The sequence below is a fragment of the Engystomops pustulosus genome, chromosome 6, assembly GCF_040894005.1.
Source record: "Engystomops pustulosus chromosome 6, aEngPut4.maternal, whole genome shotgun sequence".
Taxonomy (NCBI): Eukaryota; Metazoa; Chordata; class Amphibia; order Anura; family Leptodactylidae; genus Engystomops; species Engystomops pustulosus.
The window spans coordinates 51,448,016-51,580,939 of record NC_092416.1 but is presented as its reverse complement, the minus strand read 5'-3'; the positions used below and the strand labels follow the sequence as shown (position 1 = coordinate 51,580,939).

Sequence of the window (132,924 nt, the reverse complement as noted above, 5' to 3'; positions counted from 1 at the left end):
AACAAGTGTATATGAACCTGTACCCTAATAATCTAAGCACATTGTCAGCACACAGCACCTCATAGCACAGAGAAATCATAATGTGGCTGCTTAGAGATTGCCTGTTTTACACTGACCAGCCTTGGCAGTGATAAGAACTAAAACAACAATAAAATTGTAAAGTAAGGGGTTGAAAATAATCTTTATTGTGTAAACATAATTTAAGGATTAAAATTTGAAAATTTACTTTCATAGGCATACCCCTTTAAGGCAGAGATAAGGAATTAAAAAACAAAAATGAATAAATTCTAGGGCATATTTCCATAGATATGTCACTGTTCTGTCTTTCTTTTATTCCTAAAAATGTTATTATATATAAATTGACATTATGTGTATTATCAGTTATGCATGTGTCCTTACACAATCTTAAACACGTTTCCCACCAGCAAACCTGAACCTGGAATCACTGAACTGTAACTAAAGTTCAGTCATTAGAAGTTTGGTCTGGGAAATATAGTAAGCACACTGAGTTATGTTCTCAGATTAAACCTTCTAGTGGGAAAGGGACTATATACTGTTGCCCAAATTATGCTAGTATATAACAGTGTCAGACATTATATGGGTAAACTCCCTTGATAAGGTTGAGAGTTGACAATACAGAGTTATAAAAAAATAAAAATAAAAAATGCATTGACTTACAGACGACCACTAGTTACAAACAGACCTCTGGATGTTGGTAAATTACGATACTTTAGCCTTAGGCTACAATAAACAGCTATAACAGTTATCGGAGGTGTATGTAATGAAGCTTTATTGTTAATCTTGGTTCTTATGACAATCCAACATTTTTAAAATCCAATTCAACTTAAGAAAAAACCTAAAGAACCAATCCTGTACATACCCCGGGGACTGCCAGTAATTGTTATTAAATTAGGAATTTTTAAAAACGTCTATATTACAAGAGAAACTTATCCCACAACCATATAAAAAGATACGAGTGTCTGATCAGTGAGGTCCCAGCATTCAGAGCCAACACAATTATTAGATCTGGTTAGATAGTAGAGGAACGGCACAATACAAACTTATTATAAAACATAATTATTATTTGATGATAATTGCAAGTGTTAAGTGAAAAAAAACAAGTTGGGGGGGGGGGGTTTACAGAAAATCATTTAAAAAATACTCACTACCGAAGAACACAAATACACAAAGGTCAGCAAACATGAAAAGGACGTTAACTAACCTCAAAGGGAGGTCAAATGACCTAAGTACATTATTTGGTCGCAATTCATATAGAAATGACACCAAAACCAAACACAAATGATCTTCTCTTGTGTTTGAGATCCCTTCTTCAACTACATGGGTTATCTCTACGCTATAAGTGATGATGCAAACTTCTGTTTCTATACGCATAGATGTAGCTATAGTTCATAGAAAGAAGTCATACTCAGGCCCTTGTGCTTTTATAGAACCCAAATTACCCTCATCCACATAAATTAAAGTATTATATATATTGAACTGAAATGTTGAGACCAAATTTTACATTTCGGTCAAAGCTACATCTTTGGTCAAAGATTACAACATCCAGAGAGTTTCATTACAGCCACCTATGAGGCTGCCAGCTATAAAAAGAAGTATCTATCCATCCATCTATCTATCCATCTAATTAGAAGAGAATTCTGACTCTATTAAGGCACTGCATATAATTCCATGAATTCTCTGCATTTCTGAAGAACAACCCTTGGGAATAAATGGCTATCCATAATAAAATAACATACCTGTTGTAACGAAGTGGTTCTTACTCCAGAGCCTGAGCTACGATACACAGGTCACTCAGTATGACAATTGTCATATTCTACTCAGAAGCATCATTTTTGCTGATACATTAGTTTGCAGCTCAGTTAACCTGAGCATCGGATGCTTAGCAACTACTTGTTATTTGACTCATCCCCTGATCAATGAAAATTCCTGACTATATATACTTTTTATGCATGTCCTTAACACACTTCTATTCTAGAAATATTCAGTAATATTTTATTACAGAATATTTACTAAACTATTTTTTTTCTTACCCACCTGCACTGTCAGCACTTTCTCCTCTCTCTATCTGATTTAATCTCATGGACAAAGGAGTCAATGGATAACAAATATAAAAGATTACCAAGGGCTCAGTACCTGGATCTATGAGTAAGTGTCCCTGGTTTCCTTCAACTAGATTGCTATGGGAGGGACCCACCAAATCTATTTATCTTCTACCCATGTCAGATCCTTATAGGTGTTTTCTGGGAATAGGAATGTCTGCTACAAAAATCTATAATGCTATAAATAAATTAATATATCAAAACTTAATGTCAATAATCACAGAACGGAGCTTAAATTGTTTGCTTTTGATTCACAAATTTTATGGGCTTTCTAAATTAGGTGGAGTAATCTCCAAGATGGCTACCACAGGATACTACATCTCCCATAATCCCTTAGTTCTCAGTAAGGGCTCCTCCCTCTTATGCTCTGCTCCCAGTGATGATCTAACAGACTGTCCTGCTCTGTTACCATAGAAATGATGTGTAACTGCCATCACTGCACATTACCCCACTGAGATGGGTCACATCACAACACCGGCCATACTGGATGCACTGCAACCAACCGACAACAGCCAAAAATAGAACTGATCACATGAATTGCCCAGGCAGCCATCTTCTGTCCTATGTCTCCTCCGCAGGGACTGTATCAACACAATTCTGTGTATAGCTAGAGGTGTGTTGTGGGTGCTGGGAATCGTGCGACTGCTCAGCGCATACCTCGGGGTGCAGCCGCACAATTCCAAGTGTCCACAACACACGTCCTATACGCTGTACAGGTGGTCCCCTACTTAAGAACACTTGACTTACATACGACCCCTAGTTACAAATGGACCACTGGATATTGGTAATTTTCTGTACTTTAGTCCTAGGCTACAATAAACAGCTGTAACAGTTATCACAGGTGTCTGTAATGAAGCTTTAGTGTTAATCCTGATTCTTATGACAACCCATCATTTTTAAAATCCAATTGTCACAAAGACCAAAAAAGTTCTGGCTGGGATTAAAATGATAAAATATACAGTTCCGACTTACATACAAATTCAACTTAAGAACAAACCTACAGACCCTATCTTGTATGTAACCCGGGGACTGCCTGTACTTTAGTGTGTATCTGAATACATCATTTGCAAGTATAATAATTGTTCCTTTATTATTGGAAAGTCACAGGACTGGTTAAACGGCCAGTAGAATTTTAATTCTTTATTGTAGCTATAACAACAACATTTTTCTGCTATGGGGAGCAAATATTTAAATAACAGCTAATTACATATAAGCTCATATATAAATGACCCATTTGAAAATAAATTATGCTTATTCCTGAAATACCCATTTAAATGAACTTGCTGATACGTCAGGGGGAGTCAGTACATGTAAAAAGTAGATAATAATTAGGATACATTCAGATCCTCCCTAAATTCCCTTAGGACACAGATCCCAATTTTCCATTGATAAAGACACCATCTACGTCACACTTTATCCCACGTAACCAAATGTCATGGTGACTAATGAATAACTGGCACTATGGTCTCCTGAGAATCCTTGACGCCTGTAATTCTCCATGTGTTTTGGGCACACAACATTAAGCAGGATAATGATCACTTGTTGCTGTGATTATTTTCTTGAGGGGTCTAAAAGTTTGCAAATATAGGGGTAGATGGACTACACAGGGTTATAGTACCTTGTACGATCCCTGCAGCTTTACCATAGCGGTATGACAGCTGAAAGACTGTGACCTTTAGCTATCTTCACAGAAATGCCAGGTGACTCGCAATTACTTACACCATAGGAAGGAGATAATTAATCAAGGTGATGAGTAGATCTGATGCTTTAGTTAGCATTTTCCCTAAAAATAATGAAAAACGCAAGTAAATTATGTCGTAATGACTCCTGTTATTGAACTATTCTGCTCAATATAATAGAAGCCCCCTTCTCCATCATCTTCCCTGCTGACCTCAGAGCCATGTATTACAGCGGCAGAGAAAAAGAGGGGAATACATCCAGGGAACAAAAAAAAAGTAAAAATCTGATTTTTTTTCCCAATTAGACTGTTAAGGGTCAAGGCAAAAGTCTTTGATGGTTGGGAGTTCAGGGCAAAGAGAGTCAGGGAAGGCAAGTAGGCAGGGGCTGTCTCTGTTTGAGTTTAGTCTCTTTAGTCTGTTCCCAGAATCTCTTTTACTTGCAGCCTATGGTAAATCATAGAGAATAGGCAGAGGTCAGACAACCATTCGAAAATGTAAGAACTGACAACAATTTGGCCCACAAAACCTGTGAGAATCCATGTGTCATCAGAGATCATATGCCAAAAAAGTGTTTGTTTCATCCTCGACATGTTAACATGTATTACTTATTTCATACATCATGTCCTGCTGGTCAATGGTCCAAATCAGGGAGCAAAAGCTGTCAATATCCAACTTACCTCTACTTGTCATGTCATCTTATTGTTCTCTTTTTGTTTATGGGACTTACCATGTTTCTTATATTGGCAGTCAAGGTGATCATATTCCAACACCGACATATTCCAACTGGTGGCTATTGTTATAATTACCTTGTTAGGTCTTTTTTGTATGTGTGCATCAATCTTCTTTTACATTGGAGAACGTTCAGATTGGATGTGTCTTCTACAGCAACCTCTACTTTCCCTGGGCTTCACCACTTTCCTGGCCCCAATACTGGTGAAATCCATGCAGCTCCTATTCTGTTCCCTGTCCTACAAGTCATGCCTCTACTGGTTAATACACAGTGGAGGTTGGATCATTTTAATTTGTAGCTTCTTGGGTCTTCTTCTACGTGAGCTGTAAATATGAGCCAATGTTACAGTTCGGACTGATGTTTGCCGCACTTTCGTCGCACGAGATCGGATTGTGTCGCATCGGCGCCGATTTTCACGCGGCCGAAAACGGGTACGTGGCCGTCGGACAGCCCGACGGATTCGGAAAAAACGCGGAATTTAAAAAAGAATTTGTGTCGCAAGATCACCACCTACATGCACCGGGACGAAGAAGGTGAACTCCGGTGGACCTCGGCGCAGCAGTGACACCTGCTGGATGTCGGGCACAAGGACTTTAGTGAATCCCGGAAAACCCGAATCAGCGTCAGAGAACGCACCACAGGGATCGTGACTGAACCGGGTAAGTAAATGTGCCCCATTGCCTTCAAGTCTCTCATACAGATGAGTTTTCTTGTTAGCAGCTGTCTGGGGGTTTTGACCCCCAGAATAGAGAGACAGAAAAGAGAGACTTTTTCACGTTGGCACAGTATTGGAGATTCTAAATAATATTAATAATAATAATCTTTATTTATATAGCGCCATCAAATTCCATAGCGCTTTATCCAAAAGGACTTGCTTATAGATTAAATACACACGCAAGGATATTACTTTTCACAATATATTTTATTCTGAATTGATTGAGCAGCAGTGTGTCTAGGACAGTGGTGGTGAACCTATGGCATGGGTGCCAGAGGTGGCACTCTGAGCCATTTCTGTGGGCACTCAGACCATTGCCCCAGGACAAAATTCACCAAATAGGACCAAATCCCCCAAAACTTCCTGCAGTCCCAGGAAACTTAAGAGATGCTGCTCTCAGCGCTATTTTAAAGCGACACTTCATTGGCGGTTTGGAACTGCAGGAAAAGTGAGAAGCTGCAGACAGAACTGCATTATCTTTGGAGGTCCTCTTGCTGGACCCTAGATTCTTCATCTACTAAGAGACCCTGTAGAGAAGCTACAATGATAGTCTGAATTTGCCCTCCTACTTTCAAGTGTGTTGATGACCTCAGGGGGCCGATACGATTGAAGCAGTAACTTATTGCTACCTGTTCTGCCACATCTTTCAAATACCATGTTGGCACTTCACGGTAAATAAGTGGATTTTGGTTGTAGTTTGGGCACTTTGTCTCCAAAAGGTTCGCCATCACTGGTCTAGTAGATTAAGTAACATTTGTACACCCAAAGTATGCATTTGCTTCCTATTCTGCCTGTACATTTAGCTAATACAATTGTTTATGAGAGAGGTGCAGCATTGGTTATTACTAGAGATGAGCGAACATACTCGAGCTTGATGCTCGATCGAGCATTAGCGTACTCGTAACTGCTCGTTGCTCGGACGAATACTCGCCCGCTCGAGAAAATGGCAGCTCCCGCCGTTTTGCTTTTTGGCGGCCAGAAACAGAGCCAATCACAAGCCAGGAGACTCTGCACTCCACCCAGCATGACGTGGTACCCTTACACGTCGATAGCAGTGGTTGGCTGGCCAGATCAGGTGACCCTGGGATAGACTAGCCGCTGCCCGCGCGGCTCGGGTCATTCTGTGTCTGGATGCCGCTAGGGAGAGAGCTGCTGCTGGTTAGGGAAAGCGATAGGGTGTTCTATTAGAATAGTGTTAGGCAGGAGTGATTCAACAAGAACCCAACAGCCCTTCTTAGGGCTACAATAACGTTATACTTTTTTTTTTATTTGCTTGTGGCTGGGCTTGCTGGAACTAGTAGTGCAGCTAGTACCATATTGTGAGGAATTTGCAGGGGGACTTGCTACCATTGTGTTTAGCTTTTAGTGACACACATATCCACCTCAAACACCAAAGTGGGAAAATTTATTAGGGGTTTGATTTCAATTAGGCACAGTCTGCCAGTTTCTTTTTATTTTACGTTTATTTTTTTAATAACTCAGTGTCATCTCATCTTGCATAGTAGTGTGCTTTCATACTTGGCTAGAAAATAGCCATAGGAGAATCCAAACGGCTTACTTACGCCTACAGTAGCGTTATATATATTTGATTTCTGGTTGATCTGCTGGTGGCTGTCCTTGCTGCAGTGCATCTACTAGCAAATTGTGAGCAATTTGGAGTGAGACTTGCGACCGCTGTGTTTTGCGCTTAGTGACGCACATATCCATCGCAAAGACCGAAGTGGGAAAATTTATTAGGGCCCGGGGTTGTATTTCAATTAGGCACAGTCTGCCATTTCCTTTTTTATTTTACGTTTATTTTTTTCATAACTCAGCGTCATCTCATCTGGCATAGTAGTGTGCTTTCATACTTGGCTAGAAAATAGCCATAGGAGAATCCAAACGGCTTACTTACGCCTACAGTAGCGTTATATATATTTGATTTCTGGTTGATCTGCTGGTGGCTGTACTTGCTGCAGGGCATCTACTAGCAAATTGTGAGCAATTTGGAGTGAGACTTGCGACCGCTGTGTTTTGCGCTTAGTGACGCACATATCCATCGCAAAGACCGAAGTGGGAAAATTTATTAGGGCCCGGGGTTGTATTTCAATTAGGCACAGTCTGCCATTTCCTTTTTTATTTTACGTTTATTTTTTTCATAACTCAGCGTCATCTCATCTGGCATAGTAGTGTGCTTTCATACTTGGCTAGAAAATAGCCATAGGAGAATCCAAACGGCTTACTTACGCCTACAGTAGCGTTATATATATTTGATTTCTGGTTGATCTGCTGGTGGCTGTACTTGCTGCAGTGCATCTACTAGCAAATTGTGAGCAATTTGGAGTGAGACTTGCGACCGCTGTGTTTTGCGCTTAGTGACGCACATATCCATCGCAAAGACCGAAGTGGGAAAATTTATTAGGGCCCGGGGTTGTATTTCAATTAGGCACAGTCTGCCATTTCCTTTTTTATTTTACGTTTATTTTTTTCATAACTCAGCGTCATCTCATCTGGCATAGTAGTGTGCTTTCATACTTGGCTAGAAAACAGCCATAGGAGAATCCAAACGGCTTACTTACGCCTACAGTAGCGTTATATATATTTGATTTCTGGTTGATCTGCTGGTGGCTGTACTTGCTGCAGTGCATCTACTAGCAAATTGTGAGCAATTTGGAGTGAGACTTGCGACCGCTGTGTTTTGCGCTTAGTGCCGCACATATCCATCGCAAAGACCGAAGTGGGAAAATTTATTAGGGCCCGGGGTTGTATTTCAATTAGGCACAGTCTGCCATTTCCTTTTTTATTTTACGTTTATTTTTTTCATAACTCAGCGTCATCTCATCTGGCATAGCAGTGTGCTTTCATACTTGGCTAGAAAATAGCCATAGCAATAGGATAGCATCGTTTGGTTTTAAAAACTAAAAAACACAAAAAAAACAACAAAAAAAACAAAAAAAAGTTAAAAAAAAAATTCAGGTTATAACTCTCATTTTCAAAATGTTTAACCCGAGGGTTAGGGGTAGAGGACGAGGGCGGGGACGTGGGCGTCCAACTACTGCAGGGGTCAGAGGCCGTGGTCCTGGGCGGGGTGAGACACCACCTGCTTATGAGGGAGCAGGGGAACGCCACAGAGCTACACTCCCTAGGTTCATGTCTGAAGTTACTGGGACTCGTGGTAGAGCACTGTTGAGGCCAGAACAGTGCGAACAGGTGATGTCGTGGATTGCCGACAATGCTTCGAGCAATTTGTCCACCAGTCAGTCTTCCACGCAGTCCACCCATGTCACCGAAATCGGCACTCCTCCAGCTCCTGCACCTCAGCCTCCTCCCCCCCAGTCTGCCCCCTCCCAGGAAAATTTGGCATTTGAACCGGCATACTCTGAGGAACTGTTTTCTGGACCCTTCCCACAGTCACAAACCACTTGTCCGGTTGCTGCTGAGCAATTTTCCGATGCCCAGGTTTTCCACCAGTCGCAGTCTGTGGGTGATGATGACCTTCTTGACGTAGTGGAAGGTGTGTGTAAAGAGGTGTCCGACGATGAGGAGACACGGTTGTCAGACAGTGGGGAAGTTGTTGTCAGGGCAGGAAGTCCGAGGGGGGAGCAGACTGAGGGATCGGAGGATGATGAGGTGACAGACCCAAGCTGGGTTGATAGGCCGGGTGAACACAGTGCTTCTGAGACGGAGGAGAGTCCTCGACCAGAACAGGTTAGAAGAGGCAGTGGTGGGGCCAGATGGAGAGGCAGGGCCAGAGCAGGTGCATCAGCGCCAAATGTGTCACGTAGTGAAGCTCCCGTGGCGAGGGCTCCTGCGGCGAGGGCTAGATTTTCAGAAGTCTGGAGGTTCTTTAAGGAAACACCGGATGACCGACGGACTGTGGTGTGCAACCTTTGCCAAACCAGGATCAGCAGGGGTTCCACCACTACTAGCTTAACTACCACCAGTATGCGCAGGCATATGAATGCTAAACACCCCACTCAGTGGCACCAAGCCCGTTCACCTGCGGCCGTGCACACCACTGCTCCTTCCCCTGTTTCAGCTGATAGTCAGCCCCCTGCCCAGGACCCTGGCACAAAAACCCCATCGTCGCCTCCACGATCCTCCACAGCATCCACCAGCGTTCAGCTCTCCATACCCCAGACGCTGGAGCGGAAACGCAAATATAGTGCAACCCACCCGCACGCCCAAGCCCTTAATGTCCACATCTCCAGATTGCTCAGCCTGGAGATGCTGCCCTATAGGCTAGTAGAGACCGAGGCCTTTCGCAACCTCATGGCGGCGGCCGCCCCTCGGTATTCGGTCCGCAGCCGCCACTACTTTTCCTGATGTGCCGTCCCAGCCCTGCACCAGCACGTGTCAGACAACATCATCCGTGCCCTGACCAACGCCGTTTCTGACAAGGTCCACCTGACCACGGATACGTGGACGAGTGCTGCCGGGCAGGGCCACTATATATCGCTGACGGCACATTGGGTTAACTTGGTGGAGGCTGGGACCGAGTCTGACCCTGCGGCTGGTCATATACTGCCGACGCCAAGGATTGCGGGGCCTACCTCGGTCCAGGTGTTTCAGGCCTACTATGCCTCCTCCTCCTCCCACCCCTCCTCCACCTCCTCCTCCGAACTACCATCAGTCGGTAGCTCTAGGCACAGCAGCAGTGCCGTCGCTAAGCGACAGCAGGCGGTGCTCAAACTGCTGAGCCTAGGCGATAAAAGGCACACCGCCCAAGAACTATTACAGGGCATCACGGCGCAGACTGATCTGTGGCTGGCACCGCTGAACCTGAAGCCAGGCATGGTTGTGTGTGACAACGGCCGTAACCTGGTGACGGCTCTGCAATTCGGCAGACTGACACATGTGCCATGCCTGGCCCATGTGTTAAATCTGATTGTTCAGCGTTTCCTCAAGACATACCCCAATCTGTCTGATTTGCTCACGAAGGTGCGCCGCATCTGTGCGCATTTCAGGAAGTCCAGCACAGATGCTGCCACTCTCAGGGCAGCGCAGCGCCGCCTCCAACTGCCCGCTCACCGACTGTTGTGCGACGTGCCCACGAGGTGGAATTCAACACTGACCATGTTATCCAGAGTTTACCAGCAGCGCCGAGCGATTGTAGACTGCCAGATGTCAACTTCCACCAGAACTGGTAGTCAGGTCAGTCAGCTTCCTCAAGTCTACAATGAGGAGTGGACGTGGATGTCTGATATCTGTCAGGTGCTGAGTAACTTTGAGGAGTCAACACAGATGGTCAGTGGCGATGCCGCCATCATCAGCCTCACCATCCCGCTGCTTGGCCTGTTGAAAAACTCTCTGATCAGCATGAAGTCGGAAGCTTTGCGCTCGTCACAAGAGACGGGGGAAGAAGATTCCCTTGTTTATAGCCAAAGCACCCTTAGGTCTGTTTCTCAGCGCATATCGGAGGAGGTGGAGGTGGAGGAGGATGAGGAGGAAGAGGAGGAGAATGTTGGCGAGACACAAGAGGGGACCATTGTTGAGTCCTTCACTGTTCAGCGTGTATGGGCAGAAGAAGAGGAGTTGGATGAGTTGGAGGAGGAGGAAATGGACAGTCAGGCCAGTGAGGGGAGTGAATTCTTACGCGTTGGTACTCTGGCGCATATGGCAGATTTCATGCTAGGCTGCCTATCCCGTGACCCTCGCGTTCAAAGAATTTATTCCAGCACCGATTACTGGGTGTTCACTCTCCTGGACCCACGGTACAAGCAAAATCTTTCCACTCTCATCCCTGGAGAGGAAAGGAGTGTGAGAATGCATGAATACCAGCAGGCCCTGGTGCACAAGCTGAAACAGTATTTCCCTTCTGACAGCGCTAGCGGCAGAGTGCGTAGTTCTGCGGGACAAGTAGCGAGGGAGAGTAGGCGAGCAGGCAGCTTGCCCAGCACTGGCAAGGGTACGCTTTACAAGGCTTTTGCCAGCTTTATGTCACCCCAGCAAGACACTGTCACCTGTCCCCAGTCTCGGCAGAGTAGGGCTGATCTTTACAGAAAGATGGTGAGGGAGTACGTAGCTGACCATACCATCGTCCTAAATGATCACACAGCTCCCTACAACTACTGGGTTTCAAAGCTGGACATGTGGCACGAACTGGCGCTGTACGCCTTGGAGGTTCTTGCCTGCCCTGCCGCTAGCGTCTTGTCCGAGCGTGTTTTTAGTGCAGCTGGTGGCATCATCACCGATAAGCGTACACGCCTGTCGACTGACAGCGCTGACAGGCTGACGCTTATTAAGATGAATAAAGCCTGGATTTCTCATAATTTCCAATCTCCACCAGGTGAAGGAAGCTCAACCTGAATAATTTATCCACTCCTCCTCCTCATTTTCCTCCTTCTCCTCCTCTTTGTACAGTAAAGCAGAGGAAACTGGCTATTTTTTGACAGGGCCCACTGGCTCTAGCTATAGTACTTTATGCATTTAATTTTTCTGGAGGGCCACCGACCCGGTCCTCTGTTTTAAACAATTTTTGGGAGTGCCACATACAGGCACTCAATCTATTCAATTTTTCTGGAGGGCCACCTACCTGCTCCTCTGGTTTGAAAACTTTTTTGGACTGCCACATACAGGCACTCAATCTATTCCATTTTACTGGAGGGCCACCTACCTGCTCCTCTGGTTTGAAAAGTTTTTTGGACTGCCACATACAGGCACTCAATCTATTCAATTTTTCTGGAGGGCCACCTACCTGCTCCTCTGGTTTGAAAACTTTTTTGGACTGCCACATACAGGCACTCAATCTATTCAATTTTTCTGGAGGGCCACCTACCTGCTCCTCTGGTTTGAAAACTTTTTTGGACTGCCACATACAGGCACTCAATCTATTTCATTTTTCTGGAGGGCCACCTACCTGCTCCTCTGGTTTGAAAACTTTTTTGGACTGCCACATACAGGCACTCAATCTATTTCATTTTTCTGGAGGGCCACCTACCTGCTCCTCTGGTTTGAAAACTTTTTTGGACTGCCACATACAGGCACTATCCAAATTAAATTGTCTCCATAGCAGCCTCCACACGTTGTCTCCATTGCTACCTCCAAAAGTCGTCCATATAGCTGCCTCCATACATCGTCCCCTTATCAAACGAGGTGTGTCAGGCAGAAATTTGGGTTGTTTTCAAGGATTCCACATCAAAGTTGTTAACTTTGTCGCCACCCTGCTGTGTTATCCACAAAATATACTGGCAAACTTTTATCATTTACCAATATTATTTCAGCGCTTCTTGCGCATCTGTTTACATTCCCCTCACCCGCCATATCCCAAACTTATAAGAACGCTACTACACTTGATCTTATACAAAAGGTTCTTAGAAGTGCTGTTTGGGGAGTAGCCTAGAGACAGGGGCTTGGATTGGCGAAAGCTCGCCTGGCAGCGGAGCGCCAGCTCCATGCGCATCATGCGCTTCTTGCGCATCTGTTTACATTCCCCTCACCCGCCATATCCCAAACTTATAAGAACGCTACTACACTTAACTTGGTGCAGGCTGGGACCGAGTCTGACCCGGGGGCTAGTCATATACTGCCGACGCAGAGAATTGCGGGGCCTACCTCGGTCCAGGTCTCAAAGGCCTAGTATACCTCCTCCTCCTCCGAATTACCATCCGTGGCCATGGCGCCATCAGTCGGTAGCTCTAGGCACAGCAGCAGTGCCGTCGCTAAGCGACAGCAGGCGGTGCTCAAACTGCTGAGCCTAGGCGATAAAAGGCACACCGCCCAAGAGCTATTACAGGGCATTCCACATCAAACTTGTTAACTTTGTTGCCACCCTGCTGTGTAATCCACAAAATATACTGGCAAACTTTTATCATTTACCGATATTATTTCAGCGCTTCTTGCGCATCTGTTTACATTCCCCTCACCCGCCATATCCCAAACTTATAAGAACGCTACTACACTTGATCTTATACAAAAGGTTCTTAGAAGTGCTGTTTGGGGAGTAGCCTAGAGACAGGGGCTTGGATTGGCGAAAGCTCACCTGGCAGCGGAGCGCCAGCTCCATGCGCATCATGCGCTTCTTGCGCATCTGTTTACATTCCCCTCACCCGCCATATCCCAAACTTATAAGAACGCTACTACACTTGATCTTATACAAAAGGTTCTTAGAAGTGCTGTTTGGGGAGTAGCCTAGAGACAGGGGCTTGGATTGGCGAAAGCTCACCTGGCAGCGGAGCGCCAGCTCCATGCGCATCATGCGCTTCTTGCGCATTTGTTTACATTCCCCTCACCCGCCATATCCCAAACTTATAAGAACGCTACTACACTTGATCTTATACAAAAGGTTCTTAGAAGTGATGTTTGGGGAGTAGCCTAGAGACAGGGGCTTGGATTGGCGAAAGCTCGCCTGGCAGCGGAGCGCCAGCTCCATGCCAAGATGCAACTAACATAGTTTTAACTGCAGCACCTTTAATCTACTACTAGTTCACTGCCTCCATACATGGTCCCCTTATCAAACGAGCTGTGTCAGGCAGAATTTTGGGTTGTTTTCATGGCTTCCATGTTAACTTTGTCGCCACCCTGCTGTGTAATCCACAAAATATACTGGCAAACTTTTATCATGTACCGATATTATTTGAGCGCTTCTTGCTCACCTCCTTTGGTTCCTCTCTGCCACCCATTGGTTTGAAGCCTGAGTCCATTTAGGGTATGTCGCTATGCCACTCTCTAGCCTGCCGCTGCTGCCGCTGCCTCTGCATGAAGTCCCCTATAGTGTCAGGGTCAATTATTGGATGTTTTAGATGCTATCTAGCTTCATTCTGTCACTCTGTCATGGCCATGCTGTTGCCCATAATTTTGGCATAATGGTGCGATTAAGCAGCCTCAGAGGCATCCATGCATGCTGCCCCTGCTGTTTCCTGTCCATTTCCGTGGTGTTTCCATCCTTTTCTGAGGTTCCCAGGTGTTTGGCCAAGCTTCCCTGTGCAGAGCCTTGGTTCCCTTGAAAAATGCTCGAGTCTCCCATTGACTTCAATGGGGCTCGTTATTCGAGACGAGCACTCGAGCATCGCGAAAAGTTCGTCTCGAATAACGAGTACCCGAGCATTTTAGTGCTCGCTCATCTCTAGTTATTACATCTGCATGTGCCACTCTGACCCTCATAGGTGGCACAATCACATCATCAAGCTGCCTGACTGAAGACAAGAAAAGTTAAAATGATAAAAAGCAGAAGTGCTGAAAGATAAGTCAAATTTTTTTTATTAATGCCCACAGCACACAATAAATATTCAAATTTGGAGGATAACGGGAAGGCACTATAAGGGCAGTACATCAAATATAAATAATTATAACAACAATCCCCAATATCAAGCTAAATGTCAATAGATTTGGGGGTGCAGGGGGTTACAGTATAATGGAGTGAGGCACATTTTGTCATATTCTATAGGAATGGAGTACATCATAAAAATTTTAGGATTGTCATCTCTGGGATCACAAGTGATGAATATTGCTAAGAGATAGATGTAGCTGACACGTGTATATGGGCCAATAATTGGGATTGTTCAGCATTAATGCCTGGGTGGAAATGAGCGGTAATTATTACCCTGTAGGTTCTATATAAATTATAACAGGGTGTTGTTTGTAAATTGGGGGCTCTTTGTAACATAAGTAATTGCTGTATTCACATATTTGGGGTGGTGATGGGCACCAAAGGTGCCAGATGGAAACCATTTACTATGATGGAGTTCATCAGGTTAACATCATAGTCCCCATTATTTTACCAGACATGGTTACACTATCCAAAAAGGGATTCACACATGTACTGTGATGTGAACAAATTCTGGCTATGGCTGGTAGGTGTTCTAGAGCCATATACTGTATAATTGATATCTGCTGGACTCGGCAAAATAGTTCTCAGAACGTAACAACAGCAATATTGGAACTATAATTGGATGAGTACCCTACTGGATTAACTTGACGTTTCCATGGTTTGGAAAGTAACTGGGCCAGTTTCCGTCTCAGCTTGCTGTGCCCAATAAGTAACACCAGAGGACTAAAGCCCATAAAGATGTAGGTTCCAAAGTTGGCTATGGTCAGAAGAAATTCTGTGGAGGATGAGCCTCTGGTAAAGTTGTAGTAGTTGGTTGCCACAACATTGGATCCCCAGCAAAGAACAAAGAGAATGACCAGAGTAGAAATTACCAAGGCTGCTTTGCGCTCTGATGCCATACGGTTGATGGTTTTCTGGGCTGATATAGTTTTAGAGTGCTGCCTAAGAGTATATAGGCTACTTAGGTTAGTGACCACCATAAGAATTACCGGAATAACTTCATGAATAACTAATGATGCTGTGACATAGAAAAGGTTAGCCTCGAAAGTTGGGAAGTCCCATACACAACCAACTACAGGCCGGAGGCTGGTGCTTATCAACTGCACTGAGAAGGTCACGTTAGCTTCAATACGGTCTGTATACAATAGTGCAGGTATGAAATACACACAGTTAAATACCCACATTACAGCCAGAACCTTCACGGTGGTCCAGAAGGCATTTCTTCTGATTTTAATAAAATGGTTTTTGATACTTATATAATGAAAAACACTCATTGAAAATGTTCCCCAAACACTCATGGACCTTAACAGAGTCCAGACAAACATGAACACTTTGCACAAGATTGGAGCAAATAATATATCCATTCCATTCTGGAAAGTGATAACCAAGACGTTTCTGAAGATGGAAATTAGTAAGAGAACTACTGCAAGGTTGCATAATATTAGGTCGGAAGCAGGCATTGTCTTGTTCTCCAAAAAATTGGTGATCACCGTCAGAAGAACCAAACCATTGCCCAGTATTCCAGAAGCCACCAATAAAGAATAACAAACCAAGTCAGTAGTAGAAAGTGGCATCTTACAGTTCTGTGGTGTCAGGTAATGTATCCAAAAAAATCTTTCGAAATGATGAATTTAAGAGGAAAGCACAGATTTCGTAAGTATGAATCTAAACTACAATTTGAAAAGGTGGAATTCATAGCAATTATTTGGCACCTTCAAGAAGACCTGTCATTGCTCCTAAAATGTCGGTTAAATAATTTTAAACTCACAGGTCTGTAGTTTCCAGGATCGCTTTTTGGTCCTTTTTTGTATATTAAAACCACATTTGCTATGCACCAGTCCTGTGGAACATAACCAGTCCTCAGTAAATCTTCAAATATTATGAATAATGGTCTGTCTATCACTGTACATAGTCCATGCAGTACCCAGGGTTGTAGGCCATCTAGGCCTGGTGATTTGTCTAGTGTTGTTGAGGGGGCGCCGCACCTCTTCCTGGGTTAATCTGTTGAGATTTAAAAGAGAATTTACATTATTCCTCATCGTGTCTTTTCCTGGAATCATGTCTTTCATGGAATTTATCTGGGTAAAAACTGTCGAGAAGGCGACATTCAGTAGATTGGCCCTTTCCTCATCTTCCTCTACCATGGCCCCCAAGTTATTCCACCGCTCTCTGTTTTTAGTTTCTTATCATTTATATACTTGAAAAATAATTTAGAATTATTTTTACTTTCCTTGGTAATATTTCTCTCAGTCTCTATTTTTGTTGCCTTTATCTGTTATTTTACAGAATTTGTTTTCTCTCCATAATCCTGTAACGCCTCATCGCTACCTTCTTCTTTTAGCTACTTAAATACCTTATCCTTCTCGTTTTTTGCGCACATTACAATACTAGTTAACCACATTGGCTTTTTCTTGTTTCTCTTATGCTTTTTCCATATGGTATGTGTTTCTCGCAGGCCTTTTTTAGAATATTTGTGAAAATATCCCATTTTCTTGTGGTACTTTTGCAAACATTGCCCCAGTTTAGGGTATTAAGACCTCCCATAGCTGCTGAAAATTTGCCCTCCTGAAGTTTTGTGGCTAGACACATAAAGCTACATCTTTTGTCAAAGATTACAACATCCAGGGAGCGTCATTGCAGCCACCTATGAAGCTGCCATCTATGAAAAGAAGTACAGTATCAATCCATCTATCTATCTATGTATCCATCTAATTAGAAGAGAATTCTGTCTTTATTAAGGCACTGCATATAATTCCATAAATCCTCTGCATTCAGAAGAACAACCCTTGTGATAGATGGCTATCCCTGATAAAGTCACATACCTGTCATGATGAAGCGGTTCTTTCTCCAGAGCCTGAGCTACAATATACAGGTCACTCAGTATGACAATTGTCATATTCTACTCAGAAGCATCATTTTTGCTGATACATTAGTTTGCAGCTTAGTTAACCTGAGCATCGGATGCTTAGCAACTATATGACTTTTTAAAGGACTTGTTATTTGACTAATCCCCTGACCACTGAGAATTCCTGATTATATATACTAAATATATAAAAAAATATATTGCAACTTTGTGCAAGTCATGAGTTAAAGTACGTTTTTTTTCCAAAAACTGGTGTAGATCATGGTGCAAATTTACATCTGATATGTACTATCTATCTTCTATCTATTTGAATTCAAACAAATGCAACATTCATCACCATAGTCTTTTATCTGAATATGCTGAGACCAGCCTTCCTTCACCTGTGATGAGCATTTAATATTAGTTTAATGGAAATCTACCATCAAAATCCATCATGATAAACCAGTGACACTTACTCATAGATCCAGGCACTGTAACTGTGACAATCTTCTTATATTTGTAATTCATGGACTCTTTCCTATAAAATCAACTTTTGAAATTATGCTAATGAGCCAAAAGGACTCTGGAGGGGCATTACCTCTGTGCTCTGGCTTCATAGGCAGTTACACTGTTTAACTTCCCCTGTTCCCTAAGCACTTCCCCACTTTTTGGTAGATTTATTTTAACAAGACTACTATGGGAGGGAGCCACTTAATTTATTATTTCATCCTTGTGCACGCTCCTTAAATGAACCTGTTAAACCCCATAAGCAGGGAGTGTGCTCTTTTTTGTAGAAGATGTAAAAAGTGCACAGATCCAAATTTTCCATTGATAAAGACACAATCACATTTTATCCCACAAAACCAATGGTGACCAATGATGTCATGGTGACTAATGAATAACTGGCACTTCCGTCTCCTCCATGTTGTCGCAATCTCAGGGGAATAGTCAGTGGACTCCCTGGACCACCCCGGGGGATAACAATACTAGCCCCAACTCGGGAGCGGAGTCTAAGTGAACTCCTGGTCTTCGCCACAGCCCACCACAAAGCGGGATGGTCTTGCTGCGGCGGGGAGTCACCAGGTTGCTCCGCGGGTGCGACTAGGCTCATGGTGGCAGTCAAGGTAGGGACACGGGGACCACGGGAAGGCAGGACCACGGGAAGGCAGGACCTCGGATGGCTACTGGATTACCGAACCGCCACAGGATACCAGGATCGCCACAGGATACCAGGACCACCACAGGATACCAGGACCACCACAGGACATCAGCACCACCACAGGACACCAGGACTGCCACAGGATACCAGGACCGCCACAGGATACCAGGACCGCCACAGGACACAGGAACACGGGAACACCACGGAACACGGGAACACCACAGAACACGGAACACCACGGAACACGGGAATCACAGAATACACGGAGGCATCTGGAAACACTCGGGAAAACAGAAGGCTTTCTCTTCAGTAACAGGACATGAAGATCCGGCAGGGGATGCTCAGGGCCGGTTCTAGACAAAGTGGGGCCCTGGGCAAAACTAAAAGTGGGGCCCCAAAATAAAACTATTTTATGACCAGTCATAGTCAGCAAGAGGCTCCCTTTAGTATGGTAAAACAAACTGTAATTTTGGAGAATTTTATAGGAGATTGATGGGCAGCATGGTGGCTCAGTGATTAGCACTACAGCCTTGCAGCACTGGTCAACATCTGCAAAGATTTTGTATGTTCTCTCTGTATCTGCGTGGGTTTCCTCCAGTTTCCTCCCACACTCAAAAAAATAACTGGTAGGTTGATTAGACTGTGAGGCCCATTGGGGAGAGGGACCAATATTTTCTGAAAGCAGACACTTGACCCATTTTCAAAATTGCATCAAAGAGTTTATAGACATAGGCGCAATTTTGATTTAAACTGAAACATTTTATAAAAAAATATTTGAAATTTGACTTTGGCAAAAAATTTGATCCAAACATAAAATATTTACCTTCACATCTCCTAAATGTAATAGATGGACATGTGTTCACAAAAATATCACTAAAACTGTAATAACTAGATATCTGCTTTTCAGCTACAAATTTTAAGACAGTCACAACCTGCAAAATATAATAATAAAACAGAATAAAAAGTAAAGGCGCCATAAAACCTATAGAATTTTGAAAGCAGACAACCAGGCGATGCATTTGGCAATTAACATTCAAAATTTCCTCTAAAATATGTACAAATCCAGATACTTATATAAAGAAAATATACTTTCCTAAAACAGCAAGATGTGAGGAGATGATACAGACCCCACACCAATATATTCACCAAAATATGCAGAAAAGGGAACTGCAGAAAATTCACACAGATATACAGTATCATTGTATGTTCCTTACACAATGGTCACCCAAATAATAACTATATATCCATAAACCTCTCTAATGAGATAATAAGTCACATTTAGATGTCGCCATTGTATTATCCGCACAATAACAGAACCCTCCGCGCTTCATAAGAATGAGAGTGAGAACGTCATAACATGGGTGTAAGTAATGGAGGATGGTGGGAAATAAAAACTTTATTCCAGAACATGTGAGTGTTACAGTGTTACATATAACTTTATGGACATGTTCTGGTCGCGGTGTAGTCACGTTAGGCGAAGAGGATCGAATGTTCATCATATCAGTCAATTTTCCCAACAAAAATAACTATCACAAAATAAAAGGGAATAAGAGAGAAAGTGTATTCTTAGATAGTTCTGCATAGAGAAGGGTTAAAACCATGAATATTAGTTGATATTATCCCTTCTCAAAATGTGGTAACATATAAAGTGATTACTTCCATTATCTGTGAGGTGCAGCAGCTCCTGTGTGCAGCAAATTCTCCCTGCAGCCTGATGGCTAAGAATCTGGATTGGGGGGGGGGGGGTAATTTCAGGGGCTGGATCTCTGGCTCTGTGACACACAGAACCTTACTTCTTTTTTCCTATGAAAGAAGAGAGTCTCCTCTTTTATATGAATCTAAATTGTGTTTCTAAGTTTTAGGAAAATGGAGATAATAACTGTTGAACTGCCGTTGGGAGTGATCTTTATATATAAAAATGGAACCTGATATTCTCACTTTAAACCTGAATATCTCTGGATCCAGAGCACCTAGAAACAAAATTCAAGATTCATTTGAAACAAGAGATTCTCCCCTTTCAGGGGGCCCTGGGCAATTGCCACCTTTGCCTACCCATAGCGCCGGCCCTGGGGATGCTGGGAGTCGCCAGGCTATATAGCAGAGCCTGGATGCCAGCTCCAATAAGGAAGACGCTGGCCCTTTAAATTCCTGAAGAGCCGGGCGTGCGCACCCTAGCATCAGGAGCTAGCGGCCTCGGCAGGAAGCAGGAGCGCGGCCTCGGAGGAAGTCGGCGTGGGACCCGGACGGGATCGACGTGGAGTCCAGAGCCAGGTGGGGTGAGTATGGACCTGGGGGAGTGGGGACTGCGGCAGCACAGTGGGACACGGGTGCCCCCACGATGCGAGACATGGATCACGGGGTCACCCGTGACACATGTGTTTTGGGAACACCACATCTCCTTTACTGAGTCTCTGCTGTAAACGTCACATGATGTAATGACATCCTTATCCCTGCCAGCTTCAAAGAAGAGGGGACTACTTCCGGAGACCAGCCAAAAGTAAGAATCTGATTTTTTTTCTCAAGTAGAATGTTCAGAAAGTGAGGCTTTTGGGGTGAGGCTGAACTTTGGTAGGTTAGCTAACAATTGGGGGACTCAAGATTGGGCGAGAAGACTACAGAAAAGAAGGCATAAGGTGTGAATTCTATAGTAAGAAAGGTAGATGGTGCTTGGACTACAGAAAACAAGGCATAAATGAGGGCTACAGAAGGGGTTAAGTGGTGGCCAAAGGAAAGGGGGTGCTATAATATGTGGGGGCCACAAAAAAGGGAAATCATACTTTGTTGGCACATAAATGGGTGGAATGAGGGCACCTTATAAATTTTAAGAAAGGGGAAAGTACTTGTCAGGGTGGCCAGTATATATTCATGCTACAAGGTACATTTAGTCTACACTGAGACACACCTATGCTTACCTGGCCGTAGCCGGGTGACCATACTGTAGCACACTGGAGTCAGCGCTTCTCACCCCTCCCCTCTCCATAGGAAACAGCGCTGCATGTCGGTAACTTATGACCAGATATACATCTCCACAATGGTTGTGTGAATGCAGCCCAACAGGTGGACTTGTTGGTAAGTTTTAAGAGACAGCCAATATGAATAGGGCAGGTTGGCATAGCTGGTATTATGACTTCCCAGGGGGTGTCTGTATGCTTTCTTATGAAGCCTGGTGCCAAATGGACGGTGGGGGATCAGAAGATTAATGTTTTTTGGCAGAGAGTGGCATACAGTAGATATTAATAATCTAACCATTCTGCATTAGAACTAAAATACCCTTCTATACAGAGGGTGTTTCCACTATACCGAGAATAATAACCAGTGACCTCCACTGCTGTATCTATTAAATTGTATAGTCACTGGAGAAGACATTAGCCCGTGCTGGAAGAGAACTCTGAGGGCTAAATACACAATGAGGATACCTAATTATTACAGTTCAGTAGTTTTGCAAGTTGATCTGAATATCAGAATATATAAAAATACTTGTTTGTTGGAAACATAGGGCGATCATTATCTGGAAGGAGAATTTATCACGCCTGCTTTCTAGTACAGACATCTTGTCCCCTAAGATTAATTACTTGTGACTTTGGAATCAGCAGATTCTGTTTTCTACCAGAGACGTGCTGAGCTCGCTGCCCCTCATTCCTTACATCTCTGGAGCGATAAATATCTGCTCCTCGGTAAGCACAGGTTGTCTGCCTGAAGGTTATAAAACAGAGAAGTCACCACCTCAGACACATGGGAAATGCTGGCTGTAGGGCTAGTGAACAATAACATATTATATGTGCACAGAAAGATCATTCACACTTCATTATCTAATAAGAAAGAAAGTTCTCAAATATTAATCCCCTAGTGATGTTTAAACAATAAAGATAATTTTTAACCACTCACTTTACAATTTTACCCAGTTTTATTGCTGTTTCAGCTCCTATCACTCAGTGAAGTGCAACATCCCCACCAAGGCCTAGCATTTTCTTGGGGTCTGGAGGCAGCCGAGGCCCAGAATACCGGAGTGGCTGGCGGTTGTGGCCTAGGGTGAGCTGTGGTCATGGTGCTTAGTATGGGGACCGGAGGGCTGTCCTACAGCCTGGCAGGTCTCCAGCAGGTGGTATGTGCAAGAAATATGGAGGGAGAGGCTGATGTACTGGTTCTCCCTGGGACAACCCCTGAGTGTCTGTAAGATAGGTCCCTGGGTAATGGATGGGGGCGCCCTTGGTGTTACAGCCGTATCCAGGGAACAGACGGAGGCAACGTTGTGAAAAGATAACTCACGATTCTTTATTCGAAGGACTGCAGGCAACGTGCCAAACGATCTGGTTACAGATTCCGGATTACCGGAGGATTCTGGATTACTGGAGTGGTCATGGAGAGTGATCCTCGGGAGTAGATTCACCAGCCTGGTAGTAGGTGCAGGCTGGGATGTAGCTGTCTTCACATATGGAAGCTGCAGCTTTGTCCTGGGTGTTCTGTGTGTCTGTTCTAGTGGTACACAGACACTATCTCTGGTCACTCAGTGTGTTCTAGAAGATGTGATCTCTAGGAGAGCTGGAGGAGCTGACCTCTCTGGTAAGAGGTGGCTGGTAAAAGACCTTGCCCCTTCCTGTCCAGGGGTTTTGTTATTCCCTGGTCAGGTGGTGGTTCACTCTCTAATCACACTCCAGTTCACATAAAGGAATACAATTAAATGATAACTTTAGCATAGTTAACTCTTGCCTTTTAAGGCAGGATCTACCGCTGTTAACCCCTGATGTCCAGGTCTAGAACCTCGCTGGAGGGTTCACGATTCCCTCTGGCAGCTCCTAACCTGTAGAGGGCACTGATCGCAACTACCCCTCCGACCATGTATAGGCAGGGGTGTTGCACATGCGTTTCCTGTGGATTTACAAAACACATATGTTAACTCATATATTAAAAATTGGTTAACAAACACATGTGTTCATGTAATGTGCTGCATCAACATCACGTTACATCTGTATATGAGCAGAGCACACATGAGTTTATAACCCTACTTTTGCCCTATCAGTCTTTAGAATTTCCCACAGGAGGCTTATAATAGCTTTCCATTAGAAAATTTATCTTTAAGGTTGTTGCAATCTTTTTATAAACATATATCACCTGCTAATGTATCATTTTTATTGCTGAATCATCCCATAAAGCTTGCAGATTTGCATAAAGATAGGGCTCCTTGGTGCAGTGAGGGCTGAGTTTTAATTCTTTCTACTTCAGATTCTTTTTATTCTTTGCATCCATATTTTAGCAAGGACAAAAAAACTGTCCTTGAACATCTGTCAAGTTACACACTGTTCAACCAAAAGTCAATGGTACAATGAGAATACTCAGTATCACCAACTAGAGGTCATAAATTATAATGCAGATTACTGTAACTCTTATTTAAATTTAAAAAAAAATCTATAAAATTTTGGGTAAGGACTGAAAACAAGGACAATGTTAATTATAGTTCAACCAACTCACAGTTCAAAAGCCCAGTCCATGCTGTTTTCCTATTCAATGAACATAAAAAATAGCAAATTGTGCTGGTAATGCAGACAGATGGCTAATGTAGGCAAATGTAACACAACTCATGAGTAATACAAATGTGATCTGCGCTTATTAAAGTCTGGTCTGAAGCTGAATAATATATTCCTTCATTGTGCACAGCTTATGAACTGAATTTTTTTAATGTATTTTTTTTCATTTGTGTTTGGATGTGATTCATAGTTCAAACATGAGTTCAGTGCCGTATAATAATTCTGCAATGTATCAAAACACAATTATCCTAATTGTAACAAACATCTGTTAAAGCCCAGAGCGATATAACAGCTCAAATATGGTGAAGGGTAATAATAAGTGGAAATGTCATACTGTGATAATAAATTAAAAAGTCAACTTAATTATTGGCAGAAAAAAATTATAATTTATGAAGATTCTGATCCCAATAGACAAAAGCAAGAAAAAGGTTATGAAATTGCCTAGATAATGGCCCACATTTACAAAAAACAATGCAGCCTGTACTATGTGCAGTTTGCCTGTGTAGTGTGCAGACGGCGCCAGATTCTGGATTCGTGGCGCACATTCTTCATGAATCTGGAGCCCCCTGCACTGCCCCAACAGGGTGGACCACTTTTTTTTGATGCACCTGTAACATGGGGCGTGCGACACATTTCTGTCGGACTTTGCATGTTAAATCTGGTGCACAGTCCAACTGAGCACCGGAACGCCCCCTTCAGTGTGCAATGTGGTGCGGCACTTCTTAAATATCTGTGTAAGCAGTTTGCACTGAAAAGAAGATACAAAGACTAAAAAAAAAAAATGCCGCACGGCCCTTAGTAAATGTCGGCCAATCTCTTTAAAAAAAAAGGAGCTACAAGTGTTCTAAAGTGTTTATCAATTAACACTAACAGACTATATGAACTCTCTCATATATATACAGGCGGTCCCCACCTTAAGGAAACTCGACTTACAGAAGACCCCTAGTTACAGACGGACCCCTCTGCCCACTGTGACCTCTGGTGAAGCTCTCTGGATGTTACTATAGTCCCAGACTGCAATGATCAGCTGTAAAGTGTCTGTAATGAAGGTTTATTGACCATCCTTGGTCCCATTACAGCAAAAAATTTTGAAACTCCAATTGTCACTGGGGCAAAACAATTTGTATGGAGCTGATATTATAAAATATACAGTTCTGACTTACATACAAATACAACTTAAGTACAAACCCAGGGAACCTACCTTGTATGTAAACCGGGGACTAATATATATATATATATGTAGTAACTGTGTCTTCATATGGGGAAAATAAACCTTATGGGCCTCTTAAGGCTCACTGCACCGTGCAAACCATGGTTTTTTATATTTTGGATTCTGATGTACCCTTAGCATGGAGGGCTAGGGTGTATCCCACCATATATAGTGGGAAGCATCATCCAGTTCTTCCCCCTCCCCCGTGAAAGCAGAAGGAGGAGGAGCGAACATTGGCAGCATCCACTCAATGGCTGCTGATGATGTTCAGGGTGTTTTCCCAGTGATATCACTGTCCTTATATGGTCAGTGACAACAATGGGGACCACCCTAAGTGTTAAGCTGATGTTGTGGGAGGTATTCAATTCCTTGCATCTGTCCCCCATTGCACCCATTGGTCCCTGTTGAGCGTATACATCACTCAGCAGGAAGGAGCAGGGTGGAAAGATATAGCCTGCTCTGCACTTTTTAATAGCTGTTGTTCAACTAATTTTGACAGTATTTTTTTCCTCTACCCCTCATTTCTGAAGAATATGCTAATTAGGCTTTATCATGTCAGGTAGGCGGTCTTCAGCGGGAGCAGGGGGCCTTGGGACGTCTACTTGACATTACAGAGCCCAGTTAGTATATTGATTGATGAAACTTATGGCTATGATTACTCAGAAACGGACGATCGATAGCAATCAATGGAGAGACACCATGATGTGATATGTGATCAGGATCATACATGGTCCATGGTGTCAATTACAGTAACTATATCAGACACCAAATGAGTGGGTATATGGTGAGAAGGCCATAGAGTTGGGGCACTAAAAGTGTGGGGGGGACAATAGAGAGGAACATTATATATGGAAGGTGCTACTGAATAATATATTCGCAACCACAATGTACAGTTACTGGAGTGGGGGCCATAGCCTAGGGTCTGCTTTGGGGCTCAATTATTATGATTATTTTTAGTTACACCCCTGGGGTAGAACCATGTTTGGTAGCATAGCTATTGCAGTTCATAGCACTGGTGTTTCAATATTACATTTCTGGTGCAGTCGGGCAGGGTGTATACTACAGGGTAACAGTATAATTCAATATTACAACAGGTGCAATGATATTTCCCACCAAATGTCTCTTTTAGTTGCTGGAGAGGTGGCACTTTACAGTATCATGATGTCTATCTGTTGAATGTCATTATGGTTTATAGAAGCCGAAAGGACATTCATCAACACACAGAAGAAGCCTTTCTTCTGCCACGCTAATCGTATTATACTGCAAAAGTTACCCTCAGGACATAGTAGAGTCAACAAGCTGTCGACAGGATTAGAGTCTGATTCACTGCCCTATGGACCCTTTGCTCTGTCATCCCTGTTTATCCAGCTGAATTACTACATTGTCGGGAAACAAAATGGGGGAGATATATTAAAACTGGTGCAAAGGAAACATGGAGCAATGTGTAAAGCAAATAATCAGAATCCAAGCATAAAAAATGCTGTGATGGGTTTTGTGTCTATAAGTAGTCATACTCATAAACCGTCTGTCATTCCACGGACCATTCTTCTGCTCTTACAAGTAGATCTGGTATTTCTGCTACTTCAGTGGGGTGTAAGAAACATATTCCTTAACACAAAGGATCAAACCAGTCCAACCCTTAAGAAATCAGGTGATAGAAAGATGGACTGCCTCAAATAGTAAGAAAGTATAAATATGGAGTGTAATTTATACATATCAGAGATTAATTATATATAAACTGGATCACCAAGCTGTGATACTCTGCTCCACCCCTCTGGGGCACAATAGAATTGTGCTTTAACCTGTGCCCATTCTACCAAAACTATTTACAATCCCCTGCTCAGCATTTCTTTCTGACAGCTCACAGTGAATTAAAATTATTTTAAAATATTGCTAATAGAATACAATAGCCTGTAAGAAAGAAGATAAAGTTAAAACTCACTATCCAGAGCTGCGTAAAGAAACACAGTTAAAATATCTCTAAGCCTATATGCAGCTTCCATAGAATCACTACATAGATGTGCCTCCTCCACTTCTAACTAGTCCTTGTCCCGTTCTGTCACACCGCAGCTGAAATAGAGATAGACGGAGACAGGATTCGCAGCAGCGGGATGAAATCATCCTGTTTCCGCGCATCCAAGGAGTGAGACATGCGCTGAGGAAATATCCCATTTGCGTCGCACTCAGTGACAATGATAACTATGCCTTAAAGGGGTAGATGCTATTGGATGTTTTAGCTAAAGTAATGTTACTGCTATTGTCTTTTTTGCATCACTTCTCATTGTGAATAAAATCTGTATCACTTCATATTTCCGTTAGCCATTAAAAGGTATTATAATCTCAAAAAGGTTACTTTATTTACCTATTAAAAGTAACAGTTAAAGTAAAAATACTGGAGTGGCTGTTTCTTTCCGCAACCATTACCATTACAACAGCCAACTGAACGAAGGCCCATGACATAGCATCAGGCGTTGAGTTCCACCAGTGGACTGACCGCTCCACCGGTGGGCCAGTCAGAACCTAGGTACACACTATACCGCTTGCTGCATGTGCTGCAAGAGGTTCCAGATGGGGTGTTTCAGATGTAGGCGAAAACTATAGTAAGTAACACCTGCACCACATCTCTGCCTGAGTTAACCTTATTTTGTCTTTGGATTTTGCCACCTCCACAGCCAAGTAAGTGGGAAAGTAAACAGGTGCACAGTAAATTATATTGTCCTGTGTGGACCAGCAGGGTAGATGTTGGACTCCTTCCATAAAAATCTACAAAAATATCCATTTACAATATGTGTTGAGATGCAGATGTCAGTAATATTACTAGGTATCCTGGAAAAAAAACAATAAAAAGCATTTTGCTGGTGTCACATTGCTGTTGAATGGTACTCAGCACTGTTAACCTTCCTGTAAATGGGGCACAAGTAATATGACCCTCTTCACGAAAATTGCTCAGCCAGCTGTGTTGTCATTCCCCTGCTGTTCACTACACAACTGATACGATTCCAGTAATGGTTTGTCATTCATAGGGAACTCTCTCATAAAACCGGATGTTTTCTTCTGACGGAGTACATTAAATAATCAGCTCTGGACTTTGCAATGCATAAACATTGTGTAACCGAAGGTAAAGAAGCCAGTGGGGAAAAAATTGTTATTCCATTCGTCGTAATAAAATATAATGTACATTCTTAATCATGTAAAAGATGATCATCTAACAGATAAGTTGTGAGGACACAGAGTGGTGGATTATGGGATCAATAATGGCGGTTCATTTGCCAAAAGCCAACAGGAACCTATCTCTATGGAGTACATAATCTACTGTGTAAGTCTCGTAAAGAAGAACAGTTAAACACATTGGGGGTCATTTACTAAGGGCCTGATTCACGTTTTCCCGACGTGTTACCCGAATATTTCTGATTTGCGACGATTTCCCCTGAATTGCCCCGGGATTTTGGCGCACGTGATCGGATTGTGGCGCATCGGAGCTGGCATGCACGCGGCGGAAATCGGGGGCGCAGCCGAACGAAAACCCGACAGATTCGGAAAAAACGCTGCATTTAAAAAAAAAATCTGTAGTGGAGCTTGCACTTACCTTCACTCAGCCCGGCTCGGTGAACTCCAGTGCGTTCAAATGCTTTTCAGCGCAGCAGCGCCACCTGGAGAACGGCGGAGGAACTACCTAAATGAATCCCGGCCGGATCCGAATCCAGCCGGGATCACGAATGGACCGGGTAAGTAAATCTGACCCATTGGGTCCCACGCCCGCATTTCCATTGGGTTTTCCCACATTGTATCGCACGCGATTGTATTTTGTCGCAATTGACACAAATCGGGGGCCAGGCCGTCAGACGATCCGACGGATTCAGACAAACCGCAGGATTTAACTTAAAAATTTAATCGCAAGACATGCACTTACACGTACCGGGAGGAAGATGGTGAACTCTGGCGGACCTGCTCGGGGAAGCATCACATTCAGGAAATCGGGCGCACGATCTTGATTGAATCGCGGCTTAGTGCATTGTTGTCGGACAATGCACTTTCGGGAAATCCTCTGAACCGGGTAAGTAAATGTGCCCCATTATTTAGGTCTGTCATTGACTTTTCTATGAAATGTGTCTGTCCTATCAATCTTTAATAACAAAGTGGCAAACATAATGGGACACATTTACTAAGGGTCCGCACAGCGCATATTCGTCGGGTTTCCCAACTAATTCCGATTTGCAATGCATTTATGTGGGTTTTTTGGCGCACGTGATCGGATTTTGGGGCAATCGCGACGACTTGCATGCGACACAAATCGGGGGCGTGGCCGATGGAAAACTTGACTGATTCGGAGGATTTACAATTCAAATTGTGTCGCAAGGCAATACACTCAAAGAAGAAGGTGAACTCCGGCAGACCTCAGCGGAGAAGCGACAGATGCAGGAAAATGGACGCACGATCTTGAAGAATCGTGCCGGACCTCGGAGAACGCACCTCGGGGATCGTGACAGGAGCATGTAAGTAAATCTGCCCCAATAGGATAATAATATTTTATATTAGGGGGCAATCCAGGAAAACCCACCTGGTGGTAGAGAGAGCTTAGTTATCATGTTGGATACTGAAACTACCCTGAAATTTTAATAGATAGAGGCCCAGATTTATTAAAGTGTTCATGCCAGTTTTCTGTCTGTCTTTACACTAGAAAGAACGTACAAACTGCTTGTACATGTACTTATAAAGTGCCTGTTCCAGTTTTGTGTCCCAGCTGCACTGTGTCTGACAAGACAGAAAAAATGTGCACCTAAAGGGGCAGGTTAGTGTTAAGTTGGACCTTGCGCCACAATTGTTAATGCTATACAATTTTGCATAATTAACAAATTGTACCCTGCACATTTCCCTGGAAAACTGCACATAGTGAAGTTTGCAATGTTTTTGATAAATGTGGGCCATCTGGTTATCCTGACACTCTAGAGACAAAATTATTGACATCAATTTCTAAAGACTAGAGAACTACCAGGATAAAATATAATATAATATATAGTCAGAACAGCCACTAGGAAGTTTGGGACCCCTAACTGGTACATTTTGTGGGTCCCGCACAGAGTGATAATCCAGCTCTGTGTGCACAGTGATTTGGGGCCCCTTCTCCTCCTCGGTCCCCCTGAACATGGTCACACTAAACCCCCCCTGATGGTGGCCCTGACTATAGTTATTAATGTATGCATATTTTAAAGGGGTATTCCAGGAATCAGCAAAATTCATATACAAATGAGTCAGTAAAATATAAGCTAATATGAAATTAGTTGTTATTTAAAATGTTGCTCCCCTTAGCAGGAAAATGATGGTGACATAGACTGTAATGAAGAATTAAAATGCTACTGGCAATTTAATCAGTCCGTTAATTTCCTCCGCTTGGAGAAGACACAGGACAGAAGATGGCCGCTGGTCACATGTCCACATCACATGTCCTGCACCTGCCTGGGCAGGTCATGTGATCTTCAATATGTTTGGCTGTAGCTGGTTGGTTCCAGTGTTTTGTTGATGTGCAGTAATGGCTGTTACACATCATTACTATGGTAATGTAACAGGACAGTCTGTAACATCATCACTGGGGACAGAAAATAAGACAGAGGAGGAGTTACTGAGAACTAAAGCATCAAGGGACTTGAGGCGGCCATCTTGGTGATAATCCCGCCTACTTTAGAGAGGCCATAAAATTTTCTGAATCATAAAATCAAACTATTTAAGCTCCATTTTGTAACTATTTGAGTTTTGTAATATTCATTTATTTTTAGCATCATGGGTTTTTGTATCAGACGTTCATATTCCCGGAATACCCCTTTAAGGCTGACAAACAGTGTTATCCTCATGTACACACATACCTTACTATTGAATTATTGCTTTTGGCATCCAGTCCCATCACAGGAATTTTAACACCAAACAATCCAAAGAGCAACTAGTCCAGAGTACCAGGTGACAGGTGTAGCTTCAAGACTGTCAAGGTTCGTGCTTTGAGTTGCTTAAACGCATTTGTTTAGATCAGATGTTTTCATGTAAGAGCAAGTAATTTCTTCCCCTCCTTAAGTAAATTATAACCAAACACATTCTGTGTCCCTTGTGTTAAGACCAGTAATATTAATTAAGTAGGCAAGAAATATATACTACTTACTGCATAGCAGGGGTGTCAAACTCATTTTCACCAGGGGCTACATAAGCCTTGTGGATGCTAAATGTCATTTTATTACTGTATAAAGTTTTAACTCGAGATTCTGCAGTTACTTTATAGAGCAAAACCATTACAATAAGCCATTTGAGGAAAAACCACAAAACTGAACTTCTTGTTAAATAAGCAGAGACACTGGCATAGCCAGTATATGTTCCTACAGTAGCAAATACAAAGTGCCCAAACACACTAGCAAATAGTCACAGTGCCCCCACACATTAGCAAATAGTTACAGTGCCCACACACACTAGCAAATACACAGTGCCCACACACACTAGTAAATAATTACAGTGCCCACACACACTGGCAAGTAGTTACAGTCCCCACATACACTAGCAAATGCACAAAGTGCCCACACACTAGCAAATAGTCATAGTGCCCACACACACTAGCAAATAGTCACAATGTCCCCACACATTAGAAAATAGTCACAGTGCCCCCACACACTAGCAAATAGTCACAGTGCCCCACACAGTAGCAAATATTTTTATATTTTGATAGATAGGCATTTTGGGATGTGGCGATACCTAACTCTGCTGTGGCCGTGTGATTTAAGGGGGGCTCTTCAGTGGCCATATCATTAAAGAGGGCTCTGCTGTGGTGATTTCATTAAAGGTGGCATCTGTTGTGGACATTTCATTAAAGGGTAGCTCTGCTGTGGGAATTTCTTTACAGGGGTCTCTGCAGTAGACATTTCATTAAAGGGGGGCTGTACTGTGGGCATTTCTTAAAACTGGGCTCAGCTGTGGCGATGTCATTAAAGAGGGGCATCTCCTGTTGACATTTCATTAAAGGGGGCTTTGCAGTGGCCATTTGATTAAAGTTGGGCTCTTTAATGGCAATTTCATTAAAGGCTCTGCCATGAGCATTTCTTTAAAGGGGGACCCTGCAGTGGCCATTTCATTAAATGTCTGGTGTGGACATTTCATTAAAGGTGGGCTCTGCTGTGGGCATTTCTTTAAAGGAGGGCTATGCAGTGACCATTTTATTAAAGGGGGCTATGCAGTGGCCATTTCATTAAAGAGGGGCTCTGCTGTGGACATTTCTTTAAATGGGGCCCTGCAGTAGATATTTCATTAAAAGGGGACTTTACGGAGACATTTCATTGAAGGTGGGCTCTGCTGTGAAAATTTCTGTAAAGGGGGTTCTGTAGTGGCCATTTCATCAATGGGGGGCTCTACTGTAGAGATTTTATTAAAGGGGTCTCTGCTGTTAAGAGTTTTGTAAAGGGGGGCTCTGCTGTGGATATTTCTGTAAGGGGGATCTGTTATGGACATTTCTGTAATGGGGAACTCTACTGTGGACACTTCATTAATGGGGGTGCTCAGTATGGGCTGCAGTGGTGTCATTGGGCGGTGGAGATTAGGGTCCTAGTTGTGTGAACAGACCAAGGCTTATAGGACACTTAATCCACCACTTGATGTGCTATAAGTAGAACATGAGCCCACAATGTTAATATGGGTTATGTAGAAACACACAAGTTCTAGAAGTTCTCCTAAATGTTCTGAAACCTATTTACTAATCCATTGTATTACTGGACCTAGCTCAGAGGATCTTCTATTTCAGCATTTGGGAACATGGCAGGGCGTAGCCTCCGATAAGTTGTTGCTGTGCACACTCTCTTCCTCTCAGTTGTCACTGCAGAGTTGTGAAGAACGAACATCAGCTTCATCATTGCCATTACTTTTCTTTTATGTTTCTGTCAATCTGTCAGATGCTGCTGTGTTTTTTTGCTTACGGACATTCAACCTGGCTGGCAGTAAATGCAAATGAATAGCTGAATGTCGTTTACTCTAGGTGAAGGTTGTGCCCGGCATTTAAATTGATCAGGACTGCCACTTGGAAGTTCGAGGCCCCTCACTGGCAAATTTTGTGGGCCCACCACAGAATGATCCTCTACCCCTGTGTAAACAGTAAGTTCCCTGCACCTGGAAAGAGAGAAGGGTTTCCTTTGACTTGGGGACCCTTCTCCTTGGGGCCCCCTAAACACAGTCACACTAAACCTCCCCTGATGGTGCCCCTGGCCCTGGTTAGTCATGGTGATCTGTGAAAGCCATGGACTACACCGATGACCTGGATTTTTTTAATGGAATGGTTAACAAAGGATACTAAGTTGGGGCTTAGTGTAAGCCAGTAAAAAGACTGAGATAGAGCTGAAACTTCGCTACTTGCTATGGATTAAAAAGACCACCTTTTTCATCACTAACCTCAGCCTATTCTATTTATTCAGTTCTATTTATTTATGCCCTACACAGGGTTGGATCACAACTGGGTGTGGGTGTGAGGGGGAGTTAATTCCTGCTCCCTGAGGCTACTCACCTGAAAATCTCCGCTCCAATACATGCATGTCTGAGACCAGGAGTAAGTATTGTGTATAGCACTCAGCAGTATCGATGTCATAAAGATGGTAGGGGATGGAAGGGGCTCCCTCCTCCTGTTGACTGGTATGAGCCCCAAGGCTGGAGTCCTTGGTGCCCTCCCAGAATCAGGCCCTGGTCCTATGTTATATTTATTTATTTATTTATTTCTACCTACAACTTACCGTATATCTATTTATTTATCTATCTATCTATCAATTTATCTACTGCCTATTGTTATAGTTACATTTCCTCCTGTGTTCTTTACAGTAGTTCTGAAGTCCTGGCATAGCAGGTAGTTTAAAGAAGACTTAAAATGTATTGTCCATAATGAAGATAAATTATTGATCGCATGGGTTCTCACAATAGCAGAGTGCGGCTTCATGTGCCTGACAGTGGGAGTTTTCCTTCTTTCCCTTTGATTCACAACTGAATCTAAATATGACAGCTGCTCCTGCTCCTCATATCTCCGGCACAACATATTCATCAGGCTAGATAATGACAAGCTAGAAAGCTGCAGCCTCCATTTGTTTAGGTTAACCCTGTCAGACAAGTAGGATGTGGGAAGATTTGTAATGAAGACGGCTGTCAGCTGCTTCTTATATATGGCTCTGAGAACACAGGGATAAATGGGATTTGTCAAGTTTAGGGTACATTTATGTTTTTATTTAGTTGAGTCAACATGCCTAAATGATTTGGCAGAATAAAGTGGTAACTGAAGTAAAAGAAGTAGGAGAGAAAACGTTTCAGTCGTCTCTTAATGTGATAACCATTATTGGACCGATATCCAGACATTATGCTGTAGCATAGCTCCCAACTGTCCTGGATTTGGCAGAACAGTCCCGGTTTTTCACCTCTGTCCCACCATCACGGGCAGCTGGGATATTCCCACCAGGTCCTGGCTGGGGTTTTCCCGGCTTTGTGTACTTTGAAAGCCAGAACTAGTGGTACAGAATGGCTTTTACAGACATTGGACGTCAGACCGTAAAGTCTGTCTGCTCGGCCGGCTGACCCCCCCCTTCACGCCCCACTGGTGTGAAAGTGGCAATTAATCGCAAGTGCTAGCATTTGTGATTATTTCACTGTCGTAGCGCAGAGGTCCTGATAAATCTGCTCCAGCCCTATTACTCTCCTGGAGCGACGAGGGGTCCGACTGAGGTACCTGGGACCCCCACCAATCAGCAAGTTAGGCCCTATCCTGACTGTCTGACTGCATCCTACAAAAGAATAAAAGAATAAAAGATGAATTTTCATTCATGTTGAAACCTAGAAATATGCTAAAAACACCTCCAGGGGATGTATATATTACAGAAGGAGGTACTGATATTGGGATTGGAGGGTTAGTGTGATCACAGGTTCTCTTTAAGTATTTCCCCAGCCCCCCCCCCCCCCAGATCTTTTCCCAGTAATGAGAGAACCCTGGCTAGTTTCTGCTCTGCTGTATGTATTTAAAGGAAACCCCAACACATTTATCTAAATGATGCTCAGGATCTCTTCAACAGAGAGCAGTATATTTGGTCAGATGCCAAAGGTGCAATGCAGGGAGTACACTTGTGACAGGAATGGATGCAGTGTTGATCTCAAGCATCTCATGAGCCTCCGGGTCCACAGCATGTCCTCTCTAATAACGCACACACAGCCACTAATGCCATATGGAAAATCCAGACAACAGACATAACAGTGATAAATAAATGAGATGAACAGAGCTGATGTGGGCTGGAGGGAGAGCAGATGTACATCCTTGAAGGGAAAGGAGGGTCACCTTTCAGAATTTCAGGGGGGGGGCACATAGAAGAAGGTCCTGGCAAGTCCAAAACTTTTTGGATGTTCTCCACCACCAATTTAAAATAGCAGAATCCTTTGTGGCCCTGGTGGTCAATAAGAATGTTTTCCCTTTTGAGTTCCTGATGGATCATGCCTAGCTTATGCAGAGGTTGTATGCCACTGATCATTTCTGCTGTACATAGGATGGATGCAGTAGAATGGAGTGCACCTGGGTATTGACTATGAATTTAATAGCCACGGTGGTATTATAGTGATTACAGGTACACAGATCCAAAGCCTGTATTGTATCGTTTTTCCAGCTAAGAGAGAGGTTGTCACTGCACACACATGACATCATGGGGAGAGATAATATCCAACATGGCGGTCCTTAAAGGGATATTCTGGGATTATGAACCACTGGTACGAAAATAATAATGCTATACATAAATAAATTTTTAACTATATATACAACACCTCCGATAATAACTACCTATATAACCCCCCCCCCTCCCATAATAACTATAAAAAGTCCAAGGTAAAATAATAAAATTGTACTTCACCTTCCTCCATTCTCCCAATGCGCACCATCCTCGTCTTCTTTCCTCGCGGTTATCCTCGGAGGTGTACCAAGATGTCGCCACCATCTTAGTTAACCACTGATAGTCAAATGGCTTAAGTCGGGGCATGCCCCATGTCCACGAGTTATGGTCTGGTCAGCCCGGATCCAAAAACACAGTGGGCGAATCGAGCTGTCATGTGACCGCTCAAATCATCCATATTTGGTGGGGGCCCCTTTAAGGGCAAAGTAGTGGGGGCCTGGCGCCCCCCCCCCCCTATTAATTCGGCCCTGGGTTAGTTTCATGTGTGCACAAGACATTACTGTGCTTCTCTGTTACCACAGTAATGGTAACTTATAAACTACTACTAGGGGAGGTGTATCAGAAGTGTCTGAGAGCAAAACTGTTCTAGTAACAGTTGAGACAACCAATCAGAGTTTATCATCCAGTATCTGGGGGAGAGAGGGCGGTACCAGCACATCAGTTACATGGGGGTAGAACATAATGTGAGGGGGAGTTGGGGGGAGACATAATGGAGGTTTCTGAAAGTGGAATGCTGTATAGTTGTACCTGGGACCACTGCCTGGGAGGGCAACAGTTAACATATCTATTGTCTATAACCACTAACATGCTGTGTTGTATTGTAAAGGAAGCTGATTGGACAGTGCTGTCACTTCACTATAAGGGCAGTATAAAAAACCCCTTGTGGGCGGGAGCACATGGTCTTATGGTCAGAGTCAGGATATTCCAGAAGAGGAGAGTGCAGCACCTGTCCGTGCTGCAGAAGCCAGTGGGGCACACTACCAGGAAGCAGAGGTGTCTCAGGCCTACTGCCTGACACCTGTAGCCAGTCAGGAGGCTAGACCAGAGGACCACTGGACTCGGCTCCATCTACCAGCCCAGCCTGAAGTTATTACCAACTATCTCCTACCAGATTTCCAGCCTGCAGAACCTGCAGCTGATGTTAGGCCTTTGCCTGATGTTGAAGTTCCAATAAAGAACTGTGAGTTAATCTGCACAACGTACCTACGTGTGATCCCTGGATCCGGCTGCTTCACTATCACGGGCTTCTCATTCTCCATCACCCAGGGACCCCTATATACACCTCAGGGGTTGCCCCATTTCCACCAGCCTCTCCTCCACTTTTCTTGCACACACCACTTGTTGGAGATCTGCCAGGCTGTAGGCCCGTCCTCCGGTCCCAATGCCCAGAACAGTTAGCATAGAGTGCCCAAGGCCGCGTAATCCAGCCACCCGGTATTCTGAGACTCGGCTCTCTACAGCCACTGAAGAAAGGCCAGGAACCGGTGGGGGATGTAGCACAGTGATTTATTATATGATCTTGGTCAATTTTTTAAAATCCTGCAGCACCCCTTTAATTTTAGATTGTAGCTCATCAGACCACCTACACATTCATAGTGTGCAAACTATGTCTCAATTAAGAAAAACTAACCTTTGGACTTGTGAATAAATGTTTGCTTGTGACCTTTGTTTGTGAATATTGATTGAGCCATTACTAGCTATCGGGTCCTTGGCTTACACCACATTAAATCTTACATTCTATTGTAACTGCTGGGCAAGAGTGTGCTCTGCAGCTACTGGGGTCACTGAGAATTATCTAGATAATCAGTATTGGGTGCCAGAAACAAACCATGGACAGAGGTGGCTTTGTATTTGGATTGGATGAAGTTAGCATCTGTCCTGTGGATAGGGTCCTGTGTTCCCTGTATGATGGGAATGGCAGGTCACATAGACCCGTTGTCACTCTAGTTATCTTTAGGGCCCGAAGATCTTCACCTTTGAGAAGCCCTTTTTACACAACACCGAAGGTCACCATACAGTTCTCCAATGCATTACCCACAGCATTTTCATAGACATATCATTCCACATGGAACTGTAGGTATATGAAAGGAGAGCAGAGACCCCCATCTCTGGAAACCCTATTGTGACTGTGCATAAAGCCTTAGAGGATCCAATGATCTGAGCAGTCAGGTCCTCTTTAAATTTTATGTATAACCGTCAATGATCACAGAATTCTTTACTTCATCTACATACATATTGACAGGATGGCGCCTGGCGGGAGGCAGGGGCATAAATAAAACACAATACATCACAACTTAGATCAGAAACAAATTCCTTGGGGGATACATTTTAAGATGGATTTGCTTTATTAGTAATCTCATATGATTTTATAATTATATAGTATAATTCCAGGTCTTTTGTGCTGTTTTATGTGGACGTCTTATACCATTCGTTAATGGTTCCCCGGGAGTTAAGAACTGCAAGACAGTCTTATACATTAGGGCTGAGCTATTGCAATCTCAAATAGCTTTTGGTAACTGTTAAAAGTGAATAGACCACAATCTGGACAACTATCCCATTTACTGGAAGTGTAAACAGCTGTGTTAACATTTTAACAGCTGTTTACATTTCCATAAAGGAAGAAAAACATTTTCAAACCAACCCAACGCATGGTAACATGTAAAAACGCATGCATTTTAAAACGATGACGTCACGGGGAGCAACTATCTTCACCAAGATGGTGGCACCCATTGATTGCGGGTGTTTCAGGTAAGTGTTTGCAGCAAAGACGTACCAGCTATGGAGAGGGCTCATCCTTTGAGCCCTCTCCATTCACCTGCAGCCGAGGCGTGACATACTTTTACATCACATGTCGGTAAGATGTTAATTCATTTAAAATGCATCGCAAATCCCACGTGTGACTGCACCCTGACTGTTAAGACGGGGAACAAGTGCTAACCCTGTGCTTCCCACAACAACTGTCCCTGATTACTTATCGGCTCTGCACTAAACCACAGGAAGAAGCTGGATAAGTGTAGGGACCAAGATGGTGGTGAGGAACACAATCTTGAAGTAGAAGAATAGTCAAAGGTCAGCCAAAGGGTCAGATTCACAGCAGAATATATTAGAATATTACATGTAGAAGGCATTAATTTCTGTGATGTGTTTAAATACACATTGCAAACGCCAAATGTCACTGCACCGTTAGGTTAACCTGCAGTTGTTTGGCCATGAAAAACCCATGCCAATAAACTTCTGGTGGAGCACAGTTTTTGTTCTGATCTAAATAGCAAAGGAGCAGTATAATTGTTGCAACATTTAAGCACTATGTTATGCAGCACTCTGCAACCTCGCGTTGTAACCTTCTCTGTACTGTATGCTTTAGTACCGCTTCCAATTGATTATGAAAGAAGATATTCCATAAACTTCTGTAGCATCTTATTACAGTACCACAATGGAATTCTGTCAGATCTTTAGAATAACCTGTTCTATAAAGAGGGTTCAACAACTCTCAAATCAGCCCACATGTATAAACAGCATTGTATAGAACCCCCTCCTAAACTTTGTAGTCAATTTAGAGAAATGTATTTTATCTCTATCCAAATGAGGTGCACGGTTCGTTATCTCCCTTGCCATGTGATGTCACACAGGTGCATAGCTCGTTATATCCCTTGTCATGTGTTGTCACACAGGTGCATAGCTTGTTATTTCCCTGGCCATGTGAGGTCACACAGGTGCACGACTTGTTATATACCTGGTCATGTGATGTCACATAGGTGCACAGCTCGTTATATACCTGGCCATGTAATGTCACACAGGTGCAGGGCTCGTTATATACCTGGCCATGTAATGTCACACAAGTGCAGGGCTCGTTATATCCCTGGTTATGTGATGTCACAAAGCTGCACAACGCGTTATATCCCTGGTTATGTGATGTCACAGAGCTGCACAACGCGCTATATCCCTGGTCATGTGATGTCACATAGGTGCACGGCTCGTTACATCCCTGGCCATGTGATGTCACACAGGTGCACGGTTTGTTATATACCTGGCCATCTGATGTCACACAGGTGCTTGGCTCGTTACATCCCTGGACATTTGATGTCACGGAGGTGCACGGCTCCTTATATACCTGGCCATGTGATGTCACTCAAGTGTAAGGCTCATTATATACCTGGCCATGTGATGTCACACAGGTGCATGGCTCGTTATTACAAAAGGCTCTGTTTATTCTCTGTGATATAATGAGCCGTGCACCTGTGTGACATCACATGACCAGGGACTGATTTCTATTTAAAGGTAGCAAGCAATTACAGCAAGCAGAAATCTAGAAAGCTGAGGCTTTGATAAGATATTGTATATATTTTTATTATATTATTATAATTTATGACTAAAACTGAACAGTGTCTTTAATATCTGGGGAGGAAAACTTTAGTCCTTTTAGAGTAGTTGGCATAGGGACCTTCACAGACCTACGGTCCTGCGTTTTCATGCTGCATGATTATAGAGTTTTGCTTCCATCAGTGATTTTGCTGAGTTTTTGACTGAAAGGTCTCACTCTTTCCCTCACAGGTGGTTCATTATTTAGCACTGACATTTGCATAGCTATAGAAGAGAGTGCAGACTGTGATTTACCAGGGAAATCAGGCACTAAGTATGTAGGGAAGAGGGTCCGTCTATCCAGCAGTACAATGTAGCTCGTGATGTACTTTACATAATCCTATTGGCTGGAGAACTGTGGCTACATGGGGCTTCATTGCAGAAAGTGGCTCCACTGCACCAGAGACTACAAACCAGCTAAACTATCTAAAAAGTCCTGATTACATTCTTTATACAGCCATATGCTGTATTCTTATTTTCACTTTTTTATAGGGGTTGGCCATTTCTTTGCTTTTTTAAAAATTCTTTATTTATGATAACATTTTCAAGTGTAAGTAAGACATAACAGAGAAATTTACAAGAAAATAAAATAAATGTATAACAGTATTACGTGAACGTGCCGCCATTACGAGTAAATGAAGAAGCGAATGCTTGCACAGTTGGAAGTAAATCTCGCAAGGAAGAAAAGAGCCGCAGCAAGAGGCAGATTGTAGTCAACGATCTGCCTAATAGCCGATCGTAGGGTTGTCAGCGTTGGCCATGACCAGAAGATGTGGAGAAATGTGCCCTCATCCGTTCCACATTTCCAACAAGTCGGGTTGGCTTCCGGAAACATAGAATGGAGCCGTGATGGGACAAGGTACCATCTTGACAGCAGTTTGTAATAACCCTCTTGGAAGTGGGAACTGATAGATGACTTATGGGCTAGGGAGAAGATTCACTGCTCTGGCATGAATGTCACTTGACGGTTAAGTTCCCACTGAGAGATGAATCCAGGACGGGGTTGGTTCTCTGGAGTTTGTATGGCATTGTAAATAATGGAGAGGCCATGTCTTAGTGGTCCAGGATCTGAGCACAACGATTCGAAGGGGGTAGGTTGACCATTTCTTGTCATGTTACCCCGAGGCAGCAGGACTGACCCTTTGACTTCACAGCCGCCTCATTCCATCAGAAGGACAGGGACTTCCTGTGACAGCATGTGTCCTGCTGGCTTCAGGTAGATAAAGGGAGCCATGCAGTCATTATGGAAGACCTGAGCCTTGCTGCCCAAGGGATATGTGACCCAAAACTCCTGGTAATATTTAACAGTGAAGGGAAATGGGCCGTATGTCTCTCCAATCCTACGGGCTGCACACAGTGCAGAGGATGGGAGTCCCTGTTTTATATACACTCACCGGACACTTTATTAGGTACACCTGTCCAACTGCTCGTTAACACTTAATTTCTAATCAGCCAATCACATGGCGGCAACTCAGTGCATTTAGGCATGTAGACATGGTCAAGACAATCTCCTGCAGTTCAAACCGAGCATCAGTATGGGGAAGAAAAGTGATTTGAGTGCCTTTGAACGTGGCATGGTTGTTGTTGCCAGAAGGGCTGGTCTGAGTATTTCAGAAACTGCTGATCTACTGTGATTTTCACGCACAACCATCTCTAGGGTTTACAGAGAATGGTCCGAAAAAGAAAAAACATCCAGTGAGCGGCAGTTCTGTGGGAAGAAATGCCTTGTTGATGCCAGAGGTCAGAGGAGAATGGGCAGACTGGTTCGAGCTGATAGAAAGGCAACAGTGACTCAAATCACCACCCGTTACAACCAAGGTAGGCAGAAGAGCATCTCTGAACGCACAGTACGTCGAACTTTGAGGCAGATGGGCTACAGCAGCAGAAGACCACACCGGGTGCCACTCCTTTCAGCTAAAAACAGGAAACTGAGGCTACAATTTGCACAAGCTCTTTGAAATTGGACAGTAGAAGATTGGAAAAACGTTGCCTGGTCTGATGAGTCTCGATTTCTGCTGCGACATTCGGATGGTAGGGTCAGAATTTGGCGTCAACAACATGAAAGCATGGATCCATCCTGCCTCCATCAACGGATCAGGCTGGTGGTGGTGGTGTCATGGTGTGGGGAATATTTTCTTGGTACTCTTTAGGCCCCTTGGTACCAATTGAGCATCGTTGCAACGCCACAGCCTACCTGAGTATTGTTGCTGACCATGTCCATCCCTTTATGACCACAATGTACCCAACATCTAATGGCTACTTTCAGCAGGATAATGCGCCATGTCATAAAGCTGGAATCATCTCAGACTGGTTTCTTGAACATGACAATGAGTTTACTGTACTCAAATGGCCTCCACAGTCACCAGATCTCAATCCAATAGAGCATCTTTGGGATGTGGTGGAACGGGAGATTCGCATCATGGATGTGCAGCCAACAAATCTGCGGCAACTGTGTGATGCCATCATGTCAATATGGACCAAAATCTCTGAGGAATGCTTCCAGCACCTTGTTGAATCTATGCCACGAAGAATTGAGGCAGTTCTGAAGGCAAAAGGGGGTCCAACCCGTTACTAGCATGGTGTACCTAATAAAGTGGCCGGTGAGTGTATAATGCAAGGATGACCTGTCTGCCTCCATAACACATGTGCTTGCAAATTTATGAATTATTACATTGCCAGTGCGACTGTTCAGTGGCAGACCAGACGCCCTTGCTTTATATTTCTATATAGTGTAGGGACTTCCATCCTCTGTGCATTTTGTACAGTCCTTACAGACCTGTGGTTTAGGGTCCCAAGTCAACCTATTTGAAGTCTGTAGGAGGAGAGAAATAAAACAATAAATAAACTTTATCTTACGTAGATGTGAGTCCAATGAGGTCGTGGTGTCGAGGGATGAGATGAGTATTAAGGATTTTTTGTCCCCCGAATGCATAAAAATCATACAGGGTGGTTTGGGACACTAAGCCACCAGTCCATAAGAATCTGTGGCTGGTTTAGTGTCATAGCCAAAAGCCATGAAAGGTTTCCTTTAAGTGACATCTACCACCAGAAATACTGATGGTAGAATTCTATAATGTACTTACTCACTGAGATGTTTTCTGTTTGATACTGTTTTTATTAAATCTTGGGACATGCAGATTTAGCTAAAAAAGAGTTTTTATAAAATATGCTAATGAGTCGGAGGCGCTCAAGCTTACATCAACTGAGCACCTGCTGGCTCTGGGGGCTGATAATATATTCACGCCCCCGTTCTTCCCGCCTTCCGATCACTCAGATTGCCTGTGACGTCAGCCGGGTGTCTGGAAATCTTGCGCTTGAGCAGTCAGACTCCTTGCGTAGCCAAGAAGGTGGGACCCACCTGTGTTAGGAAAAATGAGAGGCTGAACATATTATTAGCCCTCACAGCCAGCAGGCGCTCAGGTGATGTAAGAGTGAGCACCTCCGGCTCATTAGCATATTTTATTAACTCTTTTTTTGCGAAATCGGCATGTCCCAAGATTTAGTAAAAAAAGTATTTGACAGAAAACATCTTGGTGAGTAAGTACATTATAGGACTCATCAGTATTTCTGTTGGTAAACGTTCTTTAAGCTGAAGTGGGGTTCAGACATATAGATTTCATTCATTACGGTATTCACCCTTCAGTTTAGGTATTTTTATAGGTGTTTTTATATTCTAATATTTAAGACCTTTTCGTATATAGTACTACTCATGTACTACAGACATGAGGTATGACATACATGAAGTAGGGGGGTTATGAACCCACAATGGCTCCCCAGACCACACCCCTTGTATTCCAACCATTAAATGGGGGCAATGGCGGAATTATCTACAGCCTGTATCTATGTATTATTTTTAGTCAGGTTAGGAAGCTGTTATATCAGACTTGCACTGCACCAGTTATAGTAAATGAGCAGTTCGACTTCCTACAGTTTGTCTAGTCTTCATGGTACATTAACAACCTCCTCGGGCAAAAATCAATAAAGGATTGTTTAATTATAATAAGTTCCTCAGCAATATATCTGAGACTACTAAAGCCAATGCTTTAATAGATTATTAAAGTTTTATCTTGTTGATGTAGAACCACAAGTATCAGGCTTCCTTTGGCTGTGCATCTTAGTCTAAGGCGGCATTCACACAACCTTAATTGTGACTGTGATCTGGTCGCATAAACTGCAGCTAGATCACGTAGGAAACAGAAGTCTACAATGCCCAGTATGGCACCGCACCATGACGGAGCCGGGCGACTGCAACTCAGGCAAACCGTGGGAAATGTCCTGTCTTTTGCATGCATGATTGCTTCCCTTTCAATGGATCCGGTACAGGTGAGAATATGACAGCATGAAGAACATTTAGCTTGCAATGTATGTACAGAAATCTATAGGATCTGAAAAATATTGCAGACCAGACTCCCTAAAATAGTAAAGACCTTCAACCAAAAAATATAGGCCACTCCATAAACGAATACAGTTTGAGAGGAGAGCCCCACATAGGTCATATAACTTTGGAATAAAGACCCCCAGGAATCAATACAGACCCCAGACCACTTGGACAGGTCTTTCTTGCACACCATGTACAGTATGCATGCACATCTGCCAATGGTAACAAGTAATTTGAATATCTAGAGAGTGATGACCGTGGACATGAGGGGTCAAAGCAAAGTGGCTTGTTGTGACCCACTGGTTAAGATTTGACAATGGTTTAATATTTCCATAATGATGAGAATGATGTATGATGCAACAGTCCCTCCATGTGCCAAGATTTATTACCAGTCTGCATTTCTGGATTGATAACATCTGTCCCGCATAACCATCTGTTGGAATTACATTTTGAAAGATACTTTGTTTTGTTCTTTGAACATGATCATTTGTATTATCAAAGAGGTTGTGCTATGATCACATATTTCCGAAAAATTTCTCTGTGACAGCATGCAAAACATAATCATTTGTCAATTAGAAACTTTAGTGCTTATGAGTTTCTAATGCAGCTAGACTCTTCTCATGCCTGAAGGCCTCCACAAATAGTAGGGATTATCTTCCTGATCTTGTAAAAGAGGATCCAAGCGACTGAGCTACTGAGCATGTGTGACCACTAGTACAGCACACATTAGGTGCATGTGAGATCTGATAGTTAGGTCTTTTTTTCTACTTTTTAGCTTTTTTGCTACTTTTTTTGCTGTTTTACAAAGTTTGTCATGATGGGTTTTTTTTCACTTGAGTGCAATCACAGTGAAAAGTTGCCAATTTTTGAGGAATCACTGTTAAAAGTTGCTATTTTTGCGCAAATAAACTCCAGTCCAAAGCAGTCATAGGCTTCAACATTTGAGACTTTTGTGCAACTTTTCAGACAATAGTTTAAAAGAAAAACAGACTCACATGCCTCATCTATCAACCACTAAGATAAATCAGGCAAACTCAAAACCTAAAAATAAATCCCCAAAACTAGACATGCATTTCCAGAACTATAATAAATGTCCCCTGCGGTGCTTGTTCACGATTGCACCCATTTTCTGCATTGCCTCTGTTCTATAGGGAATGCCAACCTTTGTGAAAAAGGGGGGTTCTATTTGGTTCTTGGCATAGAAAATGAAGAGGTGCAGTAGTGCTTGAAGCCACTGCCCTGATGCACCAAAAAGCTGGTGCAGAAAAAATTTTGAGTAAAATATTTGTTATTATTGGCATACATCCCAACCATCCCATATGGAGCAGGACTGTCCCAGACTCTCCGCCTGTCCCTTCACCTGGCTTGGACGAAGATATCATAATTTTGTAATGTTTTTTCAGCAAAACCACTTGGTTCAGGGGTTAAACAAGATATATTTATTGCAAGGTATCTATTAAGCTCGGGGAGGGGGGACATATAATGTATCACGTGTTCATGTTTCATGTAATTTTCTATATGTTCAAATTTGTAGCAATTTAATGAAACATCAAAAGCAAAGAGCCCAATAAACATTGAAATATACATTCACTATTCAGCTACATTTTTTCAGGAATTTGTAAATATTTTTGAAACTTCTAATATTTCCTAAATATTTCCTATATTACATCAGAAATCCGTGGGTTTTGTTTTTCTGTGTAGTGACAGGAGATCTTGCTTGGTGCCTCTGCAGGCAATGACAGGTGCATGGCATAGAGTGACTGTAGCGAGGAAAGGGTTACTATCCTAGTAAAGCTCCGGCATAGACCTTTAAGAAGTGCAGCCCCTCCTTCCCTGGAGAAGCAGAGGCTTTAGTGCCGGTGCTATTGGTCGGAGCCCCTGTCACTCAGGACAGGGAGTGCTGCTTCCTCTTTGAAAATGTTGCAAGTTTGCAAGAGATCAAGATCCTGGGATTGTGAGATCGTCTGGTGCCCGGAGCTGGCTGCTGATCTGTGGGCATAGACTGGGCATAGCACAGGAGATATGGGATCCCTGCAGCTGTCTAGTGCCCTGTAAAGTTGCCAGCCCTGGCAGGAGAAGGGGGCTCTGCTGCATGTGACTGCTGTGGATTTAGGGGAGCTGGCACAAGCTTGGCACCTGCTGGCACTCTGCGGATGTTATACAAGCATCAGGATGCTATGGGACCTGCTGCTGGTGACTTGAACAAGAGCCATATATATTGCTAGAAGAAGGAAAGGGCTATTGCCTTGCATTGGGTGCCCATGCCAGAGTAAATCTATCAGGACCTCTGGTATTGGATCATGGGCACTGGAGTGTGCAGCAGGAGGCAGAAGAGTCTCCTCCACACGGGCTTCTGTCTGCTGGCACTGGTGGGGCTGGGCAGTGGGGTCTACTTATACAACTACATGCTGAATAAAAGCAGGGCATCAGAGGCTCAGGCTGTGAAATCCAGGCAGCAGCAAGAAACCCTGTCTGCCCAGCTGCAAGGTAAGCACTGCTGGGCATCCACTCACTGGCAGGGGAGGGTGGGGGTGATGGGCCGCCAGAGCTCTTAATTTAATTATCCAGCAATCTACATCCCATGCTGGGAGAGGAGATAAACTATGCAGCCATATGCCACCCCCCTTCCTTCTCTCCCTCCTGCCAGGGAACTGGAGTTTCAAAGTTCCCAGGAAGGGGTGAGAGTTCCTAGGAGTGGTCTGGCAGACAGGAGACTTGGCATGTTCTTATTTTACACATGCATTTGTTTATAGCGCTGGACTTCTTACAGGGTGGCAAAGGGAAGCTGAACACTGCAAATGCCAAGAAGAGTTTATTCAAGGCAAATCTTTGACAAATAGGGATTGTAGTCATGTGTGTGTATATATATATATATATATATATATATATATATATATATATATATATATTTTAGTGGTCTCTGGAAAGATAATTATTTGGAACATTATTATGCAAAATAATTTTCATAAACTAATATAGAGCCATTTAAACCATCATCACCAGGTCCCCTTTAAATGTAATCACTTCTTGTGTGGAAATGTAGGGTTATGTGCATTTTGAGTATAAAGCTGTATTTGTGGGCTGGGGGCTAGTGTTGTTCAAGGAAACCTTCTATATAGTGTCCAAATCCCCTTATAAGGCTTACAGTCAAGGTATGTATGGGGGGACCATCCATTTAAGAATGGACCTTTAATGTTTATCGCATTAATGCTTTGGAAAAGTTCTGAGTATTTGGGGTAACTTGGATACATGTTACATATTTTGAAAACTTGTATCCAGGAGATTGTAGACTTCTTGGTTTTGAAACTTTGTTATGGGCTTTAGTATCAAAGGGAACCTGTCAGCAGGGATTGGCCTAATAAACCACTACCAGTATGTCATCACGCAGCTGAACAGCTTCTAGATCATGTCTATTTCATGGCCCAGGGAGGTGGCATCTTTGAAGTGACATGTAATTTGGTTGTATAAAGTCAAGGAGGCAGAGAGTCTAACACTGAAGTCAAGCTCTCCTCACTTAAAAATGCCAACTTTGCTGCATTTAACGGTCCTGCACCCAGACACATCACTAACCAGATCTCCTTCATTTTGAGGTGACATGAGGAGAGCTTTACTTCAATGCTGAGCTCTCCGCCTCCATGACTTCAAACAACCAATTTACATCTCACTTCAAAGTTGATTTTCTAAATGATGTCCCCACACTGAGCCATGAAAGAAACATGATCTGGAAAGTGTTAATCTGCTTCACAACATACTGGTAATGGTTAATTAGGTCAATTTGTGATGACAGGTTCCCTTTAATTCTTTCCGTGTAGTTCTCTGTCCTTCAGTCCTCCATATTTGACAAATATTATCCACATAGAAGAGAACAAAGTAGGATAATGTATGGCAGATGTGTCTTGAATGTTGACATATTCTGGTTTTGGTAGTTTCAATTTCAGACTGGGCCAGAGTCAGCAGAGCCATTTCATTTCACCCGATTGTGATGTGGATACTGATGTGGAGGATTTTAGTTTGGGAAGTACGGCCAATAAAAATGTGGGTTTTTCAATTGTGGAAGAGGATGTAATACGTGAACTAAACAAACTAAAGGTTAGGAAGTCGTCAGGGCCGGATTGCATAAGTGCGAAAATCCTCCGAAGCTGCTCTTGGGAATTGGGTCCCGTTTTTTGTGAACTGTTTAACCGTAGTATTTCAACTGTTGTGGTTCCAACGTTATGGAAGACGTCATGTATTATTCCGGTTCAAAAGGTGAGGGCTCCAAAAGAACCAAATGACTACCGTCCGATAGCGTTAACACCGATAATTATGAAGGTGTTTGAACGTTTTGTACTGCGATATCTTGCTGAAGTAGTTGGACCATATCTTGACCCTCTACAATTCGCATACCAACCACATCTGGGTGTGGAGGATGCGATTCTGTACCTGCTCCACAGGGTATACATGCATCTGGATGAGCTGGGGTCTGAGATTAGGATAATGTTCTTCGACTTTGGGAGTGCTTTTAATAGGATTATCCCGAAACTTCTATGTAAGAAATTGGGTAAAATGGGGGTTGGTCCTGGCTTAGTTCAGTGGATCTTTAATTATCTGACATTAAGACCGCAGAAGGTGAAAATTGGAAACACGGTGTCGGATGTGGTTGTGAGTAACATTGGAGCCCCACAGGGGACGGTTCTTGCCCCGTTTTTATTTACCATCTACACTGCAGATTTTCAAAAAAATAGAAGCCAGTGTTTCCTGCAGAAGTACTCCGATGACACTGCTATAATAGGGTGTATAAAGGAGGGTGATATGTCTGAGTATTGGTCTACTATCGACTTGTTCTCGGAGTGGTGCGAAACAAATGGCCTAGAACTGAACCTATCGAAGACCAAGGAGATGGTAATTAGTTTCCGAAAAGAACGGGATACTGATGGTGAGCCTACAAAGATTAGGGGTGTCGCAGTGGAACGTGTCACAGACTATAAGTATCTGGGCGTCTATCTGGATGATAAGTTGTTGTGGCATATTAATTCAGAGAAATTGTATAAAAAGGCGTCTGGGAGACTGTACTTTTTGAGATCGCTTAGGTCTTTTGATGTGGACCGTAGGATGTTGTTGTCCTTTTACCAGTCTGTAATTGGAAGTGTTTTATTCTATGCGGTGGTATGTTGGGGAAACAATGTTCGCACCACGGACCTAAACAAGTTTAAGAAACTGGTTAGGAAGGTGAACTCAATTGTTGGAACTCAGACAGAGGATTGGGAGTCAGTCTTGTGTGCACGTATGCTCTCCAAATTTAAGTCCATTTTAGGGAACGAGAAAAACCCATTACATAATATACTGATGGGCCAGCGTAGTTCCTTTAGTGAACGGTTTCTGCATATTAAATGTAGAACGAATCGTTTTAAAAACTCTTTTATACCTAGGGCAATTGTATTAGTTAATTTGGGCAAGTAATTATATTCTTAACTTCGGTGCTTTTCCCTTTTTTACTGTTTTTTAAGAAGTTTCTTATTACTTGTTTGTATATGTGTGTTAGTACATGTATGTTAGTATCTTACCTGTATGTATATGTATAATTATGATCATGAATGGAGGTGTTGTTGCTGTCGTTGTGACGAGATCAATTTCCCCTATGGGGACAATAAAGCATTCTATTCTATTCTATTCTATTATTATTATTATTATTATTATTATTATTCTTCGGTAGAGGATTTGAATGTTTTTTTTCGAACCTTTTATTAAAAATTAGCTATTATTAGGATCCATTAATATTTGAGTTCCATCTCTGCATACTTGCTGAAAACCTTGGGCAATTGCTGTGGCGTTCACAAACACTGCATTACATTTGCTGTTTAAAGGGTTTTTACCCACAAAGGAAAGTTAGGCCCTATCCCACGGGCCTAACTTGCTGATCAGTGGGGTCTCAGCAAATAATCAGTGGGGGCTTGGCAATTTCCATCAGCTCCATAGAGATCAATGGAGCAGAACAGTCATGCACAGCTGTCTTCTCCATTCGTCTGACGGAGTGACGAGGGGGTCAAGACTCCCAGTGGATAGGGCCTAATTTTCCTTTGTGGGAAAACCCCTTTAAGGAAGCTTTAGTAATTTCTAGAAAATAGGACAGCGCTACACATTATTCCAGTATTATCCACTATGTAATAGATGGCGCTGTGTCTGGTAAAGAAAAGCCTGAAACGCTCACATGAGATTCCTTACTGGCATGAGTTTCTGGAAGCCTGATTTCACACATATATATTCTACAGATGTGTCATAAATATGGAAGTTGTGAAAAAAAACTCTTTTCATGATGAATTATGGCTTTGATGAACTGTGGGAGTCATAGACAGGCAGGATTATATGACATCTATACCACTTCACACAGACACTACTCTGTATGCTGCAAGCCTGCCTCTCCCTGGTCTAATATGGAGCTTAATGCATGAGTGTATTGACACTTTTTTTGACCATAGTTTCACTTTTAATGAAGTTGCCATAAACCACACACCCTGCTGCTTCCAGAAGGGTGTGCCTGTAATATAACCACCCCCAGGGAAGGTTTCAAAAAGAAGTAGCTACAACATCTGATAAAATACAAAAATATTTCAACTACGCGCTACCATCTAATTTGGACATAGAAGACTTTCCCTTGAAAGGCATGTAATGCTCCTTTGCTTGCTGAATGTCTAGGACTATGTTGTGACCACATCATGTGGCAGCGGCAGACAATCAGTGGCCTCACCGGTCATGTGCAATAGATGGTTATCTGTCTGCAGCACAGTATTTGCACTTCGTTTTCAACAAACTTTCCATACATGAATAGCACAAGTGAACGCAAGAAACTATATCATATTAAAGGGCATCTACCTCAAGGATAAAGGACTGTATCAATTCTTAAGAAATTTACTAATCATAAGCAGATTAGGAAAGTAAAATGGACAGTGAAGCTCTTTAAAGGACATTACCACAAGGATAAAGGACTGTATGCAAATGAGCCAGAGGAGCTCCGGGCTCCATTGGTGTTATTGGAGCCTGGAGCCCCTCAGGCTCATTTGCATACAGTCTTTCATCAGGTTCCACAGATAACCACAGTAACGGTGACTGGGTCTATGAGTAAGTCTCCTTGGTTTATCATTATGGAGTTTGATGGTAGATTTCCTTCAAGCAGAAGTGAGAGGAATTAGTGAATTGCAGTAAATGGGTCTCTTCCCCATAGCTGAGAGTAACCTACAAAATACAGATCAAGACTGTAGAGATGACAACTCTTAGACTAGAATGACCAGAAATGGTGTTGCCGGAAATCCTCCTGGAAATGTGAGGAAAAAAATACAACTAACTTTTTATTATTTATCCATAAAGAACAGAAACATTGTATCGAGCATTTGGATACAAGATATTGTTTTGACAGTACAATGTAACAAAAGAAAGCGCATATCGGGTTGCTATGGGTAAAGTGTTTGTTGGAATTTCTTCATGAAAATATGCAGAGAATCTGCGGGAAAGACGTTTATTCAGAGGATTTATTGACTTGAATTCATGGCTCATTAATTGTTATAGATGGGAGTCATCAACATAATTTAATAGATCGATGGAACAGCTTGAGGAAATAGGATTTCTCTCAAGGATCTGTATAAAAAAAATATGTAAAGCAGAATGTGGACAAGTCTTGGTCGAGTTACAAATAGACCTTCATGTATAGTTAATAAACCAATAGAGTCCATCAATTTGGGGGAAGTTCACACCAAGCTCAAAATGCTCTCTCGGACCCATATATTCCCAATAAAATGGTATCACCGTTTAACAAACCAATAAAAAAACTTTTGAATACAAAAAGGGCTATCTTTTGTCCAGGAGCACTGATGACAATTTTGGTTCTTCTCTTAAATTATGGAGAAAAATAATGTTGCTAGTGTATAAAACGCTTCCAGATTCTTGTGCATCAGTAATTAAGTGTCTTAAATTGCCCTCTATGGGGGCTGTGTTTTAAACAAAAACGGGCACACAAGTATACCCAGCAGATTGGGCCCTTATACAGCTTTTTGGGGCACTAAGCCGCAAGTCCTTGGTGATTTCTGGGTGGTTTAGGGTCCCAGATGACCTTTAACATCACAGGCCCTACCAAAAGGCATCTCTTTGCGCTACTATTTCCATTATTATAGCAAACAACTGCATTATTTTTTCATTACAACTAATGGATGCATGATGGAAGAGACCCGTCCAAGCATGAACGTCTACGGGAGTTGATGTTAAATGGAAGCCTATATAACATAATGTAGTAGTAATAGAGATAACTAGATGAAGGCTATTAAGTGACTAAGCTATGTGTATACACCCCAGTTCCGCTATGTGCGTTTTGCCCTGCTTGTGCTGTATTGTTGGACATTGGCCAACATGTTGCACGGCAATTGTTCATGGACCGATAGAGATCACATGACCACCATCTGCGGTGGTCAGGAATGTCTGGCTGATTACTTGACTTTCATAGTTGAAAGGAAGTTAAAGGGGTATTCCGGGAATATGAAGGTCTGACACAAAAACCCATGATGATATAAATAAATGAATACAACAATACTCAATGTCATTTGTCACAAAACGGAGCTTAAATAGTTAAATTCTATGATTTACAAATGTTATGGCCTCTCTAAAGTAGGTGAAGTTATCACTAAGTTGGCCGCCACTGGAAACTACAAGTCCCATGATCCTTAAGTTCTGAGTAACTCCTCCCTCTTGTCCTCTGCTCCGGGTGATGATACAACAGACTTTCTTGCTCTGCTACCATAGTAATGATGTGTAACTGCCATCAACAAAACACTGGCCATACTGGATGCACTGCAACCAACCGACAACAGCCAAACGTAGTGGTGATCACATGACCTGCCCAGACAGGTGCAGGACATGTGATGTGGACATGTGACCAGCGGCCATCTTCTGTCCTGTGTCCGCTCTGCAACGGACTGCGCGGAGGAAATTAACGGACTGATTAAAGGGCCAGTAGCATTTTTATTCTTCATTACATTGTATGTCACACGCCTCCTGAGGAAGCAGCGAGCGAAACGCGCGTCGGGGCGCGGGGCAGACAAACAGCCATAGCAAGGTAATAACCCTCATACCATTGATTGCAGTTAGAAAATGCACTTTATTGCCTAGTAAAATGCACTTTATTGTCTAGTACAATGTTCAAAAGCACAACGAATACATCTGAGATGAATTGTTGAGGTCTCCCCCATCAATTTGGGACCATTTTTTAACCTGTTGAAGTTAATGTTTGTATTTGTTTTAATCGATATGAAATAAAAAAATTTATAAGATTTTTAAACTTATTAACCTTGAGTTCACCTTATGTTTGGGTGTTTAATTGAAGCGCAGGGGGGAATTCTCGTGAAATGAGCCAGAGGACATATTGTGTTTGGGGTATATATTGTATGTCACCAGCATTTTCTGCTAAGGGAAGCAAAATTTTAAATAACAACTAATTACATATTTGCTTATATTTTGAGTACCCATTTGTATATGAATTATTCTGATTCCTGGAATACCCCTTTAAAAAAGAAAAAGCATTAAAGCAATGCGTTGTCCATTATCTGTGCAAAGGTTTACAACACCCAAAATGCATTAGCAGGACATTTTGAGAATTGCCTTTTAGGTTTTTTTGTAAATAAATTAACTTTTTTGATTATCATTCAGAATTGAATTGGTTTACTTTCTAATGTTTACTCCTTGTTTGTGGTGTTTGCACCCCATCATTGCCAAATCATGGGGTGTGACAAGAGTGGTAAGGGGTCGCCCCTTATTGACCAGGTCAATTTATTTATATATATCCAAGAGGAAAGAACAAAGCAATGGCACAATGCAGAATTTGATGTCCCAGATGTGATACACAGATCTTCTTCTTTAACCTAGAGGTGCATATCCAATAGAGTTGTACGTTCCGGCAGTATATCTCATTGTATTTTTGTGGATGCCTACCAGCACTGTCTTTGTTCTTATCTTGCCTACTTCTTTTGCACAGTTCAAGTAATCAGTAGGGAAGGCAATGGGATCATTGGGCACGTGTGGGGTGTTTGTGTTCTGCTCTCACCCACACAGGTCAGCGCTGCACAGTTGAGTGACTGCCAGGTTGCTATGGACTTGGGGATATGAAAGAACAGTTACAAAAGCTGTAGCGGAGATTAGAGCAGGGTATTGTCTACTAGTACTGTTTGTTCAGCTTCGTAGTACACCAGGATTTACATTTGCTTTAAGGACATGGAAGACTCCCAGCTCTACAAATAAAGCAACATGTTCCAACAATTCATATGCTGACTATCGGAAATGCTTTTTGACCTGCAGTATTTTATTTTATTTTTTGGCCTTAAAAAAAGTTAACTGCTTATTGTTTAGACATGGCAGCCTTTGTTTACAAAGTGTGTGTATGTATATATTTATATTTTATACTGTTTATTTAGCGCTATAACTTGGGTATTTACCACTGCAATATATATCTTTTTTTAGCAGCTAAAGGCTCTGAATTTCTTATTGTATGAACCAAAAACTGATATTTTGCTTACTTAAAGGGCTAATTGTCGTTCTGCATCTACCAATGCCCTTGGGACCTCATTTTTTTTTTTTTTTTAATGTACAGTACATATATATCAACTATATAAAGCTCAGTGTGTGTGTATGTCCGCTATAGGAATCTACAAAATTGCATTTACAGTCGCCAAATTTTGCACATCCGCTCTCTGTGACTCGAGGAACGTCATAGACCAGGTTTTGAGCTGAAAATTTCACTCCTTGCTTTCCAAAATCCACTTATTAACCACCATATACCGGAGCCATTGTCTGCTGCTGCTGTGGCAGTTAGAAGCTGAGCTGTGATTGGTTGCTATTTTGCCACAGGTCATTCATATGAGCTCTGAGCTGTGATTACTATAGGCATGGAGTATAAGACAACTTATGCGTGAGGTAATATGGATAGAGATGCAGAGATTTATCAGAAATGTCTGAGGTAAAACTGTTCCAGTTGCTCTTGGAAAACCAATCTGAGATCAGCTAAGATGAGATAATTTCAAAGAATTAATGCTAGAGTTTAAGGGATATTTCACTTAAAGTCCAGTTCAATTAATTAATATTATGAGAACATCTGTTTTAGGTGATATGGACTACTAAGGACTAGGCTGCTTTAATTCCGTCTTTCCATGATTTATCCCTGCCAGTCACAGGATATTGTAGAATCTGAGGGCTTTTCGGTTAATATTGTGTGATTGTCCATGTTCAGTTTGTGACGTTCAGAGACTGTTGGATGCCTCTTACTTACTAACTTCTTTAGACAATTATAGGTGACCATGATGACTTACAGTCCCTAAATTCAAGGCTCATGACTTGAATCCAACTCAACTACTTTTCCTTGCATGAATGAGATGATCCTCTGGTCCTTGGTGCAACTGTTTGCCCGCTGCACCCCATAAAGTTTGTAAAGGGTTCAATTGTGTATACGTTGTGTTGTGTTTTTGTTCTTTTAAAGCTTTGTGAAATAAAAGCATTTCCTTTTGTATTTCTGGTTTATTGATCCTCATGTTGCAGCACATGACACATTTCAACAACCTGTTAGTTAATCATAATGGAAAGTTCCACTTGTTGTTTAGTGGCAAATCTCTAATTCTGCCTTGAAAATGTATCTAATTAAATCTGGCAGCACGTGACGCCTTGGAAATAGCACTAGGTTTTTCTTGGTTTTGTATTTACTGCAATATACACGGCTACATACTTCTAAAGAAATCAAACAAAAATCCATGGAAAGTAGGAGGAAAAAATTGGTATAATCTACAAAGTATTGAATATAAAAATGGCTCATGTGGTTTCCATGGGGCCTCTGGAATGAGAGGTGACCTTGTTGCGGTTGAGTGCTAAGAACATAAGACTTATCCCTTTTGGGGAGAATACATTTGTTGACAAACGAGAAAGGGAAATAGGAGTTATGAAAAGGATGGGGAGTCGTTATGTCAAGGTGTTACGTTCCCCTTGGGTGGTTATTTGTATGCTGTTGTACTGGTTTTACTTGAGAACTTTAGCGATTTTTTTTTTTTTTTTTTTTTTTTTTTTTTTTTTTTTACACAATGTATCAATTTTAATGTAACGCCCAGAGCTGTAGGCCGGTGTAGCAGTGGCCTCTACGAGCCTCTCTAGTAGTTTGCATTTATGAGTTACTGATGTTCCCAGATGTCTAACATACAGTATAAGAACTGTACCCCAAAAAAACTGTGCGCTCCCGAGAATAGGTTGTATTGCCACACCTTGCTCTGTCTTTGTTGTTGATAAGCCATTCTCCTCGGTTGACTCGGGCATCTGGGCTTGATAATAGAGTTATTTTATGACCTTATCTTGTCATCTTGGTAATGCAGCCATAATGGCAACTGTATTATAAAGGATAAGCATGTCAGGGAATATTGTACAATTGTTGTCTCATTGTGGTGCTACCTGGCCGTCTGGTAGGGTTTCCTATGTTAACTGGTATACAGTATGTAGAGGCAATGTAAAGTCGGAGACAGCACTACCACTCCACTAACACTATTATTTTTATATTCATCTGTACTTATATTGTAGCTGGTGTAAATTGGTCTAACTTCTTGGTATTTAGTACAGTCTCTAGATGGTATGAACACCTTGGGTTTTGATGCTCTTCCAAATGCAACAAAATCGTCAGAATCCTTCTAAAAGCTTTGTTGGTCTTTGATGTATTGTTAGGTAATAAAGATTGTCCAAATCTTGCTAAATTATGACACAAGAGCCAGAAATATAGGAATATATATATATATATACACTAACCGGCCACTTTATTAGGTACACCTGTCCAACTGCTCGTTAACACTTAATTTCTAATCAGCCAATCACATGGCGGCAACTCCGTGCATTTAGGCATGTAGACATGGTCAAGACAATCTCCTGCAGTTCAAACCAAGCATCAGTATGGGGAAGAAAGGTGATTTGAGTGCCTTTGAACGTGGCATTGTTGTTGGTGCCAGAAGGGCTGGTCTGAGTATTTCAGAAACTGCTGATCTACTGGGATTTTCACGCACAACCATCTCTAGGGTTTACAGAGAATGGTCCGAAAAAGAAAAAACATCCAGTGAGCGGCAGTTCTGTGGGCGGAAATGCCTTGTTGATGCCAGAGGTCAGAGGAGAATGGGCAGACTGGTTCGAGCTGATAGAAAGGCAACAGTGACTCAAATCGCCGCCCATTACAACCAAGGTAGGCAGAAGAGTATCTCTGAACACACAGTACGTCGAACTTAGAGGCAGATGGGCTACAGCAGCAGAAGACCACACCGGGTGCCACTCCTTTCAGCTAAGAACAGGAAACTGAGGCTACAGTTTGCACAAGCTCATCGAAATTGGACAGTAGAAGATTGGAAAAACGTTGCCTGGTCTGATGAGTCTCGATTTCTGCTGCGACATTCGGATGGTACGGTCAGAATTTGGCGTCAACAACATGAAAGCATGGATCCATCCTGCCTTGTATCAACGGTTCAGGCTGGTGGTGGTGGTGTCATGGTGTGTGGAATATTTTCTTGGCACTCTTTGGGCCCCTTGGTACCAATTGAGCATCGTTGCAACGCCACAGCCTACCTGAGTATTGTTGCTGACCATGTCCATCCCTTTATGACCACAATGTACCCAACATTTGATGGCTACTTTCAGCAGGATAATGCGCCATGTCATAAAGCTGGAATCATCTCAGACTGGTTTCTTGAACATGACAATGGAGCAGATTTATCAAGCAGTCTGAAAGTCAGAATATTTCCAGTTGCCCATGGCAACCAATCACAGCTCCCCTTTAAAATATTCATGAGCACTGGTGAAATGAAAGCTGAGCTGTGATTGGTTGCCATGGGCAACTGGAAATATTCTGACTTTCAGACTGCTTGATAAATCTGCCCCAATGAGTTCACTGTACTCAAATGGCCTCCTCAGTCACCAGATCTCAATCCAATAGAGCATCTTTGGGATGTGGTGGAACGGGAGATTCGCATCATGGATGTGCAGCCGACAAATCTGCGGCAACTGTGTGATGCCATCATGTCAATATGGACCAAAATCTCTGAGGAATGCTTCCAGCACCTTGTTGAATCTATGCCACGAAGAATTGAGGCAGTTCTGAAGGCAAAAGGGGGTCCAACCCATTACTAGCATGGTGTACCTAATAAAGTGGCCGGTGAGTGTATATATATATTATAAAAAGGTTGTTGCTACAATTGTTTGGCTATGTGTGGATGCCATCTCAAAATGTCACATCAGATTTGCTCCTTAAAGACTTAAAAGAGTTATTTGTCTTGGCTTGGACATATTTGTAGTTACACCTCTGCTTTACAGAATCTGTGAGTTACTTCCTTTACACATCTGCTGATCTCTGCTCTCTTTTGTCCTTGGAATGAAGGAAGCTCCTAGAATTATATTTATTTAAAAACTGCATGGCTCAGATCCACCTGCTCTTCTGTTCCTTGCCAGCATCCTTGGAGAGAGGTCACGGTGACTGGAGCATAGAACTTTTGCTGGGAGATTGTCTGATTTTCCTGCTAGAAGTTAATAACACAATATTTTAAAGGATTTTCTGACATTCACCCTGAGGGGCGGCTTTTGTTTAAACGGGGGGGGGGGGGAGAAAGAAAACAAAGTTAGCACAAGTCATAGACTGGCCCACAGGAGAACCATTCCTGGCTTAGTCTGTAACTTATTCCTGGGAGAGGTAAAGCAGGACGCAATTTGGAACCCATTTCCTTGATAGAGGGTAGACCCCTAGAATTATTTAATCTTGTGGGCCCGTTGAACCCCAGTCCAATGATGTTCAACACTTTTGTCTCCTGTAGATTTGGTCCATCATACTGCAAGTGATGACATCCCATTCATTTTGCGTGTGACTGCTGAGGGTAAAATATGGACACAAAATAAGCCACTTAGATGGTACGAGCCCATCATTAGAAACTTTTTGTTTCATTTGGCCCCAAAAGCCAGTGTCTTGCTGATAGAGAACTGAACAAATCCCAGAAACCATGCAGTCAATACACATTGTTAAATGTTCAGTCATCAGTCGATTAGTTCCTTTATACATATGTGAGTTCATGAAATTTGTTCATTGCAGTACAAGGACATTTGTCTGATGGAAATGCTTAGAAAGTCCCTGATTATAGGCTGCCGTCAGGTTTTAGAATTGCTGTACTATCCAGTATATTTCTATGCCATACGAAGAGACATGAAAGATGCTGCCACTTCTTAGAACATGGAAGGAATACTGATTGCTGCACCGAACAGCAAACCCCAGGCACATTCGTGTAAAATGCATCCAATGTTGTACACCTAATATTGTACATCGCCAGGGGCTCCAGACAAGGTTATATCCTCATTGCTGGCCAATAAACAGAAGCTCCTATGTAGCCAGGATCAGTCATGGACATGAATGTTTCAGTAAGGGAAATATTGAGTATTGTAAGGGACTGATCTGGGAATACAAAGTTCTACAATTTGTTTGATTCCTTTTTAAGTGGGGATGATCATGACCTGGGAATCAAAGAAGTATTATGACTTTTGTGGAATGGGAGAGTTGTAATGCTGGGACAATGCTCCAAATATGAAACTTTTATCTTCTAATTTAATGATATCTTGAGTTGCCATTCAAGGAATTGATATTTGATAGAAAGTTAGTCTTCCAAATATTGGCATAATTTATTTTGGAAAAAATCTCTATGGTTATCACAGCAACTTGGTTTAGTGCAGTGAATCTTTTCGTTTTTTTTGCTTTGCTTTAAAGGACATCTACCATCCGCTTAATAATGATAGATGTGTCCTAATAAGACTTCTCTCATTATAAATTGTGTATAGTGTTATAAAAGGTATGATAATCACACTGCAGTGCTCAGGCTATGTCACCCAAGCCTTGTATTTTAATTTATGCAGTGCCCCACCCCTCCCGGACGCTGGCACAACAAGTAGAGTGCATTGTATTTTAATGTATGCACTCTAAGGTGCTCAGGTGACGTAGCCTGAGCACCGCAGGGTAATTATAACTTTTATAACTCTACATTTCCGCCATCCAAGCATATAGAGTTTTAATAATAGAAGTCATGAGAAACGTTGTGCAGGTAGAATTTGATAGGATGGTACTTTTTGTTAAATATTTTAGGTTGAATTGTCTAGCTAAAGCAATCCATTATTACATGCCACTTTAGGGGATATGGATATCATAGAGGGCATCTCCAGAACTATAAGAGGAGCTCTTGCTTTAAGGGACTTGAAATGTCCATTAGTTGGAAGTTTTTAGCATTTATATGACCTACAGTTGGCAACTACTCCAGTGGGGAGGGGGAATCAGGATTTTGGATTTGCTGAAGTCAAAGGGCATCTATGATGACACATTATTTTAGTGTAAGTAGACCTTTAAAGGGAATATGTCACCACATTTGCACATTTGCCAATGACCGGTTCATATAGAGCTCTATTAACTAACTGATACACTCCTTTAAGCTAAAAATTGTTTCACTTACATCCACATAAATCACCTCTTATTTTATATTACCAGGCATCAGAGGGGGGCATGTCCTGCTTGGCCGGCCCCTCCCATCTTATCCTCCTCATGCCTCCTCACTGGTCACAGTTCATGTCATGTGACCAGAGTGACATCATCTCGGGTTCTTTAGCGTCTTAACAATAGCAAACTGTACCCCATGCATGTATCTGACCACATGAAGTCACAGCAGCCTCCATGGACTTCTACTCCTCTCCATCCTCGTTGGAGGCTGCTGTGATTTCATGTAATCACATATATGGTGTACAGTTTGCTATTCTTCGAAGGCTAAAGGACCTGCAATTATGTCACTGATTGCGTCATGTAAAAAAATTTACACAATATTTCCCATCTATACATAGAGCTTTATATGTCTGTAGTTGAGTATGAGCAGGCGGTCCCTAAGTACAAGGAGGCAAAGCAGTGATTTGAAGAGACAAAGTGCTGTTAGTCAGAATAATGGGGGTTATTCGCTGCCAGCCTGAGGGAGAGAAGAGTCACAAACACCAGACATGAGTTGGAAAACCTAATTTCCATATCAGAAAAAACGTCTGTACTTAAGGTACAGTGCTCTACTAGTAGCTAATTTAAGGTGATATGGGGCGTACTTGTAACCCTTTATCAGCAGACATTGTTAGTCAGGGGGGTCAAATTATGGTGACAGGTGCTCTTTAACGGAAATCTACCAGTGGGATCAAGTATTGTAATCCAAGCAGACTTGTATGCTGGTCTTTGCCCCCTCTCCCAGAACCTGCTCTTCTATTAGCTTCTTAACCCCTTGTTTTTATCCAAAAAGGCTTAATAAATTATGTAAATGAGCCTGTTATGCTCCATGCTCTATAATTGTTAATTAAGTCCCGAGCACCTCAGGCTCATTTGCATAATTGTAAGGCCTTAAAAAAAAAAAACAGGCACATAAGAAGCTAAAAGAGCTGATCCTGCCAGAGTGGGCACACACCAGTATGTCCGTGTGCTTGGTTTACAATCCTTCATCCTGATGGTTGAACATATTAAACATAGTTGTAGTTGGGAACCTGTAAAAGTTCAGCTGCTGCAATCTTCAACTATTTTTTTTTTTTTTTTTTAATAATGTAGAAGATCATGAAATCCTGTATATACATGTATGCATGGGGCAGATACTTTTTATATGATCTTAACTTCTTATAGTAAGCTTCTCCACAGTCAAGTAGCTAGTAAATCTGAAGTTTGTGTCCATCTTTTAGAGGTTCTTGGAAGGAGCATGTCTTCATGGAACCTTGTAAGGTCCTGCCTACGCTGTTACAGTGTCACTTACAATGTATGTAAATATGTGTCCCAGTTTCTGTTCTCTGCCTGCGCCGCCAAGTTGTGGGTCACATATTCTGCAGATTGTCAGCGCCTGAGGGAGGAGGACATGACCTTTTCTATCTTGGCTCTTCTAGCCGGTGTCTTGTTGGCATGTCTTCTGTCGCCTCTGTGTAATTGGATGGGCGTCCATGTGCTATAAATTTCTGCTTTTTCATTTAGTGTGCAACATGACAGATCTCTTGCTTTTTTTTTTTTATATATGATTGCTTCTTGGATTAATTTGTAGCTTCTGTTAAACCCTTTTATTTGATGCATAGGGCTTTATTTGCGTGCAACGAAAAAAATTGCAGAAATTTCGGTTGCTGCCCCATTTCGCTATTTGAAACCTGCAGAGTATGTTTGCTCGTTGCAGACTGCCTTTGTTCATCAGTGGGCCCTGGTGACCTGAAACAAGACATCGCTGTGTTCATTTGAAACCTCTGATTCCCTGTCATTGGCCACCGTAAGCCTTGAATTGGAAATCAAAGGAGGGTAAATGTGCTTTTTATTTGTTTGTTACCTCTGCCCTGGCTTGCAAAGTTTGATGAACATTTATGGGTTCTCCTAGTTTCTTGGCCGAATTGAATGTTTATAGGGCTACCCATAAGCCAAACGTTAAATGGTTAAATTCTAAACCAATATATAGTTTAAAGGGAACCTGTCACCACTATTTTCACAAATACAGGTAGTGACAGGTTCCTATAGAGCTCTAGTAACTATCTGACACCCTGCTTGAAGCTAAAAAATATTCCCCTGGGATTCCCATATATTCAACTTTATAGTTTTACCTGGTAACTAAGCATGGCTACAGCGTGTCCAGGTGGGCGTGGCCTCCTCGGGCTGAGTCCAGCAGCTCCTCTCCATCCCTATTGCTGTATGCTGCTATAATGTCATGTGACCAGGGTGACATCATTGCAGGTCCTATAGCTTTAGTAGCATTAGGAACTGTACACTAAGCATATATGTCATGAAATCACAGCAGCCTGCATGGAGAGGAGTAGGAGTCCATGCAGGCTGCTGTGATTGTTTTATGTGGTCAGATATGTACATGGGGTATAGTTTTCATATTAAGTAGCTCAAGGACCTTTGTCACCCTGGTCACATGACATTAGGCCACACCCCGTGGACTCGCTCCAAAGCTGCATAGATACCAGGCAAGATTACTCTGATTTTATGGGGATCTGAGGGAAACTACTTTTAGCTACAAGCAGGGTGTCAGATAGTTACTAGAGCTCTATAGGAACCTGCAACTACCTGTATTTGTGAAGATAGTGGTGACGGGTTCCCTTTAAGTAGAAAAGAGTGAAAAGGAAATAGAGTAAGTTCATCAAGACCAAGCTTTCTTCCTTCCTTTAGTGTTGGTCCAGAGAAAGGTAAAAATCCTTATAAGTTGGACACCAAATATCCCATATAAAGGTAAAAATTCTCTCCTAACTCCAAATATACTCTGAATCACCTTTCCGGTACATGAAATCCAACTTTTTTTTTTTTTTTAATCATCAAAATCGAGCATGATAAACCAGGGACACTTGCTCATAGATCTAGCAGGCAGAATACTGGGGAAGTGTAAAGTGTTGAAGGGGGAGACCATTTAGCAGCCTGTGAAGCTACGGCACAAAGGGGCTCTGGTAAGCCCCCCCATCCCCCCCATGAGCCTTTCTGGCTGATTAGCATAATTTTAAAAGTTGATGTTAGAAAGAAGGAGGCCATGGATAACAAATGTAACAAGATTATCATAGTCATGGTGCCTGGGTCTACGAGTAAGTGTCCCTGGTTTATCATGCTGGATTTTGATGGCAGATTTCCTTTAAATGAATTTTTTTTTTTAATATATGCATATATTATTTAATTGATGTATTGGTTTGGACATATTTGCACCTTTCCTACTTCCTCTGTCCTTGCTTGATTTATCTTGCTTAACCAACACTGTCACACAATGGGCCACTATATTTAAATTGGGAATGTACATTGTTATTTACTCTGAAATGCCAACATCCTTAAAATTGAGATTATAGGCCGTGCTGCTAAATGCAGGGCTCAGAAGTTATAAATACAGGCTTCGACACACAGGATGGGTTTAAAAGTTGGTTTAATTAGGAAAGTAAAAAATATGTAAGTATGTAGCTACAATTACAGTTTTGTAGAGCTCTGTAGGGTGTTTTGCTGCCTCTGTACAAAATATATATTTTTTTTTCAGCTTTTCAAGAAACTGATTCTGGTGCTGCTCCTCACATTGGGATGACCGGGAATAGTAGACATTGTGATAATTGCCACGCAGCTCTTGGTAGTTACGGCATGTGAATGTTTTGGCAGGCGGTAATCGTACACCGGATCTCTCGGTTCCATTTGTAAGAGACAGCTGGCAGGAGATCTTATCGGATACAATCCATGCGGGCAGACTGCTTACACTGTAAGCCACACTTTGAAATTGGCACAAGTATCCTGAATGAAGTATTGTTAGATGGATCTAGTTATCTTCATTATGCCCTTTTGGTGCATTATTGACAATTCTTTCACCTCCATAACTTTCAAAAGAAGGTAATGGGTCTGGACTACAGAACTAGACTCAGCACATAGTTGAAATTGGAGCTCTTTCCGGACCATGTTTTCTGTATCTCATCAATCTCTTTAAACTTGACCCTACAAATATGATTGACCAATGCTTATACTCTAGGGAAGCCAAAACCCAATCTGCTGTCTCTGATATAAGTTCCTCCATATTAGATTTTGGCTGATTAGGCACTATATCCGTTCTGTTTTTGCTTGATTTGTGACTTAAACTTAAAGAGTAATTTTTCAGAAATGAATAGATCCGCTGATAGTAGTTCACTTTGTAATATGAATCATTAAGTAAAGCATCTTCTCTCTGCCCTTTTCATCTTCTTTCTCCTGCAGTGAGCAATGTATATGAAAACATGAGGTCCATCAACTTCAGACAGATAAGAAAGCCTATGATTAACTCTTTCCATACCGATAGAATATTTCCCTTGATTATTCTTCTCTCTTAGGATATTAGACTATACAGGGACTGTCTGTAAAGAGTTAAAGGGAAACTGTCAAAAATTTGCAAAAGCCCATTACAGCTGCATTGCACAGATGCCTTTCTGCTTTCCCTAAGCCTTTGCATTACAATATAATTGTGTGCTATAACTTACTTTACACCCTAAAAGAATCATGTGTAGTCCGAGGGGTTGGGCTTTGGTTTGGATCCATTTAAAAAAAAAAAAACATGACTTGTCAGTGCTGCAGACTGCTCAGCTCTTGGCCCCCACCTTGTGCTCCTGTACAGCTCATCCCTCTCACACTGATGTCAGCACACCAGACTGACCTCTGTGAAGAAGCCGAAGGGAGGAGCTGTACAGGAGCACAAGTTGGGGGCCAAGAGCTGAGGAATCTGCAGCACATATAAGTCACATGTTTTTTTGAAATACATCCAAACCAAAGCCCAACCCATGGGACTACACAAAGGATTCTGTCAGGGTGCAAGGCAAGTTATAACACACAATTATATCGTAATGCAAATGCTTTAAAAGGGCAGAAAAGCATATTTGCAATGTAGGTGTAATTGGCTTCTGTAACCTGCCTTTTACTGAAAATTAGGTCCCTTGTGACAACCTCCCTTTAAGGCATTAGACACTTTGTCAGGTTCCTTTTATCCTAAGTTGTCATTGGAGGACAGTACAGAATGCTGATTTATTGCTTAAATGAAGAAAGGTAGGGAGAAAGATAAAACCGGAACCAGACCCCTTGCCTCAAAATGATGTCAGCGGGGGTAGCCATTGCCATGACTGTTGGGAGTCTCTACTTTTCGGCCTCTCATTGTGCAGGAGCTGCAGTAAAAAGCCCATAGACTGCTATGCATTGGTATTGTAGTACAGGTAGTTACATAAACAATGGGTTCTTTAGGTTTGTAATTACCGGTAAGTTGAGGTTTATTTTATAGTTAAGCTATAAGAAATGAAGCTCTATACAGGTCTGTAAACTGAAAAAGTGAAAAACTGTAACTCAAAAACAAAAGCACAATGCTGCAATGATTTATTAAAATATGTAACAAAGTGTAGCATTATCATATGATTATCATCTGCACTTTCCATTAATAACATTTTGTTGAAAGTTTAGTATGTAATGGTTTCTTGCTATCCATCGAGCCCATCTGATCTGTATGCATGTCTCTCAATGTTCATCTGCTGCCATGAATGTAAAAAGGTAGGAATCCAGGGCCTGCTCTAACCAGTATAACTGATCTGCTACGGCTCCAGGGCCTAAACAAATCAATTCACATATAAGAGGTTTTTCTTTTTCATAGAGTTGCCTGGCAAATCTACAGGGACACTGAGGTAACCTGCAGGAAACTTGTAGATGCCGGCATCCTGAATAAAATCAACAAATTATTAATAGTACAAGACAGATCTGCCTCTAACAGGTTTTATAGAGACCTTTATGTTGAAAGGGGGTGTGTTTTTTTTTTTTGTCTTGCACTGTATTCTATAAAGAATCTGCCACAGCCAGCTCTGTTCATGGTGAATGGCAGAAAGGACCACACAGAAGGTGGAAAAGTTCTTAAAAGGTGATTATAGGTGTTGTGTTTCAGATTACATAAATTTATTAGGAGAGCATATAACATAGTATCCCGTAACATCTGGAGGACTTGAGGTTTCATCCATTAAAGAAGATGCCCTGAAATCCTTTGTATTTTCTGTGGGGGAGCTAGAGGGAAGATGAGATGATAAAAGAGCTAATTGCCTCCGAGCTGTGGACCAATCCGCTGTACATTTTTATTACCTACCATACTGATCACAAATCTGCTTCTTTAAAAAGAATATTTTCAGTAAATAGTTTACATGACTGCATAAGAACTCTATTGCCAACCACTCGGTGTTGTTAGCTGAATCTAGGCAGCCTACCCCTGCAAATGGAGACGTCCTCATCATTGTTGCCACCTATTGAACCTGGGAAATGCTGAAACATTCATCCTTATTTGTCAACTAACGTCTCGGTGTCATTCAACGAAAAATCTTTCTGAATGTAATCCAGTGGGGGCAGCGCTACAACCATGTCTGATGGGCACGCAGTCATTGTTATATTGTATACAGAAGAAATTATGCTTGATATATCTTTAAGAATGATGGGGCACATTTACTAAGACCAGTGCCAAGTGTAATATTTGCAGTTTGCCTGTGTAGGGTGCAGATGGTGGCAGATTCAGGTTTTCTGGTCCAGAGTGCACCACTTTTTTCTTTTGGTGCAGCTTTAACATAGGGCATACAACACAATTCTGTCAGACTTTGTATGTTAAATATGGCACACTTAAATAAGTTACATTGTTGAAATCTTTAGCTGGCATGGCCAATTTTGTAATGTAACTTTTAGCTTGAAGGATGCCCACCTGCCCTCAGGATGCCAATACAGCTTAAAGCTATGGACAGCAAGGACAAATAGTTTGGGACCCCAGGAATCTTCTACTGGTGGCTTACTTGTGTGTACAACAACCATGTGTGCACCCTCCTTAACCCCATAGCGCAATAAGACGTACCCTTACGTCTTACTGCGCATGGGGGAGTATGAAGAGGGCTCACAGGCTGAGCCCTCTTCATACTCACCGGGCATTTGCTTCATAATGAAGCAAACGCCCGTCGCTAACACCCGCGATCGGTGCTTGCACCGATCGCGGGTGTTAACCCTTCGATTGCCGCCGGCAAAGCTGCCGGCGGCATTAAAGAGCCGGCGGCGCGTGGGCGCCGCCATCTTGGCTCCGATCGTCACTCCCCGTGACGTCACCGGGGAGCGGCGATCCGTTGCCATGACAGCCTGGTATCACACAAAGATCCCAGGCTGTCATGATCGAGGCTATCTATTATAATGTGCGATCTGCACATTATAATAGATGGTATGCAAAATCCCCATATACTGCCATACTGTAGTATGGCAGTATATGGTAGGATCAATCAGACAACCTAGGGTTAAAGTACCCTAGGGAGTCTGTAAAATAGTAAAAAAAATAAATAAAAAAAAGTAAAAAAAAAAAAATTATATTAAAAAAACATAAAAATTCAAATCACCCCCCTTTCGCTAGAACTGATATAAATATAAATAAACAGTAAAAATCATACACATATTAGGTATCGCCGTGTCCGAAAATGCCCGATCTATCAAAATATAATAACCGTTTTTCACTGCGTTAAACCCCGTAGCGGAAAATAGCGCCCGAAGTCGCAAATGGCATTTTTTTGCCATTTTGAAAAATAGAAAAAATTCTATAAAAAGTGATCAAAATGTCGAACAGTCCTAAAAATAGAAGCATTGAAAACGTCATCAGAAGTTGCAAAAAATGACACCACCCACAGCTCCATACACCAAAGTATGAAAAAGTTATTAGCGCAAGAACACGGCAAAATGAAGAATTTTTTTTCTGTACAGGAGGTTTTAATTTTTGTAAATGTATGAAAACATTATAAAACCTATACAAATTTGGTATCCCCGTGATCGTATTGACCCAATGAATGAAATAGACATGTCATTTGGGGTGCACAGTGAAAGCTGTAAAAACCAAGCCCACAAGAAATGGCGCAAATGCGTTTTTTCATCATTTTCACTGCATTTAGAATTTTTTTCCCGCTTCCCAGTACACGGCATGGAATATTTAATACCATCACTACGAAGTGCAATTTGTTACGCAGAAAATAAGCCATCACACAGCTCTGTACATGGAAAAATAAAAAAGTTATAGATTTTTGAAGGTGGGGAGTGAAAAATAAAAACGCAAAAACGAAAAAGGGCCTGGTCCTTAAGGGGTTAAAGGAGGTTTTTGATTTTGGACGTATAAGATGAAACCACAAGATTTGCTCTGAATATCTGTCTGACAAATGGGTTGAGTTCAATATTTGTCTGGGCTTTGCTCAATATCCATTTGAGGAAATTATGGGGCCAAATAGGTTAATTCTTGGTGGGCAGGTGATGGTATCTGTCAGGTTCATTGGACATCTTTGTGACATATTTTGGAGTCGAGCGTTTTTTTTCTTTCTTCTTTTTACTTTGAGTTTGTCTGGGCTCAAATATTGCATCTTTTCATTTTGACCTCAAATTTATTTTTTTATTTTTCCTCCCCAACTCCAATCCACGAGTTGTCAATTCTGGGCACAAAAATTTATTTTCCAGAAAACCCTCAGCTGGAATTTCCATTGCACAGCAACAACCAATATACTAAATTCTGATTTTATTTGGATATATCCTCACTGACTACATGTAGTTTTTAACGATTAAACAAACTCTACCATTTGCTTTTATTCATTATGAACCAAACATACCTTGAGCATGCTGTAGCTACACTGATGCAGAAACATATCTTGCTTGCAAATTGTTTTGCTAAAAACAATTATAAAATTATGATGAGGCACCCTTGCACCTATTTCTTCATCAGCGCTTCTCCTCACCCTAATTATGCACTACTTCAGCCTTGTCCTGACCAGCATAAGCCAAGAATATGTCATCACTGTGTTGTCCCTGATGGACAGAAGTAAGCAATTGCTGCACCATCTCTCCTGCTGCTGTGTATGAGTCATCCAGCTCAGGTTGATTAGTCCTGTCTGGACAGTTCAGCAAGCTCCTGTGTATGTGGAAGTAATGTGTTTATGTACAGCAGCCAGGGCACTCAGCTTTCTCAAGGTCCTGAATGTTATAATTTGTATTTTTGAGAGAAACTACTCGGTTCAGGGATTAAACAAGATATGTTTCTTCATCAGTGTAGCTACAGCTTTCTCAAGCTATGTTTGGTTCACAATGCCTGAAAACAAGCAGTAGATTTCCTATAAAGAACTTGATAAGATGTCCACTGTTCCTAGTATAATAGCTGGGTATTTTGACTGATTTTTAGAGTTTGACCATATATACCAATACAATTGCATTGGTGTTGAGGCGAATATGGGAAATGTAGAGAAATTACTTGTTGTTAAGTGCTTGAGCATGATGCAGGTATTCTATTAAGTATTTGATTTCATGTCAAGCTCCACCCCCAGTGTATTAATTCCTTTAAATTTCACTTAAATTTCAACTGGTTAACAATCATAGCCATTTTACCACCACAACATGAGTAAAATTAATACTGTCCGAATGTTGGAGGTTTATACAGTTTGGAAAGTTCCATTATTATGTGGAATGTTGACTAGACATGAAAGTGTTAACAGCCATCCATCATTTACTTTGGTCTTGAAGCTGATCATGGTTAGCTCTCCACAAATGAGCCGTATAAATTCTCTCCTATATTTCATGAATATGTGCAATAGATCAGGTTGTGCAATGTTATAGTTTCCTTCCAGAGGCAAAGATATGACTTTTTTTTTTTTTTTTTTATTAATTACAACCTTTAAGCTTTGGAAGCAAAACATATTTTTGTGTTTATAGACCCGAGGTGAGGATTTTATTTTCAGATGGTGGTGTAATGAGGCTTGCGTTCTAGTGGATGAGGAGAGCGGTGAAGCTTGTATCTTTTAAGCAAAAAAACCCACAAAAAATATTTTATCCATAATCCTCATTTTGTAACCCCGTTTCTATGAAATGGATTACAGTGGTTATTTATATTTTCCATATGTGTAGTTGTTTTGTCCAAAATGTGAATGAAGCAGCTCTTTGCCCCTCTCGGAGCAGGAAGTGACAGAACTGTCTGTGAGTGTAAATAAAAAGAGGAAAATTCTAAAGAAAAAATTCTACTTCTCAAATCAACAACAGTACTTTGACACGTTTAAAGCATTTTCACTGCAAACTGAACTCCCTCCGATTTATTGGTCACTCCAGTTCCATGCAAAACAAGCTTATGTGGTCTCCTGTTGCTCTGTGGTTTTTATTATTGATGGGGTGGTAAAGGAGGGGTTGCTGTGTACCTTGAACAATGTCCTCATGCTTCTCCTTGATGCCATTGTGTGGTTTTCTTTTTTTTTTTTTTTTTTAAGGAGCACGATACAGAATAAGTGTGTCTAGATACAGGAGTGTTGGGTGCCTAGATAATGCATTATCTATTCAGCAGATACATGTTACACTGAGTCCTATGTGGTGATGTACCGGCTGCACTTGGCGATAAAGGCAGTGCTCTAGATGTGAGAACTACGTGACGATCAATCAGGGATTGAACTTTGAAGAGATTCCATGACTAAATCTGAAGCACAGAGAGACCATCATTGAAAGTGAAGTTCAACTTTTTATTTTTAGAATTCTTATTCTCTTAAAGGGGTTTTTCCCATCTGGGGATTCACATTTAATATTAATTCATTTGCCATATGTAAACATTTCTTCAATTGGATATTATTAAAAAAAATGTTCCTGTGTGAAGATAATTTCTCATAAATGTAGCAATGTTGTTCCTTAGAAATGTGATAGCTTCCTCTGATACGACCACCCCACACTCTGTCAGCTCTGGTCATACATGCACTATGGAGTCCTGCCTGACCACATGGATTCAGCAATCATTATCACTGGACGGCTGTGGGACCTGCAGTAACTCCAAGACATTTCATATACAAAAAACCTTTTGTTTCCCTGTGCGATCCCTCCAGCAGAGGTGGTTGTATCCAAGGACACATTCTTGTTTCTACGGAACCATAAGACGATATTTATGAGAAATTATCTTCACACAATAACATCTAATTGAAGAAATGTGTATATATATATATATATATATATATATATATATATATGAAATTTGAATGTGAATGCCCATACAAGAATACCCCTTTAATATTTGCTGTAAAGAGAGGAGCCATAAAGTGTACACGTAACCCCCGCATGGTCTCAATTAGGAAAACTGGTTGCACTTTTCCATATACTTATATGCCCCAGGACCACTGGAAGCGCCTGCAAGCCTCAGAGGTGACCTTCTTACATATGAGGAACGTGATAGTCCCGTTCCCCCTTACACCTTAGGTGCCATACACAGGGGCGAATTAAACCTGCCATGGGCCCTGCGCTGTAAGAATTTTATTGCCCCATTAAGTCTGGAATTCACTTACTACATATGGCACTAGAAGCTTCTTGGGGAATAGACAATGCTTTGCTTCCGTATGAATATTATGGCCCCTACAAGTCTGGAATCGCCTCCTACATATGGTACTAGCACCAGCTTCTTGGGTGATAGACAATGCTTTGCTTCTGCCGACATTCAATCTGCGGTTTCAGGACCTTTGGAAGACCTTCAACAAATGTACAGTATTTTTCGGACTATAAGGCGCACCGTCAATAAATGCCTGTTAAAATTTCTAGGTTTATATATAAGGCGCACCGGACTATAAGGCACACCTGATTATAAGGATGAATGACCAGCAGGTGGCAGACCTGTGCACAGTTCAAGGCAGCTGTTGTCTGTAAGTAAGGTTCATATATAAGGCGCACTGGACTATAAGACGCACCTTTAATTTCTGAGAAAATCAAAGGATTTTTTGTGCGCCTTATAGTCCGAAAAATACGGTATGAGGATTTCATGGATAAAGTTCCTGCTGAGTATAAATTTTGATGGGTGGTTTGGGTCCCCTGGACCGGGCTACTTCCCAAACCACCTATATTCTAGACCACTACTGGTTATACTGAATGCCTTTTAAGTCCTTTATACCAGCATTTTTTTTTTTTTTTAATTCTTTACACTAAATTGCATAATAATAAAAGTGAAGATACATATTTGAACAATAGTTGAAGAACAGTCTATTGCTGCATAGGAAGTGTGATCAATATGTCCCTGCCATGTACTTGCATTGGTCACCTGTGGTCATAAGTGAAGTGTTTTTATAGATCGTTTTTTGGCATAAATCTGTAATCCCATTTCAGCATCCGCCTGGGTCTTCAGAACAAAGTGAAAAAAAAAATAATGGTCTAAAACTTCCACTCCCGTAACCACAGGATGTGAATAGAGCCTCACTTTGGTGCTTCACTTTGTTCTTACGGAACAGGCTTTCAGCTCTCAACTCCCTGTTATTTTGAAAGACAGTAATTTATCATTCTCGAAATTGTCGTCATATGGTCTTGATTTGCACAGTGCATTTACCCGTCAGACAAGGCTAGATAGAACTATTATCACATGATCTGTGGCTGTGCACGTCATGATTTAACTTTTTCAGAGCTGCCTGTGAAGTTTTGTAATTTTAGACATGTATTTTTGGTCTAATTTAACATTAAAAAAAGTAAGGGATACCTATCCTTATCATAACCCGCAACGACCTTACAACCCCCCCAACCCCTTGGTACACGGAGGGTAGTGCCAGAAGACTTTGGACAGGCTACAAATGTTTTTATGGTCATAGAAAATGTAGCAAAAATGTTATTGCTATTACATTGCTAATGTCATATTGTGTCTTGCATATGGGCAGCATAAAGTTCTCAGAATATAACAAATATTTTCTTCTTGATCCCAAGTTGTGTACGAGCATCGGTCAAGGCTTGAACGGTCATTACAGAAGGAGAAGAGTGAGCACAAGAAGACAAAAGAAGGTCAGTACGGTGCCTATTGTTTTTACCATCTGTAAAACAGCAGGTTTCGTTTTATCCTCTGGCAAGCAAAACCTACTCCTGACCCTTTGTTCACGATCATATAAGCAGCTTCTCTCCAGGCGAATCTTCCACACATCTATCCTGTTACAAGCGCGTTCTATAATGTCCTATGCTGATGTCTAACATGAAGCTGCTGGGCCTCTGCTGCTTTTATGTATCTTATATCTACTCTCATGATCACATTCTCTTCATTTTGGACAGATAATGCTGAGATATATGAAAATTTACTATGGCGCTTTAAGAAACTGCTGTGATGGAATCAATTCAGATTTCTTTCTGCCGTTGGAATAGCAATAGGAGACTTGATGATGCCAAAAGGACTTAAAAAAGTGGTCATTGCAAAAAGCTTAAGTATAAAACTTGTGTATTTTTTTCAAAGTTTGAAAAGTAAATTTGTCAACTTACAAAAACTCCATGGGAAAATACCCTTTGTCTCCTATACACTAGCTAAGTTTTGGAGTAAAATTTTTTTTTTTAAGTTTAAAAAATAAATAACTTTCTGTATAATTATTAAAAATTTGATTTATTAGTATCTGTATGTTATGTACTTGCATCTACTAAAATAAGTCTATAGTAGGTATTCCAGATATTGTGGTACCCAAATAATGCAGCGTGTCCCCCCCCCCACACACCTACCTTTGACAGATCGTCTCCAGTATGCCCTTTGCTTTCCTTAAAGTGTCTTCCTCTCGGTGTTTGATGCTGAAGCTCTTTCCTTCTGGTGTCCTCATGTTCTATTCCTTTTCTGTAGTTTATAGCTCAGATGCGCAAAATCAACCAAGTCATCTTACATTTAAATATCAAAGCTGGCCTTTGTATTTAGGGAACATCTATAATCCTGTGATGCCGCTTGGGGAAAATAAAGTAAAATTGCTTTATCCATTCCTAACTATAGGACTACTTCTTTGCTGACAGAGTATTAGGTTGAGATGAGTAGGAAATTCCAGCAAGGCCTACATTGACATCTATAGATTTTGGAATTTGGGAGGTTGAGACATTGCACTTTTAGAAAAATTATCAACATTATGTGTATATTTATTAATTTTCCGTATACTTTCCACTATTTCACTTTTAATAAACCTCAAGTTACAATTTCTATTTTAGACCTGCATTCACAAAGCTATAGAGCTAATCCTGATCCAAATGTTATTGCATCTTTGCCACCAATCCATAACTCGCTCTCAGCCTTTTTTTTAATGTGTAATAAACTGCCTGATTTTGGAGGACCTAGTCATGTGATCCCTATGCTTATTTTTTGTGACTTCCTTTTCATTTTATAGTATCCTCCCATCACCAGCCGATGCCTCTCAGCTGGTTGTTTCATACAAACACCAACTGAGTCTGATAACCACTTGGCACAGTTTTATGCTGGTTATTGAGTTTTTGTTGTACCTAGCTCCTGTTTTTATGTCTCTTGTATACCTTTCAGAACCTTGGCATGATTTGTATGTTTGATTTTTTTTTTCCCTTTTCTTGTTCTATCACGGTTTGTTCGCAAAGTATTACTTGCATGTTGTTGCTTTTTCATTAGTATTGTAGCTGTTGTTTTGGTCTTGCCCTGTGCTCGTATATAATCTTCACTCCCCCTGGTAAAAATCTTCTTAGACTCTATTGGACTGGTGATGTTATAGTTAGTGTAGAATCTCATTACATTTTACATTTTAGACATGGTGATGCAAGAGGCTGGCAACTGAAAACGATCACTGCACCCTTTCCCCATCAGGATGTTATGGGAAAGTGGGGTCAAACCTATGACATGAGTGCGAGGGGTGGCACTCAGATCCCTTTCTCTGGGCACCCAGGCTGTCACCCCAGTAAAGAGTATGCTAGATAGTTTGAGTGACTCAAGGATTACTCCTGCAGTCCTGGGTAGCCCAGGATATGCTTCGTTCAGCGCTATTTTAAAGCAACACTTCCTGGGATTCCTGGGCCTTCATGAGGAACAAGGAGGTGAGCACAGTGTTGGATTATGACTGTAGCTCATAATCTTTCCCCTCCTTCTTTCTACTGTATTTCTGTCCTCAACACGATTGAAAACTGTGGCAGAGCAGGGAGCAATAAGTTGCTGAATAAATTGCTGTATCTGGTGAGCACAGGGCTGAGAGGAGGAGGTGGCAGTGGTGAGTGCTCTACACCCTTCCTCCCTCCATAGGCAGACGAGTGACCTGAATTTTTACCAAGTGTCATTTTGGAAAAGTTTTGGCTTTTTGAAGTATAAAAAAATGAAAATTACTAATTTGGAAAAGAGTTAAGGTAGACTTCTTGTGTGTATATAACCTCTAAATACATTTTATAGTTGAAGACCAGAAACGGTTTGACCTTTTTTTCTTTTTAAAAACAATAGTGTTTATCTTTGTAGAAGTTTCCTGTAAATTATTATATCTGTAATCTTAAGTGAGTAGCAGAAGTGACAAGGCGTGGGAGTGCAGTCTCTTTTAATCTCTTGTAGTTTGTGTACACTTGTAGGTCTTGTTTTTGCTGAAATTCAATCTGACTGTTCCTATTTTGTTTGTTTCCTCTGTACAGATTATTTAGTCTATAAACTGGAGGCCCAGGAGGCCCTGAACAAAGAGAAGGTAAGTGGTCCATGGTGGTGTAGACAATACCAGCATGTGTCTAGGTTTTCCACATGTGCAGGATGCCAGAACCTTGAGGTGTAGGATGTGTTTATCTCACTGCGGGTTACAAATCTGGATGCTGATGGTCTGAAAATTAAAATAACTTTGAAGATTGTTCCAAGGAAGTCATAGGAATTTAAGGCGGCAGTAGACCTTTTTAGGTTAAATGGCTTCCTTTATAAATAAATTGCTTGAGTTCTTGATGTGCAAAATGCCCACATCCTCATTTGGTGAACATTTGGTGCTTGTATGTTAGATGAGTGCAGTATTGGAAACGTTAAATGAAAATTCTGGAAAAAAAACTGTGAGGTCCTTTCCAAAGCCATGGCTCCCATTCTGTCTTTTATATCTTTTCATCCCTTTGGAACAATTTGGCACCCACTTAATGGGGATGTTACAAGAAAGTATCACAATAGTAGATTACTGGAGTTTACATTTTGTGTGGAGTCTCCCTGATGTGACCTCTAGTGATTGGGAGAACTGGGCACAGAGAGTCCTCATGTAGTTCATTTGAAATGCATGGAATACAGACCAGGCAGCGGTATAGAAGTTAAAAGACTTGACGGTAACTCTGTCACTATCACAGAGGTCACAGAGGGACTGCTGGTCAGACCCCCAATAATCTGTATCGGCACCAGATATTTATTGATGAGATATGTATTGTACCTGGTTTTAACTCTGTGTTCTGCTTCTTTCAGCAAGATTCTATGAATCGTTATGGGGCTCTTAGTTCACAACACAAGATTCTCAAGGTAAGAACTAGTGACCACATTAGTCCACTTGTATCACATTGGTTATCTCATAAAGTCAACATTTCCGATATATTGGTCAATAACTGTTTCCATAAATCAGTAGTATATCTACCAAAGAAGCCAACCAGCTGCTGCCACAGGAACGCTAGAACTATTGCCTATATATATCATTTTTTTCCTTCATCGGTAGAATCGTGATACAAATATTAACCTTCACCATAATAGGTCATTCACATTAGTGAATGAATGCAAAACAGATAAAAAATAGGGCAATGTTTTGGTCATCTCGACCTTCGTCAAGCAAGATCTGTATCAAAGAAATAGGAGTCAAAGAAATAGGAGTCCACTGAAAAATATTTTTAAGCGTTTTTAAATGTACATGAAAAAATTCATGAATAAACTATAATACAATACATACTGGAATGGAGCTAATCAAACCATAAATGACAATGTGATTTACCTATTATTAAATTACATAATTTGATGAAGGCTGAAAATGTTGGTGTGTGCTGTGTTTCAGATCAAATGCACTACTTGATCAGAATTTTTATTTTTAAAATGGTTAATATTTTTAATTGTTATTTTAACAAAAGATCTGTAGGTTTGTTCTTAAGTTGAATATATGTGTATGTAAGTTGGAATTGATATTTTGACAGTGTAACTCCAGACAAATACTTTTTTTTTGACCCTGTGATAATAGCATTTTCATAATTATGGATTATCATAGGAACAAGGGAAACCAATAAAGCTTTATTGCAGACACTTTTAATAACTCTTATGTTGATCATTGCAGTCCGGGGCCAAAGTTCAGGAAATTACCGGAACCCCCTGAAACCTATTAAAGGATGTAAAGTGTTGTAGTTGGTGGAGGTAATGAAAGGTCTTATTCAAGCTTAAAGGGGTTGTCCATCAGGTAAACATGTCTGCTTTTTTCCAAGGTAGTTCATGGTATTGCAAAAAAATCCATTCGTTTGTATACAGTGGAGCTAAAGCTATCATGTTTTTGAAGTCCAGACAACCCCTTTGAAGAGAGACTTAAATACTACTTGTATAAAAGTCCTCCCACCCATGAAATTGCAGCTCTTTATCATCCATATTTTGACTCTGTGGATGAGCAGCATTTGGGAAACAAACTTGATACTAATCCTAAAAACATTAGAATTGTATATATAATGTCATGCTTGATATTAAGTTTATCCAAAACAATTGTAGATTTTGTTAGTACTATTTTAAGGAAGAGTACCATGTTCCTAATTTGTTAAATGGTTCTCCTTTACTTTCCTGAATTGGAAGTATAAGGTAGGGAAAGGGAGCAAAATACGATTTCCCCATATGGATTTCTGCTGTGTGTAGACAAACTCATGCTAGTGCTTATCTCTACTAAAGGTTTCTGCAGAATGCTGCACTGTCCACATCCTTTATTAATGAAGTTTTTAATTAATTTACAGCTTCATCCAACCCTAATTAAAAATCCATGGACCGTGGATTTGGCTGGTTCAGACTTCTCAACGTATAGATAAAAAAATCCACATGTAAGTTTCTAGGTAGTTATCTAACCCTTTAATCCCCTGATACATCATTGCCAACCATTCCCATATATTTCCATATATTCCCATAGAGTAGTGTTTTATGAAAAAGGGTGGTAAACAACCAAAGGGATATCAATCCTTGAACCCGTATAGGTGGAGGTTTACCTTAAACCAGCTTGTAATTAGCGTTGGGGTACAGAGAGCACAGGGTCCTAGTCCGGGAGTGAAATGGACCATCCAGATGAATCAAGTATAGTGGGATAGATAAAACCTTGGACCAAGTTGTCCACCAATGCTAGACAAATCAGAAGGGGCTATAGTTCAATAATCTAGACAAATCAGAAGGGGCTATAGTTAAATAATCTATTCAGATAAAGGACGATACTTTTCACATCGTCAGATCCATAATAGTGTCCCTATTCCTCAAGAACAGTGGTTGGCCATTTCTGCCAGACTGTATTAGAGTGAATGAAGTGACCAACTGTTATATTGGGAACCCCCATTATTTTGTGATGGGTCCTAATAGTATGCCCCCCCCCCCCCCAAGTTAGTTTCTATTCCCTGGATAGCGATAGCTATATCCTATCTATCAACACTTGCATGTTGGATTTACACTGTTCTAGTGTTTTAGAGCGCCAAAACAAAGCTGGATGGAATTTCTACCCTTCAGTTTAAAGTTCAAACATCGCTATAGATCATGTTGAGTTAAAGCAAATGCTTCACCCAAATGCTTCATTTATCTACCTGCTATGTTATCTAGGGATATGCCCACACATACCCCCCGCCCATATCTTGATTTTTTTTTTGCCAGCTTCTCTTTTCATGCCAAAACTTAACTTCAGAAATAAGCATATGAGGCTGAAGTGCTTTGTGTGGCAATGGCAGAGCACCTCAGGGCTCTGGCTCCACTTCTCACTGGACACAGTAGTGACATAGCTGAAGAGGGAAGGATGAGAGAAGGTGCTTGGTGGTGGAAGTATAGCAGGGGGCATTATTATTGCTATGGAGGTGGAGTTCTGAGGTGCTCTACTAACACCTCTCAAAGCACTTCAGTCTCATTGGCATATTGCTTAAGTGGAAATTTGGCAGAGAAGGAGCAGCTGCAAAGTAAAAACAATTCTGTGAATAGCATTTGTGAGGTTGGTACAAATTTCTTTTTTTGAAACTTTTTTTTTTTTTTTTTAAAGAGTCGGACAACCCCCTTAAGTCCCCTATATTTGTATTATTTACCTTATGAACCTGATAAGAAGACATGATTTCAGATCAGCAACTTCTTAAAAAGTTCTTCCAGATTTTCTTATGGTTTTATGGGTGTCTGTGAAGTGCAATCTAAAGACTGTAAGGAATTGACTGTCTACGATGATGTCATCCGAAACCCAATCACTGCTCCTGTCATTCAATCCATCCTCTTCCTCATAGACTGTTGCCATGAGAACTAATAGGGCCTCCTCTATCTGCAGCCGGAAGGTTCCCTGCCTACTTGATAATTGAATCTCCAAAGTAGATCTGAATTAATGGAAAACATTCGGACATTAGTTAACCAGCAATACAAATGCCTCCATTATTTTGCTGATGAGTCCAGTGTAGTAATGGTTTAATTGAACATGATAAATATTGTCCGAAATGAATGTTTATGCAAATTGTGGATTATTTAAGTCTAATGTTGCTTAGCTTTCAAATTCATTCTTTATACCTCCTGCGGTGGGCCGGCTACATCCTCCATACTGATCAATAACATAATAATATGTATGGTTGACATCAAAGTAAAACTTAATTTTACATTTTACATCAACAAAATGTGCACTCATTAAAGGGGTGTTCCAGGACATTCATATTTATATCCTGTCCTCAGGATAGGCCATTCTTACCCGAATGGTAGGGATCTGGCACCAATCACCCTCTCCTATTCTCTCCATTGACTGCTGCTACTACTTTAGATGTCACATCCATTTGTCAGATGACCTGTTTATAATTAAGTTCCATTCAAGTTAAAGTGTGTTTATATGCAATACCAAGCATAGACACTATGGAGGGGGAATCCCCCTTTGATTGGACGGAGTGCCTCTTAAAATATACCACTTTATATTGTGAGGTTTGTTTTCTCAAAAAGAGAGCTCTAAATTTATTCTACAGGGAGTTTCCCAGCCCCCTGTCCTCTACTGCTCCATTCACAAGGAGCACATTAGGGGACCATATCCCTTTACTTGTGATCACAACAATAAAAGGAAACCGATCACAAGATTTTACCCTACTAAACTACCCTATATACTCAAGTATAAGACGAGTTTATCAGCACAAAAAATGTGCTGAAACACCCTTACTCGGCTTATACTCGAGTCTATGAAAAAAAATCTTTATACTCCCCTTTCCAAAGCCCTCTGCAGGTCCTCTTCTGAAGCTCTGTGGTCGGGTCCCTACATGCTGCGTCGCACACACCATGACGCCAGCCTTTACCGTCATCATAGTGTTTACGCCGTCATCAACGCACACAATGTCAGCAAGCGGCTGACATCATGGTATATGCGTCGGCAGCGCACAGGGGCCTGGAGACGGAACTACAGAAGAGGACCTGCAGGGGGCATCAGAAAGGTGAGTACAGAGGCTTTTTCGTGTGTTTTTTTTTTTTTTTTGTTTTGTTTTTTTTTTTTATAGGCTGGGCATAGAGGGCTTCTCAAAAATAGAAAAAAGAAAAAAAGACAGCTCACCTAAAATGGAGTATGTCCAGGTTAGTCAGTCCATGGAAAAAAAAATAGAAAGAAGTCCAGCAATGTGCGGTTCCAAAGTGGAAATATAAAAACATAATTTTATTGGAATCATGTTAAAAACATCACAATGCCATGGCCGGAATAAAGAAACATCTGACGCGTTTTGAATCAAATAAGATTCTTAGTCATAGATACATAATAGTTTGGCTTGGCACATGGTTAGATATACCCAGTAATACCGGAAGCATAGGATGACATAGGGATACACCTCCGTAAGGACGTTAGGACATACCTACCCTGAGATTGCGTGATAATGAGAAAGAAAACTACTGAGTGATTACAACAAAGATAATTAACTGAACATTAAAAAATACATAAAATACATTTACTACAAATGGTAAGTTAATAAATATATATTTTATATATAAATATGCGTTTCTCTTCATGTTTACTTCATCTTTCATAATTTTCATGTTCCGTTAATTATCTTTGTTGTAATCACTCAATAGTTTTCTTTCTCATTATCACGTGATCTCTGGGTAGGTATGTCCTGACGTCCTTATGGAGGTGTGTCCCTATGTCATCCTATGCTTCTGGTATTACTGGGTATATCGAACTGTGCCAAACTAATGTGTATCTATGACTAAGAATATTATTTGATTTGAAACGCGTCAGATGTTTCTTTATTCCTGCCATGGCATCGTGATGTTTTTAACATGATTCCAATAAAATTATGTTTTTATATTTCCTCTTTGGATCCGCACATTGCTGGACTTTTTTTCTATTATTTTTCCTGGCTATATACATGGGGGGAGGCACTGGCTATAGACTAGGGGACTGTTGGCTATATACAGGAGGGCAGGCACTGGATTTATACAAGGGGGGGGGGGCTGCTGGCTATATATTGGGAGCATATGCTGGCTAGCTACATACTAGGGGGCATGGACTGCTGGCTATATACTGGGGGATCCTGGCTGGCTATATACTGGGTGTAGGCTGTGACCAATGCATTTGCCGTCCTAGGCTTATACTGGAGTCATTCTCATTTTTTGTGTTAAAATTGGGTACTTCGGTTTATACTCGGTCGGCTTACGTGGTACTAGTACCCTTTAGAAGAGGGAATTCTAGAAAGGAAATTTCAAACCCCACCTACCTGAAATCTCACCCTTTTACCTATAAAAATTTTCCTCATAGCTTCGTCCCTTAACCACACAATCTCTGTAATGAATGTTACTGGATATCAGATTTTTATTTTTTTTTATTTTTCCCTCTGATCTGTTCTCTACTATGGACCTGCATCCCTGTTATTTGTATGCATTTCATCCTAAATAAAAGAATAATATAGAAAAAGTTCTCCCTCATAGGTAAATATGGCACTTCTCATTGCATTTTACAGTGGGATGGACACTTCAGAAGCCCCCATCTTTGGATTTTATAGGTAAAGTGGTGACATTGCACATAACAGGGATTTCTATACAGGACATGTCATCCCCTAACGGAGGGGGGTAGTAGTTTAGTGGTGTAAAACCAGGTGATCGGTTCTCTTTGACCTCTTAACCTGTGCACAATGGTAAAACAAGTGTAAAGTATATTTGGCCTTTTCTTGTCCCTTTCGGATGTTTTTGGTCGTCAAACCCTAGTCTTGTATCCCCCAGTCTACGCAGAAACTACACGGACTAGTCGTCTTTAATCTGAAATAAAAAGGCAGCTCTCTCCAATGCCTCTAATTGATCTTTCTATTACTTTTCAATTCTATTAAACTGTAGCAATTTTTCTTTTCATGTCCTTGTAACTACTTGGTACTTTGTAATTTTCCATACACTACAGGATTGAAAGGCAGTGGGTACGGCCTAGGCCCATAATGGAGCATTGCTGCAGCATAAATAGAAGGTTATTACAGGCAGACCTTGGCTTTCCTGCCATGCCCGGCACATAATGATATATTTATTGGTAGCTTTGTGATGTTGCCGTTCTATTGTGCTCAGTAATGGACACATCTCTATTCAGCTCCTTCTAAAGACTCGTTTTCCGAACAATCTAAGCCAGACTTGTGGGTTTGTGGAATGTAATTTTTATGGAGAGAATACTGCGCTCTTTCAAAAGTCTTTGGACTTTATTTGGACTTTTTCTCCATGTGATTGTAATTTCTTTTGCTAATCTTTTTTTCTTGCTTGGGAAAAGACTGTGATTTTTCTCTGAGAAAATTGTTAAATGTATTTCCTCTCCTTCTTCGGGGGTATTGAAAGTTAAAACTTGTATCCTCAAATATATAAAATCTGGAACTTTTTTACAATTTAAAAAAAAACAAAAAAAAAAACAACTCTGTTCCACTCTTGGAAATCATAGGCGTAACTAACATGGAAGCCTTCATAGCAGCTGCTATGTGGTCCATCAGCTAAAGGCCCAAATCAACTCCAAAAAGGGGGAGCAGTGAGTGATTATGGTAGCATGGCAAACATTTACTTTAAGTATGACTAAGTTTCAATACAGAACTGAGTGTATCTATTAACACTTCACTGCAGCATTTACTTACACTGTACTGTGACATCACTGTGTTTATTATCCCTGTACCATGACATCACTGTGTGTATTATCCCTGTACTGTGACATCACTGTGTGTATTATCCCTGTACTGTGACATCACTGTGTTTATTATCCCTGTACCATGACATCACTGTGTGTATTATCCCTGTACTGTGATATCAATGTCTGCAGTATCCCTGTACTGTGACATCACTGTGTGTAATATCCTTGTACTGTGACATCACTGTGTGTATTATCCCTGCACTGTGACATCACTGTGTGTATTATCCCTGTACTGTGACATCACAGTGTGTTATCCCTGTACTTTGACGTCACTGTGTGTAATATCCCTGTACTGTGACGTCACTGGGTGTATTATCTTTGTACTGTAACACTACTGGGTGTATTATCTTTGTACTGTAACATCACTGTGTGTATTGTCCCTGTACTGTGACATCGCTGTGTGTATTATCCCTGTACTGTGACATCACTATGTGTATTATCCCTGTACTGGGACATCACTGTGTGTATTATCCCTGTACTGTGCCATCACTGTGTGTATTATCCCTGTACTGTGACATCGCTGTGTGTATTATCCCTGTACTGTGACATCACTGTGTGTATTATCACTGTACTTGTTTATGTTATATCACAAACTCTTTATGCTATGACATAAACAACCAATAAAAGAGGGTGCTAGGTGTGGGCCCCACCTATATGATACAAGAAGAATGCGGGGCCCTACAACATTGAGTAAATGAATGTACACTTTATTTAGTCCTTGGGTGCTGTTCATCTGCAGGTTGTGGTTTGAAAATCTTGCACCGGATTGCTGCTCTGGTCTTTGTATATCTTAGTTTTCAATGTATTTCCATAAGGGAAAATGTGGAGGTTTGTAGGAATAGATGCCAGTTGTGTCTGGTGTTTTCCGTGCCCTATTTTATGAGTTCTTGATATAAAATGTTTAGTATGTTTTCTGATGTGATTCCCGGACCATATACTGCTGGTGCCATTGCCTTGTACTTTGCAGGGGTCTCTTGCGTTGTCCTCCTCTCCTGGTAGGGGGGGCATGGAGATGGCACCGTTTGGCACTTATCTTATTTATTTTCTGCTAGAATCAGAATGAAGAAATAAAGAAGCAGCTTTCTGACCTTCAGGTGGAGCACAGCAACCTAAAACTAGAACATCGAAAGTCTACAGAGCTCCACAGTCAACAGCTGGCCCAACTCCAGAGGGAGAAGGAGAATGAGATCGCCGGTCTACAAGGTGAGAGTGACACGCTGTGGGGAATGTATGTGACTAACCAAACTTCTTGATTTTGACTTGCTATTTATGCAATTCCTTATGATTGTGGTCTAAAGGTGCAGCTCTAGTACGAACTGTGAATGTACTGAACCCATCTTTAAGGTTCATAATGACTCCTAAACCGCACAAAAGCTAATCGCAAAGCATAGTTGGGGCCTTTTATCCATATTTTTATGGATATACAAATAGGCCCACAAAAATTTCTAAATATATTTAAGAAAATGTATATATTTGTCAGGTTCTGATCTTATTAAAATGAATCTGTCAGCAGCTTTTACCATACAAAGCTCCAAATGTTGTTAAAGAGCAGCTCTGGTGAATCATACCTTAGATATTGTATTAGTAGCAGCAGGACTGAGAAAAATGCATATATACTCCAGGATTGCAGCTGGACTTGGAGCATGGAGGTGCACTGATGTATGAGATCTCTTCATTGTGAAGTTGATCAGCCATGCATCAGTCCATTGAAGAGATCTCATATACCAGTGCACCAGGGTACTTCAAATCAAGCTATAATACTGGAACATAAATGTATTTTTCACAATCCTGCTGCTACAACTATATAGACTACAACTACTACTGTGCAGCTACACAGATGTATAGGACTGCTACCTAACACTGTCTGCAGCTCTCTATGGTTAAAACTGATGACAGATTCCCTTTAAAGGCCCCTGTATGGGGTAATTATTGGTTTGGTGGGTATTTTGCACCTAATGGACTTGCGTGTATTGATGAATAAACTATTTTTATCATAAATTATATGAAGATTATTCATGGGATTAATATTTATTAAGTCAGTAAGCAGCCCCAGTGTGAATAAAAGTAGCAGCCGTGTTGAAGAGGAGAATAGGTGAGTATCTGTAGTTTAATTTAGCTCAACTTCAGTGGTAGATTTCCTTTAAGTCACCAAGAAATTGATCTTCATAAAAATAAACCACATGCCACATCAGAAGTTAATGTTTATGGCTTATTTTTGTAGGTTTTCTCAGTATTTCTACATAATTTGTAATTTTTTTTAACTTGCAGATACTGTATTAAAACTGCGTGAGGAGAGTAAGTTGCTTAGAAGGGCCCACCAGGATGTCCATACACAGCTCCTTAGTGCACAGGTAACTCCTCCCATACAGAGCCCTCTCCATGCACCCACGGCCGACCCATGATGTGCTATTACGTCACGGGTCATGAACAGGTTAAAAGGGTGAATATCTTTAGGATCGGGTTCTAAAAAGAAACATACTGGGGGATGTAACAATGTGTCTCAGGTTTCGCCAGTTTCTAGCTGGAAAACACTGGTCTTTCCCTGCGCCAGATTTATCATTGTGATGATATTTGGAGCAGGATAAGACTGTCGGATCCTACTTTAGACAAACTAAAAGTAGGTTTAAACTGTTTGCCAGAATTTTGGGCGCACTGGCAATTTCCTGCAAGCCATTCCCCCTTTCTCGCAAGGCCTCTCCTGAAGGCCACACCCTTTTAATCGGACAAGTCTGGAAAGTGCTCAAAAAAGGTCTAAAAGCCTTTAACTGTGGTGCTAGGCATTTTAGGTAGTATTGTGGAGCAAGTGGGTTTAAAAATCCCCCCCCCCCCACTGGCTCCCACAGCTTCCTAGAAGCTTGGACTATGCCACATGGTCAGAAATGGATTAACCACTTTAGCAAGGGTTTTTAGGTGACGCCCACTAAAATATTTAGACATCCATTTTTTTTACATGGATACAGCAGTACTGTACATATTACTCCGAGCTTGCTGAATACTCTACTTTTATTTGTCTTTTTTATGTTACCCATGATATGTATCCATTGCTGCAGGAATGGAGCTGAACCAGCCCTGCATATAGAGTGGTACAGAGCTTTAAAGGGGTTGTCAAGATACTCAAGTTTTCCCCTATCCATTATATAAGTCATAACTTGCTGATCTGTGGCTCATGAAAACGGGTATCAATTGAATTGTACAGCCAGTCACACTTGCACCCTATTCTTTTATTCATCTCTATGGCACTGACAGCAATAGCCGTGTGTTGGGTAGCATGGTGGCTGAGTGGGTAGTACTTCTGCCTTGCAGCGCTGGGGTCCTGGGTTCAAGTCCCAACCAGGTCAACATCTGCAAAGAGTTTGTATGTTCTCTCTGTGTTTGCGTGGATTTCCTCCGGGTACTCCTGTTTCCTCGCACACTCCAAAACATACTGGTAGGTGGTTTAGATTGTAAGCCCCATTGGGGACAGGGACCAATTTGGCAAGATCTCTGCAGCGCTGCGTAATCTGTAGGCACTATATAAATAAATAAAAGAATTATTATTATTATTCCATAGACTGTTAATAGAGATGAGGAGGACTGATGGGTCTGTTGTTCTGGTGAGTTCCGCGCAACCTGGACATATTGTTGGATCAGCAGCTTTGCAGCCAATCCGACACTTTGATGCCCCTATCTACAAGGCATGGCTGTGATAGTCCTGGGGGTCCCACCAAGCCAATCACAGCCATGGTTAGTAGGTGGTGGAGTCAAATTGCCAGACTGGCTCCACGTCTGCCAATCCATCAATATATCCAGGTCATGCAGGGCACAACCTGGATCCAAACTTTAAGTTTGGGTGCGCTCATCTCTTACTGTGAATGGAGCGACGTCAATCATGTCCGAACTGCAGCTCCATTCATTTGTTGTACAATGGGGGTGCAATGGACCCTCGTTCTTGTAATCCGTAGGGATCGGTGATAACCTGTTGTGACTGAACTAACCTTACACAAGTCTTTGTTTGTTCATGTTTGGGAAGTTGTATAAAACCTCTTTACAGCTCATTCTTATTTACGACCAACGTGTCTTCAATTATTGCTCCCCATAGGGTTGCCTTTACATTTTTTTTTGGTTCCTAAATGTTTTCCAAAACATAAACGAGGTACCTGGATATCCAGCATCATGTCCCTGCTCCCTCAACAATGTTCACTCCATAAAATACAAATGTTCTGTAATTCATGAACAACACAGATCTGCCTTTTTTGGCTATCTGCATACGGTCAGGATTTGATCAGGATTTTGCATTAGTATTTATACGCCAAGACCAGAAACAATCCAAAACATGTATCCAGTACAGATTATACATTATAACTTTTCTCCGTGTTGGCAGAATATGGCAGAAACCATTAGCATGCAGGATGGACCAGTGCTCATCAAGTTTTACTATATCTAACATGTTGGAAAAAAATTGGACAACCAAATAAGTATTATTTTATCTTTTTTTTTTTTTTTTTTTAGTTTTAAAAGTTTGAGGATACTCTCAACAATAGGAAGAAAAGCCAATAAATTTGCTATAATTTATGCCGGAAACTCACATGAATTATCTCCAGATCTGAGAGGAAGGGTTGCCTTTATAACTTAGATTAGATCAGCACAACAATGAGTTGGAGTTGCTTAACTTAAATGTATCAAAGCGCAATGGCAAGTGAGTACAGGAACTGGTGGAATACCTAAGGATTTTCTGTGCAAAATATTTATCCGTCAAATTTCCTGTATAATTGTAGTGTTTGGGATTGATGGCAATCCCATACACATAACGTGGACAATAAGGGACCCGTCACTTATTGCTGGAGAGCATGCTACTAAAATTAACCTTGCGACACAAAGGTCGAGCTGCGTGGAAAATTGTGTCAGCATTTGCTACAGAAAGAAGCCAATTGCAGGAGGTTTCTGATGCTTGCAGGGTAACTACAGCCTGCTGGGAATCCTGCAGCAGGTCTGTTACTTCCATATTGATCACAAAACGTGGTCACTTTATAGAGGACGTGGAACTGTTTCTTCTTTTACTATGCACTGTTGTCAGTACTGTGTATTCATTCTTTTCAAAGAGGAATGTCAAAAGAAATTCTAGAATTTACCATTTTAAAATAAAATGTATCCAAAATAATAAGAGGAATATTTATCAAGACATTTAAGAAGAGAAAACTGGTCCGCAGTCTGGATATTATTATTTTAGAAATCTACAGTAAATTTATACAGGTGCTAGGTGCAGCAAATGTATCCAAAAAGCACTTGTTCTAGGCCTCAATAGTGCATCCAGTTACCACCTGTATCTGTCAGAGCTCTCTACCGTTGTATCACTTATTATTAGTATTTTCTCATGTGTGCTGTAAGTAATGATAACATAAGGTTAAGCAGACAATTTACCCTCTGTGTGGTCATGAAGTTGAAAATGAATTCTTCTTTCTACAATGTGGCTATTGATTGTCTAGGAGCCATTTAAGTAAATGAAATGCTGATACCAGGCCGGGCCGGCGCTATGGTGGTTTATAGAACATGCTATTTAATTATGAAGCAGGAAGGTTATTTGCATAATAATTTGACATTTTCAGCTCCTCGAAGACCAAGAGTAATTGCCGACTCTTAATTTAAGGTTGTGTTTGGCAGGTTTAATGCAGCTGGCATGACGACATCAAGCGTTCAGGGTTAACACAGAAATCTTAAGGAATGTTCTGTGATATTCAAGATTTTTTTTAATCTTTAATTTTTTCTACCTTGTGTCTGGGGAGCACTGGAGCAAATCCTGGGGCATAATTAAAGTGGGTGCAGATACTGAAGCTCCATCTAGTTCCTGGTGATTTACAGAGTCAAAAGGGATCTGTTATAGGGCCTTTGTTATGGGGGTAGACTGTCCAATGTCTACTTCAATGACGCCTTTTTATTAAATAGTGTTTCTTAAAGGACATCTACCACCAGGATGAAGGATTGTAAACCAAGCACACTGACATACTGCTGTGTACCCCCTATGTTAAGATCTGCTCTCTTTTTAGCTTCTCATGTTCTTGTTTTTAAGGAAAAAGGTTATAAAGAATATGCAAATGAGCCTGAGGGGCTCCAGACTTCATAAGTGTTAATGGAGCCTGGAGCCCCTAAGGTCAAATTGCATAATTTTTAAAGCCTTTTTTTCCCTTAAAATTAAGAACTTGAGAAGCTAAAAGAAGAGTGGATGCTGACAGAGGGGGCACACACCAGTATGTCAGTGTGCTTGGCTTACAATCCTTGATCCTGGTGGTAGATGTCCTTTTGACCTCTTTTCAACTTCCTATCATACATGTAAATCACCGAGAGTTTAAGGCAAAGGCTATATGTACAAAGGTCTCTTCATACAGGACAGGTGTTTGGTAATCTGTACCAGCACTGTTAGCGGCACAGTTAACCTATTAGGTGCCACGGTCGACTTTGACGAAATCGGGGGTCGCTGATTCGTTGCTAAGATTGCGGGAGCCTTTAAGAGGCTACTATGGCTGTCAATTGGCGTTCTCTGTTGTGGTCTTATAGTATACCAGTAGGTTGCATGAGTAATCAGACCCCCTAGAGGTGAACAATTCCCCCCCCCCCCCAATTATACTCTATGAAAGCTGTCCCACTTCTACTCAAAGAAATTTCACTCTATAGTAGCATATAAAAAATGGAAAAAAAGTAAAGAAAAAATTCAAATCTTATCCCTTTCTCTAGAACGTATTCAGTATATAAACACATACAGGTATAATAATATTTGGCCATTTTTAAGTATAATTATGACACGTCTAAGTCGTGGCGTTTTCGCCATTACACCACCCGTAAAAATTGTAATAAAAAATGATCAACAGTTCATACAGTTCACAAAATGGTGTCACCAGAAACTTTGTACACAAAGTATAAAAATGTTAGGGGTCACAATATGAAAAACGACAATGAAGTGACATAATTGTTTTGCCAAGTTTTTTTTTTTTTGTTTTTTTTTTTTGTTATCTGGAAACAACAAAATCCATACTTTTCTATAAAAATTTCTTCGTGATTGTACTGATCTAAAAATTAAAGTTGTGTAATTTTCCAGTTGCTTTCACTGTTCGTTCCTGATCCACTCTGTTTTTGCCCATTCCACTGCATTTGGATTTTTTTTTTTTGCTGTACAAGGCACCGAATATAACATGTTTCCACTAGGAAGTACAATTTGAACCACAGATAACAAGCCCTCCTATGGCTCTGTGAATGGAAACTGGTCTTTATAATCAGACATTTCACTAGATCGAACAGTTCTAAAAGCAACAATACCTTCTTTGCCCTGTGTACAGTAGATCAGACAGGAGGAAGCTCCTGCTACAGCCACTTGTTTTATAACCATACAAAGGGCCATGAGGGAGGGGAACAAGGAGGTAAACGTGTCCTGGGACAACTTTAGATTAAATTTAATTAAAAATGATCTCCGTGTTTGCGTGGGTTTCCTCCGTGTCCTCAGGTTTCCTCCCACACTCCATAACATACTGGTAGGTTGAATAGATTGTGAGCTCCATTGGGACAGGGACTGATTTGGCAAACACTGTGTAGCACTGCGTAATCTGTGTGCACTATATAAATAAAGGAATTATTATTATTAATTTTTGAGACACAAATGAAAGACCTAGAGGATATGGGTAAAATCTGTGGGATAATGTTTTCTATCTATTTTGCTTTTTTTAGTGGTTCTTTTAAGGAAACTATAAAGGTGAATTGATTCTGATAAAATGGAATTGCCTCCTAATCTCACCTACTGAAATCGAGTTCTCTTGGAAAGTTGCCTCTAGCGGGAACATAAGACTTACATTCTGATAGAGTTCTGTACATCGGAGATCAAGTGTTCTATTCACACACAGCCCATATTTATACAGTGCTGTTTCTGCTGCCTCGGCTGGGGCCGGGAGAAGTATTTGCATTCTTGTGGTGGGAGCTGTTCCCTCTCTGATTCCTCAGATTCCTGATAGACTTCTGTACTACAGAGGAAATGCCACTAACATATCTGAATGTTGGCTTTTTCATTAAATGTAGTTTTAAGGATGAAAAAACTGTGCTTATAAATTCCCTAATGTAGTTGGCTTGCTGAATGCCATTCAGACCTCTTTTAAAGGCTATGTACACCTTTTGGGAGCAATTAATATTTATTAATGTGATGTTTCGGATCAGTAGGTGGAGTCATGCCAATAAATAATCCATAGTACGAGAGGCCCTTTTCTCATATGGAACTTGTTCCAAATATATACAATATAAAATAATACGTGCGCTGACTTCTATATGTCAGACTTCATAGATGGTGGTCGATATATAGTACATTAGGATACACGTATAACTAACCTGCGGCTCGTGAGGTCCATACCTATGGAACACCAGACTGCTAGATGATCTTCCATAGGCACGGACCTCACAAACCGCATATATTTATGCATCTGTTATAGACCAGTACAATCCTTTCCCTTCTAGGTTCACATTAAGAATTTTGCTTTCGAATATTGCTTTTTACTGTATCTGGTTATAAAACAACTGACTTCCCTCTCGTATTTTCAGCATAACTCAAGCCTCAGAAAAGAGGGGCTCTGGTAACACCCCCAGGAGCCCTTAAGTCTCATTAGCATAATTTTAATGTTAATTTTAGAAGGAAGAAGGCCCTGGATAACAAATACAAGAAGATTCCTTTTTTTTTTTTTTTTTTTTTTTTTTAAACAAGCCAACACTTCAGCGGTGAAGATGGTGTTTGGCTATGGCGGCCAGGCAGGGACTACAGTGGGGCTTCTAGTTGGGGGCTGAATGCGCTGTAGATACACCCTTTATGTTGGGCTAGAGTGCACCTTCCTGCCCTTTTTGCTCCTTACATCCTTAAAATTGATTATTGTGCCCCCCTGTGTTCTAGGTCCCTGTTCTTTAGTATATCCAGTTTTTTTTTTTTTTTTTATTCTACCCTCCAGTGTGTTTGGCCGGCTGCTGCATATGTATAAGTATAAGTGGTCTTGTACTATATGTATACTCCTCTCACATACTTATTACAGAGCATGTATTTTCCCTGTATTATTTACAGTGCGGCAAGGGTGTTAAGTGGATTTCATTTATCTTCAGCAGACGTCTGGCATCCTTCTCTGTATAATTTTGTTGTTGCTATAAATGAGCCAAAGCAGATCCAGTGTTGTAAAAGACTTGCTATTCGTACACACTTCGCCTTTCTCCTCTGATAAAACGAGTTACACGCATAATGTATGCTGCTTTTTTCCCCATAGCTTCTTTCTATGTTTGTGAAAGGTACATATATATGTGTGTGGAATAGTAGAACTACATGTTGGAAGCCGAGTGGCACTATGTATGTGAGCTAAACTAACCTACTGGGGTAACTTAAAGGGTTTGGGCACTCTTTTACATAAATTGCCCATTTTTACTACCTTAATAATAATCCCTGAATGTTCACCAATTCATTCATCATCCCTGATGCTTCCTTTAGTGGTGTCTGCAGACTCTCTCTGGATCTTTGTTTACACATCCCTGCACTAATAAATAGGAGTGACCTACCTACAATCCTACCTCCCTGTGTGTGTCAGTGAGACTGACTGAGAAAAAAAAAACACACTGGAGGCTGCCATTAGAACGGACTGAAGGAATGAGAAACAGGAAGGGCTAAAGCTCTCACAGGAGGCAAAGACACAGGTACATATACATGCAGAGACATGTCTAATGGAACAGATTTATTGAAAGGTGGCCAAACCCCTTTTAAAGAATCCCTCTTAAAATAGTTTAAAACAAATGCGTAGCTCCTTTCATGTTGGACATTCTCTCTCTGAGGCCATTGCATTATGAAATAGCTGAGAACGTTAGCCCAATTCAATTGTTAACATTGTGTTTACATAGTGTTATACACTGTGTTTAACATTCCATTGTAAGCGCATATGTTTACAGCTATGTAATTCTGAACATCTCCTCTTCTCAGATGTTGTAATGTAAACGCCGCTTGTGAACGCATTTACACATCACAAATGGGACGATAACCAACAGCTAGATGGGACAGGCCTCTGTCTGGAGAGCAGAGGAGACCATGTGATACTGATCCCTCTGTAGCTAGCAGGAGAACCTTGCATCTGTGCAGCTCTTTGAATTTGCAAGTGATTTCTGCAACTAATCACCTGCAGATTCATCAGTGATCAGTTAGTCACGCCCCTTTATTATTGACTGCCCCTAAATCAGAATCCAAACTGAGGCTCCCTATTGTAAATTTATTAGGAAGCCACCCAGGAATCAGAAGGACCTGCTATTTTCGGAGCCTAATGATCAAGCTCACATAAAGGGCATCTACCACCAGGATGAAGGACTGTATGCAAATGAGCCTGAGGGGCTCCAGGCTCCATTAGTGTTAGTGGATCCTGGAGCACCTCAGGCTCATTTGCATACAGTCTTTCATCCTGGTGATAGCTGCCCTTTATCATCATCACTGTTCTGCAGCTCCCTCCTCTCAGCCCCTGTTCTCTTATACTTTCTATCTAGCAGGGATGTTGTTAACCCTTAATGCTTAGACAACACAGACTATATGTAACAATTTCAGTCCTGCTTTCTGCCTCGTATCTCATGGTGATGCTGCTCCTCCTGAATTACATCTTAGTTTACCACTGGGATACTAATAGAGTCTAATACATGATTTTTCAGGGGCTTATTTTATTTTTGCCAATAACACGGCTTTCATTTCTTAAAGTTCCCTTTTAAATAATAAAATCTGTGCTGCGATTGGTTGCCATGGGCAACATGAGTTTTTCTCCTAGACAATTTTTGTAACTCTGCTCATTGTGGTTTTTGATTCATCCTCTTGATAAGGATTGTTCAGGGTTTGCGGGATGCCCAGGGCTTTACACCCACTATATAGTATAAAAGCTTCTACAAGGAACACTTCTTTCCATTCCTTTGTGAGCTGACTGACAGAACTAGCAGAACGTCATTTATTCCATACAACTTCTCTGTGGGTTTCCATCAGGTTCTGATGTAGTGCACATTCTTCTTGTGGTTGTTGAAACGAACATGCTACAAAATGCACAGGATACCAGAGATCCCTTTTCAGGTGAAATCTTTTCTGGATATAATGGGTATATTTGATCAGACTGTTACAATTCCTTTAACATATATCTGGCCCAAGACTTACATTTCGAACAGATTCTACGTGCAAAGTCCTACGATATAATAGTGTTGTTATTCGGTAAATGTAGTTGCAGTCATTTAAGACAATACTTTACAGTACTACTCTTCCTCGGGTTATGCATAATGCACTGCTCTGCAGCCTTTCAGCTGCTGTGACTCGCTGCTTCCCCTCCCCTCTGCATAGTTTCTATTTAAAGGAAATCTACCACCAGGATGAAGGATAGTAAACCAAGCACACTGAACTACTGGTGGGTGCCCCCTCTGGCAGAATCTGCTCTTCTGTTAGCTTTTTAAGATCTTGTTTTTACAAAAAAAAAAGTTTTCAAAATGATGCAAATGACCCTGAGGGGCTCTTGGCTGCATAGATGACAATGGATCCTGGAGCCCCTCAAGATCATTTTCACAATTCTTAAATAATCCTATAATCCATTATCCTCGTGGTAGATGTCCTTTTAATCTTACACCTTGATGAGCTTCTGTCTTGTTGCTTGCAAAACTGAATTTATGCAGTTTGCTGGAAATGTAGGCAGCTGCAGCAACCTGTACAGCTGTGTCTCGGTCTCCTCATGCATTCTTCCTCTACTTCACTCCATCCCCCTCCCTCCCCTGCCTGCTTAATGCACATGTCAGGAAGCAGAGATGGGTGGAGGGAGCTGGATGAGAGTAGACAAAGACACAGGCAGCTGCAGCTACCCACTCCCCTGACGCTGCTGGCAGGGAGTCGGTTAATGTGAGATAATGTTTTATAAAATTGTGTCAGGACAAAAATGTCTTTGTCAGCACACTGAGTTCAAGTCTCATCCAGGTCAACATCTAAAAAAAGTTTGTATGTTGTTTGCGTGGGTGTCCTCAGGTTTCCTCCCATACTCCAAAACATACTGGTAGGTTGATTAGATTGTGAGCCCCATTGGGGACAGGGACTGATCTGACAAGGTCCGTGCAGCGCTGCGTAATCTGTCGGAGCCATATAAATAAAGGAATTATTGTTATCATTACTCAATTAATGATATAAAAACAACCGATGCTGCAAACAACAAGCCCTTGTACAGCTTAGTCATTCTAAAATAGGCCTGGTTGCAATGGATTGAACTTTAGAAAGCAAAATCATAATCTTTTGTAAGTTAAATAGTGTTTATAATATTGGAAAAAAAAAGCTATGCACAATGGGTAACATTTATCAAGAGGAACAAGTAGTAGCAGAGTTGTTGCCCAATTGAAGTGCTTTTTGTTGCTTTAGGGAGCATTCAGAAAAAAAATATACAGGTCAGTTTCTTTTCTTTGACACCTGTGTCTTCCAACAAAATGCCCCTACCTGCCATCTTCCTTGTTCATCTACTTTATATTTTGGCTTCTCCTAGGCCCAGATGGAGGAATTCCGCCAATTGAAGGACGCTTTGAAGAGAATGCCAAGCTTCAAAGACTCGAGCACTGACACTCAACACCAGCAATCCCTGGCAGCCACTAAAAAGGTAACCGGATACTGAATATTTCAAAAAGAGCTCGACTGTCATCAAACTAGAGCTGACACCTGCCTCTACCCACCAGACCATGACATTGTGCACTGATGTACTGTATCAAAGATAACAAGGCACCGGCCTGGAGTATGCCTCTGCGCTGTATTCATGCAAGTACATTGCCAATCAACTCCATCCCTGCATAAATTACAACCCTTAGAATGCTATTACAGAGCATGCTGGGAGTTGTAGTTCTGCATCAGTTGGAGAGCCAATGGAACACTAGTTAGACTTACTTTGACCATCCATGGTCTGAGCTTCCAGTAATTGATTATAGAAAGAACACATGGTGATGGCTGAGTATAATAGGGATTTAGGAACATAAGGGGGCAGATTTACTTACCCGGTCCATTCACGATCCAGCGGCGCGTTCTCTGTGGAGGATTCGGGTTCTGCCGGGATTCACTAAGGCAGTTCCTCCGACGTCCACTAGGTGTCGCTGCTGCGCTGAAGTCCGTCGGAGTGCACTGAAGTTCACCAAGCCAGGCTGGGTGCAGGTAAGCGCGTGTCCAGCGACACATCTCCGAATCCGAAGCGTTTTCCGACGGCCACGTCCCCGATTTCCATCGCGTGCATCCCGGCGCCGATGCGCCACAATCCGATCGCGTGCGCCAGAATCCCGGGGCAATTCAGGGAAAATCGGCGCAAATCGGTAAAATTCATGTTACGCGACGCACAACTGCGATTTGGGCCCTTAGTAAATGACCCCCAATATGTAATAACGGTACATGGACCTCTCTAAGGTCATACTAAACACATGGTGCTAGATTATGTAGGTTTGGTAACGTAGCACAGTGTGTGTAGGATACGTCAGTCTGATCAGTATAGGGCCCACAACCCTCTAACAAGCTGTTTGGTATGCTCCATGCTCTTTTTAGTGGTCAAAAGCCGTAACTGCAGTGTCTGCTCTTACAGAAATACACCTTGGACTGCAGATACACAAAGCAATGAGACATCTTCTTCTGGCTCCATTTCTGGGATGACGCAGGCCGAACGGCTGATAAATGTGGGGGTCTGGGCGTTGTACTGATGAGGCATAGCTTCCTGTTATATAAGCTTTGTCATGTATTACAGTTATTGTTATCAGGAATTGGTGTAAAGAGATTATAATGCATTATAAATGTTTTAACGGTAAATCTATATACAGATTTGTTCTATGCATCTTTTTTTTAAAACCAAAATTTTACTTTGCAGCTAGGAGAAGATCCCTCCAGACCTTTAATGGGTTTTGATGGTTGTGCCATAATGCAGACCTTTGTGTTTTCACTTCTTTCTGACAGCTTTTGTTATGTCTTTTATGCCTTTAATATTTTATGAGTTAACTGCAGTGTGTTTGGTTTCTAGCTCTAAGCTCAGAATCCAGGTCTGCTATTTGTTCTATTAACACTTTTGAACGTTGGGCCGGAGGCGCTCTGACGTCTGTGTGCATTGGATGTGAAAGTTTTGGATGAAGAGTCTTTTCTGTAGCTTCTTTCATGACATTTTGTTGTCTTTTTTTAGGATTTTAAAGAACATAACCCACAGAACTTACAGGGAATTAAGAGAAACGCAGAAGAAATCCCGGGAGGGTATGGGAAGAGACTGTCACATGGTCAACCTGGAGGACAAGAAAACTCCTTGTTTCAAAGTCCCCCAAGGCCAGTAATGCGGAATGACAGCCATGTTTCCAGATTTACAAGGACAGTTAACAGTCTCCAGGCCAACAAGGAGGTACACAAAGGTTTTATCCCTGATTCTTTCATAGTTCTCCCACAGAGAACCATTAACACAAGCCAACGCAAGGAGGTTCGATAAAGAGCAGTATTATTCAGATTAATAGAGGTATCTTGGTGTTAAGGTTCATCTGCCCACTTGCAAAAGTTTGCACCACTTTTGTTTTGGGTTTCGTTATTTGGGACTGAAAAAATAGTAGTGTAGCTTTTTACAGTTTTCAGCTCAAAATGTTCTCTCCGTGTTTGTGTTGGTTTCCTCCGGGGCCTCCGGTCTCCTCCCATGCTCCAAAATACATACTGGTAGGTTGATTAGATTGTGAGCCCCCTGGGAACAGGGGCTGATTTGGCAAGCTTTGTGTATCACTGCATAATCTGTGTTCGCTATATACATAAAGGAATTATGAAAAACATTTTTATTCAAAATAATGGAAGCACCAACACCTGTGGTGCATACAGGAAAGCCATTCAAAGTCTGGTGAAATCGATGGACACCTAATAGATCTGTTAGAATTCTGTTATTATTGTTGTAATGATGGAAGATGATAACGGAGGTTTGAATAATGGGGTAGATCCTAATGGTAGCCAATCAGAGGCCACTTGGAAGAAGCAAGCTAGTATCTGATGAGTGACAATTTTCCTTAGGACCAGTTCTGAAACATTTTGCACATTTTGTATCCAATCTTGCTGTTACTATTTTTATACCAATACCAATATGTAGTTTCCTGATGGAGAACAAATATGATTTTGTTACCCACAGTCTCCTTTTCCCCAAAAGAGGTTTGAAAATGGCTCTTCAAACTTCGTTTATAAGGTTACTTAAAACGTAACCATTATTTTGAGATAATTTTTAATATGGAGTGAATGTGGTGAATTTTTTTTCTGATATACTTCATTATCAAATTGTGCTTAATTTGTAAAGAAATCAAGCTACTCCTTTCTATAGAGATGCATATTCCAGCCCATACTGTGTGTGTTTATGTAGGCTGCATGAGCTCACATCTACTCTCCCTGTATGCAGTTAAACAGCTCTGACGAGGGAGGATCAACCTCTTCACTTTGAGCTGGATTTTTGAAATTACCGTTCATAGCATACTACAGAGACCAGAAAGGGTTAACACTCACAGCTGTGTAACAAACAAAAAGAGCAGAGAGAGTCTTCAATCCTGTGGACAGATTTGCCCTAGTTACAATGTTGCTTCTATGTTGCTAAGGGAAACATTGTTTGTTTCTTTGCAAACTAAGCAGACTTTCTCATTGAAGTATATAAGAAAAATACTTGCATCACTTCAAACCTTCAACCCCCCCAAATATAAAAAATCATCTGAAATGGTGGTTACTATTTTAAAGTTAATTCTGAGAATTTTACATTTTTGTTTTTTTTCTCTGATCTTTAAAGGGGTTATCCGGGTTTAAAATTTTTTTTATGTCCGGGCTGGGGAGGGCTATTTAAACATAATAAACATGTACTTACCTCCTCCGGTGCTGCCGATGTCCCGCGCCGCGGCCCGTCTTCTCCGTGCGCCGGTTTCATTACACCGGCGCACAGGGAGCTTCCGGCCGGCCGGAAGCTCCCATGCGCACCATCTCCCAGCGCTTACAACGATGAGAGATAGGGACGCAAGGGAGGAGCCGTCCACATCGCGGACCGGAAGCTCCCTGTGCGCGGCTTCCGTGCCCCTGTTTGTTTACAGGGGCACGGATCGAAGTGACCGCAGTGCGGGACATCGGCGGCGCCGGAGGGGGTAAGTCCATGTTTATTATGTTTAACTATCCCTCCCCAGCCCGGCCATAAAAAAATTAAACCCGGATAACCCCTTTAATGATCAGGATTGAGACATTTATCCACTATCCACAGGGAATTGTAATTTTTCCCTTCACTCAGCTGACTTCTCTGGGATTTCCGGTATAGCTTAGGAGTTGCGGAAACCCTATTCTCTATTGGGCAGTTAAGGGAAACTTACATTTCCATGTTCTGGCAGTCGCAGTGGTTTCCAGTAGTCAGATCCAGACAACTCCGATCAGAAGTTTATACCCTGTTCTGTCTAATGACAGAAATCATTGTGGGAATTTGTCATACTCTAGCAGGTTGTGCGCCACCTCTCGGATCTGTACCACTCAGGCATTTCTAGCAAATTCATAGAATGAAAATTGTTATATTTTAATATTTGTTTAAAACATTCTTTCTGGTATGTGTTTTGCTCTCCTTAATAAGAGATTATTTCTACAGGATGAAGACCAAGCTATGATATCACGTGACCATGAGCTACAGAATGAAGTTGGTCATGAACCCCCAGGAGTTGTGGATAAAAATACTCCCACCGTCAATGCCCTAGTTGCCAAAGAACAAGTGCCAATACACAGGTGCGTGGTTGAGTGCCATGTCTTTTATTCTGCTTCTAATCCTTGCAGTGACTCAGATCTTCATGCTGATTACTCCCTTATATTTCCTGCTCCGCTGACAGAATGAATTGAATTTAGGTTTTACAGCTGAGTTTTGATGATGAAAATAATCTTTGCACATTTCACTAGTATTTATTTTTTTTTTTTTAATCATAGTCAAATTGACAAAAAATGAAATACAAATATGAAGTACATTATTAATTACTGCTACCCAGGGTCGGCCCCAGGTTTCAGTAAGCGACAGTCTCAGTGGGCCCTATTGCAGAAATTCAGAAACTTAAACGGTCTTCTTTTCCCTAAAATATTCCCTAGTTTATCATATCGCCCCCTCTTGGTTATTTTATATACAACCTTTGTCACCCCCTATGGATTGATTAAAAGTAGCCCCCCCCCCCCCCTGACCTCCATAGATTCCTTATGTGCTTTCTATGCCCCCTCAGGAGCCCTGGACCCCGGCACTTGTCCGGGTATTCCCAGTGCTGGTGCCGACCCTGGTGCTACCCTATAAAGACATATAAATGAGGAGCATGACTGCACCATACTGTGTAGAGCTTATCCTATACCCTGCCCAGATTCGTGGAATGGCCTTTCCTGTGGAGTTGGGAGCAGGTAGAAGCGAAAGGAGGCACAAAATTTCCCCTGTTAGCAGACTATTTATGCACACAGCCATAGCCTTTAGTAGATGAAACTATACTCACTACTAATACAAAAAATAGCTTGGCATTAGTCTAGAGGTCAACCAAAAATGTATCAAAATGTTTGGATGGTGGACTTCTTTCAAAGGAGAACTATAGACAATGTAAATAGACCATAAAAAATGCCTTCACTGAGGTGTCAGATTACATACAAGTTCTATGCAGAGAGGAGGAACTGTGAGTGACAGCAGCTAGGTCTCTAGCCACCAGCTTAGAGATGACTGCAAATTAGAGATACAGACCTAATACTTGGGGCTCCTGGCCAATGAAGACTATAAGGCTCACTATTATTAGAAACTGTTCCTTTAATTACAGATCCCGGTGACTACTGTCCATCTTGAGGCCAACATGTCAGGAATAAAATTAAAGTATTTTTGTCACTTTTTAAAGTTATCTGGCTCTTTTTTTTTGTTACTGTGCTACAGATATCTACCAGTACACATTTGGATTTGTGATATAATACAGTGTCTGTTATGAAACATAACCCTTTTACCCCCTTATGACTGCAGTATTGAAGTGTTTATAGTCATTAAAGGGGTTGTCCGACTATAGAAAAAATTAGCAGAAGGGCTGGGGACTTAACAAGTCCCCTACGTCGCTCCCGTTTTCCCACACCGTGGTGTGTCAGAGCCTTGCCCCTGTTTGTTTACAGGGGCACAGAAGCTCCGCCCAACTGCTCTGCCTGACTGGCACGCCCACCCGCCTGCTACAGCACTGGGACATAAGGATGGTAGGCATGCCAGGCACCCAGAAGTTCCCTGAGCGGATCTGCTGTGGCCCTGTAAACACAGGACACCAGTAGCACGTGAGGAGGGTAGTTTATTTTTTAGAAAGCCCTTCTGCAATTTTTTTCTAATAGTTGGACAACTTCTTTAAGGGTAGTTCTTCTGATGCATCACATCTGAAGAACTTTTCAAGACAATGGGGCACATTTACTAAGGGTCCAAACTCCGCATTTTCTTGGGGCTTTGCAATTTTTTACGTTTCGCGCTGAATTGTCCCGGGTTTTTGGTGATCGGATTGTGTCGCATCGGCGCCGGCTTGCATGCCATACAAATCAGACGTCAGACAACCCAACTGATTCGATCAGCACTTGCATGCACTGGGAAGAAGAAAGTGAACTCCGGCGGACCACAGCGTGGAAGCGACAGATGCAGGAAATTGGACACATGATCTTAGTGAATCGCGGCAGCTCCGAATCCTCGTCGGACAACGCACGGCGGGGATCGTGACGGGATAGGTAATGTAAATTTGGGTCCTGTTGGGGCTGGGCTGTGATGCACTTGGTGATCATAAAAGCTCTGTGCCTGTAATAAAAAAAATTGTGTGTGGGGAGGGGGGGGATGGCAGATTTGTGTTTTTTTGTTTTTTATATACTCTGTAGAAAGGATTCATAAAGGTTTTTCAGGATCAGTAAGAAGTAGATTTTTTATTGACAGAAAAATTTAAATTTTAGTTAATAGAAGAAAAATTGAGGAATAGCCTTAATGGGATAATCTCATTTATTATTGCACACAATGCATTGTATTGTATCAGAGGTCTCCCGTAAATCATCTCTGCGCAGCTTGGATACTGTTTTTTACTTTTTTTTTTTTTTCCCTGATATTTTGAAGTGGTTTTTGAATTCTCTGCCCCACCTTGTTATGCCAGTCTTCTCTCTCTGTCCGGACTTGCTGCCGATGTGGTTCTTGATTCCCAGTAACTAAAAGTATTTTTTAATTATACTTCCTGATCAAATCCCGAGGCAACGGTTTTCACCCTGCAGACTTGCTAAAGTCCTGGCACCTCACTCTTGCGTGTGATTGAAAATCTGTGCCAAAAACTCTAATGAAGTTTTTTGTTGTTGACACAGCAGGGGTGACAATGAATGCCATTGTTAAGTCCTTATAATTGAAGTGCTTGGGGCGTTACATTTAATCCCTTATGAAGTTGTTTGTATAGTGGTGTCACAACAAACTTGCTTAAAGCAAATAATTATAATTAACTTATTTAAACAAAATATGTATATACCGTATATTACATTTATGTTAATGTTGGCAAGTGGGTTTGACCTTTTCATAATTCTGGCACATATGTGGATGGCATTTTCCCCATACAGGGTGGTGAATATTTTAGCTATGAATTGCACCAAATTAAATTGTAATGAATCCCAATAATAAGGCTTATATGTAATTTTTAGTAAAAGCTCTAAAAACTAACATAACATAACAATACTTGGTGCTTTTCCATTCCACCACACACATTGTTTTTGGATGTTTAAAAATATATTGTATGGTACATGACATGGTGGAACTCCAGGTTTTAGGATGGTGCCAAGAAGGGGTTTTGGTAAGTTATAAATTTGGGGTTAGACTGCATCCAAAAAACAAACAAAAATCACATAATCTCGCATTTTCTGTTCATTGTGCACTAGTCACTGATGCGGAAGAATGGCATATGGCAATTTCCTTTGACTACCATAATATATCAAGCTTTTTTTTTTTGTTTTGGTATTTGATCGACTGAAGGAGCCTAGGCACAAAGGCCCAATTTATGACCACAACCGTGCAACAGAACGCCCCTTTTGGTGCACATTTTTTCTTTCTTGTCAGAGCCAGTACAAATGTGACAAAAAGCTGGTGCAAACACTTTATTAATACATGTGCAAGCGGTTTGTTCGTTCATTTTAGTGAAAGATAGACAGAAAACTGGTGCAAACACTTTAATAAATTTGGGCCACGATGTCCATATAAATCCTGTTATGTTCTAGGCAAAAAAGGGAGATAAGAGTTTAGTGGAGGAGAAGGTCATTCCTGTGCTCCATCTTCACTTATGAAACTTGCTTTCTTTACTTTCCCTATTGACTACTGTGAATGAACTCTTTAATGCTTTTGTATTGTAAAACTGCAGGTCCTTGGCATCCTGCATTGTACTAAACTGTGATTTATACAAAGAGGGTTGAATAGGACTTATCATTTTAAGTGATCTGCAATTTCAGAGAAAAAGTAAATGCTATGGAACATTACTATTGTAGATGGGAAGCCATGTGACAATACACCTACAAAAGGGATATAAACTGGGAAAGTACAGCCAGGGGAGCCTGCACCCAGGGACGGGCAGCCAGGGCACCCTGCACCCGGGGACGGGCAGGCATTAACACTGACAGGCATTTAAAGACGCTCATATAGCTCGGGTCAACATTATGTGACACCATCTAGTCTTGTCTTGTTCTGAAGCCCATGAATACATTAGCCAAAAAATGGTCCATGGGCTGTACTGTTCTACTGTACAAGATACAAGACAGGAATGTGAGCAGAATTTTAAATACATGTATGTTTTATTGAGATATACAGAGATTAAAAATAGATTTTTGGAAGTCTGGAATTAATTTAATAATTGATAAATTGAAGGATAATATAGTAGTAAGCAAAGGTACTTTTCTTTTTGCAGTTGGCAAGATATTGTTAACAAAGTGAATGCCCAGATGTCGGTTGTAGACCACAAAATTGGTGGCAGCAATGTTCTCGACAAATCTGACGATAATGGTTTAAATAATCCAACTGGGAACAAGGAACGTGGGCTACCGCAACATGGCTACCATAAGATTGCAGCTGATAATGAGCCGGAGATGGGTAGGTGATGCATAATGCACATACATGTCTGTTCTTCAGGAACTTCCCGAAAAGGACAAATCTGAATTCCATATTGGTAAGTGGTTGTATATTCCAGAAATCATGTCGGTACACAATATCCCTATGCATTCATCTATTAGATTCATTGCTATTCTGTGTACAGTCTCATAGAACCTCTCCGCAAGACTGCAACCATCCGAAGAATATGATATGAGCTGCAATGTGCTGTGTTATTTTATTTTTTTTTTCTACTTGTGGATTGAACATGAATCCATTAAAGAAAAACCCCTTTGTGCTTTTGTATGATAAGAATAATACTAATTGTAATTAGTACAATTATTACACTATATGCCCATAGCGTGCTGTCCCATGTTAGGACTCCTTCAGATTTGTAATTTTCGGCACATCTCAGATTTGCCCCTTGAGATGTCCATAGGTTTTAAAGAGGGTTTTTCTTTTATATCACAGTTATGTACAATATACAGAACAAACGTTAAGCAATCCTCTTAACTGATGCTGCAGTATTAAGCACAGCCAATGGGTAAGGCTACACATGACAAGTGCAGGTTCATGGGATACAAACAATGGTGCATAACTTGGCTCAATTGAAAAAGACTTACATCGGGCCTGCTCTGTCTTTTGCATCTTCAGCAGTCAGTGCATGTATGGAAGCTTGTAATCTGTGGCCGTGGCCAGAAGCTTCTTCAGTTTTCAGCTTCTCCTTGCAACTATGCTCATAGAAATACATGTGCAACATCCCCCACTGGGCCTAGGTACTTGAGTGGCTAGCTGAGCGCGGCCTATCGCTCGTCGGTGATCGCAGTACTTGGTACCAGGAAACGGAGGCAACCTGGCCGGTCTCCAGTAGCATTCTGTTTTTTCTTTTTTAGGACCATCGGGGTTATAAAAATATCTAACTCTATACACACCTCTCTTTGGTGCTCCAGTGGTATATTTTTTATTTCCCCTTTACTTGTACTGGAATATATAGCATACATTGCAGCTTTTTATCATCTGTGAGAACTGTCCATATCCTTGTGTCTTCTGTTATATTTTCTTAGTGTCTTGTGTGATCACTTGTACCTGTTGTCAAGCTTCCAAAATATTAATTTACTGTAATCCCATCTAGCAGGCGCCAGGTAGGGGTCCGACCAGTGGGGAACCTCCTTACAACTTTTAATGAGAAGTTGCACACCGGGGAAGTGAACCGCTGCTCATGATCTCTCATTAAAACTTCACTTACTCCCTTACAATTTTACATTTTTGAGCCATGAGCTGAATCTAGGCCAGGTTCAGCAGGATGCTGGGCTTGTAGCCTCCTTCACAAAGCTCTTCTATAAAGATTGTTACTAACCTGACCTTGCAAATCTCTGTCCGCAGCTGGGAATTCTGACTAGATGAGGTCCACTATCCCAATGTGTCTACTGAAAAAGTTTATCATTTGAAACCTACAAAAGTTGATTTAATTAAATCATGTGTATATATTTATTTCCATTCCATACCAAACAGCCATATATTCCCACCTTAAAGGGGTTGTAGCAGGTTTGCTTGTTATCCCATTGATTGGGGATAACAATATGATCTGGGATGGTCTGGCCTTGGGGGTACCTTTCTCACTAATGGATGGAGTCGCAGGTACAGCAAGTGTCTTGCCGATTTAATAAAATGGCGTCAGGAATTGCAATCGCTTATGGACACTGTATGGAAGTGGCGGAGATACTGGAGCACTGTGCTCAGCAGTTTACCATACTAGTGAATGGAGGACGCATGCTTAACCTGCCTTTCTATCAAATAGGAAGACCCCTATTGGCCAGACCACTGTGAATCCGTTCTTTAGAGTCCCAGCTTTCCCTAACCTTTCATATTGCTATTTCTTACCTAGTGGCAGGGTATAACGAGCACATATGTATAACCCCTTTAACCCCAACTCATACACCTGATTTTGTTCCCATTATTGCTCCACTAGGAGGCGCAGTTGTGCCTTTAAATCTGTGTTGCATGCCATACTTCCTCAGAGGCTTCTATTACAGGAAAGTCCATATTAGCTAGGTAGAAAAAAAAGTTAATAAAATATAAAACTGTACTCCTCATGATTGGAGCTAAAAGGTAAAACAAACGCTATACATTTAATGCATGGTAAACCACCCCCGGGAGCAAAAACTCCTTACTGTATGTCCCAAATGTGTGTGGAACAAGCAGAAGCTAATACAATCCAGAGACGGACCATGTTTGATCATGTGAAACCTTACAGTGAGGCCAAAGTTCATTTATCGAAACGCTCTTTTGTTGAGCCTGGAGAATATTGACCACAAACGACCGTAGAAGGATTTCTAATTCCGGGGGTTCAATATCTAAGGGCAGATAATGTCTCGTAGTGATGTGAATGTTACGTGCCTCTGTCTCACACTGTGCATGTTCATGGTACAAAGCTGAGATAAATAATTCAATCATCTTCTTACAGATGCTGGTCTGATTGACCGAGAGGAGACTCTGCAGTCTCAGAAGCGGCACGTAGGGCCGGATACACGGGTAAGGAGAAGCCATTACCATTCCGCACATTGTGTGCTGATAATACCGGGCATATTGACATGCAGCTGATATGTAGCACTTTAATCCCTGTAGATCACTATCTGAGATTGTCCTAGAGATTTAGACTAATACACGATCACATCTTCCTTTTTGTTAGGCGCTTTCCGTAAAGCCGCTCTTCTGTGTGCATCAAGCACCCACCCACTTCTATCCATGTCACCTCTTATATGTCTCAGTTATCCTTTAATATCTGTGTGGGGACAATCTTCTAGGCTTAGAAAGTCATTTTCATCGGGTTCTGACAGTTATTTCCATCACCTTTTTGAAAAAAAGGATCCAATAACTTCAATTTATAAAATGATTGTTCCAGAATACGCCAGAGACACTTCTCAGCCCTGACTGATAACATTTAGTATGTCCGTTTGGGAAGTAGATGCTTTGTATTTTTCATTAAATCTGCAGTAGAAAAAAAAGACCAATTCACAAATTTAGTTTGTGTTTTCATGTCATTATTGTCAAGATATTGGCCTGTGCACAAGGTAAAGATCTGTGGTGACAATAGCTAATTTTTCAAACAACTTTGCATAAACCAGTAAAACAAAGAAAAATCGTTGTCAGTCCATTCTTAGTGAAAAACAGCAATTTCTTACTCCTCTGGCTGCCTTGACCAAAAAGCAGCTAGTCTTCGCTTACTAGGTAATGGACAGCCAAGTTTGACACTTAGAGCTTGCTGTGGGAAAAAAAATTGCAGGTTACTAGACGAGAAATATTGTTATTCCTTGAGTACAGACATAGCTGCTTATCCTGAATCATCCTCCGTATGTTAAAGGAAACCTGTCAGCAGAAACCGGTATGTTGTAAAGCAGAGTAACACTTTCTAGATCATGTTTCTTTCATGGCTTAGTCTGGTGGCATCATCCAGAAAATCAACTATGAAGGGGCGAGTTTGGGACTGAAGTCCAGCTCTCCCCTTGACTCTGAGCATTCCTCTGTTGTGATCGACATCATTCATTAGAGTTTTGGAATTCTCCTTTACCCCATATAAAATATATTATAAGGCCCATCAGAGCCTGAGTATGACAACTATCTTCTATTCAATAATATTTATTAAGAAGTATAATAAAGATGCAAAAACAGGCAAGGCAGAGAATTACAAACGGTCGGGCAATAGCTCTAAATGAGATATTGCTAGATTCATTGTACAGCAGGATAAATCACAAATCCAAACATCAGGTATCATTATAAAGACAGCTATATTTACATACCTGTTAGCTAAAATCTTCACCTACTCTGTAGACAGCTGTGCCACTGTTTTTGGAAGATAGGGGCCATGCTCTCCAAATGCTAGACAAACCCATTTAACCAAAAAGACCTGTTACCCGATTTACACTGATAAGACTGACAGGTTCCCATAGAGCTTTGCTAACTATTGCCCACAATGTATTCAGTTAAAAGGTGCATAGTTCTGATCTCCAGAAAATGAACTTTGTAAGCCTACCTGACACCCTGCCAGAATAGCAGTGAGTCACATGGTGCATGTGTTATTCATGCAAGTATCTGTATGACTCGGCCTGCACCTCTGATGTATCTCCCATCCCTTAGGCAGATGTCGTCTTCTTCTCTGCTCTGTAAAAGTGAGGGACGTGGCAGAGACAGAGTCACACAGTGACTCACTTGTGTAAAACACATCCTTGGGATGCCCTGCTCCTTATGGCAGGGTGCCAGGTAGGCTTATAAAGTTCATTTTCTGGGGATAGGAAGTATGTACTTTTTAGCTAAAAAATAGGGCAATAGTTACCATAGTGCTATGAGGACCTGTCTTTAGGTTTATTAGTAAAAGTCTGGTGACCAGTTCCCTTTAAGTCCCTTTAGAGCCATTGCCATAATTTTAATTTGTGATCATTCATCCTTATGACAACCTATTTCAGCATGTCCCAGAGGATATGGCCGATCCAGCCAAAGATCCCAACAATCAAGGAGAAGATGAATTTGAAGAAGCTGAAATTGACAGACCAGAATTTGAGGAGAAGGGAGAAGTGGAGAAAAATATTGTACACCAGAAAGCAAATCAAAAAGTGATGGTAAGATCTTGAAAAATGGATTCTTTTTGGGAACTTCTGCGATATTGCATCTCCTTTTGTCACCTATTAATAAATTGTTATATGGGAACGATGTATGTTTTTGGAAAGAAAATATAATAGAGTAGCTTGCAATATCCCTTTATAGCAGTGATGTGGTTCTTTTCACCTGTGAATCACTCTCCGCTGAAATGCACATATATTATATTGCAATTATGCTCACGGTTGGAGCGGAGAGCTACTGTATGCGACTCCAAGCATAATTGCAGAAAGCAGATGTGTGTGTGTATATATAACTGTATATATTAATAGAAATTGTAATTGTCTATTCTAAAGGTGCTATTTTTGCAATATAAAATGCATCAAAAAAAGCATTTTGGAAACCTGTAAAAACACATTTTTTATTATTTAGTGTTTTTGTTATTTAGTGTTCTTGTTTTTAGGGAAATTTTATCTAGGTATGGAAAGTGTTAATTATTAACCTCCTTATCTGACTGAAGTGGAGGATTTCAGATACTCTACTCACTGCAGAAGAAAGAAGCAGAAAAAGGGCAGAAAAGCTGTGTTACATAATGAATTCTGTTGCAAAGTTTACTATTATCGCCTGCTCTATTCATTTCATGCTTCAAAGGTTGACTTACTCTTTAAATATTGCTTGGTTGTGGGATCCTAAACCTGGCACTGCACTTTAATCGTTTTGCTTATTTCAAGGACACCTTAAGAGTTTGGGATAGTGTGACATGTTTTATTGTGCATGCCAGATGAACATAATGGATGTTTAGGGGTCCTAAAACAAGTTTCCGATTCCGGTTTAGGTTTTAAAAAAAAATAGAAATAAAAGGTTTTCATGACCGCCTCTTAATAGGTAATCTGAATTGCAATACCAGACAGACCTTATAAACAAGAATAGCGCTGTTTCAGGGGGAAGAGATCAAGATAAAATCAAGGTTTCTGATTTATTAATTCAAAAGAAGATGTTGGAGAACTGTCTAGAAGATGCAATGAACATTAGATTGTCAGCTCGTACTGAGATATTCCAACAAAGATCGGATTTCCAGCAGCTTGGGCTTGCTTGTCTTCCTCTATGCTGTCCATATATATTATTGCTTTGCAACGCAGCATGTGAATATATATAGTCCTAGCAGTTACCATGTCAAACACGGTGAATATTCAAGTCACATCTGTCAGCGGGCGGACATGTAATAGGCATCTGAGTCACATTGCTCCGCTCTGATATTGCCATTTAAATCACTGGCTCCTAGAGGAAGAAGATAAGAAAGTAAATTTGGTGCTAAAGGGATTAGCTGTATGTTTGTTCTAGCTCTGACGTGGATCTGTGCGCAGACATCAAATACAAACAACATCTGCGGTGTCACAGGAAGGTATTGATGTGCGATTTCTCTCCTAATTTCCTGTTTTCCCCTTAGTTATGGGTTAGTTATGAGACTTTGCGTTCCTTCTTAAAAAGACATCTACCATCAGATTACCGGTGGGAGACTGTCCTCTTGTGCTGGCTTGAGCGGCTCATGGCTCCACTGCTCCATATTTATTCGCCCCTCCATCTCCTTGCGCAGCCACACTAGTCACCTTTGGGCTCCGCAAGGGACAAGTTCTTGTGCATGCGCAAGATTTTCACACAGCTGGTGACATCACCAGCTTTCTGAGGATAGAGGGCCGGATGGATGGGTGAGTACTAAGCAGTGCCTCAGGCTAATTTACATATTTTTTTAAAAAGTCCTTTTCTCTGCAATACGAGAGCCCTGAATTTAGCTGGAACTTGTGCTATTATCCCCTAGAGCAGTGGTGGCGAACCTATGGCACTGGTGCCAGAGATGGCACTCGGAGGCCTCTCTGTGGGCACACAGGCTGTCTCCCAGGCACAGAGTTTGCCAGACATGGCACATTCCTGCAGTCTCAGGCAGTCTAAGTAGTGCCCTGCTATTGTAAAGTGACCCATCCTGTGCTGCGTGGTCCTGTCTGAAGAGTGAAAAGGTGTCGGATTGGAGCTCAAAGATTCTGGTAGCAATAAGTTTGTTACTGCCGAAATTGCTGTCTTGGTACTTTGGGAAAAGCTAGTGGTTTTTGAGTCTCACTTTGGGCACTCGATCTCTAAAAGGTTCACCATCACTGCTCTAGAGGTAACAAGCATGACATGGTAATCTGGTGGTAGATATCCTTTTAAGAAGGAATGCAAAGTTCAAGAATGCGCAGTGTATTACACTGTCCTGATCAAGCACTTGGTGCTGTGTACTACACTGTCCAGATCAAGCACTTGGTGCCGTGTATTGCACTGTCCTGATCAAGCACTTGGTGCCGTGTATTGCACTGTCCTGATCAAGCACTTGGTGCTGTGTATTACACTGTCCTGATCAAGCACTTGATTTGTAGATTGGGCAGCATTGTAGAGTAATCTAGACACTAAATGTATCATTCTTAATAGAAGATATAAGATCAGAATACAGTACATTGGTGTTGTTGATACTAGTATTCTCCCATTACTCTCCATGATCTTTTGCAGCTTTTCAATAATCCACTGGATTTCTAACAATTTCTTATTCTTCTTCAGTTCTTGCAGACAGCTGATGCCAAAGCAATATCTAGAGAAGAACCTGAAGAACCTTATCAGGACGACCAGGAGCAGGACATTGTATGAAACCATTCTGCTATTAGGGGTTTGGGAAGGGACTGTAATCTCTGGTTAATGTGCTATGTGGGACTGGAGACTTCTTAAAGGGAGTTTCCAGGATATATTTATATATATATCTCTATCTATATCTGTGGGGGGGGGGGGGTGATGTAAAAATATTCGGCTAGTAATCCCCTACTGTAATCATTACAGTGTTGGTTCTGCTATTTAGCATGGAAGCAGAAACCCAGGAGTGTTCATGGACCGAACTCGGCAAGTGTGAATATGGCCTTAGTTTGTGCAGTTTGTCAGAAAAATGCACAAAAATGTTCTAATTTGCATAAATGTTGGCAGCACACCACCTTTTACAAGGCCATGCCCCTTTCGTCGTACTAGCCTTACAAATGTCTAAAAATGCTAGACAGTTTGACACATATTCTGAAACCATTCCGTCACAAACATTTTAGATATCTGCCTCTCTATTGCCGGTAGGGCCCCTCTTTATTCTCTTATATGTGTCTTTTAAATGGGTTCAATGGATTTGCAAAAATCCACCAATGAAAATGATCCTGGCATGGCACTAGGACTAAAAACATTTCTCCTAGTAAACACCAGATAGACAATATAGGGGGAATTTATCATCTGCCAGCACTCGTTTATCGGCGTATGGTAGAGGCCACTTCTTCTCTGTCCTGTCCGAGCTGCCCATGCAAGCTATGCCAGGTCCCACCTGGCGTAGTTTTGTTCGCAGGCTTTTGAAAGGTATGCAGGCATGGGACAGGACCGTCCTGTGCCCATCCACTCCGGCGGTAGCCATGCAAGCTACATCCTTTCATCCTGCTCCCTCCTACTGAGCAATGCATGTGCACAGCAGAGGTAATAGGAGCCTATGGGACCTATGCAGCGCATTGCATCCCTCCCCAAGGTGATGTCATCCCGGTGATGTCACTGTCCAAATAAGGACCTTGACATCACTGGGGAAACACCCCCATATATACAGCTTACTGTGGGATACATGTGTGGCATATGTTGTAAGGACACGTCGTGATGCTAACCCAGCCTACCTTATCAGCAGAAGACTGGGCTCACATCCAGTAATGAACTGCATTACTCAATTATACTTTTTACGTTAAAGGACACCTATCATCAGGTCTGTGTCACTAGTCCTGTCACCTCTACCTGTTGGAGCAGCTCACAAGGATCCCATCCCAGCCTTTATCTAGTTATTTCATACATTGATCATTATAAAATCATCTATTCTTTATTATGTAAATGAGGCTGGTCACATGGTCAGTGATGTCACACCTGTTACCCCTCCCCTCTCTTCCCCCTGCTCAATTCTGTGTGTAATGTATAGTAAAGCATAGTTAGTGTATCTGCTGACATGCTGCATCCTCTTAATACACACACATACACAGACATCAGCTATACATGTACCTGACATGTTCTGCTATAACATGGCTGCCTGGAGCTGTTGTATCTCTCCTATACACACACAGGCTGCAGGGGGCGCCAGCCCAGGAAGCGCATGGAGGAGCCATTACACCATTATACCTCAGACCCTTATACAGTCAGTCATGTGTATAGGAGTATCTCATACACACAGGCTGCAGGGGGCTCCAGCACCAGGAAGCGCATGGAGGAGCCATTACAGCATTATACCTCACACCATTATACAGGAAGTCAGTCATGTGTATAGGAGTATCTCATACACACACAGGCTGCAGGGGGCTCCAGCACCAGGAAGCGCATGGAGGAGCCATTACAGCATTATACCTCACACCATTATACAGGCAGTCAGTCATGTGTATAGGAGTATCTCATACACACACAGGCTGCAGGGGGCGCCAGCACCAGGAAGCGCATGGAGGAGCCATTACAGCATTATACCTCACACCATTATACAGGCAGTCAGTCATGTGTATAGGAGTATCTCATACACACACAGGCTGCAGGGGGCGCCAGCACCAGGAAGCGCATGGAGGAGCCATTACAGCATTATACCTCACACCATTATACAGGCTGTCAGTCATGTGTATAGGAGTATCTCATACACACACAGGCTGCAGGGGGCGCCAGCACCAGGAAGCGCATGGAGGAGCCATTACAGCATTATACCTCACACCATTATACAGGCTGTCAGTCAAGCATTATCTGGACAGTTGTACTAATAATGTGTCAACTATAAAAGTATTATTTTAAGCTGGGTAAATTTGTTTATGTAAAACAATAGAATAAAAATAGTCAACGGAAATGTAGGCAACCATTGTTCCCAAGGATTATTTCGCTTTTGGCACAGCTCCTCGCAGCCCTTTATCTCAGGTATTACGTTGGACCTAAGGGTTTTCATTTAGATATATAACAAATACGTACTTGTTGAACAGTGATTTGGCTGCTCTTCAAAAACAATATGAACCAAATTCCAATCGATTTCTAACCATTTTGTGTACTAGAACATCAACCTGTATTAGACCCATAGTGTTCCCTGTTAGAACCATGTTGTGTCTGCTGCGGTCTACTTGCTACATAGATTCGGCTTCTTATGCTCAGCTGATATATCAGCACAGATGTGGTCTGTCATCTCCGAGAGGACAGAGGAACCGCTACGTGTCTTGAATGAGACGTGTTGTGTGAAGAAGCTGCGATGCATGATAATATGCACACTGAAGCTTAACCTTACAATTCAACGACAATGACCCCCAAAGGATCTGAAGCTCTTAAAATAATGCAGCAAAATCAGGTTACCCGAGGTAAAGAGAAAGTGATTGAAATGAAAGTCCATTAGCACCACAGACAATTCAGATGTAATGAACATCTAAGAATAATTCTGAGACCCTTCAAGAACATAAGACGATAAGAGATTTATAAACAAAAATATCTTCTATTGCATTAGATCTGCAGCGTCTATGCAGTCTCCATGACCACAGACTACAAACAAACCCTCTGTCTGTCATAGTTACATACATATAGTAGTGTAGTAAATAGTACAATACTATGGCTTATGGAGGTGGATCAAACCTTTAAATGGATTGTGATTCCCAACAGCAAGAACTTTCTTACAAAGGACTTTGTGCCAGAAATCAGCCTAAAGATCTAAAACAACTGTGCCGCACATGCAGCATGGCCTATTTATACTAACATACTGGGGGAAGATAACATTAAAGAGAACCCGTCATGCAAAATAAACCCCTAATCTAAATATATTTTCATAAACTGCCATTAGAGAGCATTGCATCTATCCCTTCATTGTCCCTCTACATGCCTGTAAACCTAAGCAATGAGGTCCTAAAGCTGTATGCAAATGACCTGTGAAATGTCCAATGAGTCATTATCATATTCAAGCTGTCCAGCTTATTCATGAGTGGGCGGCACAGCCACACCCCCCGTGCTTGACTGACAGCCTGTGTAATAGTGTGAGGTATAATGGTGTAATGTCTCCTCCATGTGCTCCCTGGTGCTATACATGAGATAATCCTCTACACATGACTGACAGTCTGTATAATGGTGTAATGACTCCTCCATGTGCTTCCTGGTGCTGGCCATGCCCCCTGCTGCCTGTGTGTATCTATATAGGAGAGATTCAACAGCTCCAGGCAGCCATGTTATAGCAGAACATGTCAGGTACTTGTGTAGCTGATGTCTTTGTATCACACATGTGTATGGGAAGACACAGCATGTCAGTAGATGAACAGGGAGTGGGGAGGGGTAACAGGGGTGACATCACTGCCTCTGATCATGTGATCAGCCTCATTTACATAATAAAGAATAGATGATTTTACCATGATTAATGTATGAAATAACTAGATAAAGGCTGGGATGGATCCCTTTGAGCTGCTCCAACAGGTAGAGATGACAGAAATAGTGACAGAGACCTGATGACAGGTGGCCTTTAAGATACATTAAGACTCACTATAATAGCTAAAAGTACATCAGTAATCCATTGGTGGTGCCCAGTTCTTCTCTATAATGTCCTTCATGATAATGGTGCTGGTTCTGAACAAGATGGAGATCAGGTTTCTTAACTCTTCTTATTTTTTCCATCTGCTATTTTTTGGAGACTTTATCGCAGCTCAAGAAACTCCTGATTCTGCATACCCCTGAGTCCGCAGGGGTAAAAAAAACATGGCACGGTCTGACACTGGACCTTTCTTTGCCAATAGTGTCATACTGCTGAAACTTAAATGGGTATTCCAATATTGACGTTGACATTTTATTGAATTTATCTGATAAATATATATACATTTCTTCAATTGGATGTTAATTTTTAAAACATGTACCTGTGTGAAGAGAACTTCCAATGAATGTGAGTCACTGCATGTCCCACAGCCGTCCTGTGGTAATGAACATTGAATCCAGGGGATCGGCCAGGGCTCAAAAGCACACGTGTGGGCTCTACTGCTCCGGTGGTCGTATCCAAGGACAGATATCTAATTTCTAAGGAACAGTGACATTTATGGGAAATTAGCTTCACACATGGTCTTTTTTAATAACATCCAATTGAAAAAATGTATAAATATATTTAATTAATGAAATGTAATTTCCCAGATAGGAATATCCCTTTCATTGTGAGTTAATTCCAGAAGGAATGACAAGGAACACATCGTACTAATGAAAGATGCCCAAAATTTCTGTTTTAAAGGGGTTTTCCCACAAAAGATAATGCTCAAATCTCAATCCCTAGTGATGTTAACACAATAAAGATCATTTTAACCCCTTAATTTACAATTTTACTCAGTTTTATTGCTGTTTAGCTCTTATCACCCCCTAGACTGGTCTGTGCAAAATTCCACGGTGTGGGCACGGACTCTCTAAGCAGACACATTATAATCCATCTAGTTCTGTGGGTGTCGATGTGGTTAAATTATCAGGGTTCAGGTGTATATACACTTTCATCTGGCTTCTGACATTGTACTAACACACTGACACATAGAGAGAGGGATGAGACAGATCAGAGATTCATGAGATGCCTATTATACAGAGGCATGACAGAGAGAGGCTGACTGACTTCTCACTGTCAGCTCTGCTACATCTCTGTTCTCATAGATATGTGCCTGCCTCCCCCTTCCCCCGGATCATTTATCTGCCTGGAGTTTGTAGCTTGGGGCTTCTCTTTCCTCACCATGTGGTACTACAGCTTAGAAAATAAGCCCCAACGTGTTATTTTGTTATCCTGAGTACATATAAGAAACTTGTCTTCGTGGTATGCCCCTTTAAAAAGAGACAAGTGCCCTTAGTGATCGACATCTGACATAACAACTTTATATTCATCTCAAATATATAATTCTACTTCCAAATAGTTTTGTAGAAAGGCAGCATTTCAGTAAAGTTCCTCTTCTGAATAATGTGTGCGCTCTTCTCATTAGTGGCGGAGACAGACAATGAAGGCTTTGTTCTCCTAATACCCCATGAATTTAGTATGATCTTCCCAGAGAGAAGCAAACCCCCATCTGGTTCCCTTCCAGAACCACTTACAGCTAATATGCTGGATTTGATTAAGGATTTTGCCAGGAAACATCTACTGAGCCAAGTTACCTTCACGCATCCAAGCCCAGGAAGATTAGGACTCGGAGCTGATATTGTGCTCAGCAGAGGAAACAGCTGTGCACCACTGAGTATTTTGGAAGGGTTTAATACAACAGTTGCTCTAGAGAAGCTTCTTAATTTTAACCATATGTTTCATAATTTGTTACTCATTTTTATGTAATTTATCTCTAATCCTGAGTATTGCGTCATTCGTAAAAGTATTGTGATGTGGCGAATATTGGGACTGAACTTCCAATTACAGCTACGTGTCTTGAGACTCCTCCTGCATTTCTTTGCGGAGAAGAAATGGACACAACTGCGCTGTGCGGTACCTCTGTGTAAGATGACAAGATACTTAAAGGGGTTTTCCAGGAAACCAGTTGGACCCTATCCACAGGAGGTCCGAGGTTCCTCAGTCAGACCCCTCGTCTCTGCCCAAGATGAGCAGATGGCAGCGCATGTCCGTTCTGCTCCATTCATATGGAACTGAGTGAGATTTCCGGGTGCCCCCACTGATCACCAAGTTAGTCCTTATACTGTGGATAGGGCCTAACTTGTTTCATGGGAAAGATACTTTACTGAAAAAACATTGACCGCAAAAAAGGACAAGATATCTGTGGTTTGCGGGCAGAGAAAACAAACGTTTTTGTGAGGGTAGCCTAATAGTCATTAGCAATATATGAAGGAGTCTATATAAACGCAATTGTCCAGCTATGAATCTCGTAAGGGATGCTTACCTCGGCCAGCAACTGAGCTGTGATCTGTGACTACAGTTTACCTATAGTACCGACAGGAGGTGTTACTCCATGCCCTTACCCCATAACTAACCCCAACTCCTTGTGTGCCCACTTAGAATAATACCCCCACTGACTGGCACCCACATAGTATAATGCCCCCTTTCCTGCAGGTGCCCCCCCTTTTATAATGCCTCCTTTATAAATCCCATACAATTGTCTTTCCTTTGTGTGTGTGTGTATATACTGTATATATTACTTGTACTCTTCTCTCCGCAGCACTGTGGGATACATTGGCACTAAATAAATAATAACCTAAAACAAATATTATAAGTCTATATATTGTTCTAAAAATTACATACACGACGACTCCAGAATACACCCTGGTTTAACCTTGTGCGGTATTTGTGTCTTTCCCATGTTGCGTACTGTCAAGCATTGGGCAAATAACCATATCAGACAATTCTTTACAGGGTCTACTATCTCCTCAAGCATTAGCATTAGGTGCATGTTTTATAGAAATGCACAATGGGGGACATTCTGATGTAGAAGCACTGAAATAATAATAATTTCTTGCAAACTTCAAAAATTTCTGATTATTTTTGTGGCTACGCCACCTCCACACCATGCGACTAAGAATCTCCACGACTCGAAACGTGTCAGACTTTTTCTTGGATCCCTGATGTTTTACTGTTATGAAATAAAGAAGATGTTTTTAACCTATAAAAGAACCTTTTACATTCTAAAAGAATTTTCCTTTTCTGGAGCATACTTTGTTGTCTTTTATTCATTTCTATTATATGGTGTTGTCCTCAAGGACATTATCTCTTCTAAACTCATTTTCCTCTAATTACATGGACTGATAATTGAAGAAAGCTCCACAATAAAACTGTTGAACCTCCCTCCCATCCTGCAAGAGGTGAAGATCTGTCAGAACTCATTTACTTCTCTCTTCTTAGATTGGATGTGTCGGGGCTATTTTTGCCTCCTCTTAAAGACGAAGCCTCTGTGTAGTTACTCAATTTTATAAGCCTATAAAACGCAGCTTTTACTGGATCCCATCATAACGCACTTCTGTTTTCCTGACGTCCATCTAAATATACTTTTGGCAGACCCTGACCACATTGAGAACGAGTATTACATTTATGGGTGGGCAGGGAATGCTATTAAGATTCCACTTTGTGGCTCCCTTTGCTAGACAAGGGAACAATAGAGCCATTTATTTATTGAGGCATGTCAAATTGCCAGTGCGCCCTGCTTCTGGCTGCGCTGCCGTCACAAGGCCCGCTCTGTTAAGTAATTGTAAGTCAACAATGCAACAAATGGCCAGTCCTCAATATGTTGTTATTATCTGTTTGTGCAATCCAACCAATTTCTCTCACCGAACCACTAATTATTCTTCCATTGGGACAAGCTGTTTTTATTCTTTTTTAATTGTAATTGTATTATTTACACTGGTGCCTAAAAGAATTTTAACAAATACTCTAAAAAAATAAAAGCTAGGAAATGCTCTAAAATAACAGTTAAAAAAACTTCCTTAAAAGGGTTGGCCTGATTTACCTCATTTTTTTTGTAATGTGTGGGGAGCAGGATATCGGGGAAATTTACCAACATACATCTATTAAAAGTTATGCACAATGTAATTGATTAATTCAATAGCCCTGTCAGGACCTTAATCTTATATTCATTAATACTCTCCGTGTTCTCGTGGGTTTCCTCTGGGTCCTCCGGTTTCCTCCCACATACCAAAACATACTGATAGGTTGATTAGATTGGGGACATGGACTGATTTGGCAAGCTCCATGTAGTGCTGCGTAATTTGTGTGCGCTATATAAAAAAAGAATTATTATTATTATTATTATTATACTATCATAAGGTCCTGGCAGGGAGATGGAGAGATAGAGATCACATGACCCTCCATCTGTGGCCATTTTATGGTCAAGAATGTCTGGCTGATGAGGTAAAAGACAGGAGGCTTCACTTTACATATCAAGAAAGCTGTGAAAAACTTTGAATAGATTTATATTGGTAAATTACTTAATATCCAGCACCCCCACAGTTGCACACATTACAAAGAAACAAGAGGTAAAGTGGCCAACACCTTTAATCCTACACTAAGCTAATGCAAACATATGAGGATAAACTCGTACAGCAGATTTTTTTGCCATATATCTTTGTCACAATCTTACATCAAATATCAGCATGATATTCTATTCAACAGGCATGTGACTGCTGCAGCCAATCGTTAGCTTCGGAAGTCATATGCCATAAATGTTACCACAGAATTTCACACAAATTTTTGGGTGGAATATATGCATTTAGCGTGTCACTGCCGCAGCCAATCTGTAACTTTGGAGGTCATGAGCCATAACTGACATCACGATTAATTCAAAAATAGTGATGAAAAACATATGTGCATTTTGCCACAGAATTTAAGGCAATTTTCTGGTGGAATATCTCTATAGAATTCAATCATGTAAACTTTCCAAGTAGCGAGCATGTGACTACGGCAGGCCATCAGTGGTTTCGGAGGACATGCGCCATAACTGACATGACTCATAACCTTTTGATTTGGAGTCCATTGTATCTATGAATCTTGTTTTTTTTTTTTAACACTACCTTTGCAAAATTTTAAGATCTATTTTATTTTCGGTAGGAGGAACATGTTGGTGAAGCGGACAATACAGATGACCTGGAACTAGCACCTGATGAAGGAGAAGATCACCCACAGGATAAAAACAGAAGAGATGGATATTACTGATTATTCGTAAAGCCTTGACATGGACCTTCATATGAGGAGAGGAACGAGGCCCAGGATAACCAAACCCTTTAATGCAAGCCGGATTCTGCGATGGCTTAGACTGTGAAGACTCTGTAAACATTAGAAGAACTGATGGCCAATCTTTTAATGAAATATGCCTTACTTTGTTTTGAGACTGAAAATGAAGACTATACATATTTTTCATTACTTCTGTGCAGTTTATACCATGGTCTTCATGTCTCACAACTTTTTACGAGGTCCAGACCCAAGGGGTCTATGGTGATCTAGACCTCTCCAGCCCATAAATTGTTGGTGATACAAAGAAAAAGATGAATATTATGCTGTTAAATATACTGAAAAGCTTTTATATGATAATTGTATAACTGACTAAAGCCATTAAGGTTTCATGATTTCTCCTCCATTGTTTTACGTGTGGATTGCACAGGAAGTGTAATGTTCTGCATTTATGGAAACATAACCGAGGCTTTTCCACTGATTAAATAATGGTTGGGGAATAGCTTAATTTTTCCTTTTTATATATAAATTACATTATAAGAGGCTGAGTGCTGAACATTTGCTTAGGGCAATATGTCTGCTCCATTACATTTATAAAAGACATTGCCCAGACCGTGTTTCCTTAATTGGAGAAAAGAAAACCCTTCCATTTACACGTCCGAAACGGCAATCCCGCAATTTAATCAAATGTTACATAAACTGAAGAAAAACCCACCTCACATAAACAAATTCATTAATAAGGGTGTTAAAGTGTTGAGGGACTTACAAATGATAAATCCGCACAAAAATTTTATCCAAATCGCTCTATTCTACAGTTTCTCCAAAATGCCATTTAGAGTATACATATATACATTTTGACCTCTATGTAACTTTCTATAATAAGTGCATCACAATATAGACACAAATCCCCTAGAATAGAAGGGATTGTTCAGCAAAAAAGCATGGGTTCAGCCTCTTTTGATCTTTCTCTTAACTCTTAAGGACACTTATTTCTCTCCCTTTTTGTGTTGAGTGCTGAGAGAGGAGCGTCTCCAATTACAGAATGGCCCAGCATTTCCTCACTACGTCACAGAGGAGCTTCCTGTCTATAGAGAAGAGGCTGAAAAAGTCTTGTAAGATGTCCAAATTTTTTATTACATTACACGAGAAAAGTCTTTACTTGGCAGAATTTGCCAGAAATCTCCACACACCGTGGGGCCCGAAAAGCAGGACTGTAGCTGGTCTGATGAATGGGGTCTTGGTCTTTTCTGAATGAATTGGTAATTTATTCAAACCTTATTCGTCGTCGTGTGCATATGCATGGAATGGTCTGGAGAGATGGTATTCTGATGTACTTGCTAATGTGTATGGGGTTAAAATATTCAAGGGCCCAGTACAGCAGCACAAAGACTTTCGAAAGGTCTTTATGCTAATGTATTGTGACAAACTTTTTTTTTTTTTGTAATAAACTTTTTAAGACACGACATTCAACTATGAGAAGAGGACATCCTTCATATCTAGAAGAAAAACAGATTCACCATCATGATACAAAAAGAGTTTTTTGCTGTAAGAGCAATCTGTAATCTTGTGATGATTTTGTGATGAGAGATGCATTAAAAGGAACCAGTCACCACCCTATGACAAAAGTCAGGCTATGACAGGTTTCCATTGTTCCAGCTAAAGAAATCAAGATACAGGGGCACATTTAGTAAGGGTCCGCACACCGCATTTCCGTCAGGTTTCCCGACTATTTCTGATTTGCACTGCATTTAACAGAGGTTTTTGGCACACGTGTTCGGATTTTGGCTCAATTGCACCAACCTTTCATGCGACACAAATCGGGGGGGGCGGGCGTGGCCTTCGGACAACCCGTCTGATTCTGACTAAGCGCGGGATTTAAAATACAAATTGTGTGGCAAGACATGCACTCACATACACCGGGAAGAATAAGCTGAACTCCGGCGGACCTCAACGGGGAAGCAACACATGCAAGATATCGGGCGCACAATCGTGTTGGACTTATCCTCGTCGGACAACGCACCGCAGGGATCGCGTCAGGACCGGGTAAGTAAATGTGCCCCACAATATACTTTGATTCCCTACCTGGTATCCAAAGCAGGGATTCGAACTGCACGTGTCGTCTATAGGGGAGTAGAGCCGGTCCTCCCTTATCTCCTCATTATTACCACTCTCCCACGTCATCCGGCCAGTCAAATTCTTATGTGTGTGTGCATTAGCCTCTGACGGCTGTCATACGCAGTGAGCTTAGGGTTAATGGGTTAAAGAGCCAGGTAAAACGGCCACGCTTTTCAGAAATGTGTCATATTGACGTCTTTTATTAGAGTAATGGTGCACAACGCATTTTGATAAGGCACTGTTCCCTTCATCAGATCCAAAGTTACGGCATTTTACACTGGATCAAGTAGTAAAGATATATACATATAACCAAATTGTCTTGAAAGTCCAGAAGCTATAAGATGGTTCGGATGGTGGCAAACCTTGGTGAGAAGAGACTGGGATATATCCAAGGACAACTGGCAGTGTAGTGTCTTGCCTGTGAGGGGGCGGAGGACGCGGCAGAGTCTAATGTGCAGGCGCAAGAATTCAGTGATCCGGATGATGTAGAGTGGGGGAATGGTAATAATGATATGAGGAAGAGCGGCTCGACCCCCCCCCCCCCCCCCCATTAGAGGACACAAAGTACATTTTATTGATTTTGGAGAAGTGATATATTTTTTTTTTCTGAAACAATGGTAAAGGCCTTTTTGGGAACTTTTTATAGGCCAAATTTTGTCCAAAAGTGGTGAGACATTCTCTTTCAACAACTTCAAGAAGGACCTAAACGCCATTCTGAAAAAATATCACAACTTAATTCTTGATTTTGATAAATGAGGTGTTGATTCAGGAATTTATTTTTCTTGCTATATTAAAGGCTGAGGGAATTTTCCCACCAATATGGTTCAGTTATCGTAAAGCTTTACTATTGATCAACACTGTTCAACTTGTCCTTCTGTAAAAATTGATCAAACATACACATGCAAATTGAGACAATGAACAAACTCTGACTGGAAACTTATTGAACTTTAAAGAAAAATGTGAGTTTTTCAGTGACCAAAGCAGTGTGAAAGGGGCCTTACTGGGTCCAAATGACATCCTTAGGCCTCTTTCACACTTGAGTTGCAGATCACATCAGAGTGCAATACATGAAAAACTGACATTTTCGCCTGCATTTTTGGTCAGTTTTTGCTAGGAGACTTTAGGGTTTTTGCAATTTTTACATGTGTGTGGTTTGCATTTTTACTGCATTTTCGGTGCAATTAATTTTTTATGTATCTCCATAGAATAGCATGGTGCATTCTTCACATGTGTGACCTGCAAAAGTAGAGCATGCTGAGATTTTAACAACTGGAAGTGGAAGTCTGACAAAACCCATTGAATACAATGCGCAGATCACGTGCATGAACAACGGAAGTGTGAAAGGGACCTTGGGTCATAATAAATCTATCTTCCCCATGCTAGGCGGACAGGCCCTTCAGCTCCTGCACAGGACTGTGGAATACATTTATGTCTGTTACAAATAATAGAAATCCGTACAAAATACATGCAGATTTTGATACCTTATGGTCATGTTGTTCTGTCCAGCATTCCCATGTGGCCAAAGTACTCTCAAAAACATGCCTCAATCCAAGTGAATGTCACAAACTGAACAAAACTCATCCTAAACTTCCCATTGGAATCTTACAGGGAGTGATATGAAGTTTTCTTTCACAGAAGCCAATCAGTACATGTAATATATAATATTTATTCTTATTTTATCATTCCTGGTAACATCATGCTACTCCTGTGGTGAACGTTACTCCTGCTATACTAAAAGGCTCCAGCACTAAGAGTGCGCCTACATGAATTTTATGCCAGGTCTGGCCTGGAATAGAATTCTGAAAGAACATGTTGTACAAGCTATGATAAATTCCAATTGTGTTTCTCGCCATACTGTTTCTACTAGGTTGTATAAGTGTACCTTAAAGAGAACCTATCACCAGGAACTTCTTACTGGTGACAGGCTCCAATAGACTATGCTATGCTGATTTAAAAAATGTTTAAAATTTGTCAGCATTCTGAATCATTTCAGTAGTTTATAACAGTTCATTCACATTTACCTGGTTCCCTGCCAGCAGTGTGTTGAGTCCCAGGGAAGGGGGCAGCTGTAGCCTGTGTGTATCTATAGCATCCTCCCCCCCGCACACACACACACACTCATCCAACCCCCTTATCCCTTCCCACTTTCTATTATGTGCATTGAGAAGGCAGGGGATGGAGGGGGATGGTGTGGGGAGAGGAAGAATGCATGAGGAGACTCCCCCAGGACTCACCACATACTGCTGGCAGGGAGCCAGGTAATGTAAAAAAACTATTATAAAATCAGCATAGCATAGGCCAGTGGTGGCGAACCTATGGCACGGGTGCCAGAGGCGGCACTCGGAGCCCTTTCTGTGGGCACCCAGGCCATTGCCCCAGCACACCAAACAGGACTAAGAATCTTCCTGCAGTTCCAAGCAACTTAAAAGATGCGGTTTTCAGTGATATTTTGATACTTACTTCGCTACTTGGGACTGTGGGAAGAGGGAGAATGAATAGACAGGGCCGAATTATCTTTGGAGGACCTCCTGCTGGCCCCACGATTTTCTCTGTGTACAGCGAGACACTGGAAAGAAGCGAAAATTATGAATATTTTCCATCTTTCTACTGTGTTGGTGTCCTCAGGAGACTAATATGATTGAAAGTTGTTGAACAGGGAGCAATAAGTTACTGCTTTAATTTTTGGTTGGCACCTCGCGATAAATAAAGGGGGTTTGGTTGTAGTTTGGGCACCTGGCCACTAAAAGGTTCGCCATCACTGGCATAGGCTATTGGAACTGATCATCAGCTAAAAATGACATTCCTAGTGACATTTTCGCTTCAATGAGAATGCAGCCTTACGGTGTTGCATCATGGCCAAAGTTCCCACTATTTACCTGGCCTTTTTAGACTTCATTTGAAATACTATTTATTCTATGATGTCTTGAAATACATCACCTCATCTTGCCCTAGTACAAGAAGTAAAGGGCATGGGAAAGATCAATTCTAAGGGTTCTTTTACCTTTAACAATGGGCTGAGAGTTGCATTACAGTAATGAGGACGTGAGGACATGGTCTCATGGAAAAAGCATTTGCTTTGCCCTTGTGCCTGGTGCTGAAAGAGTGCTTCATGTTTCATTTCTAGCACCATTAACCGAGATCCTCAGCAGTGCTATTTAAGAGTGCAATATAATGAAATGATTGCCTGTCTCCTCTTATGAGTGGGGAGGGTCACCGTGTAAGACTATAAAACAACTCGCATTGCAAACAATCGCTGCTGTCACTGAGCAGATGCATGTTCCCCCGAGGAGTTGTCTTTTTATGTACGGTGACATTTGGCAACGTACATGAAGATCATCAGCCTCTGCTGGAAGCTATAAAACCTTTTTAACATCTCCTCTAGTAAAGGCAGACAGGACTGACATCCATGTGTCCTGAGGTTTTAAGTTGGTTGCTGGTTTTCTGTGACCTTGTATTTAGGTGCGCTCACTTCTACATATAGGGCGATGTCTGTATAAAGTAAGCCATAGAAAACACACATTGAGGTTACAAAATGTTACTATTGTCATTCTATAAATTCACATTATACATTTAAAGGGAACCAAGTGGTTTCACCACCCTAAACTAGCTCCGTCATGAGCAGCAATTCATTGTATTTCTGATTGTGTCCCTCACTAAGTCTACCTTTGCTGAAAAGTCAAGTTGGATACCTTAGACCTTAGAGAAGCTGTTGCAAATTTATCTTGACTAGTAATAGGGGTGGAGAGCAGCTTTATCTAGTCATGAAGTCATTGCGGTAAATCATGCCCTGTGTGATGTCATTGACATACCACTTAGGCCTCCTTACAAGCGTGCCAATATGTTGGCCCAATGCCACGGACTGCACACCTTGTATAGAAGGGGAAGTCTGTGGGATCGGGCTGAGATACGGGCCTTTCTGTCTGATGTTGACCCATTATCCTCCCATGCTATATCTAGTATTATTAAGGCTCAATACTGCATGACTAGATTACACTGCTCCGTGAATAGTTTAGGGAAATTAGCATATTTTCATAAGGCAACAGAAAGCTTAGAGAGGGGCACTATAATGAAGGTCATTACTTGATGCTGTACATGCTGTATAAGGTGGAAAATAACCTGACAATAAGGGTGCTGTCACACAGTGCGTCATACGGTCCGTTAACCATGCGTTTGGCTGTTTACCATGTGTTTGGCAGGTTTTAATCTGTTTCAAAGCTGCTGATACTTCCAGAAACGAAGATAAACAGATTCAAACCAGCCAAACACATAGTAAACATGCACAAACGCATGCATTTTCAGTGCGTTTAAAAACGATCCAAGAACGCACCGTGTGACGGCACCCTAACACTTGCTGGAGTTACTATTCACACTACAATATTTTGGTAATTTTTAGCACCAGTATTTTCCTCTGTAGGTGCCTTTATAAGTTTTAACTCCAGGTTATGTCTTACAAGTTGACCAAAATATTGCATTGAATTGTGAACGAGGGCAAAAAAAAATTATTATTATTATTATTATTAATAATGCCTTATTGTATTGTCACACGTGGCCTTCTAGGACAGTTTTTTGATTAACTCCTTAAGGACGTAGCCAGTTTACAGCTTAAAGGGAACCTGTCATCACTATTTTCACAAATACAGGTAGTGACAGGTTCCTATAGAGCTCTAGTAACTATCTGACACCCTGCTTGTAGCTAAAAATTGTTCCGCTGAGATTCCCATATATTGAACTTTATAGTTTTACCTGGTAACTAAGCATGGCTACAGCGAGTCCAGGTGGGCGTGGCCTCCTCGGGCTGAGTCCAGCAGCTCCTCTCCATCCCTATTGCTGTATGCTGCTATAATGTCATGTGACCAGGGTGACATCATTGCAGTTCTATAGCTTTTGTAGCATTAGGAACTGTACACTAAGCATATATGTCATGCAATCACAGCATATTTTATCACATGAAATCACAGCAGCCTGCATGGAGAGGAGTAGAAGTCCATGGAGGCTGCTGTTATTGTTTTATGTGGTCTGATATGTACATGGGGTATAGTTTGCTAATATTAAGTAGATTAAGGACCTTTGATGATGTCACCCTGGTCACATGACATTAGGCCACGCCCCCTGGACTCGCTCCAAAGCTGCATAGTTACCAGGCAAGATTATAACTCTGATTTTATGGGGATCTGAGGGAAACCACTTTTAGCTACAAGCAGGGTGTCAGATAGTTACTAGAGCTCTATAGGAACCTGCCACTACCTGTATTTGTGAAAATAGTGGTGACGGGTTCCCTTTAAGGCTCAGCCCGATTTTTTGGGATTCTAACTTGCGTCGCTTTAAATGGTTATAACTTTTTAACTACTTATCAAAACGATTCTGAGATTGTTTTTTCTTCACATGTTGTACTTCATTTTGGTGGTAAATTTTGGCTGCTAAGTTTTGCGTTTATTTACAAAAAAAAAAGAAAAAATGATGATTTTTTGGAAAAATTTGCCATTGTTGAAATTTGAAATCATTGCGTTTTCAGGCAGATAGATTTACCACCTAAATAAGTTGCTGAATAACATTTCCCATATGTCTACTTAACATTTTAATAATTTTTGAAATGTTTGGATAATTTATTTTGATGTCATGCGGCTTACAAATCAAGTAGCGATTTTCCATATTTTCAGGATTTTGGGGATAAATACAGTTTTGAATAAAATTTTACATATTTAGCATCAAAACCCCCTATATAATCAACCCACTTTCAAATGTGCACCCCTCAAACTATCAGAAACAGCTTTTCATAGTAATGAAATCAAAATGGGGGTGAAATTTAGAATGGTCAAATTGTGCCGGTTATACGTTCATTTAGCCCTAAAATTGACACATTTACAAAAGATAAAATCCACCATACAATTTGTTCTGCAATTTCTCCCGAGTGCAGAGACCCCGCACATGTGGCCGTTACTTGTTTTATGGGAGCACAGCGAGGTGCAGAAGGTAAGAATCGCCCTGCAACTGCAACCTCATTGGCCCCTTTTGTAGGCTATAAAATTTTCCCTTTTTTTCGTTATTGGGGCCATGTGACGGCATTTTTTTTGCGGGACAAGATGCTTTTTCCAGTGTTACCATTTTGGGGTTGGTATCCCCTATTGTTGAAAATTTAGAACTTTTTTTTGAGGGCAGGAGTAGAAAATATTCAATTCTGTACTGGATTTTTCCCTTTTTTTTTCCGTGTTCACCGTAAAGCCTATAACATACATGAATATGTTTTCTTACGTTTTACTAAATTTGCCAAATAAAACCCTAGTGTGGGAAAAATCATTTTTGCATTGCCTTCTTCCAAGTGGCATAACATTTTTACTTTTTTGGCTCCGGAGCTGGTTGATGGCTTGTGTTTTTGCATGAAATGTTGTACTTTGCAACAGCATCATTCTGGAGTACATATGTTTTTTTTTAACACTTTTTTTAATTGCATTTTTTGTGGGATTCAATAGGTAAAAATAATAATTTTTGGAGGGTTTCTAACAATTTTTTTTACGGCGTTTATCGTGCGGGTTCAATAATTATTTAGTTTTATTATACGGATTGTTATGGACATGGTGATACTATATATGTGGGGTTTGTGTTATGATTTAGACTTTTTAGCGTTATATGTCTCTTTATATGTTATGGGGCTTATGGGCATTTTTAGTGATTTATTACTTTATTTTTTATTGAAAAACAATTTTCTAACTTTTTTTTTTTTTACAATGTCCACCATGGGACATGAACAAGTAATGATCTGATTGCTTGTTCATGATAATACTCTGCAGTACTGATGTATTGCAGGGTATTAGCAGTGTCAGTCTATGTACATGCATAGGCTGACACTGTGCTTTTAAGATGACGTCATAGACGCCATCTTACTGGAACTGCCTGTAGGCATCTCTGGGGTCCCGATCGTACCCCAGAGATGCCATAGAAACGATCGGTGCCCCCATAAAAATGGTTCGGGGGGCCAATCGTGGGGGAAAGATGCCCCAGAAGCATGTTAGATGCCGCGGACGCGCTGACCGCAGCATTTAACAGGTTAAACACCCGCGATCGGAGCCCACTCCGATCGCGGGTATTACACTAGGGTGCCGGCTATATGTTACAGCCGGCATTCCGTGTTTTCCGATGCAGGTTTGGCTCAGATCTTGAGCTGAACCGGCATCGGCTCAGTGTCTGATATATTGGACGCTGTGCATCAAGTCACCGTGCTCAGTGTCTGATATATCGGACGCTGAGCGTCAACAGGTTAAAACCAGCTAAACATCCAAAAACACATGCATTTGCAGTGCGTTTTAAAAGGGTCCAAGAACGCACCATGTGACAGCACCCTTAGGACATAACCGTTGGTGACACAAGGCTAAGATAATACAACAATCAGAAGGAGACCGATGTCTGTGATGCCACCAACTTTTAGAACACAGAGGTAGTGGCTTTGTTTTTCATTTCTAGCGCCTAATGCGCACAGCCGTGTGCCCTCCTTACCTCTCCCCTCTCTATAGGAAGCCAGTCAGCTGCAATTTAGCAAAAGATAGGACATGTGTCTTTTTTATCATATTAGCCTAATTTAGACACTTCATATTATTTCCAACTGTATATTTTGATATTACATGCCCAAATAATTGTTCCACTTGATATTCCACTGATAGGAGATTGTTGGGGGTGCAACACCCAATACCCCTGCCTTACAGCGGTTTTAGGCCATTTTTCATGATACAAGGAGACCGGTTGCTGTGATTGTGCTTAGGTAGTTAAAGTGAACCTGTCACCATGAATGTCATTTCTAGCTGGTGACAGGTTCCAATAGCCTACGCTATGCTGACTTTAAGAATACCTTTCCCAGTATTCTCAATCATTTTAGTACTTTATAATAAGTGTGTTGAGTCCCTGGGTTGGGGTGCAGCAGCCTGTGTGCCTGTGTCACCTCCGCACTCATCCAGCTCCCTAGCCACTTCCTGTCATGTGCATTGCGCAGGTAGGAGAGAGAGGGGGATGGTGTGGAGGAGAGGAAGAATACAGGAAGAGACACAGGCCCACACAGACTGCAGCTGCCTCTCCCCCAGACTCACCACATGTTGTCAGCACGGAGCCATGAAATGTGAAATAAAGTTTTATTAAAGGACATCTGCCATCAATTTACTGATGGTAAACATGTCCTACTAAGAAGTTCCTGGGGAACAGAACGCCACAATTGCGGCAATAAAGAGTTCTAAAAATTACGCTGATTAGTCTGGGGCGCTCCAGCTAAGCTTTTCATTTATTCACTCTTGCATGTCAGCTGAAAACAGGTGGGATTTGTAAGAAAACAGGGCGAGTGAATAAATTATAAGTCTACTTCTGGTGACGTAGCCAGAGCACCCCAGACTAATTAGCATATTTCTTATAATTCTTTATTGCCGCAATCTCGGCATATGGAGTTATAATAAAAGGAGTCCTGAGGAGCATAGTTCCTCAGAAACTGGTTAGTATGACACTTCTTCTATCAGTAAACTGTAGATGTCATTTAAGTACTGAAATGTTTCAGAATGATAACACATTTTTAAAATCTGCATACTATAGGCTATTGCAGGAGAGACCCGTGAATGCCACATATTTTAAAGTGTAATTCCGTGGGAGCCATACAATTTTAATATGCCCCCCAGTAGATAGGTAGCCACAGCACAGCACATGCCCCCCAGTGGATAGGTAGTCACAGCACATGCCCCCCAGTAGATAGGTAACCACAGCACATGCCCCCCAGTAGATAGGTAGCCACAGCACATGCCCCCCAGTAGATAGGTAGTCACAGCAAAAAAAAGATTTAATACTAACCTACCTAAGCTCCCTGCAGCTGGCTCCTTGTCACTCCCTTGCTCATCTCTATGACCCAGGTACTGCCATCATTGCTTAAACCAAGGTGCCTGGATCACAGAGAGGAATGATCACTGGCATCGGGTGTCCACTCCTTTGTATGACCCAGGCCCCTGGCAGCAACAGCCCCTGGATCACATGTCAATTGAACATAGCTGTGTATGTCTTAGATGCACAACGCGCCAATCACTATTTATTAGATCTGTCTGTGAGCCACATGCAACCATCAAAAGAGCCACATCTGGCTCCCGAGCCACAGGTTCCCTACCTCTGGGCTATTGAACCTGTCACCAGCTAAAGATGACATTTCTGGTGACAGGTTGGCTTTACATAGTCTGTTTTCATGGCCTAAGCAATCAGTTGGTGCTGGCCTTTCACTGTGGGCATAGGCAGAGG

At 41.4% G+C, this 132,924-nt stretch overlaps 2 protein-coding genes across 2 annotated transcripts; one reads left to right on the top strand and one right to left on the bottom strand.

Annotated features, from left to right (window-relative positions):
* Window positions 1-15,075: 15,075 nt before the first annotated feature.
* LOC140065896 (olfactory receptor class A-like protein 4) lies at window positions 15,076-16,065 on the bottom strand. The gene has a single exon (XM_072113456.1). It carries the CDS (start codon window positions 16,063-16,065, stop codon window positions 15,076-15,078), a length of 990 nt encoding a protein of 329 aa, XP_071969557.1.
* A 30,467-nt stretch (window positions 16,066-46,532) lies between these two features.
* LOC140135062 (uncharacterized) lies at window positions 46,533-121,950 on the top strand. The gene is made up of 14 exons (XM_072156060.1): window positions 46,533-47,148; window positions 73,892-73,966; window positions 76,553-76,602; window positions 77,343-77,396; window positions 85,269-85,419; window positions 86,485-86,567; window positions 96,720-96,830; window positions 98,376-98,585; window positions 100,815-100,948; window positions 105,112-105,293; window positions 107,755-107,822; window positions 109,751-109,903; window positions 112,467-112,547; window positions 121,441-121,950. Exons 1-14 carry the CDS (start codon window positions 46,962-46,964, stop codon window positions 121,543-121,545), a joined length of 1,644 nt encoding a protein of 547 aa, XP_072012161.1. The 5' UTR covers window positions 46,533-46,961; the 3' UTR covers window positions 121,546-121,950.
* The last annotated feature ends 10,974 nt before the right edge of the window (window positions 121,951-132,924 follow it).

Coding starts and splice junctions, on each gene's coding strand:
- LOC140135062 (XM_072156060.1), top strand. CDS start 46,962: ATGGGCACTGGAGTGTGCAGCAGGAGGCAGAAGAGTCTCCTCCACACG. Junction 85,420..86,484: donor TGAGATCGCCGGTCTACAAG/GTGAGAGTGACA, acceptor TTTAACTTGCAG/ATACTGTATTAAAACTGCGT. Junction 109,904..112,466: donor AAGCAAATCAAAAAGTGATG/GTAAGATCTTGA, acceptor ATTCTTCTTCAG/TTCTTGCAGACAGCTGATGC.
- LOC140065896 (XM_072113456.1), bottom strand. CDS start 16,065: ATGCCACTTTCTACTACTGACTTGGTTTGTTATTCTTTATTGGTGGCT.